Source organism: Dermacentor albipictus, chromosome 4 (assembly GCF_038994185.2).
Source record: "Dermacentor albipictus isolate Rhodes 1998 colony chromosome 4, USDA_Dalb.pri_finalv2, whole genome shotgun sequence".
In the NCBI taxonomy this organism is placed as follows: domain Eukaryota; kingdom Metazoa; phylum Arthropoda; class Arachnida; order Ixodida; family Ixodidae; genus Dermacentor; species Dermacentor albipictus.
This window is the reverse complement of record NC_091824.1, coordinates 21,305,586-21,427,481: the sequence shown is the minus strand read 5'-3', so window position 1 is coordinate 21,427,481 and position 121,896 is coordinate 21,305,586. Positions and strand designations below refer to the sequence as shown.

General features: G+C 47.2%; 1 protein-coding gene across 6 annotated transcripts; it reads right to left on the bottom strand.

The window, feature by feature from the left end:
* Positions 1 to 3,456: 3,456 nt before the first annotated feature.
* LOC135915139 (endothelin-converting enzyme 1-like) lies at positions 3,457 to 108,923 on the bottom strand. 6 transcript variants are annotated; one of them, XM_070538019.1, is made up of 11 exons: positions 108,819 to 108,923; positions 100,663 to 101,368; positions 85,837 to 86,142; positions 59,317 to 59,628; positions 43,141 to 43,306; positions 41,305 to 41,415; positions 39,391 to 39,626; positions 36,457 to 36,523; positions 31,352 to 31,794; positions 24,662 to 24,805; positions 3,457 to 4,339 (listed from the first exon to the last, which is right to left on the bottom strand). In XM_070538019.1, exons 1-11 carry the CDS (start codon positions 108,845 to 108,847, stop codon positions 4,109 to 4,111), a joined length of 2,751 nt encoding a protein of 916 aa, XP_070394120.1. In that variant the 5' UTR covers positions 108,848 to 108,923; the 3' UTR covers positions 3,457 to 4,108. The 6 variants fall into 6 exon arrangements, with proteins under 6 accessions (XP_070394120.1, XP_065304213.1, XP_065304214.1 ...); XM_065448141.2 differs by lacking the exon at positions 3,457 to 4,339 and adding an exon at positions 12,372 to 13,091 and having other exon boundaries at positions 59,392 to 59,628; XM_065448140.2 differs by lacking the exon at positions 3,457 to 4,339 and adding an exon at positions 12,373 to 13,091.
* Between the last annotated feature and the right edge of the window lie 12,973 nt (positions 108,924 to 121,896).

Below are 121,896 nucleotides of genomic sequence, written 5' to 3'. Positions count from 1 at the left end.
TCCGATTTCAGAGCCTTCTTTGATGCCAATAACTTAGCTTGCTGGATACGTGAGTTTGCGACAATTTCATTTAGCATTGTCAGACTGCCATCCAGTCCAGCTTCCTGCAGCTTCCCTTTCACGTCGGAAACAAGTTTCTCGACCAGTTTTTGTAATCTATCTTGAAATTGCGCCTTGAGCTTACCGAGTCGCTTGGGCAACTCAGCATTGGTAGGCATAACGGACGGGCAACTTGAAAAAAGATAGAGTAAGAAACGCCAATACAACAGGAGCAGCAGTTGCGGTCACAGATACTCTTATGCTATCTCCAGAGGAATTAAGTACCAACCTGTGAAACGTGGAAGAATGGTTTAGAAAGCGCACACTTGGACCGCAACCGCTGCCGCTTTGATGGCGGTGTCTATCCGGCGGAAGCATTTAAGGCCACAGATTGTCTGGCGCAGGCGCTCTGTACGCGATCCCGTCGCCACGTAGCGGAGCTTGGGCACACCTGAAGGAGCAGCGTTCACACCCACGTGCCGTATGGCGCAGCAAACAGCCTCGCCAGTAGTTGATAGCCCAGGCCTATAGAATTTCTGTGAAACGTGGAAGAATGGTTTAGCAAGCGCACGCTTAGACGGCAACCACTGCCGCTTTGATCAGAGTGCCTTGCTGCTGTACCACCACCACTTCACGATTGCGTATTTGTTCCCACGGATCCTGTAATCATTGATTTTTCAGACATTGCCAAGTTAATTCGCGATTTGAAATTGTCATCCAGCTGGGGTGTTGATAATATCAGCTCAAAGATTTAAAAAAAATACTGAAGCATAGTCATCTATCTTTCTGTCGCAGCTTTTAACACAGTCTCTACAGTGCTCTTAAATTAGAGACAATTGGAAAGTAGGGAAAGTAGTTCCTGTTTCTAAATCTGGCAAGCCCACGTCGCCTCTTAATTAGAGACCTATTTCTTTAACAAGCATACCCTGTTACCTTCTCGAACACGTCATTAATTCTCATCTTATGTCTTTTTTGGCAAACAACTCATTCTTTAGCGAATCTCAGCACGGTTTTTGTAGGTACTATTCCTGCGATACGCAGCTTTTATCGTTTACCACTTGCTTAGCATCAGTTTTAGACAAAGGCTCAGTTGTTGGCAGCGTCTTTCTAGACTTTGCCAAATCGTCTGGTAAAGTAAGCCACCAATTACTTGTTTACAACATGAGCATTCTCAATATTCTCCCTAATATATTAAAATTGATCGACTGCTTGTGTCTTTAATCGCTCACAATAGGTAACGACCAATGACTGTCACTCTAAATTTGGCAAAGTAAGTTCAGGCGTTCCGCAAGAGTCTTTTTTGGGTGACAGTGACAAGGACTTTATTAGAGTGTCCTGAGGAACTTGATTTGGGGGAACCGAAGGCTCCCCGATCAAGTTGGTGGCTCCGCCCACGACGGGACAGGGAGATGGTGACTCTCCGCGACGTTGCGGGCCCTCTGAATGGCCTGTAGTTGGCTTGGGAAATCCGAGCTCTTCAGCAAGACGTCCCACTTGGACTTGTGGTGAAAGTCGGAGCCCACAATCTACGGGCGCAGCCAAAGCATGTGGTCGAAGGAGTAGCACGCGTGACTGCATTTGGAGCACCATTGCGGAAAGTTCGGTTCTATCCAACTAAGCGCTCTCGGGGTGAGGTACGATCTCGTCTGTAAAAGCCTGAAAGTAACAGCCTGAGCCCTGTTCAGTTTCGGGCTGGGGAGAGGGAATTTTCTTCTGCTGTGTCTGTAATGTGACGTAATTTCGTGAAAGGTTATAAGTTTATCTTTGAAGGGGCAATCTTGCGGGAGAGCCAGACCGCTAGCTCGGCCGCGGTTCGTAAATTCACGCGCCAGGGCAGTTGGCCCGCTCGTTAGGGTTGCAACCCACTCGGTTAGTCGCATCGTCCATGTGGGCCGGGAACCATGCTATAGTATGACTTGCTGTTTCTTCTCGCGTAATAATACGAAAGCATCTGTTAACGATTTCGGCTGCGTGTTTACAAACTAGAGCGGACGAGAAAGCCCTGACCGCCGTGCGCGAGTCGGAGAAAATGGACAGCGGGTCTTTGCGGCTTGAAGAGCCAAGGCTATCGCGGTTTCCTCCGCCTCGTTCGCGTGTTTAGCGTAGATTGATGCGGCGCTGATAAGTGTTCCGCGCGCGTCAACGACCGTGATTGCAAACCTGTCTTCGCTGCCATATTTGGCGGCGTCAGCGAAGAATGCATCTGCCCCATAAGGATCGATTTTTGGTCCTCTGCTTTTCTTACTATATATAAATGACCTTCCTGACACTGTTACTTCCAATATAAAGTTATTTGCTGACGACTGTGTTGCTTATCTTGAAATACCTAACGAATCCGACAACTTTGCCTTCCAGTCTGACTTAGACAATAATTCTAGCTGGTGTAGCGAAATGATTCATGACTCTCAATACTAATAAATGTAAGAGTGTGAAATTCTCTCCCCGTTCTAACGCCACTGAATTACTTGCTTATAAAATTGATGGCGCATTATTAGAGCACGTAACCTCCTGTAAGTATCTTGGTGTGCACATGGCAAATGACCTCTCATGGCATACTCACGTTAATTATGTAATTAACAATGGCAATCACCCACTAGGATAACTAAGCGGCAATATTTCTGAAGCAGCAAGCTATTTAATATAATTACTATATCAAACCCAGATTACATCTAAACTCGAGCGTGCGTCTGTTGTCTGGGATCCGCGATTACGTAACTATGCAGAAACGATAGTCTGTTCAGAATCGTTCAGCTCGTTTTATATTATCTAACTATTCCCGTACTGCCAGTGTTTCAATGATGAAATGTACTCTTGGCCTTCCTAACTTGCTCACAAGAAGAAAAATATCTAGCCTATGGCTCTTTTACTCATGCTTTTTTGAACCACTAATTGAAATGCGAACTATTAGCACAACCATATTTGTCATCCCCCACTAATCAGCAGTATAAAGACGACATTCCTTTTTAGCATTCTAGGCTGTTTCAGCATTCACTTATACACAAGACTAGTTCAGAATGGAACCACCTTCCCAGCCCCGTCGCCAGCGTTGAACATGTAAAGTTATTTGAGACCACCGTCGTTGAGCACTTACAATAACCTACGCTTCTATTTGGTAATTCTGTTTCCTGTTATACATGTATAATAGTGTTGCTTACGCTATTGTCTTTGAATATCTCTGTTAGAATAACCTGTTCAGTTAATAATTAGTTTTCTATTTTATTTAATATATAAGAAAGATTTTGTTATTACAATTGGATGAACACAGTTTACGCCCGCCCTCTGTAATGCCTTTTGGGGCCTGAGGGTATTCCAATAAACAATCTTGACCGCTGCACCGCAGGCACCTTTCTCGAAAAACGCAGGCCGTAATAGTGAGACCGTGGCGCCCACAGTGCACGCACTGAATGGCATGCGGTCGACAGACACCACAGGCACGATTGCGGAGACTGCCGCCTGTAGTTTGTGGTCCAGAATGGTTTTATCCACCTCGTGCACGAAACCCGTGCACTGTGACCCGGTCGACGGGGGAAGGGGAGGGTGGCGAGCGACAACTGCAATTCCTGTCAGCCCCGTCGCGGCAGCAAGAAGGTCTTGCAGGCGCCCGGGAGAATCCGCATGCATGGCTACGATGTCCAGGCGCTGGTACACTCGCACCTCCACCACACCGGGAAGTGCAGCGAGCACGTGGGCTATTTTGAGACGAGAGGAGCGGCGAAAGACGCACCCGCTGTGGTAGGATGGCAGAGAGCCGTGCCGGCAATATTGCTGATAGATGTTTTGTTGAATGCCGCCTGGAGCGTGACAGCCGCCGGGAGACCGGTTGTCCCTCGCGTTGGAAGGCGTTGCGAGCGCGAATTGACCATGGTGGAGCCAGCTTCCTAGAGCGGTACGGGAACGGAAGAGTCCTACTCGCTCACCATAGCCGCGTCGCAGGGCTTGGGAAAACCAGGCACAGCGCCGCTGAGGAGAGCAGCGAAGACATCGAGTGGCACGATCAGCAAGGTAGCACGCGCTGCAGAAAAGCTGGGATGTGGGTGGCATGTCGCTAGTCTTTCGTAGAGAAATACCCTCACCAAAGGCTGGCACGACGACTTGCTCTCTTCTTGGAACGACCTCCACACATCCTCGCCGTGGCTTGCGACAACAGCTGCTTGGTTGGTCGTGGCCTCAGCAGCGGGGCGAGGAAGCTGCTTGCAGCGTGCGTCACTGCGTCACTGTGCGTCACTGTCCTGTCACCTTCTAGTTGGCAGCACACCCGGCTAGATGCTGTGTTCGTTTGTACGAGAAACGTTTGGTGGCTCTGCAATCACAACGGGGAAGTGGGCATGTCACGTGGTATTTTTCGTTCTTTATTGTTTCGCGGGCACCTGCAGTACGCCGAAAAATACTAATACCTAATATGTAGAAAGTTAGAAACTGTTTAATTGGACGTTTTGCGAAGCACACTATAACTTTCTAATTGGAATTTTGGCTAACTTCGTTGCTTCAGAAGTTCATTAATTAATCTTGTGCAAATATGAAATTGAGCAGAATACAAAAAATGTGACTTACTCCATGGAACAGTCCGCATCATGCACTAGGTCATCTTAAAGCGCACCGGCATATTTTTAATTCTGGCAAAATTAGCTGGGACACGCTGTTATCACAAAAGTTATCAGACACTTTATTTGCGCTAACTGAAATAGTGAGCATTCTCGACCGGAACAAGGGCCTTTGCAGTAAGATACATAGCAGCACTATACCGTTCTTCACGTTGGTGCCATGAAATGTGCTGTGCTTAAAGGAAAGCGCATTGTTGCTAATGACTCGAGAGCCCCAAGGGTAGCGTTGGCCTGGCGGCCTGGTGCACAGCTGGAAGCATCCGAAGGTCCTGGCAAAGAATGAGTCGACTGCTAACAGAACAACTTGTTTATTTCAGCATCACAAAAGAGTGGCCGGTCAGGTCGATCGAAGTGGAGAAACGGGAGACCACGTTACTCGACGGAAGAAATCGAAGCCTCTCTTGGCGTCCGAGGGCAGCTGCTTTTATACTCTCGTAGTCGAGGGCAAGAAGGAACGACTCCGAAGAGGCGCCCGTGACGGGGGCACACGGATACGTTGTGATAAGAACTGACGTATCCGCCTGGCCGGCGCCGGTCAGACCTCATCGCTTCACAGTTGGGGAGCAGCTCTCCCCGGGTGCCGCGCTCTGTCAAGCGTGGGCACCAACACACACACACACACACACACACACACACACACACACACACACACACACACACACACACACACACACACACACACACACACACACACACACACACACACACACACACACACACACACACACGAAGACACGTGGCATTGAAACATGCCTGGACGCGCTTAGCAGGCGTTGGGACAGCACTGAACTGGCCAAAATTTCCGCCGCTTTGAACGAAGCCCCGACGTCCGTTGCATCCGCGCCGGCTATACCGCACGTCGGAGGTGAAACGTAACAGCATATATAGCTTCTTGCACTTTTGCCGTAGTCATCGTGCACTAATCATCAGTATAAAGTCACCATTCCTTTTTACCACACTAGGCTCGCGCATTGATCGGTCTTTCGGAGCGGGCTGTTAATCGGATGAGCGGTGTACGGATTCATTCTTAGACTTAGTACAATAATTACTGTTATACGTTGATCGCCACAGCGCGCCTCATTTAAGGCAAGTTCTGACAGTTACAGTGAGAAATAGGAGCGTGCGCACATTCCGAATTTCGAATAATACGAAACGAAGTTCACCGCTTTCCGAGAACGAGCCCACTGGACGCATGTGCGGTCACTTGAGGCGAAACTTGCCAAGGTTGACGACTGGGCATGTTGGTATATCATATTAGAGGTTAGATTGCGCAACATCTTGACCAGACACACAGAAGAGAAACACACACCACACCGCTCTGTGGTGTGTGTTTCTCTTCTGTGTGTCTCGTCAGAATGTTGCACAATCCAACCTCTAATACACTTCAGGCGAACATGCCTGCGGGCTCGCGGCGGCAACACTAAGGTACGTAACAGTGGTATGCCGTCGGGGCACTCAGCAAGGGATCGAGTAACGACTTCTAGCGTGAAACTACATGGACCTGCGTTAATGGTGTGCAGCCAACAATCCTCAGAAGAGGCCCATTCGTGGTGGCGCACACGGCAGCTTCCAGCGACGGCCTGTGGCTGGAGGTATCATCACGAATGCAAATAAAGTTTATTAGAATCCTAGTATTGTAGGCGCAACCATCCCCAGGTGAACCAATGGCCTTTCAACAGTGTTGAATAAATATTTCTATATGTGCTCAGACTGAATCAAGAAGGCGGCGAAGAACAATACATTCTCCACAGCAGGTCTGGCGATCTCTTCCAACATGTCAGCAGGTGAAATGAACTTGAAACATAGAAGTCTCATCAAATGGTATATACTATTCACATTGTATCTGATTCCAGAATTGACTCTTAAAAACTATTGAATAGTCGTGTCTGTTCAAATGCAACGCATAACATCACTTTTAAATCTCAAAGGCAAGTGACTGCTGTAAGTGAGGACTGTTCCGAATGACTCTGCTGCTGGAGAGTAGAGATTCTGGTGCGGCTGTTGCGCAGACGTGCACCACTTGCTGAGTGAACTTGCACACGGGGGCTGATAACTTCTGCTTAACAAGTTTTTAGCTGTCACTCAACGTAAAAGCCCTGCTTTGGGGCAACATGTAAGTCTGCTAACTCGATTCAGGCAAGGAATTATTTTCTAGAGTGTCACCATGTTTGCAGGCGATGAAAATTGTGTGGTGCACGTGGTAGCACAGCCATCTCATTCAATGAACAAAACAGATCTGGATATATCTCTACGTGTATGGGAGGCACCCTTTCGTTAGTGTTATAATAGTGCACCACGTAACAGAAACCGTTGTTTATATTACGTAAGCTGCTCATAAATTGGACGTACAGTTAGGAAAAACATTAGATTGAAGTTTGAGACATAAGATTGGTATGCCCTCTTTTTCCTGTGATATAAATTGGGGATAATTTCCTTCTGTTTACAGCCCTCAAACATGCCGAAGGATACACCAACTTTGTTAATGGTAAAAATTTTGTCTTTTTACCTTGTACAACACCACGATAAGATTGGTTATACACGCGTATTGAATTATCACGCGGTTTAGTCATCACCAGCTGGGGTTCTTTAACGCGCACCTAAACATAGGTACTGGAGTGCTTTTCAATTTCGTCACCAATGAATTAAGTGGAATAGATCCGACCCACGAGCTCGAGTTTAGTAGGGCAATGCCAGAGCCGCGAATTAAGCTACCGCACCGGTCTAAAGAAAATACAAAAAGAATATGAAGGGAAAAACCAGTCACAAAACACAAAGGACAAGAAGACAGGTTCGCACCACAACGACTGGACTCTCAACTGAGCCAATCCAGTCGTTCTGGTATGAATCTTTCTTCTTCTCCTTTGTGTTTTGCGACTGGTTTATTTCTTCATTCGAATATGTACCGACTGGCCCGGATTTCAACCCTTCTGCAAGAAAGATGAAGCATAGACTGGAAAAAAAATCTTACACACCTTACTGGCAAAATGCAGTATGCGGTATAGTTTAATAAAACTGCTTTCGGCGCTCGAGCTCAGACTCCACTAAAGGTCCCCAAACCAATTACTGCGCAGTCTGTTACGCGAGGAATACGCAAATATAAACGGAATGTCTAGCTCAATGTTTTTTTTTTGCATACTTCACCTAAATTTTGCAAGCTGGCACTGAGTGGGGTAGATGTTGGCTGTAGGAATGTTTAGGTATATGTAGAGGAATAACATTGATTAAAAAAGAAAATGCGTGTTGAGAAAATTGCATAAACAGGCGTGGAGTACGGCCTGCGATCACGGTGACCCGAACCGATAATGCACTCTCTCACCAGAGCAGGATTGGCCACCCTGGTGCAGTACTTGGCCACAACCTCCTATATGAATACAACAATCCAACCCCGGCCCTCAGTCCGCAGCAGCCGCAAAGCAACTGACCACAGCGGCGGTCAGATCTGTGAGGGCGCTAAGAATGCCTGGCTCCGGACAGGCCGCCATTGGAATCTTAACCTTGCAACGTTCAACGTTAGAACGTTATCTAGTGAGGCGAGTCTAGCAGTGTTATTGGAGGAATAGAGGGTGGTAAATGGGATATAACAGAGCTCAGTGAGGTTAGGAGGACAAAAGAAGCACATACAGTGCTAAAAAGCGGGCACGTCCTGTGCTACCGGGGCTTAGCTGAGAGACGAGAACTAGGAGCCGGGTTCCTGATTATTAAGGATGTACCTGGTAACATTCAGGGAGTCTGTAGCATTAACGAGAGGGTAGCAGGTCTTGTTTAGAAACTTAATAAGCGGTACACATTGAAGGTCGTACAAGTGTACGCCCATACACCCAGTCATGATGACCAGGAAGTTGAAAGCTTTTATGAAGACGCGGAATTGGCGATGGGTAAAGTCAAAACAACATACACTATACTGATGGGGGACTTCAATGCCAGGGTAGGCAAGAAGCAGGCTGGAGACAAGTCAGTGGGCGAATATGGCATAGGCTCTAGGAATAGCAGCGGAGAGCTGTTAGTAGAGTTTGCAAAACTGAATATGCATAATGAATACCTTCTTCCGCAAGCAGGTTAGACGAAACTTGACGTGGAGGAGCCCAAATGGCGAGAGTAGAAATGAAATATACTTCATACTCTGCGCTAACCCGGGCATCATACAAGATGTGGACGTGCTCGGCAAGGTGCGCTGCAGTGACCATAGGATGGTAAGAACTCGAATTAGCCGACAGTTGAGGAGGCAACGGAAGAAACTGGCACACAAGAAGCCAATCAATGAGTTAGCGGTAAGAGGGAAACTAGAGGAATTCCGGATCAAGCTACAGAACAGGTATTCGGCTTTAACTAAGGAAGATGACCTTAGTGTTGAAGCAATGAGCGACAATCTTATGGGCATCCTTAAGGAGTGTGCAATAGAAGTCGGTGGTAACTCCGTTAGACAGGATACCAGTAAGCTATCGCCGGAGATGAAAAATCTGTGTAAGAAACGCCAATGTATGAAAGCCTCTAACCCTACAGATAGAATAGAACTGGCAGAACTATCTAAGTTAATCAACAAGCGTAAGACAGCTTACATACGCATATAATTGAACATGCTCTCAGGCACGGGGGAAGCCTAAAAGCAGTGAAGAAAAAACTAGGAATAGGCAATAATCAGATGTATGCGTTAAGAGACAAAGCCGGCAATATCATTACTTATATAGATGAGATAGTTCAAGTGTCTCAGGAGTTCTATAGAGATATATACAGTACCAGTGGCACCCAGGACGATAATGTGAGAGAGAATAGTCTAGAGGAATTTGAAATCCCACAAGTAACGCCGGAAGAAGTAAAGAATGCCTTGGGAGCTATGCAAAAGGGGAAGGCAGCTGGCGAGGATCAGGTAACAGCAGATTTGTTGAAGGATGGTAAGAACATTGTTCAAGAAAGACTGGCCACCCTATATACACAATGCCTCAGGACCTCGAGCGTATCGGAATCTTGGAAGAACGCTAACATAATCCTAATCCATAAGAAAGGGGACGCCAAAGACGTGAAAAATTACAGACCGATCAGCTTACTGTCCGTTGCCTACAAAGCATTTACTAAGGTAATTGCAAATAGAATCAGGAACCCCTTAGACTTCCGTCAACCAAAGCACCAGGCAGGGTTCCCTAAAGGCTACTAAAGAATAGACCATGTTCACACTATGGATCAGGTGATAGAGAAATGTGCGGAATATAACGAACCCTTATATATAGCTTTCATTGATTACGAAAAAGGTTTGATTCAGTAGAAACCTCAGCAGTCATGGAGGCATTACGGAAGCAGAGTGCAACGAGCCATATGCAAAAATACTGAAAGATATCTGTAGCGGCTCCACAGCCACCGTAGTCTTCCATAAAGAAAGCAACAAAATCCCAATAAAGAAAGGCGTCCGACAGGGAGATACGATCTCTCCAATACTATTCACAGCGTGTTTACAGGAGGTATTCAGAGACCTGGAGTGGGAAGAATTGGGGATAAAATTTAATGGAGAATACCTTAGTAACTTGCGATTCGCTGATGATATTGCTTTGCTTAGTAAGTCAGGAGACCAACTGCAATGCATGCTTACTGACTTGGAGAGGCATAGCAGAAGGGTGGGTCTAAAAATTAATCTGCAGAAAACTGCAGTAATGTTTAACAGTCTCGGAAGAGAACAGCAGTTTACGATAGGTAGCGAGGTGCTGGAAGTGGTAAGGGAATACACCTACTCAGGGCAAGTAGTGACCACGGATCCGGATCATGAGACTGAAATAATCAGAAGAATAAGATAGGGCTGAGGTGCGTTTGGCAGGAATTCTCAAATCATGAACAGCAAGTTGCCACTATCCCTCAAGAGAAAAGTGTATAGCAGCTGTATCTTACCAGAACTCACGTATGGGGCAGAAACCTGGAGGCTTACGAAAATGGTTCTGTTTAAATTTAGGACGGTGCCACGAGCTTTGGAAAGAAGAATGATGGGTGTAACGTTAAGAGATAAGAAAAGAGCAGATTAGGTGAGGGAAAAAACGCGGATCAATGGCATCTTGGTTGAAGTCAAGAAAAAGAAATGGGCATGGGAAGGACATGTAACGAGGAGGGAAGATAACCGATGGTCATTAAGGGCTACGGACTGGATTCCAACGGAAGGGAAGCGTAGCAGGTGGCGGCAGAAAGTTAGGTGGGCGGATGACATTAATAAGTTTGCAGGGACAACATGGTCACAATTAGTACATGACCGGGGTAGTTGGAGAAGTATGGGAGAGTCCTTTGCCCTGCAGTGGGCGCAACCAGGCTGATGACGATAAACATTGATTCAAAATGAAGGAAAAGAACTAGGAAGCTCACCAACAAGTACGTGGTCTGAATGGCGAGCAACACAGCAACAAAGAATGTCAAGCGGAAAGTCAGAGAGGCTGGGATAATCTGATGCGTGGCGGCAACGGAAAAGAAACGTACCATGAGTAAATATACTTATGAGGAAAATACGAAATCAGGAAAGATACAATTTATGATAACTCAAAAGGAAGGTCACTACTTTTCGAAGCAAGATCAGGATGCCTTAGAACACGCACTGATAAAGTAAGATATCAGAAAGAAGAAGAAGCACGTGCTTGCTGCGGTGAAGCTAGGGAAACGATAGAGCATGTTGCATTAGAATGTGAAGATATCTGCCCAGCGCTCAATTTAGGCACCACTGGCCTCCTTGAAGCCCTTGTGTTTAGCTTGAACAGTAAGATAGTAAACATGTCGGTAATGGAGGTCAGTAAGAGTCGATTGAAAAATTGGTGGAAGTATGGGAAAAGCAAATAAGGCAGGTGTACAAAAACAAAGGTCATAAAAGGGGTTCGGAAACCGGTTATAAAAATTTATCATGCCTTTTTTTCTCGCTTTTTTAACATAGGTAGGGCATTAGGCAATAAAAGAACAAGGGCCTGGTGACACAACCCATCGCCCATTTGAAAGGAAACGCTCCTAACCTCCATCCACGCGTTTTATTACTTTAAAGCGGCAAACAGTAAGCTTACAGTTTTCTTTGTTCGTCTGAGTTTCGCAAGACCTACTGGTGGAAAACTATGTGCGCAAAAATGTGCACGAGCCATACATGCGGCTTCAATAAGAAGCAGGATAGCTGTCCTCTAAGCAAAGTACAATACCATAGTTGCGTAGTAGCAATAACATAGAAGCACGCGCAGTCACCACGTGGTATAAAAGAAGGAAAAAGAAAGGCCTAATACGTAAATGCGCGTCATATGCAATGAGGAGTACCATTTCGGTGCTGTGATCGCAAGTAGCAGGGCGCGAAATAGTACGAACGACCCCGTGGAGCAGCACTGTCGGCAGTTTCCAACACCGCTACCTTGATGCAGCCCAATCCACTTCGACCGCAGAGCCGCCGCAGTATTTTTTGTCGTCGGGCACCTCACATCAAAGTACGCACCGTCCGAGCGTACATTAGGTTATTTCCACAAATATTTTGGTCAGATCGTTAGATGTCAGTGGCGCAAGCGCTGCAACATTGTTAAAGTAACAAGCAGCATCTACCACTCGGTAGCTGCCTCATAGCATTGTGCTTGCGATTTTGGCAAACCTGTACACTCGGATGCAGCCCAACTTAAACCATTTTGTAGACATAACCTCACCCATTTCCAAGTATCACGAATGTGGCAACTACTCTCAGTATTGTATTATAGAAATCAGATTTCCACAAACACAGGGGCCATTCAGAACAAAACGTCAGAACAATTTGCGGAACAAACCTGCCACATTCCGCGATTAGTGATTTGCGTTGCAGCTGGCTCGTTGGAATACAACGGTTTAAAATGCGGTGCGAAATTACACAACGCGAAGAGAACGACTGAACCGACAAGGTACGACATGTCCGTCCTGTCTTTTTTTTTTCGCAGAAGGATTTTGCGCTGAACATGCAAGTACCGTTTACCAAAAGGCCCAGCATATGTTCATTTGAAGGCTATTTATCAGTGCCCATAGGACAGAAACCAGCGTCCCTATATTATTTTCCAGCAGGAAACTACGTACTATGGCGAACTTATACAACAATTGTGAACGATTTGATGCTCTCAGAAACACTCTCCTCGAAACAGAACGACGTTCCTCGGGTAAATATTAAAAACTGCACTCCGCAAACGGGCGCAATGGCGAGCCGCGCTTGCAGTTGAAAGACCGGCCGAACTCGGTCATTTGTGCGAGCGGCAGGTGGCAGCGTTCGCGGGCGTCGATTCGCTGCCGTAAGGCGTCGCTGTCTGCAGCGAGGCTGCAGTGCAGGGCGCAATGGCCCACAAAGAACAGCTGCTCAGGAGTGAGGCGCAATCCGGGGAGCAGACAAGTGACTCCGCGCTCGTGTCGCAAGCTATCGAACGCCTTGTGTGCCGTCTTCAGTCCAACCAAGTCGGCTAGGAAGGCGTATCCTCTAGTGGTCGACGGCTGTTCACTGTTGTGGGCCACCTGGATAGAGAATAAGTTTTTTCTCTAACCGCAGCAGGCAGTAGGGCATAGATGTACCATGTGCGCTCATCTAACTAAACATCACTCGTCAGATACAGCGATGTACGAAATAGTGTTCGTGCCACTGCTATGCACCACCATGAACGGGCACGGCTATACACATACTCAGACATGGGCCTCTGCGATAATAGACCGATTTCATGGTGTTGCGCTACGCTACCGCTGCCGCCAGGCATGTCAGTCATAGTGGTCCTTAGTTGGCTCAACCGCAGCTACAGTAAGACACACTTTGTATTTTTACCGTGGCAAATACGCCTATCAGTTGTGATCAATAGGCAGAGGTGTGAAAGTAAAATGATTCCTGATATGTCGCCTTAAGACGACAAGGATGAAGTGCGCGAGCCAAGGCACTGGTGGTTTTGGCACGAGCGTGCCTCACGGAACGAACGCCTCGCCATTCTGGCTCGTACGGCTGAACTGGTGGCTGGTACTATGACCCTGTTTCCTTGACTTAAATAATCATCGGCAGCGAACCATGGCTGCAGAGACGTAACAATTGGCGACAAGGACGATATTGGTTCTCTCATCTGGGTACACAGAGAGCAGGCATCAGTAACTTGTCAGACGACAGACTTGTTTCCAAGCTTCTGGACAAGTACCAGCCTGTGTTTGACGAGGACATATCAGGGGACGTCGGTCCGGCGGTATAAATCAAAGTTGTGTAAATAGCAACGTCAAAGTTTGAAAACGCTCATCCGTTTCCCTTCGCGCTGCAGTAGACTGTAGAGGCTGAACTGGATCGACTGCAAGATCAAGGCATAATCAAGCCTGTGCAGCATTCGGATTGGAAACGCCTCTCTGATATGTTCGAAAGAATGGTTCGTTATAAATCAGCAGTGACTACCGTTGCATAGTGAATCAGGTACCGAAGAAGGCAGATTACCCACTTCACACAACTAATGAAGCCCTCAGCCACTTGAAGGGCGGCAAGGTATTCAGCACCCTGGATTTACCACAAGGTTACCAGCACCTGCAAGTGACAACATATCCAGCAGTGATATTGGCGCTCAACACACTGAACGGGCTCTACAAGGTCAAATGGTTGCCTTTTTGGATCTCTGCAGCACCAGCCATTTTTCAACCCTTTATGGAGGCTATCCTGTCTGGCATCACAGGCGTTCTGCATACTTAGATGACATGATCATCAGTGGAAAGGATACCGCGGAACATGCCGTCAGGTTGGAAGAAGTCCTCAAGAGGCTGCACAAGTACAATCTGCGCCTCGGAAAAGCCAAGTGCCGTTTTGTAGTTAGACACGTTTCTTTTCTAGGACACCGAATTGACAAAACAGGAGTTCACACCAGCCAAAAGAAAGTTCGAGCTATCATTCAGGCACCAGCGCCAAACTGCAAGGAAGCCCTGCAGTCATGTCTCGCAATGCTGGCTTTGTACGACAGATTCTTGAAGAACAGGGCAGCAATTGCCAGCTGCCTCTACCAGCTCCTTCAGCAGGACGCCACGTGGAGAGCGGAAACTCAGCATCACCAAGCGTTTAACAAACTTAAGAGATTGCTTCTCCGTCACAGCGCACTGGCACACTACGACGAACGGAAGGAGCTTCTTGTGTCATGCGATGCTTCACCGTATAGCATAGGAGCTGTTCTGTCCCAACGTGATGACCAGAATAGAGAAGCACCGATCGCATTTGCATTTGGGACTTTCGGGACGGCGGAACGAAACTATGAACAGTTGGATAGAGAAGGCCTTGCTGTAGTGTTTGCAGCTCATAAGTTACACAAATACATTGCGGAAAGAAAGTTAACTTTCGTCACTGACCATCAGCCACTGCTCGTCATATTGGGCCCGGAGAAACCAAATGGCTGGAATCCTTTAACCACGAATGACGAAATTGTCACATGGTAGCGACGTATAAAGAACACAGTAGCAATACTGTGAAAGACGAAACTAACTTTTATTGGGCGAACCTGTGCCCACAAAAACATGCTACGCTCAAGGAACGGCAACAGCGGCGAACACAGTCAGCGATAGTCGAAATCTGATCAGCGGATCAAGCGCGTCAGCTTTTATAGATCAGGCGTTAAAGGTTTCAGAGCAATCATTGGGACCCGCGTGTCTTCCACGAAGTTCTACACTCTTCGAGTCACGCATACATGCAATCAGATTACACATGGTTCGGTGACAGCCAGCGCATGGAACCATCGATAACATTCCAGAAACTTCCGATACATGCAGGTGCGTCCTGCGCTGTGTGATAAGATTTGTTAGGAGGTGACAAGCGGTCACCCGGAAAAAATAAACAAGTACCCGTGTCAATACCCCCCTCTTAAAAGGCATCGACCCCACGCTGCAAACAAAAGTAATAAACAACAACACCCGTAGCAAAGAGAAAAAATAAGGAAGCGTGTCAGCGTGCGTAAAATTGCTTAAGACGCACCACGTGGACCACCTCAGATCGTGCGCGGCGCCGTGTGAATGCAAAATCCCGTCTGCCGCGTCCTCATAGTCCAGTTCGCCAATACGTCAGATAACGAAATAGCGTCGCAATAGTTTCTCACTGTGTCCTCCTTGGCGTATCGGGGTACAAAACCAAACAGGGCCGCCGGACTGGTACTCGACGTAGCGTCGTCGAAGGGTGTAGTGTCGGCGGTCGGTACGCTGCTGGTTCTTGATCCGTAAGCGGGCGAGCTGTCGGGCTTGTTCGGCGCGCTGGAGATAGTTGGCGAGGTCGAGATTCCCTTCATCGCACGCGTGAGGCAGCATGGCGTCAAGAGTAGTCGTCGGGTTCCTGCGGTAATCCAGGTTGACAGCATGATCTGTATTGTTTCCTGCACCACCGCGTTGTAAGCAGAGGTTACATACACAGAACCGCGCCCCACGTCTTCTACTCGACGTCGAGGTACATTGCTAACCTGTCGGCGAGGGTCTTGTTCAGGCGCTTCGTGAGGCCATTCGTCTGCGGTTGGTAGGAAGTTGTCCTCCTGTGGTTTGTCCGGCTGTATTGCAGAATGGCTTGGGTGAGCTCTGCTGCAAAGGCCGTTCCTCTGTCGGTGATGAGGACTTCTGGGGCACCATGTCGCAGCAGAACGTTCTGCACGAAAAATTTCGGCACTTCGGCTGCGCTGCCATTCAGTAGAGCTTTTGTTTCAGCGAAGCGGGTGAGATAGTCCGTTGCCACGACGATGCACTTATTTCTGGATGTTGACGTCGCAAACAGTCCATACACATCCATCCCGATCTACTGAAATGGTCGGCAAGGAGGTTAGATTGGCTGTAGTAATCCGGCTGGCTTTGTCGGTGGTGTCTTGCCTCACTGACAGTCTCGGAATGTCTTGATATAACGGGCGACGTCAGCGATCAGGCGCTACCAGTAATACCTTTCCTGTATGCTCCACGCCATCCGGGAGAACCCGAGGTGATCAGTGGTTGGATCGTCATGTAGCGCCTGCAGTACTTCTAGACACAGCGCTGACGGAACAACAAGAAGGTAGTTGGCACGCACTGGCGAGTTCTTTTTCACGAGCAGGTTGTTTTTTAGCGTGAACGAAGACAATCCGCGCTTAAATTCCCTGAGGAAAACGTCGGCATGCACTTCTAAATACTCGACGACGCCAGTGCTGGCTCCTCCGCCTGAACTACCATGTACCTGTTCTCTTGGCTTAATAAATCGTCGGAAGCCAACCACGGCTATAGCTACGTAACAATTCTAGAACAAGCATAATTGATGCGGCGTAAGTCTTGTACTATAAGATAACAAGGTAAACAATGAATTCTATTTATTTATGTAAACTTATTTCTTTATTTAATTTTTGATTGATATTCTTCAAGGGCCAAGCATTACAGAGGGCAATGACAAACCCGAAATGCAAGAATAGATAGACCATGTCGCTGTTTGCAAACATAGGCCCTGGACGGCTTCCGGTTTTGCTTACTGACGTAGCCCGCTAAGCAAGGGAGCAAAAAACAGGCATCGGCGGTCTTATCGAGTACCAGGAGTGCGTTAGAATTTAAGCCCGCATATGTTCAACACTTTTTCTCCATGCATACGGAGGATTTTACAAGTCCAGGGTGCCGTAAGTTATATGAAAAATTATAGTAGTAGTAGAGAAGGTAAGTTCAAATTTCATTTCGTGGCTGTTATACTTGCAGTTCTGTTATAATCAGACAGAATCAAGCGGACTGCGTTTTTCTGGACAATTTCAAGAGAATATAAAGGTGTTCATTATCCAGAACCCAGACATACGCGGCGTAGTACAACCTTGCATGGATTAGTGTTTTGTACAGCATGAGATTATCGCATCACAATTATTTCAAACCTAAACAGCTTGAAGTGGCGCATTCGATTTGCAGAAGGATTTTGATGTGCGCAACAATACTTTTTGCAGAAGCCTTACTGTGAAGGTCCGTTTACAATGCAAGCAAATATTTTGTTGTTTCGATTTCACGTTAAAGTGTGGATCTTTCTTTATTATTGCGAATGTTTGAGTTTCCATGAAGTCATCTATATGCCATTAAGCTAGGCTTGGGAGCGGGATAGTTGGGACTCCTAAAATAGTAGATTTGAAGGAATACGGGGACGAAATATGACACCGTGAACCTCTACCCACCACTTAAAAACACGGGGATGGCGGGAGATGGAAATTAAAGGCGATTAGCAAAAACGAGCACAAAGTGAAAGCAGGAGGCAGCGTTTTGACAAGTGGACTTGTCGAAACCTTGAATCCTTGAAGAAGACAAGTCCACTTGTCAAAACGTTAGCTCCTGCTTTCACGTTCTTCTCGTCTATCACTGCGACAATTTTTGAGTGAGTCGGCGCGGTAAGATAGACGGCAATGGCCAAGAAGGTTTGAAAAAAAAAGAAAACAAACAGAGAGAAATACAGAGGAGGAAACTTCTCAAAGCATGCCCCCAATACAGCAATACCGCACAAAAATGTGCATGCAACTAAGCACTTCCACTAAAAATGTAAATGCCAATCTGGCAAGCGCAAGTCAAATTGCCTCAAAACCAGAGTGTCGAACCAAACCGGAAACCGAAATGAAAACCTTGCTCCACCGAGATTTTCAGCCTAAACGAAGCCGGACCGTTAATCTTACAACGTGCCTGAACTCGAGCTAAACCTGAGCGGAAAAATAATCATAATGGTTACCGGTCAGCAAGAAGTGGTTCAAGCAAGTAGGTCGACACTTATCGCTAATAGGTAAATTATTAAAATTATTTTAAATAGTTACTTTTTCAGTCAGCTCACCCCACTCGCAGATTGTTACGACTCCCGATTTGCGTTGTGTGTGACAATGGGGATAGACTATGTGTAAGTGTTGGTAACTATGCCGCCACCTAGGAAGAGATGCTTCCACTTGTGAACCCGGCTATGCAAGTAGGTTTTCGTGAGTGAAACATTGTTTCAGGAGATCTGAGGAGTCACCCTTTCAGCTGACGCTCTCAATTTGGTCTTTAGTTGAGCTCGCTGTTATTACTCGATAATCTGTACAACTGTCACGCCAGGAAATACGACGAACAAGAGCGACGGTGTCCTCTATGAGGGAAAATAAGCAAACCGGCGAGTGCATTAGCGTGGCTTCTTTTAACTATAGCATTATGGTCCCTGATGGACGCCGCCAGCTCCTCAGTGGACGAACACAATTTGTTTCAACGGCAAGGGAATTCTGAATCTCTTACGTGCCATAGTTCAACCCACGTTCGCTGCATGCAAGGGCAATATAACGCTCTTCGAATTTGCAAATAATTCATGGAGGACTATGCACCTGCTTCGGACTTTATATCCGCGTTTAATCACTGCAATGATCCACGCCGTGTGCAGCTGCGTGAAAAAGTAGACGTGGCGTTCCATATAGAGTGTCCTAATTTGCCCTTCAGGAGCAAGAATCTTTTACCTTCCTATTAGAAAAAAACAAGAAACAGAGCAGTAGTTAAAATGTTGATTTATGTTCACGCTAAAGTAAAACATTTTAATATATGCAACAAAATGTGAACACGCACTTTCTCTGGCACCACCGATCATAGACCTTAGCTTACTCAATTGACGCAAAAGAAAAAGGTAATTTCACGCCATGTCTCCCAGACGGGTTACTCAACCACGTGAGATTTTGTAGTAATAATAATGTTTATTTAATACCCTGCTCAGAGTGATCTTTCCATGTGTTCTTGCTGAAAAAACGATTTCCTACCATTTGGCCTGCTTTAAAAGTTTGCTCTAGTCAGAGAAGCGCCGAGCGAAATTTGTTTTGAAAAAATACTGAGGAACGAGGATCAAAATAAATGGGCGGCTAAGGTGCACAAGTATCTGTACCTGAAAATCGTTAACGTAAAATGGAGGAAGACGCAAAGAAACTTACAAACCGAGTATATGTTAATTGAAATCGTAAATGGTGAACCAGGAGCCATCAGGAAGAGAGAGAAACACAGACAGAGTATTGGACACAAAAAATACAAGTTAAAAAATATATATTGCCAACTATCACGATACTCCCTATTGCAAAACTGCGTCGTACCTCTGTACGTGTTGTCATTTTGCGATATATTGGCTAACGCCTACAACATGGCTCGTGCGGAAAATGGCAAACGGAGTGAAGTGTGGCGCGACTGCCTCGCTAATCGGGAAATCATGACAGGCAGCGCATGGGTGATGCATGGGCGCGATTTGCAGCAGCGGCAACAACGCTGCAACAACGCTGTGTATGTCGTTTCTACGTTCGTCCCTTGCATATTAAGCGCTGTTATTCAACGGGCAAAAGGCTGTTCACTCTGACAAAGGCCGTGCCAGGGCCTAAACGTTAGTGAAGAATTATTCCTGTTTAATCATGTGCCACCTGCATACTCTTCGATAGACGATAACATCTGTATAATTAATTCAATTACATACAAACGCACGCACACACACACACACACAAACACACACACACACACACACACACTCACATATATATAGTGACGGGGAAGAAGAAAGCAGCAGTAGTGTGAATACGATCTTTTTATTGGGCGGACCTGCGCCCACAAAAGCGAATTACACTCAAAGCGGAGCGATAGCGGCGAACACAGTCGATGATAAGCAGAATCTGATCGGCTCGTCAAGCACGTAAGCTTTATGCACAAGTCATTCCAATCTTCCAGAGTAATCACTGGTGCCCGCGTATCTTCCAGAAAGTACTAGAGAATTCGGGTCGCACATACAATCAGATTACACAAGCTTCGGCGACAGCAGATAACGCATAGGACCATCAAAAACACTCCAGTAAGTACCAAATCAAGCGCGCGCGCCCTGCTTCGACAGAAGTTGTTAGTCGGTGAAATTTAGTCCCCGAGAAAAGGATAAGTAAACGTGTCAATTCCCCCGTCCTAAACGGCAAAGTCCCTATGCTACAAAGGGTTATGAAAGTGAAAGCAAAACCAGCGTAATAAAGAAACAGCAAAAGAAAAAAAACGAAGTAGAAATGAAGTTTCTAATTTCGACAGCGGGCGTAAAAGCACCACGCGGACGGCTTCAAGTCGCACGCGCTGTCGCTGCGATTGCGGAATGCCGTCTTGCACGAATTCATAGTTCAGTGTGCCAATATGTCGCATGATCTTGTAAGGGCCGAAATAGTGTCGTAACAGTTTCTCGCTGAGTACTCGTCGTCGTATCGGAGTCCAGACCCAAACGCGTTGACCTGGCTGGTATTCCACGTAGCGTCGTCGAACACTGTAGTACCGGCTGTATGTCCTTTGCTGGTTCTTGATGCACAAGCGGGCGAACTGTCGGGCTTCTTCGGCGCGCTACAGATAGGCGGCGACGTCTAGATTCTCTTCTTTCGGTGACGTGCGGCAGCATGGCGTCGACAGTCATCGTCGGGTTCGTGCCGTAAACCAGCTTGAACGGCGTGATCTATGCTGTTGCACCACTATGTTGTAAGCAAAGGCTACGTACGGCAGGACCGCGTCCCACGTCTTGTACTCGACGTCGACGTACATTGCTAGCATGTCGGCAAGGGTCTTGCTCAGGCGCTCCGTAAGACTATTCATCTTCGGGTGGTAGGCTGTAGGGCTGTGGCCTGTCTGGCTGTATTGCAGAATTGCTTCGGCGAGATCTGCTATAAAAGCCGTTCCTCTGTCCGTGACAAGGATGACAAGGATTTCTGGGACGCCATGTTGCAGCAGGATGTTCTCGTAGAAGAATTTCGCCACTTTGGCAGCACGGCCTTTCAGCAGAGCTTTCATTTCAGCGAAGGGGTCGATGTAGTCAATCTCCACGACGATCCACTGATTTCTGGATATGGACGTCGGAAATGGTCCCAGTAAACGAATTTCTATTTGCTGAACGGTCGGCAAGGAGGCTCAATAGGCTGTCGCAATACCGGTGGGCGTGTCGGTGGTGTCTTGCGTGGCCGACAGTCACGGCATATCTATACGTTATGGGCGACGTCGGCTGTCAGGCATGGCCAGTAGTACTACTCTTGTATTCCTGCTACCGTGCAGGAAAGCTCGAGGTGCCCGGCTCTCTGATCGCCGTGCAGGGTGTGCAAGACTTCCGGCCGGAGTGCTGCGGGCACAACGAGAAGGTTGATTGCGAGGACTGTGGAAAAGTTCTTTTTTACAAGGACATACTTGTGTAAAAAAACGAAGACAGCCTACGCCAAAATACCCTAGTGACAACGTAGGTCTTGCCTTCTAATTACTCCGCAAGACTTCCTAACTCCAAGTGCACTCGCAGCTTCTCAGTGAAGTCGTCTGCGATTATTGTTTCTAGGAAGGAGTCGTCATGCAGTTCGTAGCGGTGGTCGGCCAATAAGGGCGGTGACAGGCAGTTTCATGTGAGAGTACTTCCTCCCGGACTTAAACATGACGGTGATGTCGAATTCGTGGAGTCTGAGACTCTACTATGCTAGGCAACCTGAAGGATCCTTTAAATTTTCCAGCCAATTAACACAAGGCGTTCTGGTCGCATACCACATTACAGTACCAGCCTTATATGTAAGGCCGAAATTGCACCGTATCCCAGATGATCTCAAGATACTCTTTCTCCGTCGTAGAATTATTCGCTTCCGCTTTCCACAGTGACCGGCTAGCCTAAGGTATTACGCTTTCAACACCGGCCTTCCTTTGATCCAGCATGGCACCGAGTCCTCAGCTACTTGCGTCAGAGTGAATTTCCGTCTTCGCGTCTTCCTCAATGTGTGAAACCACCATCCGTGACTGTGCCGTAGTTTAAGCTCCTCAAATGCGTAACCTTGCTGTATTTCCCATTTAATGTTAACGTCGCCGTTGTGAGATGAGTTAATGGTTCCGCAATTGTTGAAAAGTCTCTCACAAGGCGCGTCTAGTAGGCACACATGCAAAGTTATCTGCGCACTGCCTTTTTGTCGACGTGCCGCAGAAACTTAAATATGGCAGCTGTTTTCTGCGAGACGGCACGCACTCCATACTTACTGATGACGTCGTCTAGCAAAACGGTACTTTTCTGGCTTCAGGGTGAGTTCAGGCGACTTGATCGCATTTTGTACTGCCTGAAGCCACCTCAAGTCATCTTCCAAATTCTTGGCAAAGACTACATCATTCAAGTCTCCCACTTCAGTTCTTTCAAGCGTGTATCTATCACACGCCGGAATATTCCAGGCGCCGAGCAAAGTCCGAATGGCATCACATTTAACACGAAGTGGTCGTCTGGAGTAATAAACGTGGTCTTCTCTCAATCCCTTTCGTGGTCCTTCATTTGTCATTAAACAGTCTTGAGATGCATCGACGAAAACTACTTAGCATTGCAGAGTCGGTCTTATGCGTCATCTATGCGTGTGAGAGGGTTACGTCCTTCTTCGTTATTTTGTTCAAGCAGCGATAATCGACGCACAGGCGTAGTGTTCCATCCTTCTTCTTCCGTAAGACTACAAGAGCCCCCCCCCCCCTCGTCCCCGGTTTCTGGACTGCTGAATGATTTCGTCGAACAGCATTTTTTCGTCATGTTGCCTTATAGGTTCTTGTTCTCACATATAAATTCGGTAGGGGCTCTGGCGGACTGGTCGAGCTAATTCTTCAGTTATTATGCGGTACTTTGCAACTGTGTTTGCTGAATCCTCGACGACGTAGAAAGGGAGTCTGTATCGTCGGAGAAGACTTTCGAGTTGTTGTTTACTCAGGTGGACGCATGGGTTTATATCCAAGACTGGTTTCGGAACTACGGTCGTCGAGGCATACGCAGCAGAATCCGAGAGGACAAACGTATTGGAGGTTTCCACAATTTCGTAGAGGTACGCGATCGGTTGGTTGAAGGCGTTTCGTTGAATTCGGTCAGTATCACTTTCGCGTTTCCTTCGTGGAGTCGAGTGATCCCTCTTGCAAATTTGACGGTTGGGCAGTAGACGTTGGTCGCTTTCAGTTACATCTTTTACATCTGCACGTGTATTGGTGCCGACAGAAATGACAATGTTGCAGCGAGATGGGATGCTCAATGACCTTCGAACATGCTCAAGGCGTAGTGACTACGAGAGCTCTCCGACATCATCGCGTGATTTTAGGATACCATTATCGACTTCGACTTCAGGTCGATGATTGTGCCTTGTTGGTTCAGCAAGTCCATGTCAATAATTACGTCGTGTGAAACATTTGCAGAATAAGGAATGTGGCAGGGTAGTTTCTGTAATGAACGGTAATTCTTGCGATGCAGATTCTCGGTGGTGTTATTAGGTGCCCCTCATCTGTTCGAATTTGAGGGCCTACCCATTCAGTCTTTGCTCTCTTCAACTGGGCGGAAATGGGTCCACTCATGACGGAGTAGTCGGTTCCTGTGCCCACTCAGGTGGTGACTGTATGGCCGTCGAGATGCACGTCAAGCTCGGTGGTTCTTTGTATTGCGTTGCAGTTTGGTCATGGCGTTTTATTACGGCTGTGTCGTATTGGCCTGCGGCTCGAACGTCCCATTGTCGGGCGTTACTTTGTCGGCGTATTTTTTTTTTTTTTGCTAGGCTTCATCGGGATATCGTCGTGTCGTTAATGTCTCGTCAAGAGACGCTCTTCGGCGTCTTCGTCAGCGGTGGAGGACCTCCGTCATTTTGACGAACAGTAACTGCACCTCCATCGTTCGCTGTATTCCGTTTTCAGCATATGGGCTTCCAGATAGGCCCTAGGCTGGGCCGCTGTATGACCGGCGTGGCGGGGACAGGTTCGCTGGGCGGCCGTGAACGAGGCGGTTGTCTAGGGCTTCACTGAGTAGCGGCGAGGTAGTCCTTGATATCACGAGGACATACACCTTGTTGCGGGCGTGGTGCGTACACGGCGAACCATCGCATTCCAAAGTCATGGTATACGCATCGGTGGTAGACATGGCCCACCTCTTCGCGGTGATATCAAAGCGGATGGTGGTCGAGGGCGCACCAAAGGTCATTCTCCCTGAGAATACTGTGGGGCGGGGGGGGGGGGTAATTGCTCTTTCTCTAGACGCCACCTATCCGTACATTCACATTGTAAACGTAAAGTTAGCGTGATTTATATTTTTCTAATTAAAAACATTTGTGCCGCCAGAAAAAAATACCCTGTATGTGTATATATATGCGTACAATGCGTACCTTTTTATAAGACTCAAGAAGACATCCCATCTTTCGCCGAAAATAGTGGGGCGCTGTGTCGTTCCGCGCTGCCAAAGGACCAGCGTCCGTGGCGACCTTGGAAGATAGTTGATTGAAGACGTGAAACAGCTCATGTGCTATGACCTGCGTAGATTTGCGTCATCTGAGCACTTGTCTTTAAGTGAGAGCTGCAAATGTTGCTGTTAAAATCTGTAGTTGGTTGCTACATTCTTGTCAGGTTACCAGAGCAATGTAAACAGGATACAAAGAAGCGATGTGAACAACACAAACGCTGGTCTAGATAAAGCACGTTGGTGGACTTGTTGGTTGCAATTTATAATAACACAGTTTGGCGTGATATGACACGAGTTATTCACTGGTCTAGAGTCATTTAGCATGAAAAGGAACGTGGCGATTTCATTAGCACCGATGCCCTTCACACCAAACGAGAGGAACGTAGTATCTTCGTGAAACAATGAGTGGAACACATGCGCGCTAATAACGCTCTGTTTTATGGATCTTGCATTGTGCATACCTGTGTCAAGGAATTTTATTTGTACTCCAGGCTTTGTAGTGTCTACATCTTTACTTCGTTTCCGGTTTGTATTGCACTGGTAATACAACCAAGAACACGGGCTGATTGATAAGGGTGCACTGTTCTAGGCTGTTTGTTTACCGCAATCTTCCGAAATATCACAGTTCCTCATGGCAGAGTACACAAAACATACAGCGCTCGCCAATTGAGTGCCACGAATCACAATGTGATTGTACACGTTTTCGTGTAATTTTTGTTTAGTTCTGTAATACTGCATTGTCCCAGTTGTTTTTCTTTACATATTCAATACGACAAGCAGTCTTTTGGAAGCCAAGGCAGCAGTGCTACAATTTTATGAAGCGCAAAAAAGACAAGTCGTCAGAACATCAAGGAGTGTAATGACAAACTGACTAGCTGGCTAATAAGTAACAAGTAGAACACGATCGCAGGTCCATAGTGCATTTCCATTCTTCACAGAGTGCCCTTCCACTCTGCGCAGAATGACCAGCGAAGCTAAGTATTTGGGCCCCCTTATACAGAAGCTGAAGAGGTTTTAGATTTGGAAGAGTTGCGGTGGTTTCGAATGCTGCCACAGTGTAATTCAACTGCTTAAGTTATTTTCTCGATTGTGCAGTAGCAGCGCTGCAATCGCCGTTTAAATTTTTGTGGAAGCTCCTCCCCCCTCCCCCTCGCGCGCTATGCGTAGCGCGGAAAGACGGGGCGAGAGTATGGCGTCAATAGAGAATTTTAGTGCGTGCGGTATTCCGGCAAGCGTGGGCGTTTTGCCGGTTTAGCGGGGGCGTAAACGTGAGCGGCCAGATTGGTGGCGCCAACTGGTGGCGGAAAGTTCAACCACACAAACACATTGGTAATTACTATATTCTGTTTAGCTGCTGCTGTAAATTTTTGACAGCGGCGTAATCATGTTCACAATTACGCTCCTGCCAAATATTTGCACCAGCAGCGAAGCAGGATATAGTGGATTACTGCAGTTTTAGCTCTGTGTTTTTCTGGTTGAACTCTACGCCACCAGGCGGCTGCACCGCTCTGGCCGCTCACGTTTACGCCCCCGCAAATCTGGCAATCCGCCCAAACCGCCCCCGTTTGCCGGAACAGTGGACAAGCTAAAAGCCTATAATAAGGGGTAACGTGAACGCTCTATTCGAATCACGCACACCGCCGATAGCTTAAATGACGTCATGATCGTCTACGCACTCGAATCTCGTCAGCCGACGCGCGGCGTCTAAAATGAGTAGCGGTGACTTCTGACGTGTTAAAGTATAATTTTTGTATTCAGGGGATGAAAAACTATAATTCCCTGAAAGCTCATTTTTTTAAGAGTGCTTCAGCTTCCCTTTAATGGCGAACTGCACCTCCACCGCGGGTTGGCTTGGCACTTCACTATCCTCAGCATCGGCACACGTATGGGGAGTGCTTAACGCCTGCTTAACGCCGCGTTACGTTCGGTAACGTTCGAGATGTTGCGAAGCGTAAGCGTAATGAGGTTTTGATAGCTACCCCTGTTCACGAATAAGCCAGCTGCTTGGTTTGGCTGCGCCGAGAGAGCGCTAATGGCCGTAGCGCCCCTCCGTCTTGTGGTGTAAGATGTCGTTGGTAACAAGCCATCTGCTGCATTTCCGTGCCTAGACAAAGAACCGAATCGGTATTTAGTATGTTGCGTGTCTGGTACGGGAAGGCCGCGTGTAGTGCGTACTGCCGAAGAACAAGCTGCTCACGAGGCCTAACATCGAGAGCGCAGGCGTGAGCAAGAGCGGGAGGCGGCATGAACCATCGAGGGGCGCGCCGAGGAGGCTGTGTGTAAGCGGCGGGCTCGAGCGGAAAGCCCCCCAAATCACGAACTGATCAATGCGGCGCAACTACGGAGGCACTACGCTCGGAAGGCTGATACAGTGGTGCGAATGCGTGATTCCGTCTTGACTTCATCGACAAAAAGCTTGGCTGCACTTGTCGCGTGTGTGACCGATTGTTCTTTGAAAGCGGCCTATCGGTGATTGCGAACATGCGATGTGTGTAGCTGTACTGGTCAACACCTTCGCATAGCGGAATGATCGTGATCGTGATGCCATTTAGCATTGCATTTTTGAATTAAATTTAGATTTATTTCCGGCGATTATCTTCTCTAGGAGCTCTGATAAGAAGCAGCATATCTTCCTGATGTGGCCCCAAGGTATTGTCAATACTAATGTAACACAGTGCAACAAATAGTCGAAGTGGCACATACATCTACAGTAACATGCACTCCAATGGCGTAGCTATAAATGAGAACTACACGATTTTGCTGAATAGCGTAAAAATACAGAGGCATAGGCTCTGGAAAAAACTGTGAGAAGTCTTATTAACAAATAATACTAGAAAATGTGACTAAATTTGCATCTCTTACAGTAGGTTTTCCCAATTTTCTAAACACTTGCAATCAGGCTGACTTGACATCTTGGGCTAGGTGAAAAATGAAAGGTAGCTTATAAATGCTAGGTTGATATGGGCTGTGTCAGGTATGCTTCATACTGCTTTGTAATACGAGGAGTAGCAAAATGTGAAGTTCCGAAGTTGGAAACGTCTGCTCGCTACCATCCGCTTATATGAAACATTTTCGCACTGTGGCGTGTCTCGACTTGTGCAGATGTTGGCGTACTATATATTCAGCTTTTATGCACAAGTAGTTCAGCAGCTCTTTTGATCCAAAGCTCCACGATTATTCCATATGCTGGTTTCGTTTGCCTTCCAGTCATAATGCGATACTGAAATACGAGGTGCTTATCGGCACAATAATGTGGCTTGGCTGACACTCTCCAACAACGCTATCAGTATAAAAAAGCCATCATTATTCACTTTGAATGTTAACTGGTCTTTTATGCGAAGCATATTACGAGAGCTCAACCCAGCTCCTCAGGCGCGGCGGTGTCGCCATGAAACCACGTGACACCGTGACGTCACGACAGAGAAGTGGCTTTGGCTCAACTCTTGCAAGACGGGCTGGGTGGGAATCAAACCAGGGTCTCCGGAGTGTGGGACGGAGACGCTACCACTGAGCCACGAGTACGATGCTTCAAAGCGGTACAAAAGCGCCTCTAGTGAATGCGGTGTTGCCTTAGAAACGAGCTGTTTCTAAGGCGTGCGTCTCTTGCTCAGGCGCACATTTCGTTGCCGCGCCGAACGCTGCTTTGCTCGACGCTCACCGCGTCCAATGCGGGGCGCGTAGTCGCTGCCCTGTAGCCCATTGTCTTACACCCCTTGGCGGGTCGACGGGAACGCTGTCGCGTTCCACTCTTGAAGGCGAAGCAGTAATGCATGAGTTGTTTCTTCGTCTAGCCGAACCAAATATAGCCAAGCAACAGCAGTTCACCAGGCTAAACAGTGGTTCAACAACTAAAATAAAGGCTAGTATGCTTCGCATCCTGGGCTTAACCTTACCTAAGCCACAGCCATTTTTAATCTAATCTACCAACTTGAATGCACGTCCTTACTGGCCTAATTTATTTGCTTAGATCCATTTTAACAGAAAATACTGGATTTACGTGCAGCGTAAATATGGGTTATCTTTCTTGTAACCCTACGCTTTTGATTTACTGCATCTTCCATCTCTGTAGTCATGAGACGGTAGCTGTAACTGTTGTTAAAAGTTATGCCAAGGGAACCAATAAGCTTTTACGTTGAGAGCGCTGCTCTTAGGCGTCCTTTCTTGCGGCAAACTTAAGCATCAGTTGTAACTGAGCGAACGAGCACAACAAAAGACAGTTAACGCGGCGTGCACAGGAGGATGAAAAAGCGGCGATAACGAAGAAGCCTGAGGAGGAAAACGGAGAGGATGCTGCAGCGGGATCATGAGGCAGAAAGCGGAGGATGATATGGGAAATGAGCGAGGAAGAAAGCGGTGCAACGGCGGTGACCAGGGCCCGAGTCATGACGGATCGGAAGGGAACTGGTTCACTTGGCTTCATCTAATTGGCCAAATTTTGCTTGCATCAGAGGCCGTCAGAGATATCGGGGCGGCACCACAAATTACGATCACGTCACCCATCTGCCAATCATTTTCAAAGCAAACCCGTCTCTTGCTAAAAGGGGAACCGAGGAACGGGTAGTCCGCTTTGGGTTCCATTGCTGTGGCTTGGCTGTTGGCTTGCGACCCAGGCCGCGCGCGCCGGTCGCACGGCCCAGGAGACACGCGGGCGTCGCGCGCACGTGTGTTGGTTGCTTCGGAGGCTATTACTTGCCTTTGTCGTCTGCTTGGCGTTGCTTATTCGGTGTCGACCACGGCTGGAAGTGCGATACGCGTTCAAAGAAATGACGGACCATGAGTTGCAGCGCTCCTGCCGGGTTTCTAAATAGACCCTTTGCAGGCTACGCTATCAGTTGGAGGAGACTCCGGTGCAAGCGTAGCAGCGCTCATTCCACGTTGAGGAAGAAATTGCGTGCTTCGGTTCACCGCCACGAGCCTGCAGCTCCCAGAGGTCGGTCGTAAACGAATCAGTCATCGGAATTGCCGAGATCTCTGCTGCCGACACTGTCCACGAAGTTGCTCTGGCATTACTGTGTTGGCAGGTAGAAGGGCTGGGTCAGCATTCTTGTGACCTCCGCTTCAAAGCCAATGCCAAGGAAATATGTGCATGGTGAGATCGAACTCCCAGTACTATAACTAGCCTGAATGCATCGCAGATCGCCGTTCAGCAATCAGAAGGTTTCAATCTAGGCTGGTCTAGTGCTTCCTTCGTTAGGCTGATGAAACCATGCAGTCAGTACGGGAAGATATTGTGGAGATCTCTTATTTGGCTGCCGTTTGTTCTCTAGTTCGGGAGTGCCGCACTTTGTTCTTCAATTTCACGGCACAGCGCGCACCCTCAGAACCACACTCTTCGATTTTACTTCCCTAAGGCAATGCAGGGCTCGTGTACCGTAATGTTCAATTTCAAGTACCATTGCATCTATCACGCGACGCGCTGTGGGGCAGATCGCAGGAATAGCGGCAGCGCGGTGGCAAGTGAGTCATGTCCGAGCCGATGACGAACGGCGAAAAAACAAGGAAAATTGATATAGTCGGCTAGTAAATGTGACCCTAAAAACTAGTTCAAGATTTTCTTGCGCTCACTACATAGGAAGTACTGGCAGTGCATTCCTGTTGCGTGCATCGTACAAGCTCCTAGTAGCAGAACTCATTTACGCTTGCAATACCGTCTGTCGGCTTAAAATGAAAATGAATGACATTAATAAATTACTCCTGCATTGCGTAAACGCCCAGCACCACACGTTTATACTTTAGAACTTGCCGTATAATATTTAATTGATATTTTACTTATTTTGTTTAGCAAGGAGAAACAGTGTGCTGTTCCCCCATTAGCTCGTCATATATTGTCGTACACTGCAGAGGTGGCACCCTCTGATCTATTGGTCGTGTCGTCCCCTTCTTCCACTACCGGCTTGGGAGTGGGACATTTAGAGACGTAAGCCGCGAAGTGAATGGTTCCATTTCCGAACCGTTATAAGATTCCGCCCCGGGCATGCGGCGAGCGCGGAAGCAAAGCCCTGCCGTGGGCTTCGGACCCACTACGCAGGCGCAACTTCGCCTGCGGCGGTGCCGCCGGCGCTAAAGAATGCGCTACGTGCGAGGTGCGTTCCCGTGTTTACGTTTACTTTCCGAACAATGAGCGACGCAGCCGGTGGAAATGCTTCGTCTGCCGGTGCTGCTAAACGAGATGCCCGAGCAGAAGCACAGCGCCACCGCCGAGAGCAGTCTGTCGTTCAGAATCAGATTATTTGCCACAGTATACCGCGAATTCAAAGCACCTAAACAGCTGCGCCCAAAACTCGTAGCAAGGATCATCGTCTGTGAATATTTTTCCCCACTAACCACTTCTGCACCCTGCATTTTCTAAGCTTAGGAGTTTCCACGGAGTATTTCTTAGCTTCCTTATTATGCACAACTTATTCTGCGACTGGTATTAGCACTGCTATGTTGTGAGAAGTTCAATGCATGTCATTCTTCAATAATTTAAAACAGGTTTGTACTTTTTTTCTGTTTTTTCTGCGCTGATTGACCAACTCAAACAAACATTAACGGCGAAAGTTAAGGAAGTGTACGAGGTAAGAAAACAAGACAGGTCGAAGGTTCGCACACGTAGATGCTCAAATTACTTCCCTACCTGTCCGAGGGAGCCGTAGTTATACGAGGCGGGTCCTTCAACGAAGAAAATTGGAGCCTCGGTCAAGGCCGTGGGAACAACAAGTCGTTGCGTGCTACCCGAATAAATGGCGTTCCTCGAATGAAGCGCATTCAGCTCGTCACGCCCACGGCTTTGGTTGAGCGTCAAGCGTGTAAGTTGAGTCCTCATCGCAGCATCCAACCAGGTTTGGACAAACGATCCGCCGGAGCGGCTGGCCTGGTTTCTGTACTGCCGGTGGTCTCCGGTCGCTGTTAAGGTATCTTCAGCAATGCCCACTGAGAAACGCACTCCGAAAAGCTTCCGCACAGCGTGCTCCAGCTCCCGACCTCTGAGCCAGCGCCGAAGCCCAGCTTCCCGCGCCATGGCTGTGCGTACGCGGTTGCCGACGGCCTCCGCAGCCGAAACTGCCTCCACGTGGATCGCTGCAAGCGCGCGCGCCAGAACGCATTTATAACTGATTACCATGCCAAATAATTTTCGTTACATTGATCTCTTGGTTATAGCAACTGTGCAATTATTAGCCTCCAAGATATCGGCTAATGCGACTAAGCCGAAATACATCCGTCTCTTTAACCTTCTTGGCTAAATTCCCAGGTAATTTTTAATGCGACAGAATAAACCCGTGATTGTTTCCTTACCAGTAGCTTATTGCCGTTTCCCGTTTATGTACCTCAAGTACGTTGTTGAGTCTAATGATTCAATTTGCATACCCGAAAAACGCGCCTTATGGTCACAATGATAAGAAACTGTACACAATGACATATACGTAATGTATTAAGATCCAATATCTGCAGTGCCGCTATCACCGAATCTTTATCACTGCCGGCAAGGCGCCTGCTGGAAGGCTGCGTTGCCTTCTTTATGAATGAGTGCTCAGATAACCCTAGTTACATCCATGCGTTGAGACTCTGCGGGAACGACAAAGGGACTGCGCTCTAATGGTCGACGGCATCGTGCTAGGAGAACCAAGCATGCGGCTGCACAATGTATGCATTTTGCCAGCGAATTTACAAGAAAGCTAATGAGATTTTTTTCATATACACTTCATGTAGCATATTATTGTGATTCGCGAAAAAGTGTCTTGGCAATACAGCCCACATTTTATCTATTTAATCACCATAAAGGGGCTATGAATATCGAAAATATGTAAAACTGGTAGGATAATATATTTTTATTTGGTATAGAGATGGCTGCGCGGTAATCGAAATGATTGTCTAGGTTTTTTTAGTCTGCAGACAAATATTTGAAGCAGATTCACTTTTGTTTTGGTATTGTGTTGCGTGATCAACTTAAGAATTCAGTTTTGCTCCCAGACAACATCAAACATACACAAATAATAAAAAAGTGGAACTGATCTGAATGCTTGCGGTATAATACGGGCGGCAATATTTGTGCCACAGTGCGCCATAATAGGAGAATTGCCTACATGAATGTAAGTATTTAATTGAAGTTTTCTGTTCAAATTCAAATCAGCAGACAACCTTGATTTGCTAGTGGCTTCAAAGCGAAACACGGATACATAATAAAAGCAGAACAAAATAGTATTGTCACTCAAGAACAATCACATATTCCAACTCCACAAAATCGTGACGAAGATGGAGAAAAATTTCAGGAGCAGCGCTGCCATTACTACATTCACAATTAAGCAGAAATTTTGTCCAATGATACGTTGTCCAAATCATATTCAAAAGCATCCAATGGACTCGCTCAGCTTACCAAAGTGGGCATATAGACAGTGTAAGAAACACAAATCTCTGTGAAAAGCCATGGGCGAATGAGGAGGACAGATCGCATGCGCGAAGCTTCAACAGATCGTCCACTTAAAACCGAGTAACACGACACTCACATACATACCGAAATGCTAAGCGCATAGATATGTCGTTTTTCTTTTTCTTGCTAAAGACAAAGCAATTTTCACAAAAAGATAGTCACACTCTCAAAGCGCACACTTGCACGCATTCATGAAGTGTATTGTCGATCCTACAAATTGTTTTGATCTCGCATGGCACTGAAAAAGAACTAATTTAACTCGTCTTCTGCCAGCCTATTCGTATGCATGGCAGGTTTTACGGCTGAAGGGCGTAATCACGGTATACATGTGTGCCGTGTTACATATAAACAATTTGTTATAACTTAGTGCTATTGTTGTGTCACTTTTTCCAGCCGTTGTCCTTTTAAGCGCTTTATATTTCTTACTACCGTATATCAACATGGATGATCGGGAACTCTTGTGTAGAAAGAGGTATGTGCTCTGGAGCTTTCCGCAATATCCTAACAATTATGTCTACGTATTGGTGGGTTGTATCTACTGGAGAGCGGCTCCAACATCCCGTTAATTATTCAGTGAACAATTTCTGAGCAAGAATTCTAGCAATTGCGAGTCGTAGATCGTGGTCGTTGTAGTTAATTTTACCACTGTTCAACAAGCACTGGTTTACACTCAATAATGTTCAAGTGATGTTCGCTCTATTTGATATATATTTAACCTTGGCGAAATGGGACAAAATTTGCTTCGAATGCTTCTCACCACGTTCGGTGAAGTATATTACATTAAAAAGGTTAGGATATCTACCGATCTAGGCAGTACGCATGCACCTTAAATAGCGAACGAGGGTTCCACTTCCATAATGACAATTCTCACTGTGGGGGCATCATCATCATCAGCCTGGTTACGCTCGCTGCAGGGCAAAGGCCTCTCCCATACTTCTCCAGCAACCCCGGTCATGTACTAGCTGTGGCCATGTCGTCCCTGCAAACTTCTTAATCTCATCCGCCCACCTAACTTTCTGCAGCCACCTGCTACGCTTCCCTTCCCTTGGAATGCAGTTCGTAACCCTTAATGACCATCGATTATCTTACCTCCTCATTACATGTCCTGCCCATGCCCATTTCTTTTTCTTGATTTCAACTAAGATGTCCTTACCGCGCGTTTGTTCCCTCCCCCAATCTGCTTTTTTCTTATCCCTTTTCGTAAGCCTCCAGGATTCTGCCCCGTCGATGAGTACTGGTAAGACACAGCTATTGAACACTTTTCTGAGGGATAATGGCAACCTGCTGTTCATGATCTGAGAATGCCTGCCAAACGCACCCTAGCCCATTCTTATTCTTCTGATTGTTTCGGTCTCATGATCCGGATCCGCTGTCACTGCCTGCCCTAAGTAGATGTATTCTCTTACCACTTCCAGTGCCTCGCTACCTATTGTAAATTGCTGTTCCCTTCCGAGACTGTTAAACATTACTTTAGTTTTCTGGAGATTATTGTCAGACCCACTCTTCTGCTTTGCCTCTCCAGGTCAGTGAGCATGCATTGCAATTGGTCCCCTGAATTACTAAGCAAGGCAATATCATCAGCGAACCGCAAGTTACTAAGGTATTCTCCATTAACTTTTATTCCCAATTCTTCCCAATACAGGTCTGTGAACACCTCCTGTAAACACGCTGTGAATAGCATTGGAGAGGTCGTATCTCCCTGCCTGACGCCTTTCTTGATTGGGATTTTCTTGCTTTCTTTATGGAGGACTACGGTGGCTGTGGAGCCGCTATAGATATCTTTCTGTATTTTCGCATACGGCTCGTCTACACCCTGATTCCGTAATGCTTCCATGACCGCTGAGCTTTCGACAGAATCAAACGCTTTCTCGTAATCAATGAAACCTATATATAAGGGTTGGTTATATTACGCGCATTTCTCTACCACCTGATTGATAGTGCGAATATGGTCTATTGTTGAATAGCCTTTACGGAATCCTGCCTGGTCCTTTGCTTGACAGAAGTCTAAGGTGTTCCTGATTCCATTGGTGATTATCTTATAAATAGTTTGTAGGCAACTTACAGTAAGCTAATCGGTCTATAATTTTTCAAGTCTTTGGCGTCCCCTTTCTTATGGATTAGGATTATGTTTTTCTAGAACAAAGTGCCTACCATCCTTCAACAAATCTGCTGTTACCTGATCCTCCCCAGCTGCCTTCCCCCGTTGCATAGCTCCCAAGGCGTTCTTTACTTTTTCAGGCGTTACTTCTGTGATTTGAAATTCCTCTAGACTATTCTCTCTCACATTATCTTCGTGGGTGCCACTGGTACTGTATAAATCCCTTTAGAACTCCTCAGCCACTCCAACTATCTCATCCATATTGGGTAATGATATTGCCGGCTGTCTCTTAACGCATACATTTGATTCTTGACTTCCTGGTCATCATGACTGGATCATGAACTCATGAAGACCAGGATGTTGATCATGACTTCCTGGTCATCATGAAGGCTGCATAGACCTGTGCAGCCTTCATTTTGTACCTCTTATTAGGTTTCAAAACAAGGCTTGCCACCCTCTCGTTAACGCTATAGAATTCCTTAATGTTACCAGCTATATCCTTATTAATCAGGAATCCGACTCCTAGTTCTCGGCTGTCAGCTAAGCCCCGGTAGCACAGGACGTGCCCGCGTTTTAGCACTGTATATGCTTCTTTTGTCCTCCTAACCTCACTGAGCTCTGTTGTATCCCAAATTACTACCTTCTCATTCCTCCAATAGCACTGCTAGACTCGCCTCACTAGATAACGTTCTAGCGTTAAGCGCTGCCAGGTTCATATTCCAATGGCGGCCTGTCCGGAGCCAGGGATTCTTAGCACCCTCTGCTGCGTCGCAGGTCTGACCGCCGCCGTTGTCAGTTGCTTCGCAGCTGCTGGGAACTGAGGGCCGTGGTTTGATTGTTGTGTTCATATAGGAGGTTGTGGTGAAGTACTGCACCAGGGTTACCAATCCTGCTCTGGTGAGCGAGTGCGTTAGCGGTTCTGGTCACGGGGATCAGGCCACACCCGAGGCCTGTTTGTGTAATTTTATCAATACGAGGATTTTTTTTAATCCGGTGGAAAATTGCGCGGCACCGGGATTCGAAACACGGACCTCTTGCACGCGAGGCGAGTGCTATAATTAGCTATGAACTTGTATTCTTGTCGCGAAGTGACATCACGGCCTTTTTTTCTAGTTTTTCATCAAACAGAGTTAATTAGCATATCCTGTACGACGTTTATTGCAGTAGTTTATTTTGATCGAGCTCTAATATACCACACACAAAGTGTCATACTCACGGGACAACGGCCTGCGGAGAGGAACACTCATGACTCGGGAAACCTTCTGCAGGCAATGGTGCTTGGCCTGAAATAAATTATAAATGTATTCTCATCAAATCGATATATGTCCCTGCTTTATAACCAACAGCTAAGGCGTTATTATACAAGAGCCGAAAAAATTATTGCTGAACCAGGTACATGTCCCAGCGCATTCTTCTAGAACACAGGTGCACCGCCCTCAGTATGAGGGTCTTGCTTCGTACGTAGTACTCTGGTAAATAGACAACACTCGTGCGGCATCTCACCGAAAGCACATTGTCATCTTTCTTTGTTTTAGCTTAGTAAAGCTGTTCGGTTTAATTGTGAATCTGAACTGGTTAGTTTGGCAACATGCATCAGCCTTGTCACTTAACGTTCCCTAGAGCATAGTACGTCTACTAAAAGGATCACAGATGTGCGCGCGGTAGAAAGGAGACACGGAGTCTTTCCTTCTCTTCGTGAAAGGTCGACCGTAATTCCGCATGGCTGTGAAAACAATGATTTTAGCTGCGTTGAACATATCTGATGTGAGATGTATCAGAAATAGGCAGACAGCGGAGTGGAAAACAGGGGTAGCCGATATTTTACTTGACATCAGGAAAAAATGAAGCTGGCCACGCGACGTAATGCGAAGGGCGAATAAGGGACGCTTTATTGGAGTTAAACGATGATTGTCAACAAAAGAGAAGCCCATTCGAGAAATGCAGAAAATTGGGTGGCGCTATGAAGATAGGAAATTCACAGGCTTAAGATTGGGGTAAGCTGGCGCAAGAAAAGGGTAATTCAAAATTGTTGGGAGACAACCTCGCACTGCAGTGGACACAGATGGGATGATCAGGGCTAAATAACAAGAAGGTTGGAATGCACCCGCATGCGGAACGTGGTATGAAAACTGCCTTGGTCACACCACACTCGCAGTCAGGGCATATGCGTTTAGGTGAGCACGGCAACAATTCATTAGAAGGTAATTATTTATTTTAATATACTGCAGGCGGAGGTAACCGGTCCACGCAGGAGTGTCATAATAAATATTCAGACATTGACTTGAATAAGGGGGACAAGGATGTTAACATTCATGAGTGAGCTAACGTTCAAAACATGAAGGAATAGAAGAAAATAGGAGCGCAAAATAAATGAACAATAAGTAAATGAATGACTGAATAAATGTGAACACAAATGTGGGCTGCGATGTGTTAAATCTACAGACACGAGATGTCCTTCTGATAACTGGACGGATTGATGAACTGATGCCATTGGTGAACTGTGACGTGGTCCTTCATGCATCAGTTCACCATCCATCCAGTTTTAGACAAGTAAATGTCCTATCTGCAAATTTAACACATCTCAGCCCACCTGCGATCTCAAGTCATGCTTCTCGTGCTTATCACGCCGTTTATATTTTCACTCTCACTTCACTGCGTACATATCGCGCGCTCGCGCAATAGACGTATTTCTTGAGTGTCAGCGCGTGTGTCACGTGCCCCTTTTATGTGTCCCGTCTTTGCGATGCTTGCTGAAGTACCAGTTGACTTCCCTTGCCTAAAACCATGTCAATGGGGAAAGATAATTCTGTTCTTTGTTATAAAATCCAGAATTTCGCTCGCTGCTATGTGTTTTAAGAACTTGCGAGACGCACATGTTTTAGACACTGAATGAATTTCTCACCTTTCTTGTGGATAGGCACTACACCGGCGTAGTGCCAATAATCGGGTGCGTTCCCAGGCGATAATGAAACTTGAAAGATTCTAGTTCTATATTCTGCTATAACAGGGGCATGAAGTTTTAGGAATGAGTAAGAAAGGCCGTCAGTGCAGAACGTTTTCTAAACTTTAAACAAGAAGCAGTTTCAAAACGCCTTCCACTGATGCTGTATAATTTTCCACTGATAAACAAATCTTTGGCAGAAACATTGAGTAGGGATGCCGTTGTAGCGTCACTATCATTATCAAATACATTTTGAAAGTATTGATTTGGCACTCGGCTATTTTTCCATCTTTCGTCACTAACTGACCATTCAGTTTAATTTGTTTTATGCGATACTGACAGCTAAAAAGGAAACAATCCCCTTCTGTGGATTCCTGTTATTAAATTCTGAGAGCCGGGCCCTGAAATGCCGTCGCTTTGCCGACTAAGTGCCCAGCGAATGCTTAATCTCACGGAAAAAGTGGCGTTCCGGTCTTATATTGCGTACCGAGTCTTTTTAATTTTCGTGGCCGACTGATGTGATGGGAGTGGTGTGATTGACTGATACGAGTGGTGTAAGCTATCCAGATGCATCCTATGCTGCACGTTTTGTTTGATTTGTTTTTACGTACATTGTTTACATTGTTTACATTTGTTTACATTGTTTTTAGTCTTATTTTTCAGCAGATCGAGTGAACCACAATCCATTGTTGAGTTTTTTTTGTCCGTTTTTGTGGAAGCGACGTTGACCGCCTACATGTGTTGCCCGCCAATTGAAGGTACAGATGCAAGTGGTTTAAAGTTAGCTTCTAGTACGACCGCACTGAGGGGAAAAAATGGCCCCGGCTTCTCGTGCGCGGCCAGTCGGAATTTTCAGAGAAGTAGCGGCAACAGGTGGCAACAACTTAATGCCCCACCAAAAGCGAGTCACGTATTCACGTGACCCCCAATATGACGGCTTCTGTCCCCTGCTGGCAACGCACCGAGGAAAACTCGGTGGGTAAAGGCGCGCGCTCTTCTTGATAAGTGTCAAGCGAATCGAAGAAACTCGGCATATTACGGGGTGTCCCATGAGTGCCGCGTCGCACAAATCGCGGGTCCGTGCGGTCTGCGCGTCAGGGCTCTGCAGTGCAAGCGTGCTCCCGCGTACGCTTTCCTACTATAGTGAACGTATAGTGAGCAATACTTGCGTATACAGAGCTTATAGTATTTGCTAGAGGTTTTGCAGACCTTCGCTTCGATTGGCGCTGCTCCGTGCGCCAGCGGCCCCCGGAGCCGTGATTCCAGATATGTGCCGCGTATGAGTGCGGCGAAGAGGCGCGCGGCGACGAGCCTCCTTCCGTCGGTCGGGCTTGCTGCTCGCACCAAGAGGTCGACGAGCCGTAGGGCGCTGAGGCTGGTCAGCACCGCGTCATCGGCCCCGAACAGGCGGCTGCTACCTTTCGCAACGAGGCGTGCCCAACGACCTGTAACGGCAAGACCAAAAAAAGATGAGTTTCATTGGCAAATAAAGAAACTAGGAACGCAGATAACTGCACCGCACGACGTCCTCTGTATTGAAAAAAAAATTGAATGGCGTGTGTAAATTTGCGAGATGCAAAGACAACGCTAAAAGTAAGGTAAAATTGCCTTATAGCTGATGTGATAAAGAGGAAAATGTAAAGTTCGCCAAGTCGCGTAACGCGACTTGACCAACTTTATAAACAAAACGACTGAGATGGATAACAGAAGGCCTTAGTGTAACAGAATGCATGCATGAGGTGTAAATACAATCAACGTCTTTTACAAGTACACCTGATATAATATTAGGAGATCTACAGGAGTGGAAACGGCTGACGCAAGACTGGCTAATTAGAAATCACTAGAAGAAGCTTCTGTCCAGCAGTGGCCATAGAAGAGGATGAAGATGATGATTTGTGACGCCCATTGTGACACACGCTTGATATGCGTGCTTCACGTGTTTCTACTAGTCTATACGAGACAAGAAACTATATTATAGAAAATAAAATTCATTTGCCCTATAGCGGCAGCGCGGGGCACAAAATTACTCCGTTTTGAGCATAAAAAATATGTGTGGTATTTCTTGTTGGGATAATTAGTTGTTCGTATATGTTTACTTATTTATTTATAAATTTATTGTACCTTACAGGCCCCTGCGTAGGGCATTGGGTAATGCGGGCAAACAACGCGCGAAGGAAAAACACTGGGGACAACCAATAATAACAATAAAAGAAGATGAGCACGAGCCATATAAATCGGGGTTACAGTAAGGTATGCATATATGTATATACAGCATTAAAGCCATCAAGAAACTTCGGAGATAACAGAGTTATATACAGCTTTAAAAAGTGAAACGGGCAGAAAAAATTACATTTGGAAGGAGCCCAAATTATCACATACATGCATGAGTGAGACAGGACGAGCACCTTCGTCTTTCTTCTGTGTACGTGTTAATATGTACACCTCTTGTAATGTCTAAATGAGCGCAAATATTTTACGCAGTACTGCTCTTTCATAAGCGCGGCTCCAAACAGGGGTGGCTGACACTCCCCATTGCCTCATGACAGCTGCTTGCTATTTCCTTCCCGTCCACGTGATCCTGCGCCTCACCTGTTTACACGGCTACGATGTGTCCAGTTCTTTCAACTTTTATCACTTATCCTAGCCTGTTTATCTTCATTATTTCGTTTTTAATCCTTTCCTCCGCTATACACACAAGCTCCGTCCTTGCTGCAATTAGCTGTTTCTTGAGATACATCGATGAAGCAAAACGCCTGTTGAAATTCCTGCCTCGAACGAAAGAACTCTTCCCAATGTCACCCGCTTCAAATTTCACTCTTTTTAGCCTCGGACTGCAATAATCGTCACTCTTGAATTGACAAAATTATTCACGCCCTATAGCACCCACACTATTCAGCGCTCTTATCTAGGCATTTTGATTGAGGCATTCTTGCTCCTGCAAACCTTTGCATGTTTTTCATTAACCTGGTGTTTACATGATTACACGTTACAGTTTATAAGTTTAGCATTTTTCGAGGCAGTGACTTTTACTCACTCCAAGAGCGCTAAAAGTGATCGGCTTGCGCTTCGAGTGGAGATATGGTTAAACCATGACGGTGTAATAGAGAGGAGTTATGCACAAACCTGAAGACACGCTGCCAGGAGTGAATCGGTTCAATTCACGGACTTTCATGACGACAGCGTCGAGCACGTTAGACGCATTCTCTTTTATATCGTTCGTAATGAAGCCTGCGACTGTAACAGAAAATAAAAAAAAACTGTTCACAATACTTAGGGGGTACATTCCGGAGTAGGGCTGCTGAAATTATTGATTTAGGTTTGGGAGGGTGTATTCGTACAATCGTTTACATGATGGCAGCGGAGAGTTGGAGTCGCACACCTCGCATCATATGCGTACGCTACATGGGTACTGCAATTCTTTTACTCGGCCATAATACAGCCTTATAAGTCAAAACACGCACTCCAAACACTCCACAAACAAGTAACTATAAAACAAGACACATCGATACAAAATCGAATGAAACTGAGCGCGTCGGTGAATTATGCAGGAATATAAAAATTGTCAAATATATATATATATATATATATATATATATATATATATATATATATATATATATATATATATATATATATATATATATATATATATATATATATATATATATATATATATATATATATATATATATATATATATATATATATATATATATATACGAAGGACATACCGCGTGAGTCTGGAACTTCGTAGATGACTCATGGCGCCTCACAAAGATAAAGTTACGGTTTCTTTGTAATTGTTATACACGGTGTGTATGAGGTCGGTGGTTGCGTTAAATCATGATAATGGTTTTTCATGTCTTGCAATCATACTTTTAGTGTGACCTGCTAAAACAATTGCGCAAAATACGAAATTAAAAGGCCGCCATTTCTCGTTATTCTTTTTAAGGACTATCCAGTGTCATGGTAGGACGCCCATGTCAGAGCCATGTTTTCTTTTTCTTTCTTGTTTCATGATGTATAACTACTAGGCTAGGTAGCTATCCAGATTTTGGATGCTGTTTCAGAGTATGAAAAGGAAGGCAATTGTTTGCATTTAACATCACATTTAAAATATCCTTCCACTCAATTCCATTACACGGATTATGGAGGCCAACTATTTTGAGAAAGTACGTAAGTTACATTGATACAGGCTCTAAGTTAGGTATCTTGATTCACAAAGCGGGTAAAAAATGGCGCTAACCTAAAATATTTCTCTATTCCAAAAAATCAGGCTTCACCCGCAACTAGCCATTACATTTGTTAAATGCTTAGACATTATTAAGCATCATGCCAAGCTTGCATATGAGAATCCGAAGGAAACTTGGAAGTGAACTTGGACCCCTTATTCTATACTTACTCTATGCTCAATACTGACTCTTATACTACATCAAGTGTTTACCGGAGCGAATGTATGGAGGAAGGAGAGGACTAGGAGGGAGCATTACGCCACATATTTGAGGCTACAATAACCGGCCTAACAAGGGATCATCTAGCGGTTAATTTTAAGTTCTTCTCTTACCAAGGTAGTCACACTCAGCCCACGCTCTTCCAAAAGAGGCAACGGGTGCGAGAGGCGCATGCACTTTGACCAAACGACAACTGCGTAGATTGCAATAAAAACGGCTCAAGTTGTCCGGACATAACGGGACAAGACATATACATAGCGGCTGACAAGGCGCCCAGATTAGTGTAGCTCGTTTTAAACCTACCGCGAACCAAGCAATGTGGGTCGAGTTGTCTAGCAAGGTCACGTGCGGCCCAATTTTTAGAGAGAGGAAAGGCGAAGGGCTTCAATTCAGGGAGTGCTGCTTTGTGAGGGCTGGTAGCGCGGCGTGATACTCACTCCTAGTTTATTTCCTTCCACCATGAGTAACTGTCACAGGTGACATCCACGATAATTGTGAATAAACGAACCTCGTTTCTCCAAAGGAATGATGCCCTGTCTGAAGTCTTTCGATGCTATACTTTGAGGTGGCATTCCATGAAGGCGCAGGACATCGTGGTAGTACACCTGAAGCTGAGAATGGCGTGTTTTGGATACCAGCCTGAACCACTTGAAGTCTTCATTGTTTAGACTGAGCTGCAGAGAAACACCCCAATTTAGGGACGGTTCAAGAGTTACGCCATAATAACAACGCAAGTTTATTTTATATCTTTGGTTTAGTTGCTACACGGTTTACTAACCGCCATGGTTGCTTCGTGGCTAGGGTGTTGGGCTGCTAAGCGTGAGGTCGCAGAATTCAATTCCGGCCACAGCAGCCCCATTTAAATGGGGGGAGGGGGAATGAAAAAACACCCGTGAACTTAGATTTAGGTGCATGTTAAGAAACCCCAGGCGGTCCAAATTTCCGGAGTTCCCCACTATGGCATGTTTCATAATGAGATTGCGGTTTAGGCACGTAAACCCCATAATCTAATCTGATCGACGTGGTTTACTAATTTAGCACTCTAGAATTACTAGAATTAGCACTTTCATCAGGCTATCGATTTCTTACAGGACGAGCTTGGTGTATTGGAAAGTTTGTGAGCACTGTCGTCATTCGGACAGCAAGATTCGTGTGATCAGATTGACGCGACAGGCGCAGGCTGACACTCCCATGTTTGAATTACACATGCGAGTGACATGAAGAGGCTGACATAGAGCTGTAGATAGAGGTAAAACTTGCGAGTTGTATTTTCATATTCCTGTATTTTTTACCGCGATTTTGTAGTCCCCTTACAATTGAACATGAAGCAAATTAAGGCATGTGCAAATGATCTATGATCTATGTCATGCGAAGCATTTATATAACTATAGACGACGCAAATGTGTTCATAGAGTGGCTGCGGTGGTATAACGACGATGGTGTGAGGACAACTACATGACAACCATGGGATGATGACGCTGGAGTGACGGCGGTGGTATGACGCGACGCCGACTGTGTGATGATGACGCCATGACAACCAGACATGATCATCGAGCAACAGATGGAGTAACGACGACGGAATGAGGACAATCGTGTGAAGACGACGGCGTCGCCACAACATGATATCAATGGTACGACGATGTTGAAATTATTACAATTCTGTGACAATGACAGTATGCCGACGACGGCGCGCGGAAGGATGATGGCATTACGACAAAGAGATGACGTGTGCAACGACGACGAGTGACGGCAAACATATGATGGCAATTGCACATTCTTCTTCGATATTTCCGCTGCCTTGTACGCTGAGAAGTTTTTCTCCAGAGTGAGGTCGCACTCCCGAAAGAGCCGTTCGCGGAGAGATCCATCGAGGATTCCAACCACCACGCGGTCGCTGATGAGTCTGCCGCACTTGTCACCGAAGTCGCATTTCTGCGCCAGCCGTCGAAGGTGAGTAACAAAATCGTCAATTGACTGACCGCCGCTGCTTGTATGACGTCCTTGTACGGGCGATATAATTAATCAAACTTGTCAAGTATGTATTTCACTGGGTTCGCGTCTTCGTTTTCGGCGGCAGGGTCTGGAGGGAACGTATGTGCGATGTGACGAGCATGTGGGCCAAGTACATGAAGCAACAATGCCTTTCGCGCTGATTTCGACTTAGTGTTTTACTCACAAGCCAGTTCATATATGGTGAATGCTTCCCGCCTTTCTTCCCATGCGGTCTGAGGAGTGTCACCAGGTTCGAAGCGAGCCGAGAGCTGGATGAAAACGTTGGCAATTTTGTTGATTTCAGGCATTGCGGGGACGATCTGCTTACACTTCTGACACCATGTTATCTTGTTTGAGTTAGTTGCGTTGGGTTTATAGATGCGGCAGCATCTTTAAACCCAACGCAGCAATAAGCCGCGAGTGACAGACTCCATTGAGAGGAGCAACTCTGGCGGCCACGACTGCCTTAGCCTTTATTAAACTGTCGGATGAGTAGGGGGCGCCAGGAGATACATAACACAAACGTCTAGTTTCTGAAGTTTGAGATACTTTCGAATGTTTCGAACCAGGTTTCCAGAGCTTCTGACGGAGCTCCACGGAAGGTAGGGGGCTGCCTGGGTTGTTGAAGCGCGATAGAGGACGATGGGATTGCCATTGTGGTCGTTGAGCTGGTAACGGTCTTCGTGGTCGCATAAGGTAGGCGTCCGTGCACCGGGCCAGTCCTTGCAGTCTTGCGGTTAATGTTCTCTTCGGGTTTCGGGCTTGAATCGCGGCTTTGCGGGGAATTTCGGTACATGAACGCAATAGCACCTCTACCAGATGTCACGTAGCAGTCACTGTGAAGAAAGCAGCAAAAGTTGAAATGAAGAAGCTAGCGTTTTATTGGGCAAACTTGTGCCCTCAAAAACAGCCGACACTCAAAGAGCGGCGACAGCAGCGGACACAGTCGGCGTTCGTCGAAAATCTAATAGCGGGTCAAATGCGTCAGCTTTTACACATGAGCCAACGAACGTTCCAAAGTAATCGCTGGTGCCCGCCCGTCTTCCAGAAAGTTCTGCATCATTTGCGTCGCGCATACATGCAAATAGATTACACAAGGCTCGGCGACGACCGACAGCGGAGAGAACCATCGATAACATTCCAGAAACTTCCGAGTCATGCAGGCGCGTCCTGCGCTGGGCGATTACATTTGTTACACGGTGAAAAACACTCATCCGTAAAAGATGAACAAGTTCACGTGTCAATATTAGTGCTTGCAGATGCACCCAGCGTGATGACTCTACAGGGAGTTGCAGAGCAAGTACAAGAACATTTTATTGGTACAGTAAAACATTAGAAAATATCTCTACACATTGTGCTGTTCTGTCAATTTAAAGCGCACGGCTTCTACCCGAAATGTATTTCGCAGACACAGCTTATCGGCTGGAGAAATCGATCCTTCCTTAGGTTACACACACTGCCCAGATGATCGTCGCCTCAAAAATCAACAAGAACATTTCCTTGCACTACTTGTACTAATGTTACAATGCAGGACGGAGCATTTTTCCTCCAAGATGCGCTGAAATGCTTGACACATTGCAAAGAAAGTGGGCAGAGCAACCGTGTGCTCTCATTTTCCCATTAACTCAGCGTAATAGACGAGTTCCCGGCTTGCCTGCCACGACTCGCGCCATCCACCGGATGAGCACCAGAAACCATATATAGCTAGTTGCGGAGACGCTCTCGCGATGGCGCCACCGAGCAGTGCATGCTAAACATGGCGGAATGGAATAAATAGGAGGGAGCATGCCACAACGGGACCACGCGACTGAATCCGTTGTGGTAGCCCAACGCGTGATAATAACTTCAGAGTGCGCGGTAGGTTTTAGTACATCTGGTCGACTTTTTTTTCGATACACATTCGAAATCATTTGAACCTCTTCAAATAGACAAAAAAATGGCTACCACTGCGGCACTTTCCCTTTATGCCGCGCTGAAGTTTCTGGATTGCGGCACTGAATCGAGGTGTTGCGCAATGCGTGACCGTTTGGCGAGCCGCATCAAAGAGAATGCCGTTCAAGCGTGTCGGAAGTTGAAGGCAAAATGTTGCAGGCCACTCCGAGATGTGCGCGGCGTTGCCTCACTGCTGACTTACTTTGCGGCAAGTGTGCGCGGCGGTTGGTGTTGCAATCACTTGCATGTCTGTTGTCATTTCAGAATATAGGACGCATATCCTTCACTTATGAAGGGAGGCTAAAGACTTTTGTAAGCTTGTCAGTTCTCGTGTGACGGATAAAGCAAGGTTCAGTTTGAGTTGGAGTGCACCTTTCTCTTTCGTTCACCGATACATGTTATGTTTTACCCGCCGTGTTTGCTTACTGGCTATGGGCGTCTTGCGCTGGAGTTTGAGGTATAGTAGCGCCGCCTGGTGGCGGCACGCGAAAAATAATCTGGGTAGTACCGCCTTGGGTAGTATTGAACCCTGGATGTGGCGAAGCACGTTTCTAGTCCGAGTTTTGCGTCGATTCGAGCTTTTTTCTGCCCTGTTGCGAGTGAGAAAAGGCGCATCACTTATCGCAGACCACGCCGACCGCGGTGCGAGCTAGCTGCAGCCAATTGTTTAACGAAAACGGACTCTCCATGAGGCGTAATGCTGGAAGCAGAAGGAATCGGCGATGCCGATCCGGAGAGACCTAGCTCAGCCTCGAAAAAGCGGCACTGTCGTTACTTCTGCGTCGTGGGCTGCCATAAACAAGAAGGCCTGAATCGAAACATCAGATTCTATCGTTTTCCTTCAAGGCCTCGCGAAGCGGAGCGTCGGGTGCGCTGTATAGCTGCAGTTCATCGCGCTGGATAACCGAAACTTCGCGCCATGCTGACTGCTTCGCCTGTCTTGAAGCTTGCTTGATTATCTGCGTTCTAAAATTCGGTCTGTTGGACATACAGTCCCGACGGCAGACCGACATAGCAGGAGGCATGAGTGGTGATTCACGATTCGAGACCCGGCCACAGCAACAATTAACAATACGACTGGTACGATCTGGTGAAGTGACCAGGTGTGTGCAAATGACCACAAATGATCGGGCTGATTCGGCGACAATCCACTACCCCACTACGAGCAGCATAGGATAGAGAGTTAAATGTGCTGATCCTTGACCTCAAGCCAGCACGTTGAGGCAGCGCAGCAAGGTAGTATTGATTACAGCACATCGATGATGTTTGAGCGCTGTCTTTAAACATCAAGCGAGCAGCGCGCGAGCTCGCGCTGCAGCGCGATTCGTACGTACGTTACTGCAAGCTCATATGCATTACATCAGTTATCAGTTGCTAAAGGGGCAGATGGCCGCTACTACAGGGCAGACATAACTACTTGTCTAGCGGCATGCAGTCAACAAAGATTGCTGGAGGCCAGCCGTTTCGCGGCATGTCGAAAGACCGCTGCCGTCGCGGCGCGTACGATCGCGCGCTCGAGCAGTTCCGTACACATCATCTCTGCTTATCGCTGCTGTGAATTCATTTATATCAAGCATTTCCTCGCGTTTGTGCGCCCCAATTTAGCAGCGTGCAAACGTTACTTGAAGTTCAGCTTCCTACGCGACTCGCTTCACTTGCGATTGACACCGCGCTAAAACTTCACCGCTTAATTATTTCTTGAACGACGTACACGTATTCAGCGTTGCATAATTTATTGCCTTTACGCAACGTGCTACCCCTGAAAAAATCTTCGGCGCCCGATATTCGCTGCAAGCCGTGGTATAACAAAACCGAAAGTGGCGGATGCATATTCTAAACGTACTTTCCGAAGCAGATGACCGAGCTTCGTACTAAGCAGTTCAGGACAGAGGGCGCTTTTTAGCACCATTTTCGCAGCGTCCCCTGGACAATGCAAGATTCCCATATGGCGTTGGGCTGCTAAGTAAGAGATCGCGGGATTGAATCACGACCACGGCGGCCGCATTTAGACGGGGGCAAATGCGGAAGCACCCGTGTACTTAGATTTAGGTGCACGTTCAAAACCTCCGGGTGGCCCAAATTATTCCGGAGTCCTCCACTGCGGCGCGCCTCATAACGAGATCGTGGTTTTGGCACGTAAAATCCCATAATGTTTTTAATAAGATCGTATGCGTCCAATGACCCACCGTTTGTTCGTGTTCGCAGTACGCAGTGTTCGAAGCATGGCCAGTGCGTGGGAACACAGCGGAGACCGCATGACCTGGCCGTATATTGGTCTCAAACGCCAAAAGCTGGAACAAGCGCTGCTTGCAGTTGCTCCTTCTCTTCTTGGGTGCAGACAAATTGACAACGCACCGCGTTTGATGAAAGAACATCATAGCACATACGTAGCAAATGAAACTCACGGTTTTTTGCGGGAGTCAGCGTCACCTGAGGCAATAAGCTCCACCGCGTTTGGCCTGCAAGGATGTCTCCGCTCCAGCAATGCGATCAACCGCATGCATGCAAACCCTGATGCGTAAGATGCCACTGATCCAGTGACAATGCAGATGAATAATGCTCGCACAACAGGGAAAAGTACACACGGGCACGGCCTCGGTCAAAAATGTGACGAATGCATATCGCAAGAGGCGTAGCTAGAGGGCGGGGGGGGGGAGGCTTATGGGGCTTCAACCCCCCCCCCCCCCCGAATTTGTGTCGTGCTGTCCATGCACCGCCGACCAAAGCAACCCCCGCCCCTGACATCATTCTGGATTTTGTCTAGAATATCTTTTTGATGCTCGAAAAGACGGTTAACCGCGAAGATTGCGAACACGGGCTGGATTTCGCGGCAGCGCCCATACACCGGGAGGCGCATAACGCCAAGCAGTCCCATCCGAGCACAAAGTTTCAAGGGCGTTTTGATGGCGAGCGGGCTCGCCGCGGCATCTCGCTGAGGCCACGGAATCTATGGAGCGCATGGATATCAATTGCGAAACTTTATGAGTATAAATCTCATAAGCTCTTGATGTGGAAGGTGCATTGACATTTCCAAAGTTGTGCTTTAGATTTTCAATTGAGGAACTTTGCGGGTTTAATGTTGTCATAAACATTTCACGCCAAAGGTCCATTGAATGTTCTAAAGTCTTACATAGGATCATTCAACGAGACAAGCCAAATCAACACACTAGCAGACAAGTTGACAAAGCACGCAGCGAAGTCTAATGAGACGAAGCGTTGTCGTGGTTCATTTGTGCCGTCATGTCACATAAAAAAAAACATCAACATTTTTTTTAACCTACGCAAGAACATCCAAGTCAAGACACTAAAGCCAGTCAAAGTAACTACCTTCTTATTTATTTTTGCTACTTTGACTTTTATTCGTGAGGACACATTGAGCCTCTTCAATTTTTTTTTTGTTTTGTTTTCACTACCCTACCCGCGGCTGCCAAAGCCAGCCAGAGCGCATACGTTTTTCTCGTATGGCCCCGACCACCGCGTGGCGCACTTCGGCGCGCGTTCAGTTTCCTCAGGCCTAGTGGATTTCCGCCTGGCAGAGTTTTGGACGCTTTCTGGCTAGCTGACTAGAGAAAAACAAAAACAATGGTCGCTCGCAGCCATCACTGTGGGGACTCGAAGGATTGCACTGCGTTCGCTTGAGCGGAACCTCTCCGGAAAGTCTTGTCTCGCCGGTGTAGGATACTGAGCAGTATGCGTATGGTTCTTAGAGGGACCAAGCGTCTCATGTTTTCTTCGGTATTCCTTCTGTAGCCCCATTAGGTGCCCAAAGTAGGCATTCGATTCTGGCCAACATACTTTCCTAAGCGTTCTTTTTTTCATTTCGGTGCCCCCACCCCACAGAAGAAAAAAAAAACATTGTTGCAGCACAGCGAAATCTCGCCTGGTGAAAGTTCGATTTACTTACTTATTTTGCGGCAAGTAATGGGCGACGGGACGCTTCAGTTGCCGGATACGTTTATTATATTGTTGCGATAGCAATTATATGGACAAAATTATATAGGCGCATTCCTGCCGTCGCTGTCGCACTCATGTTTTGTGTAAAGTTCAAAGGGTGATAACATCGTGACCGCGCGGTGCATGCTGTATGTGCGAGTGAAAGCGTAGAGGGGGGAGGTGGAATGGGTCAGCCGACGATGGTGACTCAGTCTTGTGAGCGCAAAGGAGAAAAGCGGGGAGCAAGCGCGCCGGGTTCCATTACGTGCGATACATCGGTGGGAGTGGATTGAATGGGGCGGAATCTAGGATTCGGTGAATCTATAAATGCGCAACCTGTTTATTTGTTTTGTTTGACGTATTATATACATTTACTTTTTCTTACATACCTAGACTCATTGGAGGCTTATACTTAAATATCTTGTTGCGAGGTTTTGTGTATACATGCAGTGAACTTTGTTTCCAGTGACACTTTTTTGTCCTTTATCATGCCGTATTTTCGCATTTGTATATCCCATTGTATCTATGCATTTCTAATGTACGAGGGCGAGTCAAATGAAAGTGAGCCTACCCTAACCGCGCAATAATGGTTCGGTTGATTATCTGCGAGGCATGCGCGTAGGAGAGCGGCATGTCTCATTTACAAAAGTGACACGCAGGTGTGAGGATAAATGTTCTTTAACGCTATCATACACTGGATTGGATATGGTTGCGTGACATAATGGACACTTCAAAAGTTGAACAGCTGGGTGTCACGAAGTTTTTGACAGCCGAAGGTGTTTCCCAAAACGAAATTATACGCCGTATGGCTGCCGTGTACGTTGAACATTGCATTTCATTGGCCACTGTGAAGCGTTGGAGCTAACGGTTCAAAGACGGGCGAGAAAGTTGCAAAGACATTCCAAGACCGGGACAAAACCATCGTGCAATCACCCCCTCCCCCCCTCCCCCCAAACACACACACAATTTCAAAGGTTGATGAGCTGATGAGACAAGAACGGAGGATAAGCATCGATGAACTGGCAGACCGTCTGAACATCAGTCGCGGTTCGGGTCACGCCATAATTTATGAGCACCTCGGTTATCGGCTCTTGTGTGCGCAATGGATCCCCAGGATTTTGATCCACCGCGATAAGACGGAGAAGTTTCGCGCTGCCTTGAATCATCTGATCCGGTATCACAATGAGGATGATGACTTCTTGTTTGCAATTGTGATCGGGGACGAACCATGGTGCCAGTACTACGAGCCTGAAACTCGACGGCAAAGCTTACAGGGGAAACATTCGAATTTACCACACCCAAAGAACGCAAAGGCCTTATTTCGACCAGAAAGCTGTTGACTTTTTTTTCGATCGTCAGGGGCCATTACTGATAGAATTGGCTAAATCTTGAGAGGCTATCAAATGTTTCCGATATTGTGAAACGCCGGAACGGCAGGGTGTTGCGATCAAGAAGAAACAACGTGGAAAATCGACGAATGGGGTCATGTTGTTCCACGACAATGCCTGTCCCCACGTCGCTGATGTGGTTAATACAAAACTGGCAGAGTTCAAGTGCGGAACGCTGCAACATCCGCAATACAGCTCAGACCTGTCACCTTGCGACTTTCACATTTTGGGCCAACTAAAAAAACAGCTCAAGGCAACCAGATTCGTGCCGGACGATGACGTGACAGAGTCAGTTAAGCAACTTTTTGAAGCAGCAACCCGAGGAGTTTTATAAGACTGGAATCACGCGACTCGTTAGTCAATGGGACAAATGTCTAAATTCTCAGGAAGACTACTTTTAAATAAAGTACCCCGTTTGTCATATATTCGCATTGGCTCACATTCATTTGACTTGCCCTCGTATATCTTGCAGAACTCCTGCTTTTTATACGTGCTCTCCGTCGCGACTATAACTTCGGTGCACAGCTGCTCCTGCGTGTATAATACATTGGAACAAACGACAGCGTGATTTTGATTTTTCACTGGCCATTGCATATATACAAGAATCTAAACATGATTCTTGAATCACAAAGTTTCATTAACATATTTATCCTCACCTTGTTAATTTCATTGCCTTTTCATTTTTCATATCAGTGGCATGCACTGCTTTCCTGGTTTCGAACTGATATAGTTCTAAAGTTCGTGTGATATTTCCTTTACTTAATAAATAGACGAAGTATCTGGAAGCATTGATATCAGTTATTTTCAGCACAATTTCTGGCACATACGGGTATATTCTTTTATGAAAAAAATACGTTTTTTACTTGTTTTGACAGTGCGTAGCGTTCAAGAATTTGTTTGCAGCATTTTTGGTATTGGCAATGCAGTTATTACTGATACAGTTCTAAAGTTCGTGTGATATTTTCTTTACTTAATAAATAGACGAAAAATGTGGAAGCATTGATATCAGTTATTTTCGCCACAATTTTTGGCACATACGGGTATATTCTTTTATGAAAAAATACATATTTTAACTGTTTTGGCAGTGCGTAGCGTTCAAGAATTTGTTTGCAGCATCTTTGGCATTGGCAATGCAGTTATTATTCATGTATTTGATCCCTCGAGAAATTGTTTAGGAGGAAGCTGTAGCTCGGGCCCAATCCGACGCGTTTTAGTCAAATACATGTAAAACGCAGAAACGCTTTTGTGAGATAATCCTGCAAATCGCTTTTATTGAAATTTGTTGCATTTGAGAGTGAAAGTTAAGTCCTAGTGTCTGTTGGAAACATAACTTCGCTTTAGAGCCTGAATTTTGTCTAAATTATTTTGAAAAATTCGTGTTTGAAAAAGTAGAAGCACGAACTAATAGCTATGCGTCAAGCAGAGATATTGCGGTTCTGTAAACGGCATCTATTATAACAGTCAAAGCGGACAAGTTTGCTATGTCAATTTGTATCTTACGTGAATCGGTTACGTTGTGTACAAGGATTCTGAAAAAGCCGTATTTCCACAATACTGAATTTGTTTTGAGATTCATGTGTAACATATCTATTTTGTCCGCCGTAGATGAACTGTTAGATGCAATTAAAAGAATTGTGATATTATTTTTTATTGCTGAGTCACAGAGTTTTGAACTTCCTAGTTTCGTTTTCTGAAAATTTGCGATTTTGGCCAACTTTTAATAAAGAATCGACCACCTAAATGAAAAATTCGACAGCAGCAGTCACTAGAATTAAACTTGTTTTAAATGCAACAAACCTCGCCAAATTTGGAGCAGTGGTTGCAGGGAAAAACGAATTCCCCTACTACATGTATTTGAACAGGAGCACCCGAGCTAAAGCTTCCTTCCTCTTAAGGAGGAGGCCGAGCTGAAACGTGAGGCCCCCCGAACGAAATTTCTGGCTATGCCACTGCATATCGCTTATTGTCGCTCACAATAGCCTGTTTACTTCGGTGGAAGTATATATAACCTGTAGCCTAAACGCATTAAGGTTGGATTGTGAACCTCTCGCAACTCGCCCAAAGTGCGGAACACATGCCTCGCAGGAAACGACCGAAGCGAAACAAGCATCCAGAAAAAAATGCGACCAGTGATACGGGCAGAGAAGCTGAGCAGCCACGGAGGCCTCCATCTGAGAAGCTAGCAGCTGCCGGTCGAGCGCGCCCCGAATAAAACCTACCGGTAACCAAGCATCTCTCTCAAATTTCCTCCGTGATGTCGACGCGAGTGGTGACGTGTTGGGCCGCCACTGTGGCTTCACACAGCATTCGCCCGCTATGGCTGGCTGCGTGACGTAATGCTCCCTCCTATTTTTTTCCTTCCTCCATGGTGCTAAAGCCCCTGAATAAAAAAGTAACGACTGCCTCTGAACTTTGCCGCTTTGTCTGTCGACTGCCACGCCTTCGGAGAGTCGCCCCTCCTATTGCTCGAAGCACCCTTGTCACGTGCTAGCGCTCGTTTTTTCCCCCTAGCAGACGCCGGCGCCATTCCCGGGTATCGAAATCGAGCTTCGGTTGGTTTCTGGCGGCAGAGTTTTGGCGGAAAGCGTTTTGCTCGCGCTGGCGCCATTTACATACTGCGACTTTGCCTATGCTATGTTGTGCTTATGGATGCAACAACCGAGGAGACTAGGGGAGGAAACTTTTCGTTATTCCATCTGAAAGAAGCAACGCGGCTCGCCGAACTATTTGGCTGCACAGCTTATAACATGCGCGGTGCCTACGTCATTGTGAGGAAAATGTCCGTTCATCAGAAGTTACTCGTATTTTTCCGGACGATTTTTTTGAGAAGCGCGAGCGTCTGCAGCCTTTCTTCGCGCTAAATAACGTACGGCATGGTTGTAGCTGGAAATGTTCACTCGCTGCTACGAAAGCCGTGCTTCATGTTGTCATAGCCTCGCTGTTCATGCTTCTGGTTTGACAGGCTTCATTATGATGTTCCGCACATTGCTTCGCGCACTCGTTTCATTGTAGTTTAAACCGTTGCTGGGCTCTGACACCAAAGCTGCGCTTCGTATGTTAGTTCAACCCGCCGTTCAGAGACGTGTGTTGCCTGCTGAAGTGATGCGCATTGCTAGACGTTTTTTTGTTTGATTGTTTGTTGGTTTGTTTGTTCGTTTGTTTGAGTTGGACTTTGCTAACGAACTCGGAGACTAAAACGGCGGTTCTCATCGTTTAAGCCCACGCTCTTCATGCTACTCGCGATGCAGGTCTAGCTTTTATGTAGCGCGCATTCGTGCACATATTTGTATTTGCGGGGTTGTTAGCAAAGTCGGCAGTTACTGAGCCTAGGCACAGTAACGGCAGATATATTTTGAGTAGGTGATATCTGCACGCATAATAATTCAGAATGTAGACATCTGCTAAATACAGTCCAAATTATATTGATTTCAATGATGTCGTGCAAATGTAGGCTGGTTGAAACATTTTTAACGCGGACAGATCCGGTAAAAAAAAAAGAAACCTCTAAAGAAGGCGCACGCAATACCCAGACCATTTTCAACGTTCGACGTTGATAAAGTTGTTATGGCCACGCAGACAGTGGGCTGACATATCAACAGTTCTATTCTCGAAATTATTTGAGAAATGTCCCCCTGTATATTGTATTCCGTGCGTTGTACCATTTCTGAAAAAGTCGTGCCATACCAAATCTTAGTTTATTCATCTTAGCATCACTTCACTGAAAACGAATTTGGAAGCCACATCCTTCAGAATTACGGCATCAAGAAATTATTGCCAGACGCATTACCAGGCGTTTTCGCAATACGAGCAAACGCGCCTTCGACAGGATATGTTATGGAAGTAGTACACCACCATCGGTTCATATAAAGCCTAACCACACCTCTGTGTTTTAAAAAAGTAAAAGATAAATACCTACATACGAAGCGTATGTTCGAATTTCTCTTGGCGGCGTCCAAGTTCAAATGAAGCTGAACAGAAGGCGCTGTTCGAAATAAACACTCCGTTAGCTCGCCTGCGCACACCACCTCCACCGTTGAAACCGCAATCGAAGTGATCGCAGTGGAAAGAACTTCGATAAGGCATTTCAACGTGGATCCCGGCAGTTATTGGAGTGACTCATTTACGAACCTCTGCTGTCATAAACGCAACAACGAAATCCCTCAGGCCCGCAGTGCACGGCGCACCAAAGGGGGGAACGTTGGGCGGGTCTGCTAGCTGTACCCGACCGAGGTGCCACCACTGTCGGCGCCCGGGAGGAGCCGATAGAAGTGCCGGAATGTGAGGAGGAGAGGAGACGTCTTACTTTTAGATATTTTAGGGGCTTTAGCGCATTTTAGTAGTGTCCCTGCTCCCGCAGGGAGCATATAGAGGATCACTAACGCATGCATCTTCCGTATTTATTCCACCGTAGTCTCAGCGGTCCACCCGGTGCCACAAAGGAAGAAATTCATCAAGACGGGACACTCGGCGAAAGCTGTCCATAGGAAACATGTCACGGCTAGTGGTAATCCCATCCGTTAGTTGACGCCTGTTTCGGGAAAAAAGAATGCCGAATGAACTTACAGACAACGATTTATTTTTTAATTCTTTCCTTCTAAAACTAAAAAGTTTTTCCTATGAATGAACTTGTACTTTGAGACTTATTTTTTTGCGTTGCCTAGCAACAAGCTAACGACACGCCAGGTGTGACAGATGCATTCGTCATGTGCCAGTCACACCAACGAAGGCAGCGAGGATGGTCGCGTATGTGAAGTTTGCCTGTCCGGCGACCCGTCTGTTTTGGATGAAGCGTTTTTGTTGGGCTCCCGGCGTTTTCTTGCGTTCATTCTGCACTTCGACGTGGCACCACAGCAATATTGGACTACGGCAAGGTGAGAACTTTTGTCTGACAGCCTGCGACGCATTTCAAGCAATTTTGGCTTTTACGGCACGGAACCGAGACATTTGACGCAGTCCGCGAAAAACAATCCGCCCGCACTGGCGTGCTTAGTTTGAGTTAATGACTCGTACTGGGAGATATTTGCGACGCTTTCTATGTGCGCCAACATTATTGTAACTTAGTTTGGTCGTCTTTGGGCGTGCTCGCTGAACCCGGCTTTGTGACCCAGTTAGTCAGAAGCACCTCGGCCGTGTGACGGTTTCGCCTGTACTGAATGTTACCGGGTCAAGTTTTGCAGCTTTCTCTCACCCACAACATTATTATAACCAATTCAGTTACTTCTTTGAGTACTTTTCACGCACAGTGGCCACGCCTGTCGTTGTGACGCAGTTAGCGAGAAGCAGCTCGGCCGTGTGCCGCACTTAGTTTTGCGTGTACTGAATCTTACTGCGACAAGTCCGGGGCGCATGCTCTGACCTCCAAAATTACTGTAATTTGTTACTTTTTCGAATACTCTTGAGGCACACTCGCCGGCCCAGGGGTTGTGACTCAGAAAAAACAGCAAGCAGGTCGTGGTGACAGCTAGTTTGGCATGTACTGATATTAGAGAAGTTTGTGACGCTTTCTATGGCTTCACAACATATACATTCTTTCGACACTCACACTTATCGAAGACACGACGAGCGATTGCCGAGAGTGATAAAACTGGAGTATCTTGCTTGCGCTGGCAGAACACGTAAAAGGTAATGCCGAGGATGTCAAAAACCAAGAACTCGAAAATGTTGTCTTCTGAACTACAGAAAACAGGCTTTGTACCCAGGAATTTCTCTTGAGTGCGAGTAGAAGGCATTCTGCGAGCGTCTAGCATGGTCTGGCTGAGAGACTGTGTTGTGGCCACGTTTGTTGATGTAGCCTACGGTCACCATGTATGTAAACATTAATTGCTTTTGTTTGTAGTGTAGCCTATTCACCACCTTCGCACGTTTCCCCTATACGCGCAGTATTCCTATAAGGTGTAAATAGCAAAATGACACGTGCTTGTAATTAACTTTCTTCAGCTTATGCTGTACGGCGGAGCTTCGTACGGGAGTTACTGCTGCTTACCTGGTGCCATGACGTTGGATGAACGCACAAAAAGCCCGGAACAAACATTTATATTGAGCGAAAAAAACATTTTTGAATTTACAAGGTGTCTTGCGTCTACTTTATGAAATTGCACGTGGCACAGATTTGATGAACGCTTGAAAAGATCGTTCGCAATCATTTTAACTAAATAAACGATTCCGTACTAATACATCGCGCGAGTGAGCGGCAGAAGTCAATAAAAAAAAAAACACTAGCGTTGCGCGGGCCACCAAGCGTTCAAAATCTGCGCACCCAAATTATGTGGTTCAGCTGTTAATCCCATCCGCTTGGTGCGCTACAGTGAATTCGGCTGCCGGGCTCTGTGGGAGTATCCGCTCTCGGTGAACGTCTTTCTCTATGCCGGTACCGTAACTACTCGCTTTCGCTTGATTGACTGGTTATTATATTGCGCGAGTGAAGTAATTATGGTCACATTGCAACAGCGACGGTCTCTCTGCGCCATTGAATGCGAGTACAGCACTACGGACACCTGGTTTGGGAATGTTTCGGAACATGCAATACAACGCTGGCTTCGCTCTATTTGATGCCACACAAGCTACTATAATATGGCGGTCGCGGTCGGTGGGACTGACTAAATGCACCAATTTCAATTTAATATATGTGCTGTCGAAATCTACGCGCCAGCGATGAGCTCTGGATAACAATAAGAGATCTGGAAGGCTATGACTACATGCGTAGGAAGCATTTTCGAATACGGCACATGCCATTTTAATTAGAATGATGAAATGTAGATGTTTCTGCGTGCTAGAACCCAGACATTAACACGAGGCACTGCGCCGTGGAGGTCTCTGGGTCAATTTAGAAAACCTCTGGTTTCTTAACTAGTACGCAATGTACGGTGCACGGAAGCTTTCTTGAGCTTAGCTCATCATAGCAGCTCATCTGGGAGCATATGTGTCTAGTTCAATTGGCGGGCCATTGGCGTTTTAGAACCTATGAACGCATGCGACCCTTCCAACGCGCATGGCCATGGGCCATGCTTAGCTCGACACATCGGTCTGAACTAACGTTGACAACTGTTATCCTTACGAAAGTCGTGAAATTCTCGTCATCTCCCGAACGGATGGTGCCCGCATATTTTAGTCGCGCTCTAAAACTGCCGTAGCATCTGGGCGCCAGCGCTGGTTCCCAAAAGATACCGGGCTACCGCGGTGGTTCATGAAAACACGTCATAGACGCGATGTCTTATATACAATCCATTTCCAGTTTGAATGCGCGCTTAGAGTCTAGGCTTTTGCCTTCCGTAATGACCATTCTACTCTTAATTACAGTGGTAAAATGAGAATGACTACATCATGACCCATTTAAAGGAAAAACATTTGCAATTAACATTGACGTCCCGTCTTCTGCATGGGGCCGTACTGTGTGGGTGCAAGGTGTCGTGGTGAACAATTTGTTGTGTGGCCTGACTTGCCTGAAGGATAGATTTGCCCTGGACGAAAACCATGCTCTCGACGGTTAACGAAATGATGACGGGAACCGCGTATACCAGCGATAGCTGCAACATCCCGTCGAGAGGGTCTTCATGAAGGTCTTCAGACACGCCGCCGAGGTCGAGTTTCAAAGACGCCATGAAATCTCTGATGACGTGCAGCTCCTGCTCTGCACTCTTAGAGAATTTCAAGCAGGATACATACAGTTTCCTCCCCCAATTCGAGGCGCGGCGCATGGCCCGATTGGCTCTCTCGAGAACAGGCTTCGTGGTGTGCTTTTCGACAAACTCGTTCTGCATATAAAAAGAAAGATACATAATTTAAGTTATGAATTTTCAGGCATAGGAGGCAGCGAGAGAAGAAAAGTTTGATGAACCATACAGTCATCCATGCTTATATTCGAAATATCTAAGGAAACGAAGTTTCGCCATGTGTACGGGCAAAACTCAGTGTGTGCATGGGTTAATTTCCGTTCATCCAATAAATTACCCATTCAAGTGCTCCGGAGCATTATGAGCATATTTTATAAACTGCGCAGAATTTTGAGAACTGCCACAGTGGAAGTACGTATGCGAGGAAGACCAACTTCATCGAAGTTAGAAAATGACTATCACGGAAAGGGGAGTGGGCATCGAATCCTTCCAGTAGCTTGCTGCTTGAGCTAATGCACGTGAATGTGAAGAGCCTGCATAAACACTAGGATATGTTAAAAATTAACCTGCCTAGAACATTGCCATCAACACATATTTTTATTTTAACAACCTATTAGCTTAAAGTACTAGTTCGCTCATATTGCACATACTACACCGTCTGGTTTACGGTTACTCTTTTTGTCCAAGGAAAACAAGAGCTTGCGTCGTATTGGTGTACATGAAAAGTGATTGGCATTGTGAAAGACTGCATTTTATTTTCAAGATGTTGAGGTGGTTAGTGTAATAATGACCGAGTCAGCTCTGCAATTCACAGTGTGTGATGTTAAGAGGCCACCAAGCACTAACATAAGTGTAATTTTAGATGAGATCGCAAGCTTCTTCAAAAATTATGCCGAAAGAAGTGTCCTTAGGTTGACTGGTGATTTTAATACAGACATTTCTGCAACAAATGAGCTGCAACATCTCATTACTTAACACTTTTAGCTAGGTATGGATTCGAAAAGAATATCCAAATTTATACGCTCGAGTAAATTATTGGTGTTGGTGAAACAAGGTCGTGTGCTGGCCATATAAGTACAAAATATGTAAATATGATTCATTTGGCTCTGCTATAGGGAAAAAGTATCGGGCCAGTACGTTGTCGCTATAGCAGTTTCAGGAGATGCTGCTGTTTTATTCGAAGCAAAATATGTTCGGAATTCTAATGAATCAGACAAACATCTAAGAGCTTTTAAGTGGGATTCGCTAACATGGCACAGCCACCTAGAGGCTTCCGAACTGTTTGCAGAGGCCTTTAGAGAGATCTACCGTTACCCCGAAAAGAAAATAAAGCTTGAAAGGAAAAATTAAAATAGCCCATCGATCGATATAGAAATAATGGAGCTTACCGGAGTTGACAACAAAGTTCGTAAAAAAAGTGAAGATAAACCAGAGTATGCTTTTGTAAGGGAAGAAATAAGGGGAACGATAACATAACACTAGCTAGCAAGTGCTCTCACAGACAATTTTCAGCTTGCAGCCGTAATACCGGTAAAACGTGGAACTTGGTCAACTTTACAGTAGGGAGACATAGAAAGCAGAGTATAGTTGGTACTCTTAAGGACGCTTTCTCGCTGTTATACGCTATCCAGATCACGAATGATTTTTACAACCACTTTATTAAGTCGGTAAAGAACATCACAAATGGGCGCATACCAGTGCATCTCCGAAACATTACGTACTCTAGCATTCATTCTGCTTTTCTGTCTATGGTTCATAAAGCCCAATTATGAGATATAATAAGTTCCATCAGGGGCGCTATAACGTAAAACTATTCCAAACTTTTCTATTCCAATTCTGCTATCAGCCCTCCACGATTGGTCAAAATCTTTTTTTCGACCACCCCCACTTCACCTGTCTGTCACGCAACGTCACGAAAACCGCGATACCTCCCCATCTTATATGATGTGTACACACTGATTATGCATGATTTGACAAAAAAAAGCAAAACAGTTTTTTCTGATTCGACCCCTTTCCGCCATTAGCCCTCGGCTATTGGTAAAAAGTTTTCGGGCTGCAGCCACTTCCCCTGCCTGTCACGCGACGTCACAAAACCGCAAGAACTCACCACGTCAAAGTGACGTGTACGCCATAAAGATGCATTAATATGCCGAAAAAAACTGAATTTCCTTCGGAATAGCCGCAGGCTGCCCCGTTCCAAAAGGAATAGAAGATGGCTGCCACCGATCGCTCAGACGCTGGCTACTCGCACCTGCCGGAGAGCATGGGTGTATTTGCGTTTAAGAAAACTTCCTGCGTGGCCGTGTAACGTTTTCGAGCACTTTCGGCACGTTTACCCCCTCATTCTGCCAACTCTTCTTTGCTGAGGATCTGTTTTAGCGTTATTCTTGAGCTTCCGTTGCATGCCGCCGCGATTTTCGACCAGCCACCGCCAGCTAAGTAAGCTAAAGGCGACCAATCGTAGACGCCGGCACCACCCTTTTCATCCGGTTATCGACTTTCAGTGGAGTGGCTCGGCCCCATCGAATCCCTCTCCACTTGAGCGTTCTCCTCGCCTCTTCTCAACCAATTAGATACGACAAGTGTAGGCAATGTTATTTGTTTTTCAAGCAAACAAAAGTGACTTCCTATGAACGAGGAGGGCGTTTGATTGGTCTGTTCAGACAACTCTGCGGGTGACCGCCCCGTGCTTGCGTTGGTGGTTACACAAATTTTACGTCACGAGATTGGAATAGAAGCATATTGGAATAGTTTTATGTTATAGGGCCCCAGCTTAACAAACTATCTGTGTTTTTATAATCATGATGAGTGATATAGCGGCGAGTTTCGATGTGCTCAAGTGAGACTACCTTACATCGTAAATGAAAGATTAAAAACTGGCCAGCTACATAAAAACAGAAAGTTAGCATATTGAGACCTATTTATAGGCAGGGATCTCGAAAGCTTTATGAGAATTACAGACCAAATGAAATCGTTTCCTTGTTGGCAGGCATGCTTGCAAAACAAAAGCGCATGCTAAAATAGCTTCAGTTTGTGAAATTTTTAGGCTTATTTACCCAGCAGTGTTTCGTTTTCGCTTAGACAGAGTACCACAGGCTCGTTGGAAGTTTCCAATGACCACATTACGAAATCAATAGAAACAGAGTTCTCTTGACTCTTGTCGCTCACTTACAAGGAGCATTTGACACATTAGATCATGAACTGTTACTCTCAAAACTTAGCATCTGTGGTTTCAGAGGCCCGTAATACTCATGTTTTAAAAATTACTTCACAGGCTGACAACGATGGGTCCGTGTAGCGGAGTCGTATAGCTCTTTGTTTTGCATTAAGCCAGCTGTGCCGCAAAGATGTGTTTTGGTGTCACTCTTCTTTAATGCTTATACGAATGATCTTCCTTGCTTACCACTAAATTTTAAGAAAAATATTTATACTTATGACGTGGCTGTGGTTATACAAAACAAATTTTGTCACACAGCGGCTCGAGTAATACAATATAATGTGCATAAACACTTATATTGGTTCGCTGCGAATTAATGTTTATTGATAAAGCTAAGTCTACCTTTTCATGAAGTAACCGAGGAACATCAAGTCAAAATCACCGAGTCGTGCCCTGTCATCATCGACCAACTAGACCGTTTCCTAGCAGGTAGCAGTGTGTTGGGAAGTGGAGAAGCGCGCCACAACCACGTACACGGGTTCGATTAAAGGGGTCGGACTGAGAAACTGTAGCCAACGGACGCGCAGTTGGTTCGTTCCTTACACCCGTTTAAAGTCGACGACGGATTTCTCGAGATAGATCAATGGGTCAGCAATGTCTGAAAACTCTCTCACAAACGTCCTGTAAAAAGCACACAGGCCAAGGAATCCGCGCGCTGCCTTCTTGTCAACGGGCCGCGGGAACTTAGCGAGCAGCTGTGTTCTCCTAGCCGGGACGGACTCCAGGTTTGCTGATGACGTGGCTGAAGAGCTGTAAGATGTATTGCTGGTGTTCCTTATTGTTCCCCCACATATGACTTGTTTTTAAAGTATGAAATCCTGCCAATCTATAGTTTATACAATTATAGACTTTTAATGATCTATAAACGCTCTTCACATAGTGATGAACATTACATTAGTTATCTGGCAAAACTTGAGAAAAACACGCATATCCTGCAGACTAGACATAAAGAAATTTGGTTAGTGCCGACGCCTAGGGCATATTATACAGAGCAGTCTCTTTCTTATACTGTCCCAGTATTATTAAATAAATTAAACAAAGAATTGTTTGACCCCTTTCAGCATTCGAGTGATGTTATTAAGCGATTTTTTCTTAGCAAGATTACGTAATGTTGCACTCAGTTTAAACCTATACCTGTTATTATTCTTCTTTTTTTTCGTTTCCCTATGAGCACTTATTTGTTTTTCTAATACCTATGTTTGTGCTGCGATTCATAGCGCTGTTTTTACAAAGTGTTTTGTTATTTTGTTTCAGTGTTTATTTGGAAAATTGAAAATCTCTGTCTGTACTGTACTGCCAAGTTGATAAAGGGGGCAGGACCTCTGTCAAGCTTACGAGCTTTTAGTCCTGTCTCCTTCTCTCTACAAGAGAAAAATAAAGACTGAATTGACTGAATTGAATTGAATTGAAGTTGTTCATAAGCGAAACGACATTCTTCCGGCTTCAGGATGAGTCCAGATGACTTGATCCCCACTAATATTGTCTGAAGCCGCCTCAGGTGATTGTAGAAATTTGTGGCCAATACTATAACGTGATCTAAGTAGACGAGACAAGTCTGCCACTTGAGTCCCGCCAAGACTGTGTCCTTCACACGCTGGAGCATTGCAGGCCCCGAACAAAGACCGAATGGCATCACGTTGAACTCGAAGAGGCTTGCGACGTGATAAACGCTGTCTTCTCTCAATCCCGCTCGTCGACTTCAATTTCCTAGTATCAATTCTCGAGATCCATCGATGAGAAATACTTCACGTTGCACAGCCGGTCCAATGTGTCGTCTATCCGTGGCAGGGGATGTACGTCATTTTTCGTGGTCTTGTTCAGCCGGCCGTAGAGTGTCCTTCAATAATTACTAGAGGGAACTTTGTGCTAATATCCACAGGAACTGCAATGGTGGTGGCTCAGCTAGCAAGGGAATTATAGGAAGCATAGGCGGACAGTTTTGATATTGCCAGGGGCTGGAACCCGACCAGCTTTGTGGAGCCCGCCCAGGTGCATATATATATATATATATATATATATATATATATATATATATATATATATATATATATATATATATATATATATATATTATATTATATTACCGAGACCGATCAAGTTGTCCAGCGCTGTTTATTCCACAAAAGGGAACACCCGCAGCTCACGCGCGAAGTCGAAGAAGAGCGAGGACGATGATGGCTATATACAAATGAAAACGACGAAGTACGTTAATAGCGCTTACACTAACTTCCCCCCGTCATGGAAGCGGCCAGCCTGGCCGCAGATTAGAGATTATCTAAACGGGCAGTGAACGGCTTCATCCGCGACACATGAACAATTTCGGCATTCCGGCGGCGCCGGTCAGTGACGGAGTGTACTGGGCGGACGAGATAGTTCACTGCAGATGTTTGCTGCACAACGGTGTATGGACCAATGTGGCGTGGAAGGAACTTCTCACAGAGGCCTGGGGTGCGGACTGGAGTCCAAAGCAGGGCTTGGTCTCCTGGGTGAAAACGTAGGTCACGGCGTTTGTTGTCGCAGTAACGCTGGCGCTCCACTTGGGTCGCTTCTGTGCTTTGCCGGGCGATTTGACGGCAATGTGCAACTCGGGCAGCAAAATCTTCTGGAAGCGACGCGTTAGGCGAAGAAGGTGTGAAAAATAGTTCTCTATAGAATACGGTGGAAGGAGATCGTCCATACACAAGGAAGAAAGGGCTGTAGCCGGGAGTCCGTTGAATAGCAGTATTATATGCGAATGTCACAAAAGGAAGAATTTGATCCCAGTCAGTGTGGTCAGGACGGATGTACATGGAAATCATGTCAGACAGCGTACGGTGGAAGCGCTCAGTAAGGCCATTGGTTTGCGGATGATAAGTAGAAGTAGATTTGTGGACGGTATTAGTGGCTCGAAGAACTTCCTTGAGAACTTGTGAAATGAACGCCTTGCCACGGTCACTGAGAAGAACGCGAGGAGCCCCGTGGCGCAAGACGATGGCGCGCAAGAAAAAGTCGGCGACCTCAGAAGCGGTGGCGGATCGCAGAGGGGCAGTCTCGGCATATCTTGTTAAATGGTCGACCGAAGTGACAATCCAACGGTGACAGGAGGGTGTCAACGGCAAGGGACCATATAAATCAATGCCAACAAATTCAAAAGGTGCGTCCGGGCAAGGGAGAGGTTGTAGTAAACCGGCAGGAGGGGATGTCGAGCGTTTGCGGTGCTGACATGACGCACAAGAGGCAATGTATTTGGCCACCGTGGTGGATAGGCCAGGCCAGAAGCAGCGGGTCTTTATGCGGTCGTAAGTCTTGTGGAAGCCTAAGTGGCCAGCCGATACATCGTCGTGAAGTGCCTCTAATACCCGCAGGCGAAGGCAGCGAGGTAGAACTGGGACCCACCGGTGACCTGTTGGGTGGTAAACGCCGCGGTGCAGCACGCCATCTTGAAGGCGGAATTGTCGAAGTTGGCGTCGCAAGCGGCTGTTGGGTGGTTCGGTGAACCCACTAAGGCGATCCATGAGAGCTCGACAGTAGGAGTCGGCCCGCTGAAGCGAGACGAAATCAGAGCGTGATGAAAGCATAACCTGGTCCAGGGGCGTTATGGAGAGTTGGTGGGAGGCAAGCGTATCATCGGAACGATGAGGTTGGGAAGACGATGGTGCGTTACCGGGAGAGAGTGAGAGTGGGCAGTGAGACAATGCGTCTGCATCATGATGGCGTTTTCCAGACTTGTATGTTATAACGAAGTCATATTCCTGCAAGCGCAGTATCCAGCGTCCTAAGCGTCCTGACATGTTTTTCATTGATGACAGCCAACACAGAGCATGATGGTCGGTGACGATGGTGAAGTGGCGGCCGTAAAGGTATGGGCGAAATTTCTGAATCGACCAAACGATAGCCAGGCACTCTTGCTCTGTAATGGTGTAGTTCCGCTCAGCTGGAGAAAGTGTTCGGCTGGCATATGCTATGACTTGCTCTTTAGATTCTGTATTACGTTGCAGAAGTACTGCGCCAATACCTTGTGCGCTTGCGTCAGTATGGAGTATGGTGGGGGCACGATTATCGAAGTGGCGAAGCACTGGTCCGGAAGTAAGATGCCGCTTAAGAGCTTGAAAAGCCGACTCGCAGTCGCTAGTCCACGTGAAAGAGGCACCGGTAACCAGGAGCTTGTGTAGAGGAGCTGCTATTGCTGCGAAGTTGCGTATAAATCTACGAAAATGTGACGCCAAGCCGAGGAAACTACGTAGATCTTTCTGTTGCTGGGGGCGAGGAAACTGAAGAATGGCACTAATCTTTTCGGGGTCAGGCTGGATGCCAGCTTTTGAGACGACGTGACCCAATACTTTTATTGTTTTGCTTGCAAATTTGCATTTTTTTGTATTGATTTGGAGACCAGCATTCGCAAGGCGCTTGAGAAATTCGTCTAATCGATGAAGATGTTGGCTAAAGTCAGACGAAAAGATGACAATATCGTCCAGATAACAGAGGCATGTCTTCCATTTTAGACCACGAAGGACGTTGTCTATCATGCGCTCAAATGTGGCAGGAGCATTACAAAGGCCAAAAGGCATCACATTGAATTCATAAAGGCCATCCGGTGTAGCGAATGCGGTCTTTTCTTTGTCAGTCTCGTTCATCGGAATTTGCCAATATCCTGATCGAAGATCAAGGCTAGAAAAATACTCCGCCCCTTGTAGTGTGTCCAAAGCGTCGTCAATTCGAGGTATTGGATATACGTCCTTGCGTGTGATCTTATTGAGCGCTCGATAATCCACGCAAAAGCGAACTGAGCCATCTTTTTTCTTTACCAGGACCACAGGAGACGCCCATGGGCTAGATGAAGATCGTATTATCTTCCGCGCAAGCATGTCAGCAACCTGTTGTTCATGACCTTTCGTTCGGACGGCGATACACGATAGGGGCGTCGTCGTATAATAGCGGAACCATCGGTTTCGATGCGGTGTGTAGCCGCAGGAGTTTGGCTCAACACAGGGGAACAGCTGTCGAAACAGGCTTTGTGTTTTGCGAAGACCACCATTAGGGCTTCGGACTGCGCGGCTGTTAGATCAGAACCAAGAACGGCTGGAGGAGGGAAAGGATCATCCAAACCTGAGGCTGGGGCTGGCGATGAAGAAGGGCAAAGCGCGACTAGAGAGATAGGTTGAGTGTCGGCGAGGGTTGCCACAGTCATCCCTTTGGGCAGTATCACTGGATCTGGGGTCGTGTTGCAAGCAGACAGAAGGGCGCGGCCGCGTGAACACCGGACGAGACAGGTGGCAATGAGAATTCCGCGAGAAGTACAGCGGGAAGAAGGGGCGACTAGGGCGTCTCCGTCGGCGATCTGACTGGATGCTACGGCTACAACGTCTTCGTGACCAGGACGCAGGACGTAGTCGGCAGCGATGGTCAAGTTCACGCATGAAAGTGAAGAGTCCGCAGCAGGTTCAAGCCCTGTATCCGTGATGTGGACAACTTCCTCTCTACAGGAAATGACGGCTGAAGCAGAATGCAGGAAGTCCCAACCCAGTATAAGTTCATGGATACACGTTGGAAGGATGATAAACTCGATGTGGTGGCGTATGCCGTCGATGAGAACACGAGCAGTACACTGTCCGTCAGGGTGAATGAACGCATTATCAGCACCACGCAAAATAGGTCCAAGATAAGGCGTTTGTACTTTACGGAGCCGGGAACACAGATCACTCCGAAGAACAGAAACGGCGGCACCGGTATCGATGAGAGCTGACGCGGGAACACCTTCGACAGTCACAGAAAGCATGTTGGCCGGGTGAACAGGAGGAATTTTTGAAGACCGATAAGAAGCAGTTTCCCCTCCAAAAACTCCAACAGTTAGTTTTCCGAGTGCTGGTCGACAAAATGGGAAGTGGGGGGAAGCGGTGATGTAGAGCGCCGGTAAGGGGATGGAGAACGACGTCTGGCCAAACGGGAACTAGGAGGCAGACTGGGAGCAGCTGGTGGAGATGGAGAACGCTGTTGCGGGGACGAGTACGGTCCGGGATAGTAGTCGTCTGATCGGCGAGTGCGGTCTCTTTCGTGCTCAGCATAGCCTCGCCTTTCATCCTGCTGGTGCCGGCGGCAGAAGCGTGATATATGGCCGCGTATACCGCAGTAAAAACAAACTGGACGAGGTGGACGCCACTGAGGGTACGATGGCGCAGCAAGTGCTCTGGTTCCCATCGAAGCCACATGGTCATAGGAAACGCCAGTAGGCACGGAAGGCACGGTAGGGGTGGGTACGAAACAACATCCGCGTAGGTAGGTGTGGAGCGCGCTACCGGTGCAAGATGCGTCGTGGGTGTAGTCATCGCTGTCAACTCCTGCTTGACGACCTCGCGCAAGTCGAAGGCGGGGGTTGGGGCGCAGGCAGCAGGTGGACGCCTGAGGTCTTGTAGTTGAAGCTCTTCGCGGATGATGGTGCGGATAAGAGCACGTAGATCTGGAGAATGGGGAACCGGAGGATCGCTGCTGTCATGTGGAAGACGAATAGACTGCAGCTCGTCGAGGCGTTGACACGTTGAAGTGATGTCTTGGACAGAAGCCGGATTTTGCACGATTAGGGCGTTGAACGCGACAGGCCCAATGCCTTTTAAGATGTGGCGCACGCGTTCGGCTTCCGTCATGCTAGGATTCGCACGGCGGCACAGAGCCAAGACATCCTCTATGTATGAGGTGTAAGACTCTTGGGGAAGTTGGCGCCGCGTTCCCAGCTTCTGTTTGGCGACTTCTGCACGGCCAGACGAGGAAGCGAAGATTTGCCGCAGCTTCGAGGTAAACGTGGACCAATCCGCGATGTCGGATTCGTGGTTGAAATACCACGTCTTTGCAACACCGGTCAAGTAGAAGGCGACGTGCCTCAATTTCTGGGTGTCGTTCCACATGTTGCAAGAACTCACGCGGTCGTAGTGGTCGATCCAATCGTCTACGTCATCGCCGCGGAGTCCCGCGAAGACAGGGGGATCGCGCTGAGGGCTCGTCACAGTCCAAGCGGGCGCCGCAGGTGGGGTCGTCTGTGTAGTAGGGTTAGAGGCGCCGGAAGGGCCGGGGTTGGAAGTGTCCATTGTTGTAGAGGTAGCTGGGTGCAGGCGGCGACCGGAACGGAGCTCCAGGGAGGACGGAAACGCGAGAGGACGTCGGGATCTTGACGTACCTCCACCACTTTATAATACCGAGACCGATCAAGTTGTCCAGCGCTGTTTATTCCACAAAAGGGAACGCCCGCAGCTCAGGCGCGAAGAAGTCGAAGAAGAGCGAAGGTGATGATGGCTATATACAAAGGAAAACGACGAAGTACGTTAATAGTGCTTACAATATATATATATATATATATATATATATATATATATATATATATATATATATGCTATAAAACCGAGACCGATCAAGTTGTCCAGCGCTTTTATTCCAAAAGAAGGCGATGCCCCAGCTCAGGCGTGAAGAAGAAGAACAGGGCAGATGATGATGGCTATGTACAAATAAAAACGACCAAGTACGTTAATAGTGCTTACACTAACTTCCCCCCGTCATGGAAGCGGCCAGCCTGGCCGCAGGTTAGAGATTATCTAAACGGGGAGTGAAGGGCTTCATCCGCGAGACGTGAACAATTTCGGCTTTCCGGCGGCGTCGGTCAGTGACGGAGTGTACTCGGCGGACGAGATAGTTCACTGCAGATGTTTGCTGCTCAACAGTGTATGGGCCATAGTAGCGTGGAAGAAACATCTCACAGAGGCCTGGGGTACGGGCTGGAGTCGAAAGCAGGACTTGGTCTCCAGGGTGAAAACGTAGGTCACGGCGTTTGTTGCCGCAGTAACGCTTGCGCTCAGCTTGGGTAGCTGCTGTGCTTTGCTGGGCGATTCGACGGCAATGTGCAACTCGGGCAGCAAAATGTTCTGGAACGATGCCTTAGGCGAAGAAGGTGCGAAAAAGAGTTCTCTGTCGAATATGGTGGAAGGCGATCGTCCATATAAAAGGAAGAAAGGGCTGTAGGCGGTAGTCCGTCGAATAGCAGTATTATATGCGAATGTCACAAAAGGAAGAATTTTATCCCAGTCAGCGTGGTCAGGACGGATGTACATGGAAATCATGTCAGACAGCGTATGGTCCAAGCGCTGAGTAAGGCCATTGGTTTGCGCATGATAGGTAGAAGTAGATTTGTGGACGGTATTAGTGGCCCGAAGAACTTTCTCGAGAACTTGTGAAATGAATGCCTTGCCACGATCACTGAGAAGAACGCGAGGAGCCCCGTGGCGCAAGACGATGGCGCGCAAGAAAAAGTCGGCGACCTCAGAAGCGGTAGCGGATCGCAGAGGGGCAGTCTCTGCATATCTTGTTAAATGGTCGACCGAAGTGACAATCCAACGGTGACCGGAGGGTGTCAACGGCAAGGGACCATATAAATCAATACCAACAAATCCAAAACGTGCGTCCGGGCAAGGGAGAGGTTGTAGTAAACCGGCAGGAGGGGATGTCGAACGTTTGCGGTGCTGACATGACGCACAAGAGGCAATGTATTTGGCCACCGTTGTGGATAAGCCAGGCCAGAAGCAGCGGGTCTTGATGCTGTCATACGTCTTGTGGAAGCCTAAGTGGCCAGCAAATACGTCGTCTTGAAGCGCCTCTAATACTAGCAGGCGAAGGCAGCGAGGCAGAACTGGGACCCACCGGTGACCTGTTGGGTGGTAAACGTAGCGGTGAAGCAAGCCACCTCGAAGGCGAAATTGTGAAAGTTGGCGTGGCAAGCGGGTTCGTCGAACCCACTAGGTGATCCATGAGAGCTCGACAGTAGGAGTCGGCCCGCTGAAGCGAGACGAAATCAGAGCGTGATGAAAGCGTAACTTGATCCAGGGGCGTTATCGAGAGCTAGTGTGAGGCAGGCGTAGCATCGGAACGACTTGGTGGGGAAGACGACGGCGCGTTACCGGGAGAGAGTGAGAGTGGGCAGCGAGGCAATGCGTAAGCATTATGATGACTTTTTCCAGACTTGTACGTTATAGTAAAGTCATATTCCTGCAAGCGGAGTATAAGCGTCCTAAGCGTCCTGACATGTTTTACATTGATGGCAGCCAACACAGAGCACGATGGTAGGTGACGATGGTAAAGTTGCAGCCGTAAAGGTATGGATGAAATTGCTGAATCGACCAAACGATAGCCAAACACTCATGCTCTGTAATCGCGTAGTTCCGCTCAGGTGGAGAAAGTGGTCGGCTGGCATATGCTATGACTTGCTCTTTAGAGGCTGCATTACGTTGCAGAAGTACTGCGCCAATATCTTGTGCGCTTGAGTCAGTATGGAGCATGGTGGGGGTTCGATTATCGAAGTGGCGAAGCACTGGTGCGGAAGTCAGATGTCGCTTAAGAACTTGAAAAGCCGACTCGCAATCGCTAGTCCATGTGAAAGAGGCATCGGTAACCAGTAGCTTGTGTAGAGGAGCTGCTCTTGCAGCGAAGTTGCGTATAAATAGACGAAATATAACGCCAAGCCGAGGAAACTACGTAGATCTTTCTGTTGCTGGGGGCGAGGAAACTGAAGAACAGCACTGTTTTTTTCGGAGTCTGGCTGGATGCCATCTTTTGAGACGACGTGGCCCAATACTTTTGTGGTCTTGCTTGCAAATTTGTATTTTTTTGTTTTGAACTGGAGACCATCATTTGCAAGGCACTTGAGAACTTCCTCTTATCGATGAAGATGTTGGCTGAAGCCAGATGAAAAGATGACAATATCGTCCACATAACAGAGGCAGTTCTTCCATTTTAAACCACTAAGTACGTTCTCTATCATGCGCTTGAATGTGGCAGGAGCGACACAAAGGCCAAAAGGCATCACGTTAAATTCATAAAATCGGTCTGGTGTAGCGAGAGCGGTTTTTCTTTTGTCAGTCTCGTTCATCAGAATTTTCAAATATTCTGATCGAATATCAAGGCTGGAGAAATACTCCGCCCCTTGTAGTGTGTCCAAAGCGTCGTCAATTCGAGGTATTGGATATACGTCCTTGCGTGTGATCTTATTGAGCGCTCGATAATCGACGCAAAAGCGAAGGAGCCATTTTTTTTCTCTACCCGGACTACGGGAGAAGCCCATGGGCTAGATGAAGGTCGTATTATCTTCCGCGCAAGCATGTCAGTAACCTGTTGTTCAGTGACCTATCGTTCGGACGGTGACACACGATAGGGGCGTCGTCGTACTATGGCGGAACCATCAGTTTCGATGCGGTGTGTAGCCGCAGGAGTTTGGCTCAACACAGGGGAACAGCTGTCGAAACAGGCTTTGTGTTTTGCCAAGACTACCATTAGGGCTTCGGACTGCGCGGCTGTTAGGTGAGAACCAAGAACGGCTGGAGGAGGGAAAGGATCATCCAAACCTGAGGCTGGGGCTGGCGATGAAGAAGGGCAAAGCGCGACTAGAGAGATAGGTTGAGTGTCGGCTAAGGTTGCCACATTCATCCGTTTGGGCAGCATCACAGGATCTGGGGTCGTGTTGCAAGCAGACAGAAATGCGCCGCCACGTGAATACCGGACGAGACAGGTGGCAATGAGAATTTCGCGAGAAGTACAGTGGGAAGAACGGGTGAATAGAGCGTCTCTGTCGGCGATCTGACTGGATGTTACTGCTACAACGTCTTCATGACCAGGACGCAGGACGTAGTCTGCAGCGATGGCCAAGTTCGCGCACGAAAATGAAGAGCCCGTAACAGGTGCAAGCGCTTTTTCATGATATGGACAACTTCCTCTCTACATGAAATGACGGCTGATGCAGAATGTAGGAAGTCCCAACCCAGTATAAGTTCATGGATACACGTTGGAAGTATGATAAACTCAATGTGGTGGCGTATGCCGTCGAAGAGAACACGAGCAGTACACTGTCCGTCGGGGTAAATTAATGTAATAATAGCACCACGCAAAATAGTTCCAAGATAAAGCGTTTTTACTTTCCGGAGCTGGGAACACAGATCACTAAGAAGACCAGAAATGGCGGCACCGGTATCGATGAGAGCTGACGCGGGGACACCATCGTCAGTTACAGGGAGCATGTTGGCCAGGCGACCAGGAGGAATTTGTGAAGACCTATAAGAAGCAGTTTCCCCTCCAAAAGCTGCAACAATTAGTCTTCCGAGTGCTGGTCGACAAGATGGGAAGTGGGGCGAAGTGGTGATGTAGAGCGCCGTTAAGGCGACATCTGGCCGAACGGGAACTATGAGGCAGATCGGGAGCAGCTGGAGGAGACAGATAACGCTGTTGAGGGAACGAGTACGATCCGGGATAGTAGGCGTCTAATCGATGAGTTCGGTCTCTCTCGTGCTCAGCATAGCCTCGTCTTTCATCCTGCTGGCGATGGCGGCAGAAGCGAGATATATGACCGCGTATACCACAGTAAAAACAAACCGGACGAGGTGGACGCCACTGAGGGTACGAAGTGCTCTTGTTCCCATCGAAGCCAAATGGTCATAGGAAACGTCAGTAGGCACGGAGGTCACGGTAAGGCTGGGTAGAGAAGCAACACAGCGTAGGGAGGTGTGGGGCGCGCTACCGGAGCAAGATGCGTCGTGGGTGTAGTCATCGCTGTCAACTCTTGCTTCACGACCTCGCGCAAGTCGAAGGTGGGGGTTGGGGCGCAGGCAGCAGGTGGACGCCTTAGGTCTTCTAGTTGAGGCTCTTCACGGATGATGGTGCGGATAAGAGGACGTAGATCTGGAGAATGGGGAACCTGAGGATCGCTGCTGTCATGTGGAAGACGAATAGACTGCAGCTCGTCTAGACGTTGACACGTTGAGGTGATGTCTTGGACAGAAGCCGGATTTTGCACGATTAAGGCGTTGAACGCAACAGACCCAATGCCTTTTAAGATGTGGCGAACGCATTCGGCTTCCGTGATGCTAGGATTGTATTGTATTGTATTGGGTTTTATGGCGCATAAGCGACTTAGGCTATCATGCGCCAAACACATGGTATAGCTTATTTCAAAATTGGGTATCCTCAGCGAGGTCCTTGTCCGGACAAGGCCTCTGAGGAGCCCAACAAACCAAATGAAGACCTCAGTCTTCTTCTCAAAACTGAGAAAACGGGTGAGGTGCATCATAAGATGCGTGAAAAAACCGGGTAATAATTTTTAAGATTAGTAGTTCTGTGATACGTTATATTTCGTTTAGGATCGCTGCGTCTGTTAAAAAACTAAAAACAGATGAAATTTCTACTAGTGGGTTATCTCCTAAAAGCAGACTGGGATGGAAGGGAATGCGTTCATTGTAAAATACAGTAAAATGTTTTTTCCTTAGCCGTTAGAGTTGTGTGCACGAGAATAAAATGTGATTTACAGTGAGTTCATCTCCACATTTCTCACATAAGGGTTTGTCTTGTTTTGTCAGTAGAAAGTTATGTGTTAGGTGTGTGTGTCCGATGCGCAGGCGGCATAAAATTACTTCTATAAAACGTTCCTGATGCCTGCATGATCTCCATTCTCCTAGAATAGGTTTTACTAAATGTAGCTTGTTATTTTCTTCGTTATTCCATGTACCCTGCCATTTTTCTTTAAGCTTGTTTTTTACTAACTTCATGCAATCTGCACAGGGTATATTTACAGTACTGACATTCTTATGGCAGGCATGAGCGGCGCACGCGTCAGCTCTCTCGTTGCCTCTAATTCCTTGATGGCTTGGTGTCCAACAAAGCTTAATTTCATGTCCTTGCGTTTGAGTGGTGATTAAGTTATGGATTACATTTCCTATTAAAGGTTCCCTTGCGTTTCTGGCTTTCAGTGCTGTGATTGCACTAAGCGAGTCCGTGTAGATAATGCTGTTCTGAATGTTCATCTCGACTATTTTTGATACAGCCACCAAAATGGCATGACATTCGGCTGTGAAAATTGACGCGCACTGAGGCAACCTGACTACCTTTTCCCATTTATCTTGCACTACAGCACTTCCGACGTAAAGTGATGTTTTAGAACCGTCAGTATAAAATGCTGTGTGTTCTTTGTACTTTTTGTCTAGCGCCAAAAATTCTTGTATTAGATGTTCACGTGGAGTTTGCTTTTTATGAAATTGTGTCAGTGTGTAGTCACCTACACTGGGAAAGGTGTGCCAAGGTGGTAGTGGTTCGTGTCTCTGGGCAACATCGGGCAGTGTGTCTAGAATACCTAATTCCTGGCAAATTTCTTCAAATCTGAGAATAAGGGGTCTCGTCGCATTCGGTTTGTTGTTAAAAAGCTGCTTAGACGGGCACTTCGTAACTATGGAGTAGCAGAGATGTTTTGGTAGTGAACGGGTTTTTAGGACTTATGCACATGTGAGCATAGCTCTTCTATCTGCGAGGGCTGGTTCGTTACATTCGACATGTAGGCTGTTTATGGGTGATGTCCTGTATGCCCCACTTGCAAGGCGCAGACCTGAGTTATGAACTGGATCTAATTGCTTCAGGTAGGACGGTCGAGCTGAGTTGTATACTATGCACCCATAATCGAGGCAAGAGCGAACTATACTGCGGTAGATGTGTAAAAGGCAGGTCCTATCAGCCCCCCAGCGTTTATGTGAAAGCACCTTTAATATGTTTAATGATTGGGACGTTTTCTTCTTCAGGTTTTTTATGTGCGGCAAGAAGGTCAGTTTTCTGTCGAAAGTGATGCCCAGAAACTTGTGTTCACTTTTTATCGGCAATTCCACTTCGTTCAGGTATAGTCTAGGATCTGGGTGTAGGCCACGTTTGAGTGAAAAAAGGATGGCCACTGTTTTCTGTGGGGAGAACCGGAAGCCATTTCGGTCAGCCCACGTTGAAAGTTTATTTATTGTTAACTGCAGTTGTCTTTCGCATGTTGTTATGTTTGAGGATGTGCAAGCTATCTGAAGATCGTCGACATAGATTGAATACATGATTGACCTTGGGTATATTTTACTGATCGAATTCATTTTAACAACAAAAAGGGTCGTGCTTAAAACACTCCCTTGGGGCACTCCATTTTCTTGAATGAAAATTCTCGACAGGGTTGAACCGAGGCGTACATGGAATGAACGGTTTGACAGGAAGTCTTTTAGGCAGTTCAGCATCCTGCCACGAATGCCAAGTTCAGCCAAATCCTGAAGAATTCCGTGCCTCCAGGTTGTGTCATAAGCTTTCTCTAAATCGAAAAAGACAGCGAGACATTGTTGTTTGTGTATAAAGGCTTCACGGACAGTATTTTCAAGACGAACCAGGTGGTCTGTTGTGGAGCATGCCTTTTTGAAACCGCACTCATGGACATCGAGAAACTCACGGACTTCTAGCACGAAGGTTAATCTCATATTCACGATACTCTCAAAGGATTTTGCGAGGCAGCTGGTGAGCGCTATGGGCCTGTAACTACTGGGAGAGGTTGGTGGTTTTTCGGGCTTTAAAAATGGAACGATGATGGCCTTCTTCCAGGCTTCGGGTAGTTTACCCGATACCCACACCTTATTAAAAAAACTTAAGAGTGCTTCTATGGCAGGTTCAGAGAGGTGGGACAGCATTTGATAGTGTATTCTGTCAGGGCCGGGTGCGGTCTGTTTACCAGCGGACAAGACTGTGTTGATTTCATGAACTGTGAATAATTTATTGTATGGTTCATTTGTATATCCACTTGTAGGGAGTCTTTGTTTCTCGGCTGTGTTTTTGTACGTAAGAAATGATTCTGTGTAGTTTGATGAGCTGGTAACTGTTGAAAAATATTCACCTAAAATGTCTGCCTGTTCTACGATGTTTGTCTGTTTACCAGGGGCTGTTAGAAAGGGAAGTGTGAAAGGGGAGTATTTACCATCTAGCTTTCGTAACATCTCCCACATTTCTTTTGATGTGGTTGAGCTATTTATGGAAGTCACGTAATTTTGCCACGAAGTCTTTTCGGTTCTACGACGGATATATCGGGCTTGTGCTCTTGCCTTTTTAAAGTCTATGAGATTTTTCTGCGTGGGGTACCTTCGAAAGTTTCCCCATGCTTTGTTCTGTTTCTTTTTTGCTAATCTACATTCTTTTGTATACCAGGTTTTGTGGTTTTGTTTCACCACTCCGGAAGATTGAGGTATGGCCAGGAGCGCGGCAGAAATAATGTAGTGTGTGACAATTTCATTAAGTTCATCTATACCTAAATTATGTAGATCTATTTTTTCTAAGCTGGCATTTTCTTGAAACAGCGCCCAGTCGGCCAAATGGAGCTTCCAACGTTGTGGTTTTGTAGGAATGATTTGCGGAGATCCTCTATGTATGATGTGTAAGACTCTTGTGGAAGTTGGCGGCGCGTTCCCAGCTTCTATTTGGTGACTTCTGCACGGCCAGACGAGGAAGCGAAGATTTGCCGCAGCTTGGAGGTAAACATCGGCCAACCGCGATGCCGGATTCGCGGTTGAAATACCACATCTTTGCAACACCGGGCAAGTAGAAGGCGACGTGCCTCAATTTTTGGGTGTCATTCTACTTATTGCATGAACTCACGCGGTCGTAGTGGTCGATCAAGCTGTCGACGTTGTCACCGCGGAGTCTTGCAAAGACAGGGGGATCGCGCTGAGGGCTTGTTACAGTCAAAGGGGGCGCCGCAGGTGGGGTCGTCTGTGTGGCTGAACCAATTACTTTACGCCGCCGTGAAAGCCTTGGCAGAGCAGAGCCACTGACCTCATCTTCAATATTTGACACGATGGACGACTCCACTTATATTGCTGCTCTCGAGGCATCGCGTCCACAGTCACTACCGCATTCTTTTACGCCAGCTATTGCCAGTGACCTTACGACGACGCAGCGCGACGAACTTCTTCGCTTGCTCCAAGGCTTCTCTTCCTCCTTTGATTGCCAAGCAACATCACTCGGCCGCACAACGACTGTTTCGCACACTATCGACACTGGGAGCCATGCACCAATTCGACAGCGTCCCTACCGAGTATCGACGACTGAAAGACGCGTTATCAATGACCAGGTGAACGATATGCTCAATCGCGTTGCCATCCAGCCTTCCAGTAGTCCTTGGGCATCACCAGTCGTCCTAGTTAAAAAGAAAGACGGCAGCATACGATTTTGCGTCGACTATCGAGGGCTTAACAAGATTACCCGAAAGGATGTATACCCGTTGCCACGTATTGAAGACGCACTTGACTGTTTGCAAGGAGCGGAGTTTTTTTTCCTCCTTAGATCTCCGCTCTGGCTACTGGCAGGTGCCCATGGCTGACGCTGACTGTCCTAAAACCGCGTTTGTAACACCAGAGGACTTGTATGAATTCACTGTGATGCCGGTCGGTCTGTGCGATGCGCCTGCCACCTTCGAACGCATGATGGATGGCATCCTACGTGACCCGAAGTGGCATACTTGCTTCTGCTACCTCAACGACGTTGTCATCTTTTCCCCTGATTTTCCGACCCATCTTCGGCGTTTACATCAAGTTTTGACCTGTCTCCGGAATGCTGGGGTGCGATCTTGTACGCGTTCCAAACTCGAACGGAGGCGGTCCGTTCTTTCCGTCGCGAAATTGGCGGTCCGTTCCGTTGCGTTCGTCCGATAGCAGACAACACGGAATGATTGACAGCAGATATCACTTCACAATTGACGTCATGGCGTTCTTCACCGTTCAAACTGACCAACCGTGTGCGGCTCGGTGGAACGGACCGCCTCCGTTCTATTTTGGAACGCGTACAAGATCGCACCCCTGGTCTCCAGCTTAGCTTAAGAAAGTGCCGATTTGCAGCTCGAAAACTGACTATATTAGGCCACATTGTCTCCAAAGAAGGCATTCTTCCTGATCCTGATAAACTTCGCGCCGTATCCGAATTTCCGAAGCCCACTAACTTGAAAGCACTACGCAGCTGCATTGGCCTATGCTGATAGTTTCGACGTTTCGTTCGCGACTTTGCTACAGTAATCGCACCACTTAACCAACTTATTCAAGGCGACAATGAACTTTCTGCGTGGTCGAAAGCCTCTGATGATGCCTTTACGACTCTTCGTCACCTCCTCACGTCTCCACCAGTCTTGCGCCATTTTGATCAGAGCGCTCCTACAGAACTTCACACTGACGCCAGTGGTGTCGGCCTTGGTGCCATGCTCGCACAACGCAAGAACACTAATGCCGAATACGTAGTCGCTTATGCTAGTCGTGCCCTCACGAAACCTGAGGCCAATTACTCAGTCACAGAAAAAGAGTGCCTGGCTATCGTATGGGCTCTTCAAAAATTTCTTCCGTATTTCTACGGTCGACGCTTTGACGTGGTGACGGATCATCATGCTCTTTGCTGGTTTTCAAACCTAAAGGACCCGCCGGGCCGCCTCGCTCGGTGTGTCCTCCGAATCCAGGAATACGATATCCATGTCGTCTATCGTTCTGGACGCAAACACTCTGACGCCGATGCCCTCTCGCGCTCCCCAGTTACTTCAGACAGCAGCACTTCTACTTATAGACATGACATCTCACCACTTGACATCCTGGACATAGCATCAGAGGAACGAAAAGACCCATGCATCGTCATGATATTCGACTTTTGGTCAAATCCTCCGGCAACTTCGGCACCTCGAGCATTACGCCGACAGGCGCAGCATTTCACAATCCGCGACGGACTTTTATGCCACCGCAACTACCGCAATGACGGCCGCAAATGGCTCTTAGTAGTGCCTCGCCACCTACGACAAGATTTATGCTCCGCTTTTCATTCTGACCCGCAGTGTGGTCACGGCGGAGCGTCAAAAACCTACACACGGCTTCACCTAGGATATTATTGGCGAGGGATGTACACCTTCGTCCACAAATACGTGCGCTCCTGCATTGCCTGCCAGCGACGCAAACGTGTCCCGCATCTCTCCAGCGCACCTCTACAGCCACTTCCCTGCCCAGCTCAGCCATTCGACCGCGTCGGCATTGATATATACGAGCCTCTTCCATCTACTGGCGCTGGCAACCGATGGATTGTTGTGGCCGTAGATTATTTGACACGGTATGCTGAAACCGCCGCCTTGCCTGCTGCATCAGCAAAAGACATGGCCTCGTTCATACTGAACAACTTCGTTCTCCGCCATGGCGCCCCTCGTGAACGGTTGAGCGATCGGGGCCGCGTATTTCTCTCAGACGTCCTGCAGTAACTCCTATCTGAATGCCAAATTATTTACCGCACTAATACTGCTTATCATGCACAGACCAATGGCTTAACAGGACGATTTAACAGAACTCTTGATGACATGCTATCAATGCATGTTGCATCTGACCACTCCAACGGGGATCTTGTACTTCCGTTCGTCACTTACGCATATAACACTGCCTCTCAAGACACTACTGGATTCTCGCCATTCTTTCTGCTTTACGGCTGCCATCCCCCCAGCACCATTGATACTGTTCTCCCGTACCGGCCGGACCCTGCTAAATGCTCACCTGTTCCTGCGATTGCTCAGCACGCCGAGAAATGCCGACAACTGGCCCGTTCTTTGACGTCTGCTCAACAGTGCCGCCAAAAAGAGCGTCGTGACCTCAATCCTCCCCCTCACCCCTTCCCCGTCGACTCAGTCGTGTGTCTTTGGGTCCCGCCTGTTGCTGCTCCTGGCCTTTCGTCCGAGCTCCTACCGAAGTACCACGGGCCCTACCGCGTGGTTGCACAAACATAACCAGTGAACTACGTGGTCGAACCCGTATCACCATCTCCCGATCTCCGTCGACGAGGGCGAGAGACTGTACACATTGACCGGCTGAAGCAGTACTACGATCCGCCCACCTCTTCCTAGGTCGCCAGGATGGCTAGTCTTCAATTCCGGGAGTGATTGTGACGAAGATCGGCAGGCTGAAAAGCCCCGTTGCCATCGCGTGGCTCGTACCCAGTTCGTTCGCTGTCTGCGCCCTACCTGCTGTTGCCGCGTCGGTCGCTGCTTCTCTAAGACCCGAATAAACCCCCTTTACATAATATAATATTGTGTAAGTGTAAAATATAGTATTATATAGTACAAGTATAAATATAGTAAATCAATATAATTATAGTAGGCCTTCGTAAAATGCACAAAATTATTCTTATTCCATCCTGACTTCTTTTCTGTGGTCTCTCCAGCACCTTGACTTAAGGTTCTGTAAATTTCACACATTTATCAACTGTCGATCGTAATCCGTGAGTGAAGGGGCCAGTACTGCTTTGCCTGTCAAGGGAAACTCCGGGCTTTTTTTTCCAGCGAAGCTGTTAGCTGCTCATTGGTCAGCATTTTTTGTGAATGCGCCCGTGGGCGAAAATGTGGGCCGATGCAGCAGCAGTGCAATACCGGGCCCACCCGCGGCGGAGGTGAAGCAGGCTTGAAGCACGCAGAAGCGTAAAGCGCAAAATGCCTGTATTCTTCGGACTCATGAATGCAACATGCAGAACGGCATCGTTTCAATAAAGAAAAAGCAGAAGACAGGCATCCGTACCGCATAATTAATGATGGAGCGCTCTTGATAACAATGCGAAGCACGTAGCGCTCCCCGCCTACCTTTCCCAGTAAAGATTATACTGTTGTGCTAGCTGCCTCGGCGATGATGATGATGTTCTAGCACGTACACACTTCTTGATCCTATTCCCTGCGGGCATCTAAAGTGGTGACGCTTTCTCGATCAGCTAACTTAAAAACAGTTCAAACGGCAGTGCCTTTGTGAGCGGATTTGCATCCCTGCCCTGAACTGCGGTTCGATCAAGAAAATCTGCCGCAAGAAATCTGCCTTGCCTAACTTAACTTTTTAGAGCGTAGGTTAGGGCGTGTTGGTATTCCATAAGTGAGCTTTTTTAGCGCACGAAAAGGGGCGAGAGACAGAGGCAAGACGCGGACAGTATCAGTATCACATGTGCCCGCGTCTTGCCTCTGTCTCTCGTCCCTTTTCCTGCGCTAAAAAGCCTCAGTTAACTTTTTAGACGACCATTATGAGGCCACTTTTTCAACCGGTGCTTTATCCATGCCTAGCAAGCCTGAAAATGTGCGTCTCATGGCTGTTCAGACATTCAGAAAATGATGATGTCAGAGTTTTTACCTGCTCAGGCTGATTACCCCTACATACTTCTGTCGTATTACCGTGATGTTTTCGACTATGATGATCATCCATTACGCAAGACGCTCACCGTCAAGTATCACATTCATACTGGCGATGCTACTGCTATCCACCGAAGACCATATGGTTTTGGATATCTGAACAAGTAACTGAAACCCAAGTGAACAATATGGTCGATAAAAAAAAAAAACTTCAGTGAACTTTCTTGTAGCCCCAGTGCATGGGTGCGTACGGTGGTGTTGGCTAAAGGATTGAACCGCTTCTGCATGACTTATCGCCATCTCAACAAAGTGATAAAAAAAGTGTGCACCCTTCTCATGGGTTCCCCCACGTGTTGCCGTCTTCTCTAACGTCGCCACTGGAGCCCGCCCGCTTCGACCCTAATGCCCCTACAGAATTCCATACGGATAGCAGCTGTCATGGTGTATGCGCTGGCTTTGTCTCTGCAGCGCCAGCGCTGCTAGCATGTCATTATAAGATGCAGAAAGTTGTAAGCAAGTCCTACAACTACCCGCACGCCACACGTATTTGTCAGCACCGATGCCGTGCTTTTGTTGCGGGGGATATTGCTGCGATACTACAGAAGCTTAAAGGACAGACCGATACCGGCGTGAAGAGAGACGAAGAAGGGTATTTCGGCTCTGGGTGCGATCTGGTTCTCATCTTGGTCTCTGGCTCGTCTGTTCTTGCAAATACATTGCTTAGTCTTTTTTGTCTGTGTTTCTGCATACAGAAAAACATTGTAGCTGTTGGTGCTTCTAGAGTAGCATGTAGGTTCACATATAATTATGGCAGCAGGTTTCTATACCAGATCTATACAATTTGCGTGCAATAACGCTTGCGTTGGAGGACTTTTCGAGTCTTTGGCACTGTACACAATATTGTAGACGACCAATCAATGATCAATGTTAGCTGCACACAGCATGGAAAGTGAACAGGACAACAACAGACGCAAGCGTAAATGTAGACGAATGTATTCTTGTTACTCAGGGCTGAACAACAACTGGCGCTACAGTTCCAAATTCTTGGATATAGGCAGCGTCGGTGTCATGCCCGCGTCTTTAAAAATCACCAAAAGTTCATGGTGGAAGCGCAACTTTAACACATATGAACAGAAGAAAAATATCACTACAAGAGCGCCACGTCTGCAGAAGGCACAGTTCCAGAAGCCGAACCTTTAATACAGCTCGGGGCACTCCAAAACAATCAAGGACGGCATTGCGGTCATTTGCATTAAAGCAGCTGTGTCTCGAACATGTGATGAGGGTACCTCGCTAAGCGTGCAGACCCAGCTACAACAATTAAGAAATGCTGTCTACCCTTGTCACATGATTGTCAGAACATGCGAAAACGTGATCAAATCCTTGTATTCGAGGGAAGGACGCGGTCGCACGAAATAGCTCAAACTAAAAAAAAATAAAAGGAACCGTTCTGCCACACATCCACCGCTTATTACGTGGTATAAAAATGTGGGGAAAGGACACGGTCTTGAAGTGTCTCTCTAGCACCAAAAAATACGGATGATATATGCCCAAAATGTCGAGACTGGGTGTCAAATTTACTATAGATAAAGGATGTGATGTCAAGCACTCGACCAATTTCGTCAATTGCAAAAGTATTTGGTTCAGCTTTCATCGTCGTGTAGCAAAATCTACATTAGATAAACTAGCTGATTTGTTAACATGCACCTTAGGGAGCCAGTCACCGCAAAGAATGTACTTGCCAGCTGTTGTTTACTGAAACGGATATGCAATGCACTCATTTTGATCCAAGGACAAGAGCAACTGGAGAAGCCTTTCACATAAGCAAAAATGGAAACATTGCATTATTAGCCATCTACGACTTTCCGCAATAATGTAGATTTTTATATGGTAGAGCATAATTGATTGGTGCATGATGAATTGCACCTGCATTGCTTTGCAGGGCACGTGTGAAACCTGCGTCATGACCTTATTCAAGCGTGCATGCCTACCAATCATGGGTATGCTTACGCAATTTAGAGTAGCCCAGAAGCACAAATACGTCGAAAGAAATGGACGGGACACAGCGCTAACAACTGAGTGTTTATTGCACAAGACGAGATATATGTATGACCGCAGAAAAGGAACGGAGAAGGCAGAAACATCCCAACCAGCAAGATCAACTAAAGCAGGAGGCTAACGCGACAAAAACATTTAGTGCTCCGACAAGGATACTGACGGGCAACTAACACAATCTCTATACTTTATCTGCGCAGCTTCTCTTATTTCGCTGGTGAGCTGGTCAGGGTGTGTCACCAGCGATACACACACACACACACACACACGTGTGTGTGTGTGTGTGTGTGTGTGTGTGTGTGTGTGTGTGTGTGTGCATCTATGTATGCACATCTGCTTTGGAGCGATAAACACTCAGTTGTTACGCATGTCCCATTTTTTTCTTTCGTCGTCCATTTGTAAGCTTCCGACTTGTTTGATCTATGATAACTTATGTATATTATTCCACCCGGCTTCAATAAAATCTTCATTTGCGAGTCAGCGCTCGTCCTTGTCTTCTGTCCGTATGTCTGGAATTTGCCATTTTTGCATCATGAATCTGAACCAAGTCACCGAAGTTCCGGCCTTGCTACATCACCGAAGGGGAATTGCAAGATACGGAATAAACATCTCGAGGTTAATCCCGTTCTCTTGATTTCATTAAAATAACCATGCTTATAAAACTACTATGCGCTACGTGAATAGTTCCAATTTTAACTGAAATCATCTGTTGTCCTCCGTATTCATTCACTACGGGTTCAAAGCAACATTTATTATGCTTATTTTATGTTAATGTGTATTTCACCTTCAGACCAACCTATTTTGATCTCTTAATTTGTGTGCGTGTTTCTTCAATATGAGTTGTTCTTTGTTTCTCTATATAATGTACGTGTGCGGATTTCACCTTGCGTTCCTATCGACAAAATGCATATCGTGGTTTTCTTCGTTATGTGCCTCATAAAGGATTTGAAGACACTGTTTGTAACTTTATGAGTGCAGTGATATCTCATTCCCTTATTTAACAAAAAAAAAGTGAAGAATGAACTGACCAGCGACAATATTTGTGACCCATTTCTGCGGTCGGATAGAACCAAAGTACTCGAAACAGACAAGTAAATAAGTGGCGTTAGCTGCCGCTTGGGAGCTGCCGGCGTACCTTTGAAGTAATTGGTGATGTGTGACCAAGGCCCGAACCACACACGTAACTATAGAAGTCTGCGCATGGGTCCACCATCCTGTTGAGTCTTGACTGAAGTAGGGACGCCAGAGCGAGGCAGTGGGTGCTGTGACACACTATACCTCGTTCCTTGCGGTGTTTCCGAGATGTTTGTGTCGTGCACGTGCCAGCTTGCTCGATGCCGACGCGTGCATGGGGTGTTGTGAGCCGTTTGCGAGTCTTAGGGGAGGATAGATTTACGCGAACGATCACGACCGCACTGGTTCCATCAGCCGGCGCAGTAACCTGCACAGATCGCCACGCCAACGATCCGTTAATGCAGTTTGGGCATGCCGGTAGCCTAATGTCCTCAGTAAGCGTCAAAACTACGCAGAAGGCTGAAGGGAGTGTATGCAACGACATGTGATAAGTCGAGACGTAAGCTTTCAATATCTTAAAACACTTTATCTCGACGAACGCTTCTTCCTATTGAAAAAGTCGACGTTTAATTAAATATTGCAATCTCTTTTTGAAGTGTTCGGTGTGTTAATAGTGGTGGCAGCGGAAACAGGAACTCCTAAATTCAGAAAACAGTAGATAATGGAAATAGTTCGGCGCGTGTTACTCTTGTAACACAAGAAGCCGAAAGCCTGCTGCACTCTTGCAATACACGAAGTTATACAATCAGGGTTAGACTTCTCTGTAAAACGTTTTGAAAATGCATTAAGTTCTACAATCAAAGCTAGACTTCTTGCAATGCCTAACGAGTCGCAATGAGAAGTAGATGTATGACACTAAACCGACCTCTCGAAAGCCACGTATGAGCAGTTAACGTAGTACCTAAAGTTCAGCATGTTAGTACACACACTAGATCACACCTATAGTCAGAATACCAGGTGGCTTCAGGGAACCATGCTCGCCTCGCACTCCGCAGGCCCTGGTTCGACCCAGACGGAAATGTACTAAATCTTCGTTCCAAAGCCAGGTATTTACTTTGTTAGCAACCTCCCTGAGAAATGAGACGTCAATCCGAGCATTCTCTGCTGCGTCGGCCATTTTTTCGTGACGGCGCCATTTGGCCAAGCTGAACCGCCAACGGAGACACTTAAGGCTTTCGCCTGAATAAGCTGACGGCGCCTTCGTAGGGTCAAGGCAAATCTCAAGCAGTTTACACAAGGAACGTTAAAGCTGTACGAAAACTAGGACGCAGAGAAGTTTAATCTTAATATCTAGGATTTACTGCTTGTGAAAATGTCGGTAACTATATTTACGCAGACAGCTTCTCGTGGTAACCGGAGCGCGACCTCACCCAAGGTTATTTGCACCAGAACATATGTGCGCGCTTTCAAGGTCAGCGCTTGACGATTATAGTTGTGGGCTTTAGACCTTTACCAAGCGCACCTTAAGTGCTTTACCATTATTTACACGTTTTCAAGTCAATATAAGTTTTACCTTGGAACATTACTATAGGATTGCTAGTTACATTCTTTGGATACACAGTGTGGAACGGACAGGAGGACGGGCGCTCACCACGAAAAAGCGCATTGGAGCTATGAATGGGGTTATTGTAGGCTGGCGCTTGTCCTCCCTTTCATTAAACTCATGTCACATCACAATTCACTTTTTCTTCCGAGAAAAAAATCAGGGATATTGAAAGCTTACAGGCGATGAAATATCCGGCTCCCGAAAGTGTCGCCTCTAGAGACCCCTGCGACAACGTCGATGTAACGTAGTTCACGTTTCTATCATATAATCTGAAGGCTCTCGCTTTTATCAGTTGTAGTTACGGCGTCTAGATTCCTTCATGTTCACCACCGGGACTCTTAGATTATCGGTCCTTGACAGTCCCGGACTGGTAAGGACAAATGCGAAATAATGCGAATAATGCTAAATAATGACACGTTGTTTCAATTAGTAAAAAACATGATTGAATACATATAATTACGCCCAGCCGCCAACTTCCGACGCTAAGTTCAGCTCTACCGCGCACTGCGACTTCTGCAGCCACGCCTATAGACAAATGCATACAACACGCGTTAAGAAATTCCTCCGTATTGCCTAGGCAGCGTCATATATTCAAGGAGCAAAAGTCCCCACATTTCCTCTCTTGTTCCCGTTGTTACCCGCGCATGCGCGCACAGGTCCGGCGTCTCCGCAAATGCCACACCCCGCTGCACCTACCAGCAATTGTAAATGCGCTTACGGGTATCGAAATCACGCTTCGGTAGGTTTCTGGCGGCGGAGTTTTGGCGGAAAGCGTTGCGCTAGCGCTGGCGCGGTTTACGTATTGCGGCGTTGCTCAGCCTATGTTGTGCTTATGGGGGCAACAACCGAGGAGCCTAGGAGAAGAGACTTTTTGTTATTCCATCCGGAAGAAGCAACGCAGCTTGCCGAAAGATTTGGCTGCACAGGATCGGCTGGGCACCCTTGGGAAATGCGCGGGCCCGCGCCTTTGTGAGGAAAATGGTGGTTCATCAGCAGTCACTCGTATTTTTTCGAACGATTAGGTGAGAAGCGCGAGTAGATGCAGCCTTTCTTGGCACTAAATAACGTTCGGAATGGTTGTAGTTGGACACGTTCACTCGCTGCTACGAAAGTCGTGCTTCATGTTGTCTGAGCCTAGCCAATCACACTTCTGGTTCGGCAGGCTTCATTATGATGTTGCGCACATTGTTTGGCGCACTCGTTTCATTGTAGTTTAAACCGTCGCTGTGCTCAAACGCGAAAGGCATCGTCTCGGCGAGCGACTTTGAGTCGGAGCTGCACCTGCTGAGTGGCCAAGGCCTATTCAAGGGGCACCGATGAACTAACCCCTTTAGAGTCCTTTTCCTGGCGGTGGACGGGCTGCTGTGATCGGCCGTTCGTTCCGCGACAACCTCCGGTCAGGGCTCGCGCGTTTATGAGGAACGGGCCGAAGGCTTGATCAAAATGGTTCTCAAAGCGGATGATTTATGAGAAGCGCGGGGCCACCTCGTTCTGAGAGGTTTAAGCAATTAGCATGGATACGGCCATCACTTGTCAGCCACAAAAATTGACAAATCCAAGCCGGAGACGCGGTCAGTGCAATAATACGGCCATCACCTGTCAACCGCTCAAATTGGCATGTCCAAGCCGGAGACGCGGTCAGTGCGATGATACGGCTATCACCTGTCAGTGCACGATCGGAGTCAGCGTACGTTCCCCTCCTTTCCCTGTTTGTGCCCAATGATGTGCGTGCGTTTCCGACCAAGTTCCCTTTTTAGGGAAAGGGCAACCGACCTCCAGATTGGTGGGACCTGATGTCATCGGTCTCCTGACGCTGGATTGGGGGAAGTGACTGAACAATGTTCACGCAAGGCGTAAGAGTAACGATGGATGGCGGAAGTGATCGGCGACTACAACTTCATCAAATTTTCTGTATTACTTTGCATTTTCTGGTAAATATGTAAATATGAACGCGTTTGTCAAACGTCCGCAATTTGGGCCCAGCCTCACGTTCACTTAACCCTCCACGAGGAAAGAAGATCCCACGTCTCTGAATCCCTAGTCGTACCCCCAGTCCCAACTCCCAGTGGTAGGTGAAACCTCCCCTTCGCAATTCTTCACAGGAAACAAACCTTAGAGCGTAGAAGAGCTATCTTATCCTTTCTTGAATAGGGTAATATTACTTGGGATCATTATCGTCAGGCCAATAATCACTAGGACACGGTATCGGTTGCGGCATTGGTGGAAAAAGCTGGTTTATATCATATCTCGGAGGGGAATGAAATTGCAAGAATAAGCTTTGTCCCTTAAAATCATTAAAGGGCACTTAAAGAGTGGCACATCTAACTGTGTGCATTTTTCTTACAGGATATATCCTGCTAGACTAACGCCAGTCTTTTTAATAGTTCTATTTCCACACAAAAAAAAATCATCTCTTTCAATATTCTTTCCTCCCGTATACGATGATGGAATGGAATGAATTAGACTCGCACGCAGTTGAAACAAACGACGTCGAACATTTTCAAAAATGCATTGCCAGTAGGTCGGTTCTTTGTACGCTTTATTTCTGTTGTTTTTATATATGCGTACACATTTGGATATGAGTAATCATGATGTGCTTTTTTACTGCACTCTGTTTAAAACACTTCTCGCGATCCAATCATCGTTTGCTACCTACTCTGCAACGACTCCCACTGGAGTCATCAGTACTGCCTAATAAATATAATACAATATGCAGAAATTTGTTTTAGGTTGTGTAAATATGCGACTTCAATTACCAGCTGCGGCGCCTCTATGTGTTGTGAACTATATTGGTTGTGTCTGTTTCCACTCGGGGAAAAGAATCTGCGTCTCTGAATTGCCACTGTGAATTGGAAAATTATCTCACTGTCTGATTGCTCGGCTTTGCAACTGAAACCTGTGATCGTTCGGATGCGACCAACCCAATGCAATTGCAAAGCATCTATGTGCCAATTGTTACAGTATACTTGGGTCAGCCACCGGCATCGTTCTCACGCATTTCGAGCCTATTTAGCCATGTCTACGTTCGCTTCCTGAGAAAGGTCAATGGCTTCCCTCAATACAGCAATCACTGCGTTTCGTAAGCCAACACAATACACATTAGCCTAGGTAAATATACCTGGTAGCGAGACTCCCGTGGAAGCCCATACGTTGGAAACATCGCGGTTCACGGGGCTCAGGGCTATCTGTGACGAGGGAACACTTGCGGTGGAACATGAACGATAGTGACGCTATAAGCGTGTTAGGATCGGCCTGCAGGTGTACTACTCTGCAAAGCTATTTCAGCCCGCTGCACGTGCTTCGATCAACCCGCGGTGGTGGCGCCCTTCAGAGAACCTGCGTGGACGACAGCGCTAACCGACCATGAACTTCCTTCAGAGAACTGCGGGCTACGGCGGCGTTAATCCACCATGTGCCTCGTTCGGAGAATCGGTGACGGCAGCAGGGCGGGCCACGCTAGGCGCCCCACGTATTGTTGGTTCATTTGCCGGGTCTTCATGGTCTCTCTCGGCAGCAAAAATGCTTCCCTAACAAAAGGGTGCTTCGCGGTACCTGGGCCCCAAGATTCGTCGCAGTCTGCTGACACTCGTGACGACTACAGGGGAAAGGCAGCTCTAAAATTTAGAGGCGCAAGACAATGGGCGACCGGCGACCGCGCTGCGGGGGTCAGCTCGGTGAACCGACGCGCCTTTCAAGACTCAAGATAATGGACAACCGGCGGGTTGACTGCGTTATCGTTTGACGCTGTGAATCGGCGGTGAACTGACGTTTTTCCCTCACCTAGGTAACTAGGGACCAATGGAGTGTTTATAAGCAGCTGTTGTCGGCTGCTAGAGTGTGATCGTCTGTGTGCTCGTGAGCGTGCTCGTAAGCTGTGTGCTGTATGCTCGTCTTGCGTGCTCCATTTGCGAGTCACGCTCGACTGTCGAATGTGCGTCTTGTTTAAAATGTAAATACTATAAATAAACACTACACGCCTAATTCCTCCCAAGTTCCTCTCTACGACCTACAACCCTTAGAACTGGTGGCAGCGGCGAGATCGTCCGACAACTCCGACAACTGGTGTCAGCGGTGAGATCGGCCTACGACTCGTAGACAGCAACGGCAGCTCACGGACTTTGGCACATGGTGACTGACCGGTATCCCGATCAAGTTGGAGGTGACTTGGGATTGACCACCTCATGCAGCTGACTGGATACGGCGGAGAAGGACTAGTGACATGGTGCTGCTTCAGTGGGTAAGCGTTTGGTTTTGGCTCTAAAGGCCAAGATATAGTCCGGCGTTCTCGGCGCGCCAGGCCGCGGCAGGCGAAGTCGGATACGCTGCGCTAGCGACGCCAGAGGTGCAAGAAATTTGCTTCCTCTAGAGTTCGGCGTGCGCGCGTAGCTCGAGGCTGGCGCCATCTGTGCGTCCGGGAGCGCAACTTCGCCGCGGCGAACAGCTGTTTACATGGCGCATGCGCGTCGTTCGGGTAGCGCGCGCGCTTCTCGTTCCGCGCGCTGTTTGTGCGCTAAAATGAAAACTTTCGCGGGATGGCGTTAACTTGTCCTGACAGCCAGAAAAAAAAAACATAAGGTTTTACGTGCGAAAACCACTTTCTTTCTGACCTGGGCTTCTTTAACGTGTACCTAAATCTAAGCACACGGGTGTTTTTCGCATTTCGCCCCCATCGAAATGCGGCCGCCGTGCCTGACAGCCAGAACATCGCACTCATATTGCTAGTACTTCGGCTACGTCAAAAACGGAAGCGGACCATGTATGTACATGCGAAAGCTATTCGACAAGCGCCCTCAACTCGGCGACTACCACCAGTTAGTACAGGAGCTGCGAAATGCAGCTTACCTGTGGCGAGACCACACTGCTTTCGTATAGCTTCCCACGCGTTGTTCTTGCGCTCTGTGTCGCGGTGGTACATGCGTTTCACATCGTATACACATGGAAGGTTGCAAATCGCTTCAAGCAGGCGTCCTCACTCGCGCTGTCATCCCACACGGATGTTCAAAAAACCACAGCCGCACTCAGTACGCGCACCGCAGGCCGCCATTCTGCCTTCTGCTCGCTGCCGCTGCAGCGCGCAGTGCATTCTGGTCTAGCGGCAGCCGCGTGAAATAGAACACGCTCTATGTCCGCGCCGGCGGCGTTGTGCTCGCCAAGCGCGCCTAAGCACGCCGGCTACGCCGTGACGCCGGACTGTAGAGTGCGCGCTTTTCACCGACGTCGCTTAACCGCGACGCGCGTGGCCGCGCGCGCGCGTTACGCCGGACTATATCTTGCCCTTAAGAGTTACCAGGCTTCAATTTCTTTGTGTGTGTAGATTTGATTCACTGCGATCTTTTGCTTGTATTTTGATTTGCGTGGGTATCACAATAAGTATTAAGTAACAGCAGAGTGAAAGCTTGAAGTAGCGACCATGGTCTAACGGGAGATGACCTGTTGTGGTTGTGTGAAGAGCTCCAGCTAGACGTAGAGGAGGACTTGACGGAAGAAGAGATTTGTAAGACCATTCTGCAAAGTGGCAATGATTTGAAACACATCGAAAAACTAGGTAAACGAATTCTAATCAAAAGATAGCAACAGGAATCAATTAGGTAAGAACGCCAAGAGCGTGAGCAAAAACGGCAAGAGCTTGAAAAAGAAATGGCAGCAGTGAACAAACTGATACAGGATTTGCAGCAGTTAAACGCACGAAGTCCACAGCGGCTTGAGGAATCTGTAGGCTGGACGCAGCGAAAGTGAGAGGAAGTCGATAGCAGATTTCAGTCAAAAGCCGAGTAAAGTTGCAGTACGTGTGAGAGTAGCAGCACGTTCATAGGTGAACTCGAAGTGCTAGCAGCTAACGATGCCTTAGTGGCAAGAGAGGCCGTTAAAGGCCGTATTGAGAGCGACGGGGTGCTGTGCCAACAGAGCACTGTAAAAACAGCTAGGCCAGCTGTGAATGAATTGGCACAGTCAGCGCGCATGTGTGCCGCTTGTAACGTTAGCGAGGTACAGAGTACTGTTGACGCGACAGACGCGAGCACCCATGTCAGGTTAGATCTGCGTGCCGAAGTGAAGTGCCAGCTGGACGATGCAGTTCATGGTAGTTCGCAGAATTGCGAGCTCCATAGCTCAAGGAAAGACCACCGCATGGTTCAGGGATCGGTGCAGCTCTCCGCCAGTCTAGGTAGCCTAGATAGGGATCATTTAGTTATTAATCATTCAGACATTGCGTGTGAGGCAGCGATCGAAAGCGACGGGCTGTGTACCGGTGCACAGCGTGAGCTGGGCAATGCAGTATAGGGCAGTTCGCAAGAGCGCGAGTTGCATAACTCGAGTAAAGACTGCTGCATTGTTCCAGAGTCGGTTGAGCTGTCGCCCAGCCGAGGCAAAGTGAGATTTCATTTAAAGGAAAATCGCTCAGACTGTGCGGGGAAGAGACCGATCCGTGCCGACGGGATGTGTACCGGCCAGCACGAGGCGCGAGAAGGCGGCATGAAAGAGACTTCAAAGAGAAAGCGCCGTAAAAGGAAGCGCGGTAAAGCCCGAAAGACGGCGACTAACGTAGCACAGACAAAGACGGCGACAGACCCAAAAGGCCACGGCGCGAGGAAAAGAAAGGTGCGTCGTTAACGATGTTGACGCACCAAACACGTTCGAGCCACCGGTCGAAAAGAGAATAAGAAGAATGTTCTGCACGGAAGCACACAAAGGGCACAGGGCGATTACGTTCCTCGTCGTTCCGCCGTTCTTTTCGGAGTGCAGCATGTAGTGCGAAGGTGCGCAAGGTGGCAATACGAGACGAGGTGGTAAAGGGTCGCGACGCGGTCAGTCGAGTTCGTGATGAAAGCGTGGCACCAGGACGCAAATTGGCCAGAAACTGTAACGTGTTGAAGGAGCTGTTAGTGTGTCAGCCCTTATGTTGTTCCTTGGTAGCCAGAATAACTTTCGAACCACGACCACCTCGAGTACGGCTCAAAAGTATGAGTCAGACGTAAGCGTTAGGAATGGAAGGCCAAGAGAGCTTCCGTAGCAGTGAAACGTGTTTTGTTTTATTTTTGAGCATTGTGAAAATTTTCGCGGATTGAGGCTAGAATTTCTTTTAACATGTGAGGTATGAGCTTTGTTTGTGATTTTGCTTGAGAAGCTCGGATATTTGAAAGAGGCGTTTTGTGTAAACCTATAATTTCTCGAGGAGTAAATAATGAGCAGACAGGCTTTCTTTTTTTGTGTGTATGTGAGTTACCTGAAAGTCGAGGTTATCGTTGAGGGGCCTATGATAGCGCCTGTGTGTATTAGTTAACCTTCTTTTTTCTATAAGTGTTTTTGACTTTTCTAAGATTAAGCGGGTAGGTTTTCAGTAAGTGCGTAATTTGAATGGAAGAGCGTTCTTAGTTCCATGAGCGCGTGTCCTGTGGGGACGCAAGGAAGCAGAAGGTTTGTGACTGGGTCGCTCGTGTGTGTTGAGGGCGGCCGTGTTCTGACTTCTCTAAAGAGCGTGTGTGGAACTAGTTGTTAGAAGACGCAATTTTTTTAAAGGGTTCTGCAGAGTGCGTAAGTTACGCAAGTTTAGTTGTTCGTTTAAGGTACGTGTCCTGTATGGACTAGAGAAAGACACGTGAGCAAGCGTGATCAAATGCTTACGCAAGACGCAAGTACACGTTCTGAATAGGGACCACGAAAGCTAGCGCGATTGTAATTATGTACTTGTGGAGTTCACCAGACTGTTCAGTGGCACCTGCACGTGCGATAAGTACCCCATTGCGATAGGGTAAGAACAGGCTGTTCGTGAAGTTAGGCTGGTTATGTTCGGGTATTGGTGGTTGAGAGCCTTCAGTTTAGTTCTGCGTAAATCACTACTCTTATGCAGCGCGACGCTCAGGTTTGGTTGAACTCAAGGGGAACGTGAAGGCTCGCTTTGGCGGCACAACATTATGGGGCGAAATTTGGGGTTCCCAGATTAGTGGCTTGGATGGAAATTTTGATAGGATGCCTGGTGGGTTAACAGCTGATTCCGGGTGTTTTAACGCTGAGTGGTATTGTGTGGCCGGGATCGACTCTTCTGAGCCAGTTGTTGCGAGATCTCTGAAGGCATTCCAAGTGCGCAGGGATGGCAGAGAGCAAAGCCATCTCCTTGCTCGCCAGCCATTCTCTTCCTGCCACAGTTGTCAGCACTGGCCAGGCAAGGTTTTCCGGGCCATGGAGGAGCTGTTAGGATCGGCCTGCACGGGTACTGCTCTGCAAGGCTATTTCAGCCCGCTGCTCCTGCTTAGATCGACCCGCGGTGGAGCTGCCCTTCCGAGAACCAGCGAGGACGACAGCGCTAACCGACCATGAACTTCCTTCAGAGAACTGCGGACTACGGTGGCGTTAATCCACCATTCGCCTCGTTCGGAGAATCGGTGATGGCAGCAGGGCGGGCCACGTTTGCCGCCCAATGTATTGGTTGATTTGCCAGGTCTTCATGGTCTCTCTCGGCAGCAAAAAGAGCTTCCCTAACAAAAGGGTGCTTTGCGGTACCTGGGCCCCAGAATTCATCACAGCCTGCTGACACTCGTGGTGACTACAGGGGAAAGGCAGCTCTGGAATTTAGAGGCGCAAGACAATGGGCAACCGGCGGCCGCGCTGCGGGGTTGAAAGGCGCGTCGGCGAACCGACGCGCCTTTTAAGACTCAAGATGATGGACAACCGGCGGGTCGACTGCGTTGACGTTTGCGCTGCGAATCGGCGGTGAGGTGACGTTTTTCGCTCAACTAGCGAACTAGGGACCAATGAAGTGTTTATAAGCAGCTGTTGTGGGCTGCTAGTGTAGGCTCGTCTGTGTGCTCGTGAGCGTGCTCGTAAGTTTCTTGCTGTATGCTCGTCTTGCGTGCTATTTGGGAGCCACACTCGACTGTCGAATGTATCTCTTGTTTAAAATGTAAATACTGTAAATAAGCCCTGTACGCCTGATTCCTCCCAAGTGCCTTTCTATGACCTCCAACCCTTACAACTGGTGGCAGCGGCGAGATCGTCCGACAGCTTCGATAGCGTCAAAAACAGGAGTCACATTATTTTAACTGAGCATGTGTTGGTGGGCTAGATGGTTAAGCATGATTACAAAAACTCTGCTGAATGACTGCATATAATTACAGGCACAGTGCTGCAGTAAGGGCACATTCTTGAAATTAGTATTTGTAGATACGCAACTAATCTCCGAGGCTGATTGTAGACTCAAACAAGCGCGCATGCATCGCTCTTCGTGCACCGACCGCCTCACCGTCGGCATAAACTCCATCTTTTCAGAACGTCTCGTATAACTGTTTTCAACGTACAAGACTACATTTCATACCAAATAGACCGCGCCAGCCCAAAAACAACCACCAGCATCCGCCGCTGAGCCTGTACAGGTTCTCACCAGGCGAGGAAGAAAGGGCTCGAGGCGGGATTTCTTCCTCTCTGGTCTGTACGATACGGCGTGGCGCTGCTTGAATGAGTTGCCGTCGCATACCGCGGAACGATTTGGAGTTGTTTTAGCTCGTGAAATTTACGTTATGAAACTATGGCATCGTAAACATTCGACGTGGATCGTCAGCCGCAGTGTTTGCATGTGTTACACGTGAAATATTTTGGCTGTATCGTGTTTTTAATTTACAAACAATGTGTGTCTGTGAATTGCCAGCACGAAAGGAAAAAACAATTTTCTTACAATATCTCTTACCTTCGTCTGGGAATTATTACATAAGAGTACTCGCGCATGGTGAACTCAATGGAAGCCTAAAGCATTTAAGCGACAATCGTAATAAAGCGTTTGCACGAACTACCGGCATCATTCTTATGCATTTCAAGTCTAGCAAACTTGAAATCATTATGGTGTGCCTACGTTAATCTCCTGCATAAGGCCGGAGGTGTTGCTCAACACGGAGATCAATGCGGTTGCTAAACCATCATGATACACATACGCTTTGTGCTTCGGCATTGCCTTCTTTCCCTTGTTAGGGTTGGCGTCTGGCACCACGTGTTGAAAGGAATTTCAACCAACCATCTCACCCTGCCTCTTCGAAATGAGGCGCGACTTCGCCTGCTAATGTTGGCGCCCTGCTCCACGTGCAGAAAGGACTTTCACTCAACAGACCTTCTTGCAACAGGCCTCGTCGAACTGAAGCGTGACTTTCTAATTCGCCATGACCGTTTCGAGTGTCTGCCTGTCTGCCAGAAGCTCCGCAGTGTACAGGCAGGCCTCTTTTGTGTGTGAATGCGTGTGGGAGTGCGAGTTCAAAGAGACCCTTTTCTCGAATTGGACCTAGAGGAGAACTCCCACGAACCCGCAAGGCGCAGAAGAGACAATTCCAGGAGGTGGGGCGACCTCTCCCTTTCAGCAAGCTCGGTATAACCAGAAGAGGAGGCGCCCACTTTCTGTGGCGGTCACGTGACGTCGACGGATGCAAGATCCCGCCCACGATTGTAGAGAGCCTATATAAGGGGCTCCGAAATGTACTTTTGTAACTTCGTGCTCTTCTCATTTACTTTCATCTAGCTTTGAATAAACCGTGCAAGTTCGGCACTAGAAATTGTCTCGCCCTTGTTTGGTCACCATGGTCTACCGGATGCCTGCAGCCCGCCGACAACGCTCCGCAACCCAATAAGTAAGGTCGGTCGAGCTTCAATAGGCAGGCGTCGCTACAACTCGGGAGCAGTACGATACACTACCCTGGAGTACGCAACACCCTGTAAAGCAGTACTAATTCATAGGGAATCGCATAATAAGGATCTGACGGCTATTTGAGAGGACACACTTTTTGTGAGACGGGTGAATGCGTCGTGCGGAACGGGACAAATAGACTCCCCCCTCTTTAAAAGAAAGGTTTTATCCTATTCTTCATGAAAAAAATATAAAAATATGCTGCCTCTCCCACAACCAAGAGTAGATTTAAACATGAAATAGCTAGCAGCAAAACAAATTTGTTGAAGTAATTACGACGATTACTCGCCACCACCTCACAACCATCCGCGGCGCACCCGACGCTGCCGGCCTCGATGGATGCGTGGATAGATGGATGTTATGAGCGTCCCCTTTGGAACGGGGCGGCGGGTGGTGCAACCAAGCTCTTGCTATTATGCTGCCTAATGCTCTACCTAGGTTAAACAATAAAAAAGAAGAAAGAAATGCTATGAATTCCCACAACGAAATTTCCTGATCCGGTATTGCGAACTGTGCTTTTGTACGTCTCCGTTTTTTGTCGTTTCCCTAATTTATTCCACCAATCCTCCAATCGCCTCCTAATCATCCCCATTGCGGACATGTTTACTTTTCCACTCAACTCGCTGAACCCAAAGGCTTCAAGGAGGCCAGTCGTGCCTAAATCGACCGCTGGGTAGACGTCTTCACATTCTAATAAAACATGCTCCATAGTTTCCCTAGTTTTACAGCAGCAAGCACATGCTTCTTCGTTCTTATATCTCGTTTTATAGGTGCGTGTTCTAAGGCATCCCGATATCGCTTCGAAAAGTAATGAGCTTCCCTTTGAGTTCTCTTAAATTTTTTCCTTCCTGATTTTGTTAAGTAGTTATTCAAGGCAGGTTTCTTTTCCATTGCCGCCACCCATGAGATTATTTCGGCTTCTCTGACTTCAAGCATTTCAAGCATCTCATGCCCGGTTCCACAGCGTGGTGCCATCTCTCGGAGGAGGTGGCACAAAGCCTGCACCGCGGAGCTCACGGACCGCTGGCGTTAAAAAGAGCCGAGGCAACCATATCCCAATGCCAAGATGACAATCAAGAGAATGCATGGTGCACTGCATCTGCCTTTTGAACGTCGCCATTCGAAACGACAAATGAAATTTCAGTGCACCAGAAGTTACAGCTTGAGTGATATTGTGAAAGAAAAGAACATTAGGAAGAGCTCGGAAGCAATATATTTTGTGGCTAGTTTGGGCAGTAACTAGCATATGTAATGCGGTCCTGCACAAAGCGCCGGGGACCAGAGACCACATTTTCTTTAGTTTAGACTGGTTGCCGGATGATCTCGCCTTGTTGTCACAATGATGACCTGATATTCTGGCTCCGTTCTCGTCTTGAGTGCCCGGATAACGGCTTTGGTTTTTGGCTCAAGGTCACTTGAAGGTCGCCGACCATGGGAGATAAAGCATTTGATACTTAAAAACACGGGCTAACGCCACAATAAGGCATCGCGCGGTCATGCTGCATGCTTGTACTATGTGTCATATAGAAGAAATCTCTATAACACAATCTACCACTGCTTTGGCCGCTCGCGTAGTCCGTAGCCGGTCGCTCAGCCACTGGACAATTATTATTCGCACTGTAGGGTATGCTCATATAAGTAACCAAAGCTATCTCATTAGTTGATGAAAAGCATGTCCAATCTGTCTACTAATAACAATTTGAAACCTTGTCATAGTAAAAAGCGCAGCTTATTCCATAAGTGAACACTAAGCACGTTGCTAGGATCGCCATATGTTTCGCATCTGTTCATTGCTGCTAAACCATAGCTTAGAGCTACAGTGAGAATGCTGCAGTAAGGTCACAAGTGTGAGACAAATTTTAGCGATTATTCAACTGTTATCCGAGGGTGATTGTTGGCTCAAGCACACGCACTCATCTCGCTGGGTGCTCCGCTGATCTCAAAGCCACAGGAACTCTGGCCACGAGTTCCTGTGGCTTGAGTACGTCACTTGAGTACGTCTCGTAGAACCGTTTCCCACGTAGGAGACGCCAAGTCATACAATCAACCCGGCGGGCGCGAGAACGATTGCCAGAATTTGCCGCTGAGCGTGTACTTCGCATATAACATGGAGCACTCGCACAAGCCAGCTTGTCAAATGTCCATAGACTGTCTACGCAATATGGCGGCGCCCATGAAAGAATAGGCTTGCATGGAGAACTATGGCGGCGGGCAAGACGTGATTGGGCAACTTGAGTGTTTTGATAGGATGGGATTGGTGAGACATATAAATAATGGCAATACATAAGCAACTGATAATTCAAACGAGGTAAGTCGCGTTGGCAATGCAAAGGTGCTGAATACCTCAATACAAGATTTTTACGCAACTTTCGGAACTTTTGAGACTTATAGGACATGCGTCGTCCTAAATAAAAAAGAGCTACTCGTACAGATAAATATATGCGTGAGGTACACTGCTTAGAAACTTTCCATGTGTCACGAATGGCCTAAATAGTCCTTTAATAGATGGTGCTAAAGATAAGGCACTAAACACTCATGCAAGACGCATTCATTCCTGCTTATATTTAAAATGCTAAATATGTTAGGCATCCGACAGCGCTGTTACAAAGTTATCCTTGTTTACCCTTGCCTCAATGAGAAACTCTGTTCCTCAAATACTTGTAATGAAGCGAAGTGTTGCTCACGTTCCAGTCGCTGCCCTTGCTGGAAAGCAACAGCGGAATGGCGATGATCGGGATGGCCAAGATGATGCCCATGACAACAAAAAAGCAGAACCTGTCTCCTATTAAACCATTTTCAGCTGGATTGCTACTTTGGAAGTCCGGACCTTGCTGCATTTGCTGGAAGCTACCCGGTGAAGGTTCAGCAATAACTGTGGCCGCGCCTGGGCACTCGGGGACTCCAACTGCAGGCTTCGCTGCATCGGTCGGCGGTATGGGCTGAACAAGACCTGATGCCGAAGGCTTTGCAGAAACGGGTTGCGGCGGGACGTTTGTCTGCGCATCTGCCCTGACATTCGCAGCTTCACTCTTCGGCGGTGAGGCCTGCTTGGCATCAGACTTTGCGGGTTGGGGTTGTTTAGAATCGCTCCTTGTCGGTGCGGGCTGTTGAGAGCCAGACTTCGGAGGACTGGAGCCCGCCTTGCTTTCATCGGAACGTGGCCCCAACTGCTGTGGATCAGGCTTCGCCGCACTGGCATCCGGTTTTTTTGCATCGGTGTGTGGTGGGGATGCCTTCGCTGAGTCAGGACCTGGTGCACCGGTATTCGGAGGGTCGCCTTTTGTCGCAGCGGACTTTGAGCCGTCAGGCTGCGGCTTTTCGCCAGGCGATGGCCCAGCTTTGTCACTCTCAGCTCCAGCCGGAGCACCGGAGGGAGGCGGAGAGGTTGTTCTGCGATAAAAAAATTAACGCGATGGCCTTAGGGCGATGACGCTATTCGTGTTGTACGCTGCAAGCCAGGACGAAAAACAGTGAAATATTTTGCTGGGACAGAACTCAAGTCCAGACAAAAAGCACCTTCGTAAATCTCGAATATCCATCGGCACATAGTGCCGAAAATATGAACTTGTTTGGTACTTCGTGCATAGAAAAACTAAGGCAGAGAAGGCTCCCTGCACTTAATTCCTTCATAAACATCTTTTTGGTCACTGTTCCACACTGAAAAGAGCGGCGCGTAGATCACATGCTCACTATGAAGTACCAGACTACAATACGCAGCGAAAAGACCTGAAATTTCACGCGAAAGCCCCTGCGCTCTTGCTATCGGTGGAGCCATGCTTCCTACTGAAATTTCGCCGTCACACGCATTAAGGCGTCTAAGTCAGACGCACTGCCCGCAACGGCGCCGCTTATAGAGCGTGACTTCGGTCAATTGTCTAATGCAGAACGCGCAATACCGCCAGAGGAATTCCTCCGTGCAGCAAAAAATGCTGGCTTTCCCATAACCAAGAGTATAGATAAGCGTGAAATGGCTACCAGCAAAGCAGATTGGTTGGAGTAACCACGAAGATTGCCCACAAACATCTCAAAACCATCCCCAGTGCACCAGATGTGCTGGCCTGGTCACGCAGCATGGCGCCATCTCTCAAAGCAGGCGACGCAAACCCACACCGCCAAAATCACGGACTGCTGGCGTTCAAAGCAGCAAAGGCAACCATTTCTTATCACCAAAAGAGGACATTGAAATGCATGATTCGCAGTACCTACATTTCGAACGGCGCCATTGGCAACGTCAAACAAAGCTTCACTGAACTAGAATGTTTCGAGGGATATTGTGAGCAAACAATAGGAAGAACTCCGAAGCAATGTTTCTTCTACGTTGTATGTGCAGTAACTAGCGTATGTAATGCTGTCCTGTACAAAATATTGGGGGCCAGTGACTGCATCTTCTTAATTTAGACTGGTTGGCCGGGTGATTTCGCTTTGTTCTCGCAACGATTCCCGGAGAACGGCTCAGGCATTTGGATAAAGGTCACTTGAAGGTCGCCGAAAACGGGAGCTAAAAGCATTCCTGAAATAAGAAATAATGAGCCATTCCACTCTGTGAAGGTGGAATGGCAAATAGAGAAAGACATTAACCAAGAGCGGACGCTACCATAGAGCCCAGCAGCCGAATTGACTTCAGCGCATAAAGCGGGTGATATGAATACCTGAACCACAATTACGATTTCGGTTTTGGGCACTCGCGTTTTGAATGCTGGCTGGTTCGTGTTACGCCGGCTGCGCGAATAGCCTCGGTAGTTGTTTTCGCTTCTATTAGCCAACGGCGCATCGTCTTGGCGCGGGAATCGTTTTTTCAAGCGAAGCTTGTATTCGAACAGAATGGACAATTGGGCTAGTTGATTTACTTGCATCTTCAACCTGTAAAAGCACACAAAGACCTGAACGAAAAGAGTGGCCAGGGCGAGGCGCTTGTATTGCCTGACTCGCGCCGTCGGGGTAGCTGTCGTCGTACGGGAGAAAACAAGTCCTCCTCACCCTCAGCTGGCGGCCAGAAACCCTCCTCGCCCGCTCCGCGCGGGCCCTTTCTCGCCAGTTCAGAGCAGGCCGCGTTATGGGTAGGCCGCGCTTTGTCCTGTCCGCCAATAAGGAGGCAGCCTTTAAAAAAGACAACGGGAGTGGGCTCGGGAACAAGCGCGAGCTCGCTGAAGTTATCCTAAGCTTCGCCAAATCCAAGAGGAAGTCAAACACCAACACCGCACCGATGAAGGAGTTCGACAAGCAGAAGTGGAACGAGAACAGTGGGCCGATGAAATAATTCGACAAGCAGCAGCGATACTCCGACGCCGGACGGATGAAAGAGTTCGGCATGCGGAAGCGAAACGCCAACGCCAGACCGATTAAGAGGAATCTTTATGTCGGGTGCTCCTATCTAAATACATCTATAAGGAGAATACGTTTTCTCGGCAAACACTGTACCAAATTTGGCGAGATTTCTTGCATTTAAAAGCAAAAAAAAAAAAAACGCTAGAGACTGTTGGTTTCGACTCTTTGGTTTATGTCGTCAATTTTTATGAAGAGTTTGCAAAAATAACAAATTTTTAGAAAACGAAAGTATCGAGTTTACGACTCTGTAACTCAGCAATGAAAAATGACAACACAATTATGTGAATCGTATCTTATAATACACCTAAAGTGGAAAAAATTGATTTGTGTTACACTGAATCTGAAGAAACGTAGTAATATGGAAAGACAGCTACTGCAGAACCCTTGTAAAAACGACACCAATTCACGATATATATAAGATGACGTATTGAATTTGTGCGCTTTCAGTGAACTAATGGGTGCCGTTTACAGAACCGCAATATCTGTTCGTGATGCAGAGCTCTTGTTTTTTAAACTTCGTGCTTCTGTTTTTTCAATCTTTCGAATTTCTGAAGATATTTAACAATTTTCAGGCCATAAATCAAAATTCCGATTCCATCAGTCACTACAATTCAACTTTTCTCTGAAATGCAACAAATTTCGTTAAAATCGATCCAGGCATTATAAAAAAAAACGTTTCTGCGTTTTACATGTATTTGAATAGGCCGCGTCGTAGTTAGACCCGAGCTAAAGCTTCCTCTTAAGGAGTTCGACAACGAGAAGCGGAACGAAAGCGGCATGCTGAGGAAGCAATTCGAAAAGCAGATGCCAAACGCCAACGCACCACCGATGAATGAGTTCGACAAGCAGAAGCGAAACGCCGACCCCAGGTCGATAGAGGAGTTCGAAAAGCAGAAGCGTAACGACAACGGCCAGGCGACGGAGGAGTTAGACAAGCAGAAGCCAAAGATAACGCCGCAGCGATGAAAGAGTTCGACAAGCAGACGCCGGGTATTTCGCTATGCCGCGTATGTAAAAGCCAAGTGCTTCTGTTTGTAATGCCTCCGAATCACCACTTTAGCGCGTTTCACCTCCACACACATTATTCCTATATGTTAATACTAAAATGACACTTGCTTGTAATATACTTTCTTCATCGGACGTCACCCGGTGGAGCTTTGTACGGGAACTACTGATCCTTACCTGGTGTCACAACGTTGGATGAATGCAGAAAAAGCCCGCTACGAGCATTAACATAGAATAAAATAAGCATTTCCTAATTACAAAAGGCGTCTTGCGTCTTTATGAAATTGGATGAGGCACATATTCGATGGAGGCTTGTAAAGATCCTTCGCAATCAATTTTAAAAATGAAACGATTTCGCACGAAGACTGCATGCAATTGATCTTTAGAATAAAAAAAAGCGATCAGCGCAGCAGGCATAACCCGAAGTGTGGTTCAGGTATTAACGCCGACGCTGCAGTCAATTCGGCCGCTGAGCTGTATAGGAGTGTCCGCTCTTGCTCAATGCTTTCTCTGTGATACTCGCGCCAGCTAAGGGCTGATGTGGATACTAAACGTTACGTATTTCCTGTTGTCGGTTTTCGCCGAGTTTCCACTCATGTTGAATTTCTTTCTCTGTGCTTCCCCTCTGCCCTTGGTGCACCGGCTACATGTGCACTAGAAGCGGCCTCCTCTCATGCGCGCAGTGTGGGAGGTCACATGATACAGGTTTCGAAGACGCGGTGGAGCGAGCGGCAACACGAAGCGTTCCTTCACCGCGACCGTCGCGCCTCAGGACAGCGTTCTGACAGCGAGTTCTCGAGGTTACAGTGTGAAATCTGTTCAGGTTTGTTTGTGCGCACGTGACACCAGGCTTGTATTGTTAGTAATTCAATCGTCATCATTATCATCAGCCTGTTTTATGTCCACTGCAGGCCGAAGGCCTGTCCCTTCTAGCGCCTGCGAATTTCCTAATTTCATCGCTACACCTAGTCTTTGGTCATCCTCAATTGCGTTTTCCTTCTCTTGGTACCCGTTCTGTCTAATGGTCCAACGATTATCAAACCGGCGCATTACATGAACTGCCCAGCTCCATTTTTTTCCCTTTTGATGTCAATTAGAATACTGTCTGTACGCGTTTGCTCTCTGATCCAAACCACTCTCTTTCTGTCTTTTAACGTTATGCCTAGCAATCTTCGTTCCATCGCTCTTTGCGCGGTTCTTAACTTCTTCTAAAGTTTCTTTGTAAGTCTCCAAGTGTCTGCCCCATATGTCAGCACTGGTAAAATGCACTGATTGTACACCTTCCTTTTCAATGATAATGGTAAGCTTCCATGTTTACTGATAATTTACACAGCCAATTAAACAACGAAACTTACTTAGTGCACATTCGAATAACATGCTATTCCTACTAATGATTGGCTTTCCGGTTAAAACCATGTAATTTTTCCAGTTTGTCCTTGGGACCCCCACTCTCCTGAGGAAAATTACAGTTGATATTTATTATTCCAATAATTACTTATTAATGCTCATCAGAAGAACCGTGTTGACGCTTCGAAAATGACCTCCACTTGTCCAGTCCTCTACAGTGGTCTGCTGCTCACCAACTATGGACAATTTGACTAAGACTTTGGTAAGAAGTTGCCCTTTGGCTATCAAGTTCTTTTTATGAAAACGTGGGGTCGGCATCTTGTGCTGTTTCGAGATTTTAGCGATTGCTGACCGGGACTAAATACTTTCTGTGAACATAGATACGATTGTTGTTAAAAGAGCGGCGCGTATCGGCAAACACACACACACAGAAAGTCAGACAAGACAAGCGCTCGACTCGTCTACCATCACCTGTCTATCTGTCAGCCTTTGCACTTGCGCAGAACTAGACTAAAGTTAAAGGAGAAGCCAACGTTTCGACAAGTGCACTTGTCTTCTTCAATCCTTGAAGAAGACAAGCAAGGACTTTTCTTCAATCCTTGAAGAAGACAAGTACACTTGTCGAAACAGTGGCTTCTGCTTTCACCTTGTTCTCATTTCGCCTATCGTTTTGAATTTCGATCTCCCGCCTTCCCCATGTTTTCCCTGAATTTTGGCACTTGTTATAAAGGTTATGCTTGTAACAGCTAGGTCCACAGCATGTATTTATGGAAGAAATGTCACCCTCCCTCCAGCTGGTGCTAGATCCATGGGCGACGCTTTCGTATCACAGCACCCGAAAATGCGAAACAGTAGAGCGACTCCTTTCCCTTATCAGCGGATTGAAGGCGGCAAGTCTAGCGACTTTTGAAGTACCGGTTGAAGAAAACGTACACTCGTCAACCTTAAAACCAAAGGAAAAACAAACAAGTTTTTGACATTTCGGCACCCAATACAGGTGCGCTGTTCAAAATGAAAATGGTGCATGGCAGTCTTTATTAAATACATGCGCAATGACGTAATACGCTTCCGAGTAGCACAAAGAGGGGTCATCATATATTGTAACTGGAAACGGGGAACATAAAAAGGCTATATAAGCGCAATGGGGATGTAGCAAAAGGGCACACGGTCCCCAACGCACTAAGGGAGCATCACAGAAAAGCAGATCACAGTATTGATTGACAGTCAGAGTCCGTCATCGAAAAAGAGAAATACAGTAAAAGCTCGTTAATTCGAACCGCAAGGGGAAGCCGCTTCAGTTCGAGTTAACGAAAGTTCGAACTAACGAAAGTGAAGGAGAGCAACAGTACACTGCGATTTGGAAGCAGTAGGGCATGTCAGAAAGTGATGGGGTTTGCCGCGGGCACACGCCATCTTCAAGTCGAAGCTCTGGGTCCGACTGTGCCCCACCACCGATGTCCACCGAAACGAACGTTAGCCGAGGCTTAACACCATCACAATGAATCGCGACGGCCGATACCTCCTAATCTGAAAACAGAGGTGAACAAACGATGAAGACTGCCGAGACAAAGACGCTGAACATGTGAAGGTGGAGAAGGCCCTGATTCGTTGGTTCTTGATTGCAAGCACTGCTGCGACGTATTTGATTCGCTGTGTTTTGGCGCTTGCCGTGCCATCTCCGCGCGACATTAGTAGCTGTATAAGATTTGTAAAGCCTCCGAGATTCGCAACGGGCAAGAAGTCTCGGAGGTTACGTAGAACGGAGAGGCGGCAGCCGTCGCTGCCTTCTGGCTGACTGCGCGCAGGTTAGATTTTTTCCGATTTTGCCTTCTGTCGCCGTTCTCTCCGTTTCGGAGGCAATACAGCCTTGTGTGTAGGCAGTAGGCGTGTTTCTCTGGCCGTGTGCCAGGCGAGCGTAGTTCGAATTATCCGTGAGGGAACCTTCTCGCGTTCGAATTAACGGACTTTTTTATACATAGACTTCTGTGGAGCTTGGCCGGACCAAATCGTACAGTTCGAATTATCCATAAATTCGAATTATTGAAGTTCGAATTAACGAGCTTTCACTGTATATGCAACATGCTTCTTGTATCATTTTGCATACAATTTACTGTGCACACGACAAACTGCCCGCAGAGACCCCTCCCTGAGCTACGTACAAACGCATTACGTAATTTGGCACCTAGATAAAAAAGACTACCATACTCCTTTTTAATCGTGAACAAGATATTGGGTGCCGAAACGTCATAAATATTTGCGTTTTTCTTTTTCGGTTGGCAAGTGTACATTTTCTTCAACGACGATGTTTCCTCGCCAGCAGAGGCTTCGTCGAACCCTGCTTTACTTTGATAGTACTATCACAAAAGAATAGTGCCGCTCATCTTCACAGGCTTAACAATTAAGCGTAAGAACTGGATCAGTTGACGTAGAAGTAATATGAAAGGCGAGAAAAATATAAGCTAGAACAGAATACATTGTGTGCGCTAGCAGACACAATGTATTCATTTGTTCCCTTGATCCATGCCATGCAGTTTGCCTCCATTAATATTTATGCAAAGGGTGCTTAAATAACTTTGTGTTGATCTCTATTCACAATTTGTGGTTTTATTTTTGACGCTGTATTTCACAACTTGCTGCGTAGGCTGAGGAAACACCACAGACCTGTTTGTGCAACATAGACAAATTCGTTTCGGACGCACCAGCAACAGTGTTAGGCGTGGAAGAGTCAAAAGGGCTCAATGATAACCGCATCGATATCAACAGTCATCGTGAGATGTGTTCTGCGTCTCATAAAGGATACCATGAGCGGCATTGGTGTCGCTCATTCCATAACGCTGTTCAAGGTATGCAAATATGCCAATTATTAGACAGTTTTAGATTAGAGAATGCAAATCGCGCCCAAGTGTTGAGGGAAACCAACGACTGGATGTGCAAAAGAACTCAAGGCGAGCACAAAAGCGAGCGAAAGGCCCACAGTGCAGCTTGCGTACCCCAAGGCTCGGTTGCGGCTTGCGTTCCCTAATCCGAATTCTCTGTTGCGTTAGGGGCACTGCGTTTAGAAATACCACCTTCCTCTACTACGAAAAGGGGCGGTAACTTGGTTTCTTTGTGGTTACAAATTTAAAACCGCATACGGGATAAGTAGAAAAAAATCATCGCTTACATAGGAGGTGAGCTGACCTTTTCAGCCATTGCTTCTTCTGCTTCGTCTTCTATGCGATGTGCCGTGAACGCATCGATCAGAGTGGCCTAATGTTCGGACATGACTGCATTAGAAACAGAAAAAAACGGGCAGTTTTCTTTCATTTACGTAGCTTTTGAACTTCGTTAAGGTCGACCAATCGAGAGTGCTGGAAGGAACAAAAATCTCAAAGCTAGACACTGGCTTGTGTGAGGATGAAAAACATATGTTTGTTCTTTTACAATTTCAGGCAGCAAGTAATGCTTTGCATACTCGAAGGCTGGCGAATGAGGAGATAATAAAACCGGTTTATCATTTACGTTTTAACATCGAAGCTGTATATGGCTAGGGTTCCATGCATTCCTGTTCTCCGTGAACAAAAACTATCATCATCAATGACTCATACCTTCGTAAGCATTCATGCTCCCGTAAGCAAGCAAAACTGCAATGGCTCATAGCCCAGTAAGGCAGAGGCACACAAGCACTCAAGAAAGTAAAGCGATGGGGGCCTAAATTCTTCTTAATCACGCATACAACATGCACAACATACTGTCGAAAGCTGTCATCATGAATGGCTCGCATCCCCGTGAGAAATGGCTCATACCCCAGTAAGCAAGCACTAATTACAATGACTCATAGTCCCGCAAGATTTATGGCTATTCACTTTGCGTGAATTAGCCGCGATGGCACTACCCCTGTTTTCATTACCGGTGATTTCACTGCGAGTCTGTCGGTACCGAAAAGGGAGCGGTATACGCGTTCCTTGTTGCAAACATATCCTTTGCGATGCCACACTTCACACAATAAATGGGTTCGTAACAGTGCTCAATATTCTATGTCAACTCCGTGTCGTGTAATGAACAGCTTCGCTGGTCAACCACATTCACAGAGTAGAATGGCTGACTTTTGTTTTCCTTCTTCGGACGCACATAATTTTACACTACCGTTGCGACAGCCTGGTGCTCTCGTGGTGAAATAGATTACAGCTACAGGAATTGCTAGAATCTGCCGTTTTTATTTCACTGCGCAATAGAGTAACCCAGCAAGCTACAGAATTTGAACTGTCCAAGCGACACTCACAGTGCACACGCTATAGCCTCGTTATGGAAATCCGAGATGGCATCAAGAGATAGGAGGAGGAGGAGGAGAACCATTTATTAAAAAAAAGAAAGGACAAGCAGGTGTCTTTCTGCTCGTGCGGGAGGCGCCCTTAGCCCGGGGCTCCTGCGGCTCTTGCTGTCTCCCAGGCCCGCCTCACGAGTTGCTGCTGGTTACGAGGGTCCGTACTAGTCAGCACGGCCTCCCACTGCTCGCGTGTGGGGTTGGGTATTTGCAGGGCCGCCTTCACGTTGGGGCACGCCCATGTGGTGTGATATAGGGAGGCGCAATCATTACAAAGGGGACATTTGTATGAATATAGTGTAGGGTGGATTGCGTGTAGTCTGCTTCAATGTGGGTATGCATTGGTTTGTAGTTGTCTCCATATTACGGCGTCTTCACGTGTGAGGGTCTTGTGTGGAGGTGGGTATAGCCATCTCTTGAATCTGTAGTGTTGTAGTATGGCGTTGTATTGTAAAGGTACGGGTTCCATGGATGCGTCCGTATCCCTCCCTCGTGGCGCCCGGGAGGCATGAGCTCGGGCTACAGCGTGCGCATGCTGATTTCCATGGAGGGACTCGTGCCCTGGGGTCCACACTAGTTCAACGTCCCGGAATTCGGAGGCTTTTGGAGGCGTCGGTGGGCGATTGAAGATATTCGACCTCTCGCGTAGCTACGGCAAGCTGCCTGGGACTCGGTAATAATTGTGATGTACAAGTTGGTCAGACTAGAGGTGATGGCCAAGGGGATGGCCTTCTCCTCCGCTACGAGGGCGCTGGCAGTGCGGACCGTCATCGAGAACACCTCTTGTAGGTAATAGTCGACAACGCTGGCCGTCATGGCTGCTTTTTGGGGGTACTGCGCGACATCTGTGTATAGTGTGGTAGGGCGACTGCCATATCTTGTCTGTAGAGTTTTTGCGCGAGCTTCGCGACGATCGGAATGATGTTCCGGGTACATGCTTCTGGGGATAGGGGCTACCTTGATGTGCTCGCGTAAGTTGAGGGCCAGATGGATTGCTTGTTCATGGCCTTTGCTGTGTGTGGGGTAGCCTAGGCGCGCTAGGACTGTTCTTCCTGTTGGTGTGAGGGCTAGTCGTTCTCGTTGGCTTGTGAGGTGGGCGTCTATAATTTCTCTTATAGTATTATGGACTCCTAGGGCTTCAAGCTTGAGTGTCGCTGTTCCCGGGGGTAGGCCGAGCGCTTGCTTGTAGGCTTTCCGAAAAAGTACGTCTAATTGATCTATCTCCTTGAGAGTGAGGGGCAAGTACGGGGCAGCGTAGGCAATGCAGCTGATTATCAGGGCCTGGACGAGCTGTATTATGTCGTCTTATTTCAGTCCGTATTGTTTGGTGGTGATACGGCTGACCATTCGCATGATCTGGAAGGTGGTCTGCTTGACACGTTGGGTGGTGTATGCGCCTCCGCCGTCACATTTTGTATGGACAGAATCGAACAAACAAAGCAATTTCGAAAATTTCAATTTGTGGAAAATCAACATTGCGCTAATTATTTCTTAAATATTATTTTCATTGTCAACTTAAAAGATACGGAGGTAATATTTCGCGTATCAACAGTTGGAGAAATCCAAATGAGATAGAAGTACGTATTATTTTTTTACAATAGTTTACAATAAAGTTTACAATAAACCACCTATCATAGTTTGCACACAAGTTGGCATCAGTCTGAACAGAATCCGGATGAATGCAATTGTTAAAGTTTGCAAGGTGTCTTCTGATGAGGACCTCAAAACAGCGTTGTTGCAATATAAAATGACCCAAAAATCATCTAAGAAATGGCACACTTATACGACACTTCGTTTATCTACCATGCTCAACAACAGCCAGTCATGATGGGCAAGGTAGGCGTCACTTAGGACAGGGGACCTTAACAATTGCTTTCATCCGCTTGTGTTACCCCGTGTGAGGCCTACTGACAATAGCTGTCGATTTTTAGACCTCAATTTATTCCTTTCACGTGACGATGTATGCCTGATGTACGAACCAAGAAGCGGGAAACTTCTTTTATCATTTGGCACAGCAATTCTGAGCCGGTTAAGCGAAGCATCTCACTAAATTTTATCTTTCTAACACTCTCAGGAAATGCTGTCATCATGCCATGCAGCGCACTTATCCCAGTCAAGTTGATCGACTTTTGTCTGCCAGATACCCTGTCGCACTACTGTCGGCCATAGCTGAAAAGCTGTTAAAGCAGCTAAGGAAGGACAGTGACGCGGAAGCCCAACAAAGAAATAATGAACGAAAAAGGCCGGTAGTCATGCCATATTTGCAAACGTCTCTCACAGAAAAAAAAATCCGCCGCAAGGGTAACATGAAAGTAGTGCTTTGCGCGCCGGATACGCTATGCAGGATCTGCACGGTCGTAAATCTACTCCATCTGCGCAGTACCGTCTGTTCGGCCATGCAAAAGAAGCGTGTTGGGTCTTGCGTTGTTGAGGTTATTTATTCAATTCCACTAATATGCGGGAAGAGATATATAGACCAAACTGATCGCTTCCTTAATGAAAAGTTAAAAGAACATGATTCGAATGTGCATTGTGTTATACAGGGACACTGATGAATTCACTGTGGCGACTGTGGATGTAAGCCGAATTTCTATCGGTGTGAAGTGCTAAAAAACCACTGATCACAACTTACGCGGGGGATTATTGAAGCTGATCTCGTAGTAAGGGTTGGCTCCACGTGTGTTAGCGCTTACCTTTGTGCCTATCTTCACAGAAAGTAAGATATATTTATCATTTTAACAGTTCATGACAGAATTGCGCGTACTGTGACTCATGATGGTGTACTGTTCTATCAGTTCTACAATCTGTGAAGTGTTGTGGCGACATGTCCTGATGCTTTCTTGTAGATATATATTTCGGGGAGCTTGCCAATAAGCCAGTTGGAAGTCAGTGCTCAGTTCCTTCATCTGGTCAGCTCGGCTTCTTTCTTCCTTTCTATGTGGCGCTGTACCAGCTTTAGAATGCAATACCAACTCGCCCAATTCTCAAATCCAGTGGAGTATACGTATCATCGAATATTGCTCACATGGTGCTTCGTCTGGAGTCATGGTGTGATAATCAAGAAGTTGTCGGTCTACTGACACGACCAGTGAAGACTGCCGTTATTTTAGTGTCATTAAACGTTAGACCACGGTGCACACGTTTTAACTCGATGTGGATAGCCCATCTATGGTATACGTACCCAGGAATTCCTATTCTCGTGGGCGCCAAATTCAGTGCTCCACATACCGAATGAAAACACAAATGCAACTTCAGAAGAGGATGTCAGGTTAGAAACATCATGGTAGATGCCACTTTTATACTTTTGAATCATCATGCTGTGGCTACCTGCAGTACACCTGCATTATCTAGCACACGTGCTCCAGACCTCACGTGGTGTTTGGGTCCCAGGATGCTGCAGTGGCGGCTGGAACCGGATACGTTGGGCAGTGATTACATGCCAATAATGATTTTTACGCAGAACGTGCATAATGAAAATTCTACGAGGAGTAACAGTTACGCAACATTTGCGGAATTATCGATTAATAAGCACCTTCAGAGACCTCAGAAATTATTCCCGCTCTACAAGAACTACCTCGGAGTACCACTATAACCACAGTTGATAAGGAATAACCTCAACCGGACCTAGCTCCTTTGCACGATGAGCAACTTTCTCGACGACGATGGCATGAGTGCAGGGGAAATTTTGGATCTGGAATTGGGAACAGCACATTGGCGCACTTTCCTGTCAGTGTAACGCGGTCATAAGCAACGTTGACTTTGCAGTGAACGTTAGGTTAGCGATGCAGAGTATGCTACATGAATTTGCAGAACATGCTGCTAGAACTCTCTTCCTAAAGTTGATCACGCGTAATTTATAAGCTGCCCGAAATTGACGAGTCTGACCCAAATGGCTAATTCAGAATATCCAACCCTTTCACAATGGCCTAACTAATAGCGGCGATTGAAATTTCGAAAAAACGAACAACCCCTGGTTCCGACGGTATTCCTTGTGAGGTTTTCCAGAACAAAGAAAGAGCAGTTCTTGACGCACTTCTTGAGGCTATCAATAAAGCATAGGCGACTGGTAACGTCCGAGCTGATTGAAACCAATAAGTTATTGTAGCAGTTCCGACACAAGCAAAGTCTACAAATAACCTTCGGGCTTTACGCACCATTTCACAATCTTCAACCATATGCAAGCTGGGCGCCAAGATGCTGGTCACAAGGGTTTCCTGGTGGCTTCAACATTATGATAACGATCATCCTGCTCAAACTGGACTCCGTTCTTACTTGCGAACTGAAGATGGACTATCCATCTTGTCAGACGAGGTTGTACAGGGTTCACCACACAGTCACGCTGTACGCAGGGTACTAGCAACAGACAACGAAAGCTTATCGTTATGTAGACCATGAAATCATGATTTCTAACCCCGTCAAACTGTGATTTGCACCACTGGTCATAAGAATTGTCTGCTTATTTCTTCAGAATCGCACCTTTGCATTTAGAGTAGAGGGAGCGCAAGAAAGGGGCTTCACATCAAACAGGAGAGTCCCGCAAGGTTGGGCTCCTCTTCTCTTCAACGTTGCTCTAATTCTTCTAGCCTGGCAAGTACATCGGATTTGTTACGTCCTTTATTACCGGAGGCCGGGTACAGACTGACGGGAAGCCACCGTCACGTGACACAGGATAACACAGGGTTGCTTAGCCCCAAGATTGTGCCGCTATAACACTCCTCCCCCCTACGTCACGTAGTCCTTCAGATACGCAGGACGGTTGCGTTGGCGCTGTGGTCGCTGGACTTGAAGGGGTGCGCTCACTTCACTGTCCTCACCACAGGAAACAGGTTCGGCACTGGGTGTTGCAGCCTCTTCTCGTATTTCTCTCTGGTCCCGGGATGCGCTGACTTCACTGTCCTCACCACAGGAAACAGGTTTGGTACTGGGTGTTGCAGCCTCCTCTCGTACTTCTCTTGGGTTCCGTCTTCCAGGGTCCTCTGGGCTTGAAGGAATGTCGCTTTCGGAACACCCTGCCGGGAAAGCAACCAACGATTCCTCCTCCTCGCACATTCCAGTGTCCAATGCGTAGCTGGCAGAACGACTTCTGAGTTGGTCAACATGCCGTCTCCACCGACGTCCATCCTTGGTGACGACCAATTACGACACTGGTCCAGTGACAGAATCCACAATGCCCGGCAACCACTTGGGCCCATAGAGATAGTTGCGCACAAACACTCGATCCCCCACTTCAAACAGTCGCACTGCCTGGTTACGGCGCTGCATCACCTGCTCCTGTTTCTGCTGCACACTGGACTGCAGGTCAGGATGCAGACGCTCTAACACAGTTGAAAGTTTTCTGCCCATTAGCAATTCGGCTGGGCTTTTGCCTGTTGTAGCATGAGGCAGGATATGCTGGGTCATTAAAAACCTAGCCAGACGTGTGTCGATATTGCCTCCAACCATGCGCTTGTGTACTTCTTTGGTTTCGCGCACCATCCGCTCTGCTTGACCATTTGAAGAAGGGTGATATGGGGCAACGGTCACATGTCGGATTTGATTTCGGCACATGAAGTCTCTGAATTCCTCCGAACAAAATGCAGTTCCATTATACGAAACAACAGTCTCTGGAATGCCATGGGTAGCAAAAAAAAACGAAGCTTCGCACAAACTGCAGCTGCCGACATGGAAGTCATTCGGCACAGTTCCATCCACTTCGAGTGAGAGTCCACCACAATGAGGAAGACGTTGCCTTGGAATGGCCCAGCAAAATCGATATGTAGTCTTGTCCAAGGACGCTTGGTGAATTCCCAAGGGTGAAGTTTTGCGGCTGCTGGCGTAGACCTGGATTCTTGACAACGTGCACAGTCCCTCACTTTCTGCTCAACGTCTCTGTCAATTCCTGGCCACCACACGGCTCCTCTGGCGAGCCCCTTCATCCTGATAATTCCTGGATGAGCTGTGTGAAGAATGTCCATGACATATGGTCGAGCTGGCTCTGGAATGACGACACGACTGCCCCACAGCAAACAACCTTGGTACACTGACCGTTCATGCTTGCGGATCACAAATGCTGCAAACTCTTCCGGTAGCTTGCCCTCTGGCCACCCATGCTGCACCCAATTGCAGACTCTAGCCAACAGCTTGTCCCTTGACGTAAAACTTGCCACCTTCCTAGAGTTCCACGTTACTTCTGGTGCCATTTCTAGCATTCCTACTTCCCAAAGACGCTGCTCCTCTTCCTCCGCCTTACTGGCCCTCAGTGGTAAACGACTGAATGCATCAGCATTGGAAAGCTTCTCTGCTGGTCGATACTCAATTTCATAGTCATATGCTGATAACATGAGGGTCCACCGCAGTATCCGTGGTGATAGCACCTGGGGAATGGGCTTGGCATGGTGCAACAGTCCTAAGAGGGGTTTGTGGTCCGTCACAATTTTGAAATGCCTCCCATACAGAAACTGATGGTATTTCTTAACGCCAAAGCCAATGGCGAGCGCTTCTCGGTCTGTTTGGGCGTACTTTCGTTCTGCCGCGCTCATAGTCCTTGATGCATATGCAACCGGTCTCTCGCTACCATCTTCCCCCACATGACTTAACACAGTACCCAGTCCATACGGGGAAGCGTTACAGGCAAGCACTAGGGGCCTGTTGACATTATAGTGCACAAGAACATGCGATGATTGCAGCAGATCCTTCGCCTGGCGAAATGCGTCTGCCTCTGCTCCCGTCCAACGCCACTCGCGACCCTTGTCCAACAGCCGGTCCAACCACAGTGGTTCCAAGGTATGTGCTGCTCCCTTAAGAAACTTGTTGTAAAAGTTCAGAGCTCCCAAAAGGCTTGAAGCTCCTTTTTGCATGTTAGCTCCGGGGCCTCGTCAATAGCACTCACCTTGTCTTCTGTCGGCTGCACACCTGCAGAGTTCACGATGAATCCCAAGTAACGCACTTCCTCAACACAAAATTGACATTTGTCAAATTTCAGTCGCAGACCGTGTTCGTGGATTCTTTTGAGCACCTCTTGCAAACGAGCATAGTGCTGTGCCTCATCCCTTCCACCGATCAAGATGTCATCCAAGAACACCAGCACAGCATCAATTCCATGCAACAGTTCTTCCATGTAGCTCTGAAAAATAGCCACTGCCACTGCCACGCCAAATTGAAGACGGGTTACGCGGAAAATTCCCCGATGTGTTGTCACCGTCAACAAGTCAGCTGTTTCTTCATCAACAGTCTTCTGTTGATACGCTTGTCCGAGGTCGAGCTTTGAAAACTTCGAGCAAGATGCCAGCCTGGCAAACAGCTGCTCTGGTGTTGGCAGAGGATACGTTTCCCACTGCACCACACGATTGACGGTGCTCTTGTAGTCCCCGCAGATCCTTATCGATCCATCTTTTTTGACAACTGGAACGACCGGTGTTGCCCACTTCGAGTGCCGTACAGGCTGGAAAATGCCTTGGCTCACCAACCTGTCCAGTGCTTCGTCGACCTTCGGTCTCAATGCAAACGGTACTTGCCGTGGCTTCAAAAATCGCGGCGGAGCTGCCGGGTTCACCTCTATGTGTACAGGAGGCCCTCTACTTGTCCCAAGTCCAGGCTCAAAGACTGAAGTATACTTCTTGAGCAAGGCCGTTGTTCCTTTACTGCCAGTTCTACTCGGCTCGCACACACTGTGAACGCCACTCAGACTTATTCCCAAGGACTTGAACCAGTCCCGACCGATAAGTCCGATACTAGCACCCTTAACCACCACCAATCGCAGGCGATGTTCCTGCCCCCTAAATTCCACCGTCACGGTCAATTCACCCAACACTCGTAGTTCCTTGTTATTGTAAGCTCGGAGGTGAAGGCTACTTGGGCGCAACGCCCTTTTCGATATTCGCAGCTTCCGCATAGTCCGGTCGTTGATGACTGAACACACTGCACCCGAGTCCACCTCCATCTCTAGGGGACTTCCGTTGAACCGCACTTCCACTCTCACGGCTGGCTTCTCACCACACAGTACGAACACGTCGTATACGTCCGACGCAGCATTCTTGTGACGGCTTCCATTGGCCCGTTTTCCGTTCGGAGAGTTCGGTTCAGCCGAAGCGCGAGCTGTAGCCTTCCTCCTGCATGCTCTTACTATGTGCCCTCGTTGCTTGCAGAAGTGGCACTGCACATTAATGAATGGGCAACTGCTTGGCGAATGCGCACCCTTGCAGCGGAAACATCCACTTGTGCTCCCAGGCAAACCCGCCTGCTTCTGGGTACCCTCCTTGGCTGTCCCCGGCGCCGAGACCTTCGTAACACATGGGTCGAAACGCTTCCCGCTGACGCTGCATACTTCAGACGATGTGGCACTGCCGCGAATTTGCTCAGTCTGTCGCTGCGCAGATTCCATGGCAATGGCTTTCTCCCGAGCTGTCGCAAACGTAAGCTCCGGCTCCGCCAGCAACCGACGCTGAAGAGTCTCGCTTCGCGCCCCACACACCAGTCGGTCGCGCAACATGTCGTCGAGCGACGCACCGAAATCACAATGTTCCGAGAGACGTCGCAGGTCTGCGATGTAGTCGGCAATTGACTCACCGGGCTGCTGCTGACGCGTGCCAAACTTGAAACGCTGAACTGTCACCGACGGTCGCGGCGAGAAGTGGTTTGAGAGACGCCTGACGATCTCATCGTAGGCCACCGCCGACGGCGCGTCTGGAGAACAAAGGGAACGCACGATGGCATACGTTGCTGGGCCGCAAACGCTGCAGAGCGTTGCTCGCTTCTTCTCGTTACCGTCGATGTCGTTTGCTTGAAAGAAAAATTCGAGGCGCTCCAAATACAAGGGCCAAGACGGCGCCTCCGTCGGAACGAATTCCCCAATCGTGCCCAGTGCAGCTGCCATTTCGGCTAGCCCTACGCCTAATCAGGCCTAACTTTCGATCCTCGTCGCCAATTATGTTACGTCCTTTATTGCCGGAGGCCGGGTACAGACTGACCATAGAGTTTCTCACTATAACACCTAGAGGGTAATCTGGCGCCACCGTCTATGGGAGTTTCTTAAGGGGGCACCGTGCCGTCATGGGAATGACGGTATATGTGTCTGCGAGGCTCGTGTTGGCTGGTGTTGTAAGAGGCTTCATCTAAAACGTGGATATGGCTACGGAAATAACGTGTTCTCAAAGTAAAATCTTCATAAAATGTTTCTATTCACGCATATTACATCTTTACTCACCCACGATGCATGACCAAGCGAAGAAAAGCTAGAACAGACGACCAACTGTTGCAAAGCGAGCGCGAACCTTGTCGTCTGTCCTCCAACTTTAGCGGCCCGCTGATCTTTTTTACGTAACATGTAGTCGTACACACAATAACAAGCTCTCATAGTTAAACAAAACATGTTTTCGCATAATAAAAGAGCTAAAATAGCTTTTCACGTGCTGTTCTAGCAGAAAATGAATCATTGTGACAGACGGAACGGCACTTGCCAAGCGCGTCTTCAAGGTGTCCTGTTTCTACGAGAACGATGCCATTCCGAATCCGCAATATACCGGCATTCCCATGCATACCACAGCGCAGCAGCGCCAGATTTCCCTCTAGGTAATGTAGTGAGAAACTCTATGAGACTGACGGGAAGCCACCGTCACGTGACACAGGATAACACAGGGTTGCTTAGCCCCAAGATTGTCCCGCTATAACAGGATTCAAGACTTGACGTTTCTAATCTATGCCTATCATGTCACTTTGTGGTCCGGCAATAAAGATATCTCAAGGCAAACTCGATAGCTTCATCAAGCCCTTGATTTTCTGCACAACTACGTTCGTCCAGCAGGGTAGGATATTTGCGTTCAAAAATCAAGCTATTTTGTGGACGCCAACGAGATAGGACGCAGAAGGGTCACGCAGCACCCTTTTACATTTAGACACGGTGCAGTGACAATCCCTTAGGCTTCGTAAAACACGTGGAGTTCGACAAAAGCAATTCACTTTATTCGTCGCATTGCAGCAAAAGCAGCTGCAGCTGGTACTGGCGTAGCTGGACGACTGGTACAATCAGCCTTGCAGCCACGAATCTTATATCAGGAACAATTTCAGCGGCTGACTTTGGCACAGTTCGCACAGTTGGAGAGAATTAACAGCGATGCTATGCGCACATTTAGAGCACTGCGTCACATCACTCCGATGCCAACCTTGCAGAAACATGCCCAGCTCAACACAATTGCAGAGCTAATTTCGCAACGTGAAAAAGCACGTGAAAAGAAAAAGCAAATTGTTTCAGCTTTGAGTGCACTGCAGTATCATTTTACACGCGGCTGTCAGACTGACAATCAGCCCTCTTCAATGCATCCCTATATATCAATGCAACAATGTAATGCAATGCATTGCATTGCAATACATTGACTGCCTCTACAGCGGCTATTGAAGAACTGAAGAAGGAAGAGGACCTAAGTGCTGAAGCAATGAAGTACAATCGTATGGGCATCATTAAGGAGTGTGCAATAGAAGTCGGTGGTAACTCCGTTAAACAGGTTGCCAGTAAGCTATCGCAGGAGACGAACGATCTGATCAAGAAACGCCAATTTATGAAAGCCTCTAACCCTACACCTAGAACCACTGGCAGAAATTTCCAAGTTAATCAACAATCGTAAGACAGCGGACATAAGGAAATATAATACAGATCTAATTGAACATGCTCTCAGGCCTAAAAGCAGTGAACAAGAAACTAGGGATAGGCAAGAATCAGATGTATGCGTCAAGACACAACGTCGGCGCTATCATTACTATTATGAGTGATACACTTCAAGTGGCTGACGAGTTCTGTAGAGACTGATACAGTACCAATGGCACCCACGACAATAATGGAAGAGAGAATAGTGTAGAGGAATTTGAAATCCCACAAGTAATGCCGGAAGAAGTAAAGAAAGTCTTAGCGGCAACGCAAAGCGGGAAGGCAGCTGCGGAGGATCAGGTAACAGCAGATTGGCTGAAGGATGGTGGGTAGATTGTTCTACAATAACTGGCCACCCTGTATACGCAATGTTTATGGTCTCGAGCCTATCAGAATCTTGAAAGAACGCTAACATAATCCTAATCAATAAGAAAGGGGACGCAAAGGACTTGAAAAATTAGAGGCTGATCAGCTTACTGTCCGTTGCTTACAATGTATTTACTAAGGTAATCGCAAGTAGAATCAGGAACACCTTATACTTCTGTCAACCAAAGCACCAGGCAGGATTCCATAAAGGCTACTGAAAAATATACCATATTCCCGCTATCAAACAGGTGATAGAGTAATGTGCAGAGTATAGCGAACCCTTATATATAGCCTTCATTGATTACGAGAAAGCGTTTGATTCAGTCGAAACCTCAGCAGTCATAGAGGCATTACGGAATCACGGTGTAGACGAGCAGTATGTAAAAATACTGAAAGATATCTATAACGGCACCACAGCCACCGTAGTCCTCCATAAAGAAAGCAACAAAATCCCATTAAAGAAAGGCGTCAGACAGGGAGATACGATCTCTCCAATACTATTCACAGCGTGTGTACTGGAGGTATTCAGAGACCTGGATTGGGAAGAATTGGGGATAAAAGTTAATGGAGAATACCTTAGTAACTTGTGATTCGCTGATGATATTGCCTTGCTTAGTAACTCAGGGGACCAACTGCAATACATGCTCACTGACCTGGAGAGGCAAAGCAGAAGAGTGGGTCTAAAAATTAATCTGCAGAAAACTAAAGTATTGTTCAACAGTCTCGGAAGAGAACAGCAGCTTACGATAGGTAGCGAAGCACTGGAAGTGGTAAGGGAATACATCTACTTAGGGCAGGTAGTGACCGCGGATCCGGATCATGAGACTGAAATAATCAGAAGAATAAGAATGGGCTGGTGTGCGTTTGGCGGGCATTCTCAGATCATGAACAGCAGGTTGCCATTATCCCACTAGAGAAAAGTATATAGCAGCTGTGTCTTACCAGTACTCACGTACG

Bases quoted from the DNA above. Each gene is read 5' to 3' on its own strand.
- LOC135915139 (XM_065448140.2), bottom strand. From the start codon at position 108,847: ATGGCTGAAAAGGTCAGCTCACCTCCTAT. The intron at 101,369-108,818 runs GTAAGCGATGAT...TTTTTATCGCAG, and splicing joins AAGGTCAGCTCACCTCCTAT to AACAACCTCTCCGCCTCCCT. The intron at 86,143-100,662 runs GTGAGCAACACT...CGATCTGTGCAG, and splicing joins GCAAGGGCAGCGACTGGAAC to GTTACTGCGCCGGCTGATGG.